Source organism: Stegostoma tigrinum, chromosome 31 (assembly GCF_030684315.1).
Source record: "Stegostoma tigrinum isolate sSteTig4 chromosome 31, sSteTig4.hap1, whole genome shotgun sequence".
NCBI classification, from domain to species: Eukaryota; Metazoa; Chordata; class Chondrichthyes; order Orectolobiformes; family Stegostomatidae; genus Stegostoma; species Stegostoma tigrinum.
Window position 1 is genome coordinate 12,652,847 of NC_081384.1, and position 144,179 is coordinate 12,797,025.

The following is a 144,179-nucleotide window of genomic DNA, read 5'->3' on the forward strand; positions in this document are numbered from 1 at the left end:
CTTGAAAGGGTTTAGAAAAAAAATTTACAAGGATGTTGCCAGAGTTGGAGGGTTTGAGCTGTAGGGAGATGCTGAATAGACTCTGGGGCTATTTTCCCTGGAGTGTTGGAGTCTGAGGGGCAATCTTATAGAAGTTTTTAAAAAATCACAAGGGTCATGGATAGGAGAAATAGTCAAGGTTGTTTCCCCAAGGTGGAGGAATCCAAAACTAGAGGGCATAGGTTTAAGGTAAGAGGGGACAGATTTAAAAGGGACCTAAGCAGCAACTTTTTAACGCAAAAGGTGGTAAATGTATGGAATGAACTGCCAGAGGATGTGGTGGAGGTTTGTACAATCACAACATTTAAACAGCATCAGGATGGGAATATGAATAGGAAGAGTTTAGACGGATATAGGCCAAATGCTTGGCAAATGGGGCTAGATTAATTTAGTACATCTGGCCAGCATGGATGAGTTGGACTGGAGCTTCTGTTTCCATGCTGTACATCTCTATGACTCTAAATCTCCTTTTAACTTTCTCTGTTCCATCCAAAGACGAAAGCTTCTCTTCCTCAGAATGACTCTCATCAATTGTTCCTGCAGCTCCTCTAAAACTTTCCCAACCTTGTTAAAGTAAGGTGTCCAGAATTACACATGACATGCCAGTTGGGTCCCAATGTTCACAGAAGCTCCAAGTTTTCAAGGTTACAAGAACAAATAGTACATTTTGTAAATAAAGGCTGTTGTTAGATAGGATTTCAAAATTGACGCATTGGGAGCTGAGGGAGATCTGTGCAGTCTGGGTAAATGAGCAAGATTCAATGCTGGTAATGATTGGGACAATAGGGGTTTCAGACCAGTTTTGTTGGCAGATAGTTTGAGATTCACTTGGAGAATGTTCGATTCTTTCTAAGGACATAGGCATCATTGGGAAGGCAGTCGTTTGTTACAAATTTCTAGTTGCTTTTCAACTGAGTGGGTCACTGGAATTTGAGTGTTAACCTCATTACAGTGTCCAGCGTTGAGTCAACCAAACTAGGTAAGGATGATAGGTCTTCTTCTCTAAGATGCAGTAATTAACAGGGTGAGTTTTTATACAATGCTCCAGTAGTTTCACAGTCTCCACAGTCATCATGTTGAGACTAGGTTTAATTTATCAATTTACCATCAGCTCTTGTGGGATTTGAACCCATGGCCCAACATCATTCGTCAATGCCTGTTCAGCAAGAAGTGGAGTGACGTTAGAAATACACCACTGTCATCTCCAAAGGTTTTCGCACCAGTGTCAGGCAGAGAGTCTTGAAATATTTGCACAGGGCTGCTTTGGCTGAGTTGTTCAGTATATTCAAGACTGAGGTAGATATTTAATCAGTAATGGAATTGAGGGTTATGAGGAAATGGTAGGAAAGTGGAGTTGAGGATTATCAGATTATCCATGATCTCATTGAGTGGCAGAACAGACTCAATGGGTCGAATGACATACTTCTGATCCTACTACTATTCAGGTCTGGTGATATGAGAAACCATTGCTGAGCATGTGTTAATATGGTTTCATGAATGTGAATTTTGAAACTTAACCTCAGGATCAAACAGGATAACAGCATTATGCACAAATATATCATTATTCCTTTACTGTCGCTAGGTCAAAATGCTGGAATTCCCTCCCAAATGGCAATGTGGATCAATGCACAGCAGGTGGACTGCAGCAGTTCAAGTAGGCAGCTCACCACCACCTTCTGGAGGGCAACTACCGATGGGCAATAAATGCTGGCCCAGCCAGCGATGCCCACATCCCACAAATGAATAATGAAAAAAAAATTCCAAATGACTGAGAAACAGAAAGTGCTGGAAATACCCGGCACATTTGGCAGCAGCTATAAGACAGAGACAAAGTTAACCTCACGGGTCAAGGACCTTATGTTAGGTGTGCCAGCAATCTGTAGCGCCACAAAAACTGCTACACTTCAGATTTCCAGCATGTACAATATTTTGTTCCTTGTATCAGTTTGAATGAATTTGCCACAGAGGAGCCTAAAGGTAAACTATGGAGACAGAAATGGCTGGGGAGGGGTGGGGGGGGGGGGGGGGTGTCAAGTTGGGTTACTCTTGTGCCAGTATTGAAATAATTTCTTGTTTATCTAGTGTGGTTGTGGTTATAGAGAATGTGGGAAGTCTATGTAAGTTGGCAGCTGCTGGTAAATTCCCTGCTCCTGCCCTCAAGGAAAGAGCAGGTTCTATCTCTAGTTTACTCTGGAATGTAATAAGCCGCAAAAGTGTAAACAGTAATAAGTGCTTGAACAGGAAAAATGCAAAACTTGCTGCAGAGTTAGGAATGTCAGTAGCATATTAAAAGATCATACAACAGATCATAAATGGACACCAAATAACAATTAGGGAGGAATTACAGGATGTCACCAAATGAGAAGGGGGAACACTTTGAAGGTGCAAGAGGTGTCAAGAATCTAGGATGAGAATTCCCAGTCATACATACGCTGTTGAGCAATGGGAGAGCAATGTTCTCATCCGGACTTGTAAAAATGCCAATTTGAAAACTGGGGATGGAAGAGAGCACTGATACTGGATGCAAGAGGGCACATATTGGATGTAAGAAGGTGCTGATATGGGATGGAATGCATGGGATGGGGGTGTTGTAAAGGTGAGATATGTAAATGAGGATTGAAAGCCTGTCCAATTTGCCAAGCAAGTGACAAAACTTTGGACAAGGCAACAGCTAGGAGCTAAGATCTCAGTGAGTAAAGTATAGGAAGAGTCGAGCCAAGAGACACCAAAGATTTTAGGAGCAGTTGCTGTGAGGTAGGGACAGAAGTGGAAAGATCCAGATAGGGGGACAGTGTTTAGAGCTCAATGCAAAGCAAGCTCCCTCTCCACTTGTCCCTAAAGGTGATACACCCAAAAGGGTGGGGGTGGGAATGAAGCTGAAACACCTCAGGAAAAGGCAGAGTGAAAGCTGTACATTTGCTGTCATACATACAACTGTGGGACCCTCTTCTCCCCTTGAGAGTTTGCACAGTGAGTCTGGGGCCTCTTGTCGAGCCAGTTGCCCAGCAGACCTCAGAGTGCAGGCAAGGTTTCCCACTGAGCATTGGAGGGGGATGGTCTGTGTCCTTGGATGGGATATTTCTGCATTCTCAGATGCCTACAGATTAACATTGTCCTTATTTTCTCTTGCTTTTGTGGGGGGGGGGGGGTGTGGGGGTGGGGGTGGGAATACACATTGGTATTTTCTCGCCTGGTAAAAACATACCTAAACTTGTACAGTTTGGGTCTGGATTACCATTCCTGCTGTGTTCTCACTGCTGGGAGCACACCAAGGTGCTCTGCCAAATGTAGAGATGAAGAGAATTTTATTTCCCAAAGAACACATTTGGAACTCTCTTCTTCAAAAAGTGGTTGAAACAGGATCTGAATATTTTATGACAGATAGATTTTTGATAAACATGAAGATGAAAAATTATCAGGGGTAGGGGGACTGTGGAGTAATCAGATCAGCCATTTTAAATTGAATGGTGGAGCACGCTTGAATGGCCTACTACTCATCCTAATTGTTATGTTTCCAAGTTTGTATCTCTCGTAATCCCCCATTTATGTTACTGAGTCTTATCAACTAACATATCACAGAAGTTACAGTGAAGTTCTCTTCATATCGTGAATGGACCTTGAAAGTTGAGAGAACATTGCACAGCCTGACCTCAGTTACAAAACCTTGTTTCATGTAATTTCTCTTTCCAAGGCCCCCCAAAAGGGTGGGGCTGGGAATGAAGCTGAAACACCTCAGGAAAAGGCAGAGTGAAAGCTGTACATTTGCTGACATACGTACAACTGTGGGACCCTCTTCACCCCTTGAGGGTTTGCACAGTGAGCCTGGGGCCTCTTGTCGAGCCAGTTGCCCAGCAGACCTCAGAGTGCAGGCAAGGTTTCCCACTGAGCATTGGAGGGGGATGGTCTGTGTCCTTGGATGGGACATCCATTCGTTGACTGTAGGTGGTGCCATGTCTCTTTTGAAGAAATCTTTTGGGACACTAACAGCAAAGCTGGCCAACTCCTGAGGGAGGGTCATCCTGAGGGAGGGTTCAGTCTGACGGAGGGTACACCCTGAGATAGGGTCATCCTGAGGGACAGCACACCCTGTGGGAGGGTACACACTGAGGGAGGGTCCACCCTGAGGGAGAGTCACCCTGAGGGAGGATACACCCTGAGGGAGGGTTCAGTCTGAGGGAGGGTTCAGTCTGAGATAGGGTCATCCTGAGGGACAGCACACCCTGTGGGAGGGTACATACTGAGGGAGGCTCCACCCTGAGGGAGAGTCACCCTGAGGGAGGGTACACACTGAGGGAGGGTCACACTGAGGGAGGATTCAGTCTGAGATAGGGTCATCCTGAGGGACAGCACACCCTGTGGGAGGGTACACCCTGAGGGAGGCTCCGCCCTGAGGGACAGCACACCCTGTGGGAGGGTACACCCTGAGGGAGGGTACACACTGGAGGAGTGTTCTCGCTCTGTTTGTGTCTCTGTGTCCCGGACACGCGCACGTTCCTCTCCTCTAGCCCGCGCGTCGGGGCCGCGCGCGGTTGGTTTCGGTTTCGTTTTGGAGTCTTGCTGTGTCCGGCGGGCGGCTGTTGACGCGGAGCTGGGCTCGCCCCGAGCCGGGGATGCGAACTGGAGTTTTGCGCCTGGTGAGTGCGGAGCGCTATTCTCTCAACGCATCCCACATTGTCTTCAAACCCACCGCCATATCCCACAGGGAATGGGGACCCCACCTTCTTCACTCATTTACTGCTTGTGTCTCTTTTCAAACACACATAGTTGGTGCTGCTTGTCGAGCCGAATAGCTCCCCGTTGAATTAAAAGTTGCAGAAAATTGCATTTGTGGGCAAAACGAGCTCCTGATGAATCTATAGCGGAAACAGCTGGAAGGACTTCGCAGATCCTGCAGCATCTGTGGAGAGAGAAACATGAGTTAACTGCTAACGTTCATGATCTTCCAGCAGCGCTTACTGCATTCGGATAGCGCCTTTCACGACCCCCCCCCCCCCCTTTGATGTGATTTATTATTGTCACATGTACCGAGAGACGATGAAAAGTGAAACGTTGTTTCGGAGATAGCAGGAACTGCAGATGCTGGAGAAACTGAGATAACAAGATGTAGAGCTGGATGAACACAGCAGGCCAAGCAGCATCTCAGGAGCACAAAAGCTGACGTTTCGGGCCTAGATCCTTCATCAGGGAAGGGGATGGGGTGAGGGAACTGGAATAAATAGGGAGAGAGGGGGAGGCGGACCGAAGATGGAGAGAAAAGAAGATAGGTTGAGAGGAGAGTATAGGTGGGGAGGTAGAGAGGGGATAGGTCAGTCCAGGGGAGACAGACAGAACACGGAGGCGGGATGAGGTAGGAAATGGAGGTGCGGCTTGGGATGGGAGGAAGGGATGGATGAGAGGAAGAACAGGTTAGGGAAGCAGAGACAGGCTGGGCTGGTTTTGGGATGCAGTGGAGGGAGGGGAAGAGCTGGTCTGGTTTTGGGATGCAGTGACGCAACTCCCTTGTCCGCTCCACACTCCCGTCCAACCCCACCACACCCGGCACCTTCCTCTGCAACCTCAGGAAGTGCTACACTTGCCCCCACACCTCCTCCCTCACCCCCATCGCAGGCTCCAAGATGATCTTCCATATTAAGCAAATGTTCACCTGCACATCTGCCAATGTGGTATACTGTATCCTCTGTACCCGGTGTGCCTCCTCTACATTGGGGAAACCAAGCGGAAGCTTGGGGACCGCTTTGCAGAACACCTCCACTCGGTTCGCAATAAACAACTGCACCTCCCAGTCGCGAACCATTTTAACTCCCCCTCCCATTCCTTAGACGACATGTCCATCATGGGCCTCCTGCAGTGCCACAATGATGCCACCCAAAGGTTGCAGGAACAGCAACTCATATTCCGCTTGGGAACCCTGCAGCCCAACGGTATCAATGTGGACTTCACAAGCTTCAAAATCTCCCCTTCCCCCACTGCATCCCAAAACCAGCCCAGTTCTTCCCCTCCCCCCAGTGCATCCCAAAACCAGCCCAGCCTGTCTCTGCTTCCCTAACTTGTTCTTCCTCTCACCCATCCCTTCCTCCCACCTCAAGCCGCACCTCCATTTCCAACCTACCACCTCATCCCGCCTCCTTGTCCTGTCCGTCTCCCCTGGACTGACCTATCCCCTCCCTACTTCCTCACCTATACTCTCCTCTCTACCTATCTTCTTTTCTCTCCATCTTCGGTCCGCCTCCCCCCTCTCCCTATTTATTCCAGTTCCCTCTCCTCATCCCCCTCTCTGATGAAGGGTCTAGGCCCGAAACGTCAGCTTTTGTGCTCCTGAGATGCTGCTTGGCCTGCTGTGTTCATCCAGCTCCACACTTTGTTATCTCAGAAAAGGAGGGTTTAGGCCCGAACCGTCGGCTATCCTGCTCCTCTGATGCTGCTTGACCTGCTGTGTTCATCCAGCTCCACACCTTGTTATAAAAATGAAACCTGTCTTTTTGTGTGCTATCCCAAGGCAAATCATACGTTACATGAGGATATCAGGGTCACAGAACAGAATGCAGAATATAGTGTTACAGCTGCAGAGGAAGATCAACTCTAATATACGAGGGGTCTGTTCACAAGTCTGATATACCAATAGAAGTTGTTCTATTGTTACATACTTTTAAACTTTTGTACCTTCTGCCTGCGGGAAGAGGGTGGAAGAGAGTGTAATCGGGGTGGGAGGAGTCTTGGATTATGTTGGTTTCTTTCTGAGACAGCAGGAGTAAACGGATGGAGTCAATGGAAGGGAGGCTGGTTTGTGTGATGGACTGGGCCGTGTTCACAACGCTCTGTCATGTCTTGTGATCTTGAGCGCAGCAGTTTCCATCCCATGTTGTGATGTATTTGGATAGAATGCTGTCCACGGCGCAGCTATAAAAATAGCTAAGAGTCACTGTGGACCTGCTGAATTTCCTTGGCTTTCTGAGGAAGTAGAGGTGTTGCTGTGTTTTCTCGACTGTGCCGTTGACATGGATAGACCAGGACAGACTGTTGGTGATATTTACTTCAGGAACTTAAATTCTCGACCACCCCCACCTCAGCACCATTGATACAGACTGTGGCATGTCCTTCACTCCACTTCCTGAAATCAATGACCGACTCCTTCGTTTGGCTGACATTGAGCGAGAGGTTTACAACACATCACTAAAGTTGTCTATCTCTTTCCTGTACTCTGTCTCCGACCCACTACAGCAATATCATCATCAAATTTGTAAATGGAGTTACAGCTGATTTTGGCCACACAGTTGTGAGTGTGTAAGGAGTATAGGAAGGGGCTGAGTATGCTGTCTTATGGGGCACTGGTATTGAGGATTATCGTGGAGGAGGTATTATTGCCAAACCTTACTGATTGGGGTGTACGGGTCAGGAAGTCGAGGGTCCAGTTGCAGAGAGGGGAGCAGAGTCCAAGATCTTGAGGTTTGGAGATGAGTTTTGTTGGAATTATGGTAATCAAGACAGAACTAAAGTCAATAAAATAGAAGTCCAACATGGGTGTCCTTGTTATCCAGATGTCTCAGTGATGAGTGTAGAGCCAGTGAGATAGCATTCTGCTGTGGAGCTATGTGATGGTAGGTGAATTGTAGTGAACCCGGGAGTCTGGAGTTGATGTGAACCATTATTAGCCTATCGAAGCATTTCATAATGATGGATGTCAGAGCCACTGGGGCTGATCATTCAGGTACACTTCCTGATTTTTCTTTGGCACCAAGATGACAGTGGTCTTTTTGAAGGTGGTGGGAAGCTCAGATTGGAGTAAGGACAGATTAAAGATGTCTGAAAACACTCCCGCCAGCTGGCCCACTCAGGATCTGAGTGCACTGACTCTATCTGGGCTAGTCTCTTCCTCTGGGTTCACCCTCAGGGGGGCTGACCTGACAGCTGTGGTAGTGACTATGGGTACAACAGTACCCAAGGCCTTTGGGGCAGGGTGACATCATTTCACTGACCTTATGTTTAGGGCCTTCACCGAGCCAATCCTATTGTAAAGTAGGAAACTTGGGAGCCAATTTGCACACAGTAAGCTCCCACAAACACCAGTATGTTAGTACCTAGTTACTGGGCCAGCTCTTCTGCTGGGTGGTGTTCCAATGGTCAGCACAGACTCAGTGAGAGCGGGAGACGGTGGCTGATAAGGAGCAGCACGATCCACACTTGCCCTTTTTCTTAAAACCTAGCCTGCTGTATTCAGGCACGTTTTGAAAGGTCTGAATTTTTAGCGAATGAGTGAACAAACGGGTGAGAGAATGGTGCAGTGGGTGTGGCTAGCCAGGTCAGCTCTGATCAAGGAGATGGGGGTCAGGTTGACTCTTGTTGGGAGGAGATTGGTAGATGAGGAGCGCATGGTTTTGTCAAGTTAAAATGGCTGCCTGGTCAGAGAGGTACTCGCACTGGGAGACAGGAGAGGTGTTGAAGGGGGCACAGTTGGTAATTGGGTGATCTTGGTGGGAGGGCTGGAGTCAGATCAGGTCAGCGTCTGGCTGGTTGGATCAAAGGGGTAATTAGCTCGGGAGATACTCGGCTGACAGGGGTTAGTTGGGTTAGCCAGGTAAGGTGGGAGTTGGGGAGCATAACACAGTCAGGGGGTAGTCAGGGTTTGGGGAGTCAGGATGGGGGCGAGTCAGGCCAGGATTGGAGGGGAATAGTTGGGGAAAGTCAGTGTGGGGAGAAGGTTGACAGGAGTCAGGTCAGTATTGGGGGAGCAGTAATTGGGGGGAGTCGGGATGGTGGTGGAGTAGTTGGGGGCAAGAGTTGGGGGTGTTGGGTCAGGATGGGGGGAACAGTAAGGGGGGGGTTAGGAGTTGAGGGCAGTCAAAATGGAAGGGAGTAGTTGAGGGAGAATCAGGTCAGACCTGGGGGTGTAAGCAGATCAGTGGGTACTCGAGTTAGTTGGCATAGTCCACGGGTTAGGAAGGGCATTGGACAGGTAAGGTTGGATTAGATATGTAACTTGGGATGGGTAGGTGAGTGGTGGATTGAATGACACTGTTAACCTCTGTGTTACACCTGAGATCAAACTGATGAGCAATTCTCCATTAAATATCAATAAATAGCACCAAGTCTCTAACACTGAAGAGACATTTGCACAGTGTCTCAGACAGCTGAACCCTCCTGGATGCTCACAGCACATGTGCTGATGTTGGCACCTGAGATACAACAACAGTTTGAGTTCAGTCCATCACTGCTCCCCATCCCAGGGAATCTGGCCCAATCCATCTTCTTCATTGACACATTCTGGCCAGGACGCAGGGATGGTGTGGGGTGAGATCCACCCCCACTCTTATTTGAGTTAATGCCATGGGGTGTTTTATGTGGAAAAGAGGAGGCAGTCAGGCTTTAGTTGACAGCAGTAAGCATTTTAATGCTGCTCCTGTGAACCCCAACAATAAGTTTGTGATCAGCTGGAGTGAGAAACAATTTCGAGTCACAGAGTTGCAGAGTCATACAGCATGGAAATGGACCCTTCGGCCCAACCAGTCTGTGCCAACCATAATCTCAGACTAAACTAGTCCCACCTGCTTGCGCTTGGCCCATATCTCTCCAAACCTGTCGTCTTCATGAAGTTATCCAAATGTCTTTTAAACGATGTATCTGTCCCTGCATCCACCACTTTCTCTCGCAGTTCATTCCATAAAAGCTGCCCCCCATGTCCTTTTTAAATCTTTCTTCTCTCTCCTTAAAAATATGCCCCCTAGTTTTGAACTCCCCCACCCTAGGGAAAAGACACTTAGCTATTCACCTTAACGTTCCCGATTGCCGTTCACGATTTTATAAACCTCAATAAAGTCACCGCTCAACCTCCTATGTTCCGGTGCGAAAAAGTCCCAGTTTCCTGTCTATTTTTATGTCTTAAACCCTTAGTCCTACATTATATATGATGCTATATATCTGAATAACGAAAGAAAAGACCTCAATCTGACCTAGTGTGGCTGAACTCTAAATTGGGGTTCCTCAACTAAGACTCTGCACCCACCCAGGGGCCTGTGAGAAGGCTACAAGCAGATTATCAAAACATATCATCAGACGATAACCAAGATTACCAAAAATACTTTGAAACATGAAACTGAATGAACACATCTTGAGCACGTGCCTCTTTTAGATTTTAGATTTAGGTTTTATTGTCACGTGCACTCAAGTATAGGAGTACAGTGAAAAAGTGTATAATGTCATCACACACGACACCATCTTAGGTACAGAGGTACATAGATACAAAATAAATTAGGTTCAAAGCAGTAAACGAGACAAAGTTGAAAAAGTTAAGCATTACCTTCGGAGAATAAGTAGAAAAATAAAGAAATAAGGTGATAGTTAACATAAACATCTTTTGCTAAACTCCGTTAACCTGGCTGTTCAAGTGGTGGTCAATGGCCATTGCTGACCACTGAGGAGCTCCCTAGAAGGTTATAGCTGCTGTTGCAGAGAGGAGATTTCCAACTGAGGAGATTTTGAAGAAGTGGATTAGCTGGACAGCCTGGTTCATCAGTGACAGTGGATTGCAGGAACATTATTTAGCCAGGAATCTGGGGGAATAGCGAGTCAGATCCTGAGAGAACTGGAGAGTAAGCTTGAAAGGATTGAACAGAATTTAAATTTTATTGGCAAGAAGCTTTCAGAATTGAAGAAAGAGATGGAGTTAAGAAACAGCCTGCAACTTGTGGAGGTGAGAGATCATGTGGAATTCAGGGGTAATTAAGGATGGACAGTAAATGCTACCTTTAACAGCGAAGGTTACATTGGCAAGTGAATTTTAAAAAATGTTGTGGATTAGTGTAATTTTTCACAGTTGCAAATTAACTGGCAAAATGTTTGAAAAAGAATATAGCATTTACTGAACAATTCACAGTTGGTTTAAAGCAGTGGTTTTGCCTGGTTTTGCATGCTTGCTGAATATCATGAATTATCAAACATTGCCGAATCCTGCAAATACAAACAAGCCCAACAATGATATGCTTTCAAATAACGCCTCTGAACGTGGTAAAAAGAAGTCTCAAAGGCACTTTTTAGGAGTGTTATGAAATAAAACTTTTCATACTGTGTCACACAGGGAAATATTTGAAGGAGTAACCAGGTGGTAGAAGTTTGGTACATCCTTAGGCTTGAAGAGATCAAAGGCTATGGGGAGAAGCTTGAAGAGGGGCCACTTTTGGATGATCAATCATGATCATATTGAATGGCTGAACAGCTCAAAGGGCTGAATGGCCTGCTCTCCACCTCTACTTTTCTTGTTTCTATCATTAGTCTGTGGAATTCTCTTGACCAAAGAGCTGTGGAGACAGGGTCAATGAATATTTTTAAGGCGGATTTTGATAGATTCTTGATTAACAAGATAACCAAAGGGTATTGGGGGTAGATGGGTGACTAGAGGTTCTGTACTTACTAAATGAGGGAACAGATTTGAGGGGCAGAATAACATAATTCATCCATATGTCCTTATTAATTCAAGAGATAAGTTTTGAAGGAGTTGAGAGAGGTAGAGAAGTGGGGAGATATTTGGACCTGACAGCTAAAGGCAGCATTACCAGTGGTAGAGTATTAAAACTCAGAACTCATGAGAGGCCAGAATTAGAGGAGGATAGAGATCTTGGAGGGCTGTACGGGCTGGAGGAGGCTCTTGATATAGGAAGGGGGTGTGGTGACAGAATTTGAAAAGATACACCAGTAACAACATTTGCATTAAGTGAGGAATATGTTAAAAAGTATAAATATTTGTCTAATTGTGCAACTAATTTTTATGCCAAAGAAACATTATTTATACAACAGGAGATTCATAGAAGTTTTGTAAATTGGAAGGTGGGGATTCAGAAGCAAAATATTTAAGAAATCCTGCACAAATCACAAATGTCTCACAAAGTTGAAGCTTAGTCCAATAATAATTATGCAATTGTTGTTGCAGCCGTACATTCTCTGGCTGCCTTTTTAGATATACCGTCCCATTAAGTAGAATTGTTCTTTGTAACAGCTGCTAATAGACATAAGATACTCGCTAAGTTATGGTTCACAGCCTCACTCTACCCTTGAGTAATCCTGTAAACTGTTGGACATGGTTTGCCAACAGACCTGCAGACATGGAAGGTTACATCGCGGTTAGGTACTCTCTCTGGCATGCACTTCAGGTAAAGACAAGAAGTATGCAACTTTGACGGAGACCCAGTGCTCTTAAAGACAACTTTGAAGGTATCCATTTCTACATTGCAAGGTTTACTGAGAATAACAGGCACCATAATTTATGCTGCCCTGCGTCCTTTATAAAAACAGCTGGGGAGATATCCCTCAATCAGTATCAAAAAAGCAGGTTGTCTGATCATTTATTACATTGCTGCTATGGGAGCTTGCTGCGTATATACACAGGTTGCTACATTTTTAAAATTATTACCCTTCAATGTTGTGGCTCAGCCGGTGGCTTTCTTCCCTCAGAGTCACAGGGTCCAGCTTCCAGATGTCAAAAGCAGGTCTAAAAACACAAAAGGGTCATGCACAAGATCAAGCATCATGGACCCACTCTCGCATGAGGGAGAGAGAGACAACTGCTGGGTACTTAAACCAAAAGGTGACCACGCCTCAGGTGAGGGGAGAGATTGAGAACGGGGGTTCTTTATGGTAGCCTCAGTCAGCATGGGAACCAAACTCATCTTGTGGCTATCGGTCTGTGTCACAAGCCAGGTGACTGAGCTAACCAATCCCCTGCTGAGCCCATACTGCCTCTGCAGATACTGATGCTTGGGTGAGACGTGAACTGGGTTCCCAGTCACCTGTTTGGGTCAATGTCGAGATCCTGGGGCACTATTTCAGAAAGGAGCAGGGACGTTCTCCCTGGTGTCCTGGCAAATGCTTATCCTTCAGTGAACGGCACAGTAACAGATTTACTTGGACTGAGCTCCCTCTTGTCCTCTGTGGGTCAATGAACAATGAGACTCGCTGATCCATGTTAATCTCTTTTGCTGCTGTCCAGCTAGTGTCCCACTCCTGAAGGTCCCGCATAAATGAACTTTGACAGGTCTGCTTTGGCTGGTGCATTTTCTATTTTGATGATACACATTTACCTGGCACCCTGTCGGATGTACACGGCGATGGGGCGTTATGTGTCATGCCGGTCTCAAGGCTGTCTCCCTGTCACAATGCCCTTTGACCAGCTCTGTGTAGACCTTCTTCATTGGTAATGTTGTCCCTTTAAGTGGTGACCAGGATCTCACATTGGCAGTGCCAGTGGAAGACAATCAAGTAACATGACAAGGACAGATCATGGGGCCATTATTACGTTACTGTTACGGGAGCTTTCTGTCTACAAATAACCTGCCACATTTCCTACGGCACAACAGTGACTACACTCTGAAGATTCTGTGAGCTGCTTTGAAAGTAGATTGAGTTTGTAAAAAGCTCCAAGGAAATGCATGACATTTTTTTATAAACTTGAGTTAAATTTTGGTTATTGACTATGCTTCTTAATTAAAAACAAACTCATGCGTTTTTGTTGTTATTCTGTATGCTGCTGTTTTGAACGGTATGATAATGAGAAATCTGTATGAACGTGTAAGAGGGGAAAGCTGCATACTTGGCAGGTTCCATCAGATACTGACTGGATTTAGAAAGTGGCGTCAAATGGAAAGCCCCTGCTAAATCTTGACCGTCTGTGAGCTGGTCTTAATTTAACAGCAAAGTGCTTTCAGAACAGATTCTTCTTTGCGGTGAAGTAAATCTGGAACCAAAATCCTTGTTAGAACTCACTGGTTATAATTATCAGAAGTGTCAGGCCAGAGAATTGTATCTCCCCTTTGAAATATCTGCGTCCAGAGGTGAGTGCCAATTATAAATAGTTCATAGTCAGTAAAATGCAAGTCTAAATTCAAAAACTGCAGCTTCAGAGTAGATCTTGACAGCCTCTAAAAGAAGACAATGGTCAATGAGTTAGAGTAATTCATTTTCAATTATTGGCTATCTGTCTTTTCTCCTTGTTCTGAGGGTTGGGTTATGGACTTCCATTGGACTGACCCACTCTTATGAGCAAATTACTGCAGTTGTTTTTCCTATCCTTCTGCGGTTTGGCCAATCAGGAGATTCGGCTTTACTGCTGCCTGCCATCAGATTAATTGAAGGCTGTCAATCAACTTGTGCGGCTGCATTATGAGTGCATCTTCCATGTCACCATGTTCTGGCATGGGACTTTTTCATTTGTTCATTCATGGGATGTGGGTGTTGACTTGAACTCAGGGCTTCGGACTCAGAGATAGGGACAGTACCCACTGCACCACAGGACCTTTTCCCTTTTCAACTTTATTCAAACCTGAATATTTTAAAGGCGGAGGTAGATGGATTCTTGGAGAAGCTCAGCAGGCCTGGCAGCATCTGTGGAGAGATAAACGAGAGTTAATGTCTTGAATCTGATATGACTTTACTTCAGTTCAGCTGCTATGATGGATCCACAGATGCTGCAGTTTGTCTGGTATTTACTTTTTCAAATTTCGGATTTCCAGCATCCATGTTATTTTGTTGTAATTTGTCAATAAATTCTTGTTAGACAAGAGAAAAAAAAGCTAACGGGGAATGAGAATGTGAGATGTGAAAGACTCTGATCAGAAATGGTTTTATTGAATGATGGGACAGGCTCAAGTGGGCAATCGCCTGTTTTAATGCCTTATTGGTATGTTTGTATGTAACATTAATATAATGCTCCCTGCTGCGTTTGTAAAATTTCCATTTTCCACTCTCTAACTTTTCTTTTCAATTGTCTGCCTGAATGTTCAGACTTATGGAAGATTTGGCTTGTGGTCACCAATTTTACAGCAGTCAATTTGATCCAAGATTCCATTCAATTCAGACACACCAAGACTGTCTCTTTAACCATTTACATAGTATTTAGATGGTTCTTACGTAGCAATTCACATGTCGTTTGGATCTAACTTTACTTCTTCATTAAACAGGAGGCCTCTCGGTTACAAAGGCGTTCCATTCCTGAGTATGTTTGTAAGTCGATTTATACACAAGTCAGAACATCATACAGTACAGTACAAAATGTCCATTTGTAAATATGAATAAATGTTCACATATTGTATCCTTAAAATTGATAGCAGTATGGGATCTTGTTCAGAGGTGTGAGTGTTTGTAAGGCAGATGGTGGTAAATTGGGGCTACCCCTGTAACCATTCTTACTCTTTTGGTACTAGGAAACACTCTGGTATTTAATACAGAGCATGGCCTCCAACCCTATCCCAAAGTGCCTCCATTATTCTTTCTGTCCCTCCCCCACTTCCACTGGCTTAAATATTCTTCCACCCAATTTTGCTTCAGTTCTGATGAAAGCTCCATTGATCTGAAGCTTTCACTCTCTTCCTCTCTCCACAGACCTGCCAAACCTTCCATCCATTTGCTGTTCTTATTTCAGATGTCCAGTGTCTTTTGTGTTACACTTACAAGGAAGTCACCAAGTGATTTGTTTTGTATTTTTGTTCTTTGAAGAACAACGAAACAGCAGTGACTCCCAGTGATGTTGATTCGGTGTTCTGCATAACCATTGAACTACAATTGCTTCAAACCAGAATCTGGATGCATGGAACCAGAGAAGCTAGGACCAGGAGAAGGGAATTCAGCCATTTGAGCTTGTTCTGTCAATCAGTGGGGGATCGTGGATGATTGTCTTTCCAATGCCACACTCCCACTTTCTCCCTATACCCTCAATACCTTTAAAATCTCCACGATCATCTCTCTTTTTTAAATATATTCAGTGACTTGGCCTCTGCAGACTTCTGTGGTAGAGAATTCTAAAGGTTCACATCCTCTGAATGAAGATGTTTTCCTCATCTCAGTCTGAAATAGTCTACCCTGGAGCCAGAGACTGTGCCACCCGCTCTAGACTTGCCCAGCTGGGACATCATCCTTTGTGCATCGACTATGTTAGAGTTCTATATGGTTCATTCAGATCTTCTCTCTCATTCTTCTAAACTCTAGTGAATAGATTCGAAATAATCAAAGTAATCCCTGCTTGTGAAACGGCCCCGCCATTCATGTTGTCAAGGCTTGAATTGCTATGTAAAAACCAGATCAAAATGTAAATACTGGAGAAATTCAGCATCTGTGGAAAGAAAAAGAGAGTGAAAGTTTCTTGTCAGAAATGTCTCTACCTCAGAGTTTTGCTTTTATTTGAGGGCTGTTGATTATTCAATAGTTTCTACCATTCACCACCCAAATCCACTCCGTTTCATTGGCTGGAGTGACCTCACTGCCAACAGCCTCACCCAATCACACATCTCTCCTCAAACTTGTCGAGTCCCAGATAAAAACCAAAAGAACTGTGGATGCTGTAAATCAGAAGCCGAAGCAGAAGTTGCTGGAAAAGCTCAGTGGATGTGGCAGCATCTGTGGAGAGAAATCAGAATTAATATTTCAGGTCGAGTGACCCTCAGATTCTCTCCACAGATACTGCCAGACCCACTGAGCTTTTCCAGCAACTTCTGTTTTTGTTGTAGAGTCCCAGCAGTGATCAAGTTTATGATGTTCTGAAGAAGAGTCCTATTGGATTACAACATCAACTCTGCCTCTCCCTCTCTCTACAAACATTGTCAGACCTGCTGAGTTTCTCTAGCGTTCTCTGTGTTTGTTTCAGATTTCCAGCATCTGCAGTATTTTGCTTTTCTTTCTCCTGTTTATGATGCTGGCTGTTAATTTGGTTGCTGTTCTCTTGTGAATGTTGTTCTGTAACCGGACGTCCCTCGCTGTATTTGCATATGCCAGAGCTCTGCCTCCTAAGAGAGCTGCAGATGTTAAAACTGGCAGTGTTTTTATCATTGAACAGCTAACCACACACAGGAAATCTGTGTGTTCAGCCTTCACACAAACAACTTGTGACACCTGCTTGTAGGTTGCTGTGCGCACTTAGTTATTCCAGGACAGTTTGAAAACTTCCTACACCTCTCTCTCTCTCTCTCCAGCTCACTGTCCTCCTACGACACACTCCCTAAAACCTTCCTCTTTGTCTGAACATTCGCTGGTCTGACCTTGTGCTTTCTCACATGATTTAATGTTATGCTCTGTTTTGTAATACTCCACTGAAGCATTCTGGGACATTTCATCTCACTCAAGGCTCTGTGTAAGTTTTATTTTACTTTTTTGTCTTCACTCTTGGGACACGGATATCTCTGGCTTGGTCAGTGTTTATTCCGGTCTGCAGTTGCAGAAGGTATTGGTCAGCTGCCTTCTTGAACTGTTACAGTTCATATGCTATAGGTAGACCCACAATGCCATTAGGGAAGGATTCCTAGATTTTGACCCAGCAGCAGTGAAGGAACGGTGACTAATTCCAAGTCAGGAAGGTGAGTGGCTTGAAGGGGACCTTGAAGTGATGGTGTTCCCATGTATCTGATGCTCTTGTCCTTCTAGATGGAAATAGTCATGGGTTTGGAAGGTGCTGTCTGAGGATCTTTGGTGAATTTCTGCAGTGCATCTTGTAGATAGTACACACTGCTGCTACTGAGTGTCGGTGGTGGAGGGAGTGGATATTTGTATATATGGTGCCAATCAAGCGTGCTGCTTTGTCCTGGATGGTGCCAAGCTTCTTAAGTGTTTTTGGAGCTGCACCCATCAAGCTTTGGGTGAGTTACTCACCGCAACATCCCTAACCTGTGGCCTGCTCTTGTAGCCACAGTATTCTATCACTAGTCTCGTTCAGTTTCTGGTCAAAGATACCCCCCCCCCCCTCCACCAGGTTATTGAGAGTGGGGGATTCAGTGGTACTAATGTCACTGATGGGTAGATTGTCTCTTGTTGGAATTGGTCATTGCCTGGCATTTGTGTGGCACAAATCGTACTTGCCACTTTCCAGGCCAAGCATTTGAACATGGACTATTTCAGTATCTGAGGAGTCACAAATGGTGCTGAACATTATGCAATCATCTGCGAACATCCCTACTTCTGACCTGACAATGGAGGGAAAGTCACCGATGAAGCACCTGAAGATGTTGGGCCAAGGACACTACCCTGTGGAACTCCTGCAGAGATGTCCTGGAGCTGAGATGATTGACCTCGAACAACCATTTCCTGTGTGCCCGGTATGACTCCAACCACCGGAGAGGGTTCCCTCGATTCCCACTAATTCCAGTTTTGCTAGGGCTCCTTGATGCCACGCTCGGTCGAGTGCAACCTTGATGTCAACGGCTGTCACTCTAACCTCACCTCTGGAATTCAGCTCTTTTGTCCATGTTTGAACCAAGGCTGTAATGAGGCCAGGAGCTGAGTGGCCCTGGGAGAACCCAAACTGGGCATCACCAAGCATGTTATTGCTGAGCAGGTGCTGCTTGATAGCACTGTTACTGACACCTTCCATCACTTTACTGATTGAGACGAGACTGATGGGGCAGTAATTGGCCAGGTTGGATTTGCCCTGCTTTTTGTTTACAGGACTTGGGCAATTTTCCACATTGTCTGGGAGATGTCAATGTTGTAGCTGTATTGGAAAAGCTTGGTTAGGGGAGCGGCAAGTTCTGGAGGACAAGTCTTCAGTGATGTTGCCGGAATGTTGTCAGGGTCAGTAACCTTTACAGTATCCAGTGTCTCCAACTGTTTCTTGATATCACATGGCATTAATCAAATTGGCTGATGACTGGTACCTGTAATGCTGGGGACCACTGGAGGAGGCTGAGATGGATCATCCACTTGGCACTTCTGGCTGTATATTGCTGCAAATGCTTCAGCCTTATCTTTTGCACTGATGTGCTGGGCTCTTCCATCATTGAGGATGGAGATATTTGTGGAGCCTCCTCCTCCAGAGATTTGTTTAATTGTCCCCCACCATTCATGATGGATGTAGCAGGACTGCAGAGCTTAGATCTGATCCGTTGGTTGTGAGATCACTTAGCTCTGTCTATCACTTGCATGCAATAGTCCTGTTTGGTGGCTTCACCAGGTTGACATCTCATTTTTCCTGGCATGCCCTCCTGCACCCTCCATTGAACCAGGGTTGATCCCCTGACTTGATGGTAATGGTTGAGTGGGGAGTGTGCCGGGCCATGAGGTTACAGATTGTACAATTCTGCTGCTGTTGATAGCCCACAGCACCTCATGGCTGCTCAGCCTTGAGTTGCTAGATCTGTTCAAAGTTTCACCCCTTTAGCACAGTGATAGTGCCACACAACACAATGTAGAATATTCTCAGTGTAAAGGCGGGACTTCACCTCTATAAGGACTGTGCAGTGGTCACTTTTACTGATACAGTCATGGACAGATGCATCTGCAGCCGGCAGATTGATAAAGATGAAGTCAAGTATGTTTTTCCCTCTTGTTGGTTCTCTCACCACCTGTCACAGACCTAGTCTAGCAGCTATGTCCTTTAGGGCTGGACCAGCTCGATCTGTAGTACTGCTGCCGAGCTACTCTTGGTGGTGGACATTGAAAACCCCCACCCAGAGTACATTTTGTGCCTGTGCTACAATCAGTGGTACCTCCAAGTGTTGTTCACCATGGAGGAGTACTGAAAGGATGGTATGTGGTAACCAGCAGGAGATTTCCTTGCTCGTGTTTAACTTGAAGTCATAAGACTTCATGAGGTTCAGAGTTAATGTTGGGGACTCCCAGAGCAGCTCCGTCCTGACTGTATACCACTGTGTCACCCCCCCACTCTGCTGGTTCTGCCCTGCCGGTGGGACAGGACATGTCCAGGAATGGTGGTGGTGGTGTCAGGGGCATTGTCTGTAAGGTATGATTACGTGAGTGTGACTGTGTAAGGTTGTTGCTTGACTAATCTGTGAGTCTGCTCTCCCAGTTTTGGTGCTAGCCCCCAGATGTAAGGAGGACTTTGCAGGGTCGACAAGGCTGTTTTTGCTGTTGTCATTTCTGGTGCTGAGATCGATGCCAGGTGCTCCGTCTATATTCATTCCTGTCTTGAGACTTTCCAGTAAGCAGTACAAGTGAGTGACTGAGCCTTTTCAGAGGACATTTGGGAGTCAACCACATTGCTGTGGGGGTCTGCAGTCATGCATAGATCAGACCATGTAAGGACAGTAGTTGTCATTTCTAAAGGACAATAGTGAACTAGATGGGTTTTTCTAACAATCTACAATGGTCATCATTGGACTCTTAATTCCAGAATACCTTTATTGAATTCAGATTCCACTATCTGCCTTAGCAGGATTTAAATCCATTAAACATTACCAGGGTGTCTGGATTAATAGTCTAATGAAAATACCACCAGGCCGTCACCTCCCCATCATTGCTGTTGCTGCTATTATTGCTTGGAATAAGTCACGTTCCAATTTATGTTTTGTTCTGTTTCGGTAGTTAAGGAGGATGTTGAGACGTGACACTAAACCAAGGCTCTGTCTGCATCTCGGGATGTCAAACATCTCATGGCACTATATTAAGGAAGAACAGTGGAGCTACCACTTCCATCCATCAATCAGCATCACAAAAGTGATCACGTTACTGACTATCGGAGCTCACTTTGTACAAATGGGCTGCTGTGTTTGCTACATTACAACAGTAGCTGTACTTTGACGGCTTTAAAAACACTTTGTGGCATTCGGTGGTCATGTAAGGCACTATATAAATTCAAGTCTTTCTTATATTGAGGATAATGGTATAGAAAATCATGTCATCAGATTTACTGATGACACAAAGTTGGGCGGTATTGTAGAGCGTGTTGACAATAGGATAAGATTACAAAGGGATATTGATAGACTAAGTGAATGGGCAAAACTGTGGCAGATAGATTTCAATATGAGTGTGAAGGGTATATAGATAGTTAAAATGTCATGAACAGGTGCAGGAAACAAACAAAAAGGCTGGCAGTGTTGGTTTTTATTTGTAGAGGGCTGGAGTATAAGGTCGTAGAGGTTATGCTGTAGTTACACAAAACCCTGGTTGGTCCCCACTTGGTGTACTGTGAGCAGGCCTGGTCCTTGGAGAGAGTGCAACATAGGTTTACAAGAAAGATACCTGGGGTTAAGTTATTAGGAAAGACGATGCAAGTAAGACCTGTTTTCTCCAGAATTTAGAATGTTAAGGAGTAATCTGAAAGAAAATATGAACAGGAAAGGACTGGGTAGATAGAGATAACCTATTTCCACTAGTTGGGGTTTCTAGAATTAGGGGCACAGTCTGACAATTAGGATGAAGCTATTCGGGAAAGATGTTAGGAAGCACACAAAGGACAATAGAAGTTTGAAACTCTCTTCCACAAATGGCAGTTGATGCTGGATTAGTTGTTAGTTTTCAATCTGAGATGGCTATTTGTTTTTGTTAAGCTATAGTGTTAAGGGATATGGGCCAAAGACGGGTCTATTGGGTTAGGCCACAAATCAACCATGATCTCACTGAGTGGTGGAACAGGTTTGACGGGCTGAATGGCCTACTCCTGTTCCTAATCCAATTAAAATTTCAAACACCTAGTTGCATTTCCATGAGAGGTCTCTGCTGAAACTCTGAAACAAACACAGAAAGCTGGAGAAAACTCAGCAGGTAAGGCAACATCTGTGTGGAGAGAGAAACAGAGTTCATGCCCAGTATGACTTTACGTCGGAACAGTTCTTATGAAAAGTCAGACTGGATTTGAAACATTAATCCATTTTCTCTTCGCACAGATACTGCCGGGACTGTTGAAGAATTTCTCCAGCTGTCTGTCTGCTTGTTTCAGAATTTCCAGCATCTACTGTGTTTTGCTTTTACCGCTGAAATTCTGTTTCCTTCCAGGAGGTTCTTTCTTTCCATTCTAACTGGGTTTTTGTTTGTTTTATAGATTAGAAACGTAACAACGATGGGCACAAAACACTCTAAGGTCACTAGTAACTTCCCATTCCTTAATGACAATGGCACCATCAAGACAATTAAGGAAGCCCATACTCTCTTCATTCTACGTGGTCTGCCAGGCAGTGGCAAGTCAGCCCTTAGCAGAGCAATCAAAGAAAAGTACCCGCAGTCCTTGGCTTGTGCTTCCAATTCTCCTCCTGTGGTGGACGAGGCCGAGATTGACGGTGATCGGTACGTCCAGGTGGACGAGGGTCTTGAACGGGGCTTCAAGGAGGTCAAAAACGTCATAGTGGTTGATGACAACCATCTCGCTGCAAAACGGCTGTACCACCTCACCAGCCTGGCCAGAGACAACGACTACATTGTCCTCATTGTCAGCCCAAAGACCAAGTGGAGAAACGACTGCGAGAAGCTTGCGATTCAGAGCCAGTGGAACCTAACTGTGGAACAGCTGAACAGCATGAAGCAAAGCTATCAGGAGTACATCATACCTTATTTCTTTGGCTGGTTCTTGCTGAGGAGGAGTGCCCAGGAGATGCGCAAGAATGCAGAGGATTTTCTGAACCAGCTGAGCAATATGGAGGTGTTTTTAAAAGAGTTTGTCAGCTGTACGTGACGTTATCTGTCAGGTTTTAGCAGTGAGCTGGGCCACACAAATAAGGGTTGCCTGCCTAACTTGGCAATTCCAGTTTCCTGCTGCCAACTTTCTCCGCTGAAGATGGCAGGTTAGGTCCTAGAGGTGCTGGCACTTTATGAAATTGCCTGCACTTCTTGGTTTAGCGAGCTATTTGACTGTGGAGGCTGTCACAACAGTTCGTAGTTGAGTCTGCATCAGATCCTCCACAAAGCAGGGCACAGGATTCCACTTCTGCAAGAGGAAGTTGGGATTTAAAAGAAGTAGAAGCCAAAATGATAAGATGGTACCTATTGAATCTGATAATGAATTTGAGAGGTACTATTTTTAACTTAGAGACTGGTTAGAACGTGGAGCTTCTACAAGGGGTAGTTGAGGCTAGTGGCTTAGTGCATTTGAAGGAGGGCTCTTTGTGGCATAGTGGTAGTATCCCTCCCTCTGGACAGAGGTGCTTGGGTTTAAGTCCCACCTGCTGCAGAGGTGTGAAGGAACGTTTTTGAATAGGTTGATTAGAACATACCAAACGCATTAAAGGGATAAGGGAGAGAAAGCTGTACCGTTGGGCATGAAAACATAAGGGCATAATAACTAAGAGCAGGTCATACAGTGCTCCTTGACTCTGAGCCTGCTCCACCATTTAATAACATTGAGTTTGATCACTGTTCTCCATTTCCACTTCCTCGCCCAGATAGCCCTGTCCCTCTGTCCACAACCCAGTCCAGACCATCTCTAATCAAAGGAAAACCTTTTCGCATCAGAAACTAGGAGACAGTAAGAACGGCAGATGCTTGATGCTAGAGTCAATAAATGTGGAGCTGGAAAAGCACAGCAGGTCAGACAGCATCTGAGGAGGAGGATTGACTTCCCTGCTTTCTCACCTCAGGAACTAACCTAGCTAACTTTTCAAGGTAATGATATTCTGTTTTAGGTTTGAAGACCAAAAGAGCATGAAGTACTCCAGAGATGGTCTCACCAATGTCCTTTACAAATATGACCTTTTAAAATATACTCCTCTTCTCTATTGTTAGTACCAAAGTCAATAACTTTACAATGAATATGGGGAGTATATTATCCTCCAACTGCTACCTTATTACCGTCTCACTTGTCCACATCTCCTTGAAGTCTCTTTGCGTTCTCCTCATAGCCCCATCTAGCTTTAGATCATTAGCAAACTCAGATGCATGACTCACAGAACCTTCATTAATAAATTCTTGAGGGCACAAAACTAATATCGGCAGCACACCACCTCACACAGCCTGCCAACTTATCATATTTTTCTATTTTTAATCAGCTTTCCATCAATGTTAATATATTTCCCCCACTCCAAGGAAGACTTATCTTGTGTTAAATCCTGTTAAGTGGCACCTTTGAGAAATTCATCGGTACCAATGCATAGTACATCTACTGGTTCTCCTTTAACTGTCCTGTGAGCTGCCACCTCAAAAGAATTACACATTTGTTTAATGTGATGTGCCTTTCTGAAATCAAAGCGTAATCATTTCATGATTACTCCTGATCGCTGTCCAGTGCCCTGTTGGATAGGACACAACTTGTGTGTACGTGTTCATCATAGATGAGAATAGAATCGAGTTCCCATTCAAATTGCTCTGTGCATGTGGGACATTGGGACAAATGGTAGAGATTTACAGAGTGAATGAACACTGGAGTAAGGCAGCAGCATCACGCAGATGAGACACTGCATAGAGGCCTGGTCGGCGTGCTCGACCGGGTGTGAAAGATCCCAGGGCACTCTCTCAAACAAGGCATGTATCCACAGCTCTCTGGCTGATAATTATCAATGACACAAGGTAAGAGGATCGGGTCACATTGCCAGTTGTGGGCTCTCGGTGAGAAGAAACTGGATCACTGTGTTTCCTACATCTAATCAGGGTCAAAAGTACTGAACTGGTACAAAGTGGGTTGAGCCATCCAGGCAGCGTGAGCTGCTGTGAAAATGCACGCTTTTTCTTATGAATTACAACTGCATTTTTTACTGTGGATTAGGCCAGCAATCGAATCTCAGGGCTTCTTGATCTGCTCAATACCTACACGATACATAGTTTGAGTAATGCCCTGACTTTATCGGAATCACGCTCCTTTAAAGTGTGTTCCCTCCGAGAGGACCAGTGAAAAATATAACCTCACCCTCTACTCCAAATTGTGTAAGAATTGCTGGATTACACTGTTTGTTTAACCTCTTTGCTTCCCATTACAGGATGTGTCATCAAACTAAAAATGAGAAACTGAGCTGTGCAGTAAATGTAACTTTGTTCATGCTAGGTGTGGAATGGCATTCAGAAGAGAAATTCAACCTTCACGAATACTTCCAGAAAAAGCCGAGAATGCTGCACTGTACGACAAAATTCTGTAACTACGGAGCAATTCCTGGTTGCGAAGCCTATGCTGAGAGTAAGGTTGGTGATTGGCTGGCTGACAGTCTTTCTTCCCTCAGTCGAAGTGATGCTTGTGAATTCTTAACGTTGGCAGGAGCCACTTCTCTGTCAGGTCTAATGGTAGAATGAAGCCTCTGTGAAAGGGAGGTGGGGGGCATTTTCATCACCAGGCTGATCCCTGGGATGGCACAGCTGATAAAAACCAAAAGAACTGCGAATGCTGTAGATCAGAAACAAAACAGAAGTTGCTGGAAAAGCTCAGCAGGTCTGGCAGCATCTGTGAAGGTAAAAAACAGAGTTAATGTTTCGGGTCTGGTGCTCCTTTCTCAGAACCCTCATAAATAACTAGACAGCAGTCTCCCATTGTGAACAGGTTATGTTCTTGGATCAATTGGAATTCGATTTATACACAAGTTGGAACATGATGCAGATTAGTATAAATTAGCTCAAAAACAAGTTGTTGGTACAGCTGGTGTATGAAGAGAGACTGGATCATGAGGACAAGATTCACTAGAGTTTAGAAAAATGAGGGAGGACCTGATAGGAAGTTGGGACCAGACAGAGTAAATATAGGAAGCATGTTCCCAGCAAACAAGAGAGCCCAGGCCCACAGGTCACAGTCGAAAGGTATGGGCTGGATCATCTAGGACTGAGCTGAGGAGAAATCTCTTCAGTGGGGAACCTGTGGAATTCTCTGCCTCAGAAAGCAGTTGAGGTCAAAACATTGGGAAGGAGTTAGATATTATTTTTAGGGCTAAAGGACTCAAAGGGTATGGGGAGAAAGCAGGAGTAGGTACTGAGTTGGATGAGCAGCTGTGGTCATCTTGAATGGCAGAGCAGGCTCAAGAGATGAATACAGAGATAGTAGGAACTGCCGATGCTGGAGAATCTGAGATAACGAGGTGGGGAACTGGTTGAACACAGCAGGCCGAGTGGCATCAGAGGAGCAGGAATGCTTACACATCGGGCCTAGACCCTTCTTCAGAAACCCTTTTCTGAAGAAAATATTCTGAAGTGTTCATCCAGCTCTACACCTTGTTGTATCAAGGGATGAATAGCCTATTTTCTATGTTTCTACTACAGAACTGGCCAGGGGAATGCTATACAAACATGTTAATCATTGGCATTAGTAATTTCAAGACCAATACTTCTTCAGGCTTCTCTTTAAACTCCCCAGGTTTTCATCCCCAGTTTGGCTTATCAGCATTACTGCTGCCAATTTGAACCAAACGAAAGGCCATTTCATGGACTCAAGTTCATTGGCAAATACCCACAGGGCTCCAGGGGAGTGAAATAAATGAAATAGCTTTCCTAGAGAGAGCTGGCACATCCATTATGAGCCAAATGCTCACTATCATTTTACGATTTGCAAATTCCTGCAACAGCTTGTCTCCAAGGAAATGAACTAACCAGAAAATACACATTGGGTAACTGCAACTGAGATGAACATCCAGTCAGTCTTTTCTGTTTCAGTGGTGTGTTGTTTGAGGGATGAATGTTGACCGAGTCAACAGGAAAACTTCCAAATAAAAGCCAAAAGAACTGCAGATGCTGTAAATCAGGAACAAAAACAAAGTTGCTGGAAAAACTCAGCAGGCCTGGCAGCATCTGTCAAGGAGAAAACAGAGTTAACGTTTAGGGCCCGGTGACCCTTCCTCAGTATGCAAAGTTGCAAGTTGGAACACTTACAGCTCTTTCTAAACACTTCACCAGTAAGCTTCTAACATGCCAAATGGCAATTAGCACAGCACTGCCACCAATTGGTGAATATTGGGACTGCAAGTACTCAGAGCCTGAGAAAACATCTGCCCTTCTCCCCCCATTGTTTCTGTTGCATTTTAGGGGAAGTGAAAAGAACAGTGAGGGAGGAAAGGAACCAGTGGTTAAGTTCATGGGGTTGGGTGAAGAAGGGTGTGAGGAGATTTTTGTGGAGCGTAAACACCTATAATATATGATCCTTGTAATCACTGTTATGTACTTAGTGTGTTGCAATACCAGACCTGGCCACTGAATTGATGTTATGATTTGACGAGGGAAATTGAACTTGATTCATACACAAGTTGGAACATGATGCAGAACAGTATAAAATAGCTCAAAAACAAATTGTTGGGAAAGCTCAGCAGGTCTGGCAGCATCCACAGAGAGAAATCAGAGTTAATGTTTCAGATCCAGTGACCCTTCTCCAGAACTACAGTCAGCTAGGAAAATGTTGGTGTTTATGCAGAAGATAGTTGGGGAAGGGGATAGGGAGTAAACAATAGGTGAGGATAGAACCAAAAGAGATAGAAGAACATTTGGACAGACGAAGTAAAAACCGAAAGAACAAAAACAAAGTTGCTGGAAAAGCTCAGTGGGTCTGATGGTATCTGTGGAGGAGAAAACAGAGTTAATATTTCGGGTCCGATGACCGTTCCTCAGAACTGATAGTGGCTGGGAAAATGTCAGTTTATATGCAGAAAATAGGGAGTAAACGCTAGGATAGAGCCCAAAGAGAGAGAAAGACAGTTGGACAGACAAAGGAGTTGCTAACGATCATGCTGGGAGGGTGAATAGTTGTTAATGGGGACTGTTACTGACTAACAACAGGGGATGTGTAGTGGCAGGCTATGTGGTAACAAGGTTTGGTGTGGGGGGTAGCAGACTAGGACATGAAAGAGTTTAGGCCCTAAAATTATTGAACTCAGTATTAAGTCCAGAGGGCTGTAGAGCCCCCAAGCGGAAAATGAGATTTTGTTCCTCCAGCTTGCACTGGGCTTCACTGGAACACTGTAGCAAGCCGGAGACAGATGTTGGCCAGGGAGCAGGGTGGTGCATTGAAGTGGCAGGCAACAGGTAGTTCAGGATCTTTTCTGCACCTAGAACGTAGATGTTCCGTGAAGCAGTCGCCAAGTCTACGCTTCGTTCCTCCAATGTAGAGGAGACCACAGTGTGTGCAGTGAATGCAGTAGACTAGATTCTGGGAAGTGCAGGTGAGGTGTTGCTTCACCTGGAAGCTATGTTTGGGTCCTTGAATACTGGGAAGAAGAGGTAAATGGGCAGGTATTGCCCCTTGCCACTTACAGGGGAAGGTGCCGTAGGGCTGTGGGGAGGTATTGTGGGTGAAGTAAGTGTGGACCAGGGTGTCCCAGAGGTCCCGGCGAAAGGCGGACAAGGGAGGGGAGGGGAATATGTGCCCGGTGGTGGCATCTTGCTGGAGGTGGCGGAAATGATGTCAGAGGATTTGCTTTTTAAAAACCCAAAGAACTGTGGATGCTGTAAATCAGGAACAAAAATAGTTGCTGTAAAAGCTCAGCAGGTCTGGCAGCATCTGTGAAAAAAAAATCAGAGTTAATGTTTCAGATCCGGTGACCCTTCCTCAGGACAGACAAAGAAATGGATAAGGATCAGGCTCGGAGAGTGAATCGTTATTGGAGGCTGTTAGTGATCGTTATCATTTCTTTGTCCAAATGTTCTTCTCTCTCTTTCGGTTCTATCTCATCTATTGTTTACTCCCTATCCCCTTCCTCTACCCGCTGTATCTTCTGCATAAAAACCAACATTTTCCTAGCTACCATCAGTTCTGAGGAAGGATCACTGGACCTAAAATGTTAACTCTGATTTCTGTCTGCGGATGCTGCCAGAACTGCTGGGCTTTTCCAGAAATTTCTGTTTATGTTTCTGGTTTCCGGCAGTTACAGTCCTTTCAGTTTTTATTTAATATGAAATAACTGGTCATAAGTACAAGGAAACATTTGAATGTCAGATGTTTAACATTGCATCCCTATCTGAAATCATGTTCACAATTATAAGCATTTGTAAAATGGGGACACCTGCAAACTTTACTCTACAATGTTTAGAAACGAAATACATGACAGTGGTGTTGCTGTTCTTGGAAATAGCACCTGGCGATCTTTGACATCCACTTAAACAAGCAGAAGGTGTCTTCTTATCTCACGTGAAAGACAGCATATGCAACAATACAGCACTCCCTCCATATTGTATTGGATTATCGTGCTTCAGTCCTGGAGTGGCACTTGAAATTGGAATCTTGTGACTCAGAGGCAAGAGGGCAACCACAGAGACACAACCGAAGCCTAAAACAAAAGCCAAACACCGCAGTTGCTTGAGATCTGAAATGAACTCTCAAAGTGATAGAGGAACCCAGCAATTTTGGCATCATCTTTGGACAGGAAAACGGACGTTCATGTTTCACATCCAATTTGACTGTTGTTTGGATTCTGAAGAAGTCATATGGACTTGAAATGACAACCGTGCTTCTCTCTGCACAGATAGAACAAAAAACAAAGAAAATTACAGCACAGGAACAGGCGCTTCGGCCCTCCAAACCTGTGCCGATCCAGATCCTCTATCTAAACCTGTCACCTATTTTCCAAGGATCTGTATCCCTCTGCTCCCTGCCCATTTATGTTTCTGTCTAGAATCATCTTAAATGATGCTATTGTGCCCGCCTCTACCGGCAACGTGTTCCAGGCACCCACCACCCTCTGTGTAAAGAACTTTCCACGCATATCTCCCTTAAACTTTCCTCCTCTAACCTTGAAATCATGACCCCTAGTAATTGAGTCCCCCTCTCTGGGAAAAAGCGTCTTACTATCCACCTTGTCTATACCCCTCATGATGTTGTCGACCTCAATCAGGTCCCCCCCCTCAATCTCCATCTGTCTAATGAAAATAATCCTAATCTACTCAACCTCTTTTCATAGCTAGTGCCCTTCATACCAGGCAACATCCTGGTGAACCTCCTCTGCACCCTCTCCAAAGCATCCACATCCTTTTGGTAGTGTGGCGATCAGAACTGTACACAGTATTCCAAATGTGGTCGAACCAAAGTCCTATACAATTGTAACATGACCTGCCAACTCTTGTACTCAATACCCCATCCAATGAATGAAAACATGCTCTACACCTTCTTGACCACTCCATCGACCTGCGTTGCCACCTTCAGGGTACAATGGACCTGAACACCCAGAATGTTCTGCAGGACTCTTCCATTTACCATGTAGTTTGCTCTTGAATTGGATCTTCCAAAATCCAAGATGTTGCTGAGTTCGATCTAACAGGACAGCCATTTATTCTCCACAAAGTGATGGCCTTGCTAAGTGTTACTAACGCTGCACTCTTTTTATATTTCCCCAATTTAGGTTGTTGAAGATAATTATTCGAAGGCCTTCACTCTGCAGGTGGTGGCCCTGTTTGTCACCCCCAGAACGGTGGGAGCCCGTGTCCTCCTGAACAAAAATCAGAAACTGCTGTGGCCGAAGGGACAAGAAGGAGATGATGGTGGGGATGGCAAGGAGGCGGCTGAGCTGGCCTTTGGTAGCAGGGCCCACATCACCTTGGCTTGTGCTCCTCGAGTGAAGGCAGTCCAGACCGGATTGGACTTGCTCTGCATCTTAAAGCTCGAGGGTAAACAGCCCACACACCAGGTGGAGGTAGAGAAAGGCCGTCTCTGCTGCTACGGTGACGGGCAGTGGATTCTCAACCTGACCAAACCAATTGAAGTGAAAACCCTTTTTTCCGGTTTTTACCACAAAAAAACAGAGCCCGTCACTGAATCAGTGGGCTGCTAGGGAACCAGATGGTCAGACATGAAAAGTTTTAATTTGAATGAGGAGTAAAAGTTAAAATAGATGGTACTCGATTGCGTAGCTATGACCACATACAAACATATGGAGGTTGTAGTTTAATCAAAACAAATTGATACGGCAGTTTCCTGTCTTTCTTTGTAGTGTTTATGATTATTCACGTAGAACTTTGTTTTAATACCTCTGCCTGTAATAATAACCGTTTGCCTAATGTTGAATGCTAACTCGTGTGCGTGAACTGATGAAGTCAATCAGTTTTGGAATCGGGGTTAAGGTTACTGCAGTGGGTAGCTGTCACGAATGTGCTTTGTGCCAGGTTGTTTGTATGATCACACACAGCTAGTGGATAGGCTGTGAGGGTGCTGCTGCCTAAAGTGGGAGGAGGCAATCCACCCAAACAACAGGGGGCTCTGCTTGTAAGAACAAAACTTCAAGATCTGCTCCAATTGAGAAGTGATCTGTTAAGTATCAGAAAGGTTGGCTTCCCCTATGTAGGCAGTATTTTGACGTAATCAAGTGACATGTATCACAACGTTGCTTTTTCTTAAAATTTATAACTGCACAAATGTTTCAATAAAGGAAATGGAATCGTAAATTTTCTTTGGGCATGCTTTAATTTTGTTCCATGATAGCTATTTAATAATTGTACAGCTGTAGTCAAGGGGCTTTTAGCATAGTGGTAGTGTACCCGAGTCAGGGAGACCTAGGTTCAATCCTCTCTGCTCTAGAGGTATGTCATGATACATCTTAACAGGTTGATTAGGAAAAGTCAAATGCTGCAATCTTAACTGCTCTCAAGGTAAAATCATAGAATCTCTACAATGTGGAAACAGGCCATTCGGCCCAGCAAGTCCACACCGCCTCTCTGAAGAGCATCCCACCCAGACCCATTCCCCTATCCCTGCGTCCCCCATGTCAAACCCACCTAACCTAAACATCTAAATCAAGAGTAGGATGGACACTCGGGGCAAATTAGCATGGCCAGTCCACCTAACCTGCACATCTTTGGACTGTGGGAGGAAACTGGAACACGAAGAGGAGGAAACCCACATTATACAGGGAGACTGTGCAAACTCCACACAGAAAGTTGCCCAAGAGTGGAATCAAACCCAGGTCCTTGGCTCTGTGAGGCAGCAGTGCTAACCACTGAGCCACCATGTTGACCTGTGTCATAATCTCTGAAGAAGTTGTTTATAAATCAGCACTGAGTGCAACTATAAGGCTGTGGAAATTTTCAAACTGTCCTGTTAATTGCTTACTTGATATTTAATTCAAAATCTTCTCCTTGGTTTATTGCTAACTTCACAACACCATCCCCTTGAGTTCTTTGCCTGACCTACCTGCATCACAACCTCCCTCATTGGGTCAGGCAAGAATGCAGATCCCTATTTCACCCCAGTCAGATCAGACATCAAACCTCATGCTGTGGGTACCAGTCTGATCCTCTAACTGAGCCATGAGAGTGGGTTGCTGTGGTACACTCCTACCTGCAGTTTGTAGGCTGGAACTGTGGATTCCAGCTTTCTTTCCAATCCCACTGGTGACCAGAAATCTTTCCCCTCGTTGCCTCGGAGCTGGAAAGGTTTACAAGTTGATAGTAATCCAGCTAAGCAGGTTGGCTAACTGCTATCCTTTGGCTATTAAGTCCTGGGATCGGACCTGAATCTAGAGCTTCTAGCTCAGAGGCAGGAATGCTACCCACCATGCCTTTGAACTTCTTTCCATATTTCTTTATAATGCTGGCAATTAGGTTTTTTAGTTTCTCCACTGACAAAAGATACAAGAGAATTCTTCTTGCAAGTCTGTCATTTCTTTATTACCTTTGCCCCATGTCATTTACAGACTTCATGTAAGAGCAGAATAAGCTAATGGTATGGGTGCATACTTTAACATCGCTTGTTACAGAGATTGCCAAACTGGATCAATTATGCCTGAGCTAAAAAAGAATGATCGGATGTACTTAACTGAGCAATGCCATTTCTTTATCTTTATTTAACATTCACTTTGTACATGAATACTGTACAGAGTGTACATTTTGTACAGCAGTAAAACATTGAAAAATCATACAAACAGAACAAAGTATGTGCAGCTTAATGTACATCACAAGGTTTACGAGAGAACTACATTACACAAAATAGGAAACATATTTAAAACCCTTCATGAGTCTACTACCCAAATACCAGAAGCACAAAATAGCTACTTAGAATTAAATTCGGAAAATTCTTGGATATCCAGGAGTGATAATATTGTGCAAAAACATCAGTGGGAGGAGTTGTGGAACCACAGTACTGGAAGCCAAAATTCCCAGGACTATGTAGGTGTCACTATTCTGGTCCTTAACACTTAATGTTATATCTGGTTTAACACTCTCAGCAACATCTCTAGGCCGGTTCCCCAAAGATTTCATACAAACGTGTGGAAAAAAAATCTACAGAATAATGCATTCATGACAACAACCTGATTTTTTTTCTTTGCTTTTTTTTGGGGAAAAAGAAGAAGGGAGCAATTTCCCTTCTGTTAAACAAACAGCAATCTGACAATCTGTATTTGGCAATTTTCAGTGTGAAAGCAGGCACAAAACTAAAAATAGTCAGTGGCAAACAGCAATTAGACTGCAGTTTGTAAATTGAGCATAATGCGCAGTATAAATGTCTCCATTACATTCCCCCCACCCACCCACCCACAATAACAATTGGCCTTTCAGTAAAACAAAGCTGCAAATGATTTTCAATCAGGCAATGCAACTGGTTTGCAAATACACATCTGACAAACCTGGCTAATATTTTGGGTGTTAGATTATTTTAACAATTCTGAGGCACCTCCACCTGACATATGCCAATCTCACGTTTTTCCTTTGAGAATTTCGGCACTTCGTTTCAACTCAGTTTCCCGTACACACGTCCTTCTGTTATTTGGAGTATTAATTAAAAGTACCCCCCCAATTCCCTGAAGGAATGTAGGAAAACAGATCAAACCTCTAGACATTGCTTTATATTTATTTGTAGACTCCTCGGTAGAATCTCAAGTTATATCCTTTAATTTTTAAAAATCTTTTACAGTGTTGCAAGGAACTAAACAGACCAGAGGTCCCTACATGCAGTCTTTACTGAATTCGCTGCTTACAAACTAACACTGCCTTCAGCATCCCAGAAAAATGGAAGATGGCAAAAAAAAGGCCCGGAATGACACTCATCATTCCAACGGTCCCTATTGGGAATGCACATAGGTGAACATTGGGTAGAAGATTAGGATGGAACATGGCATTAACAGTCAGTTGGATGAAGTATTAAAATGGCACTAACATCTGTGGAGCTGTATCCTTAGATGAATCACTCATTGTGGCCTGACTTGTTTAGGATGGGGAGGGATGGCTAACAAAAACTGAGGGGAGTGGGGCAGAATTCTTCATGTTTTAACCTTACATTAAAATGTACTTTGTTTATTGGACAGGTCAACAAATAAAGCTTCAAAACATCGGATCAAGGGGCTTATGAATTCCACTTTGCCCTTGTCTATTTCTTAGACTTGAAACCCTGCCAACTCAGGGATTCTTAAACATGTAAAGAAAAATTACGTTATCTCTGAAGCATTTTCTACTGAACTGTTTCCACAAACATTCTGTGAAGAAAAATTCTTTGGTTTCCAGGTGGGGCTTGAAACACCTTTTAGTGCCTCTCGAGGAAGAAAATGAGTACATCTTTAAGAATATTCAAAAGCAATCCGTATCTTTAACTAAAAAAAATGCTACAAATGTCAATTAAGAAACATCGTTTACTCATGTATTTTCTTTTATTAAGTTATTCATTAGTACCACAACAGGAGCTAATGCTGTCCAGGAATCTTTTCTGCCCTTTCCTCTTCACCTCTCCTCTCCCAATGTTGCTTTAACCAAGTTGCAATGATGTGGTTTGTTAAGTTAAAAAATATATATTTTAAATGGTATTGCCTCTCTTCCCAAAACAAGCAGTGCAGGAAACCTCTGTAAAAAGCTAGATTTACACCCAAAATAAACATAAAAGTGCAATGACAGGCTAAACTGACCTACTTTCTGGAGCTGGCAAGAATATTTTCAATGTCTTAAATGCACATATTCAATATTTGCTTCAATGCCATTGAGAACATTTTAAAATCCATCTCTGAATATTCAGACCTAACCTTTTTTTTTGAAAACATAAATGTGAGTAGCACCCTAAATTTAAAAGTGGAACAGATGACTTACTAGTCTGTTTTTCCCCCCGAAAGCCAAATCAAAAGCTACTAACATTTTGCACAAATATGCTGGCCAATCATAAAAGATCGGTTGCGCGGTCATGCCTGGCATTCATTTGACAGAATGCTGCAAGAAAATCACAGTTCTGCAGAGAACATCATCAGCTTTAAGAGCATTTTTAGTGAATACAGAAAATCCAAATGGCACATATCCACTCGCAAATTTAACCAAATTAAAGTAACCAGCCTAATGCCTGAAACAAATCAAACCATTTGATACTTATGAGAAGGGCATCATTTTTATGTAAAAGGAATTTTGAAGTGGGATGGACATGCAATTTATTGATGCACCATGTCTAAATTTATGAATTTTACAAAAGGCACATCTCCAGAAATGCCTGCATTTTATGGAGTCAAACCACAAGAGTGAATTGCAATGGAATGCCACTAAACTTTGCTAAAATAAAAGTCAACAAGTTTAATTTCTTTCCGAATAAAAGTGATAGAGCCAAATCTGGTGAAGCGAGTCCCGTGCACAGCACTAAAGAAATGTGAGGTTTGTGAACTTGATGCTTCCTGAACACGAGTTACTGGATGGTGGGGAGATTCGATGTACAGCCATCCCTTCCATTTCTCCACTCTGTAGTCCCAATGATCAGGATTTTAACACAAGGAGGTCACGTTTTTGTGTCTTATTCTATAATGGTGAATATTTTTGGTGTTTATTTTAAACGAAAAAAGGCTGAATTAAATATGACTCCCAGACAGGTAAACTCCACTTTCCCTGTGGACATTAGTTTAATTGTTAAAAACTGTCGACTGTGCAATACATGTGGAGGTAAATATTTTACTCTGAAGTAGTTTTCCCTCCTTCCTATTCCCACATCACCAAATTACAAGTACAGACCAGAAGATGCCTCAATGAACGGCATAAAAACAGAAAAGATACAATGGGGCTCTAACTAGAATTGTACAATTTTAAATGTAATGTCCTCTTTTAATCCCATCTCATTAAATCTCTTTACCTCAGATACATGACTAAAGCTTTGGCCAATTTGTAAGCAACAATTAGAAACTGCAGAGCTTGTGGCAACTTGCCTCTCCCCTCAAAGTCCACCTGCCTCCTGTATTGCAGTCTGTTGACAACCAGTTAAGATTCCTCTGGTACTGGGAACTGTTTACTAGATGAAGTGCTCAGCTAGCTGGATACTGGTTTGCAATGCAGAGTGACACCAACAGCACTGGCTTGAGGTTGTCACAAAGAACTCTCATTTGACCACTCCCCTCGTTTGAGGGGAGTGTTGTTCATCTTTCTCTAATGAGAGCATAGCTCTCTGGTTTGCCGAGACTACGACGACTTTTCCTTAATTGTTTACGAAATGGTGTCTTTGGCTCAAAAGGTTTGTGGACATTATCAAACTGCAAATTCCACAATGGAAACGGATTAGCATCAGGTACAAGTCACCCAAACTGGCAATGGTATGAGCATGATGGGAAATTCCCAAGCACGCCTGATGGGAACACATGGAAGATCTTGGCGATGAATCACATCAATGTGATTTATTTTGGGCAAATTAACATGATGTTTGTGGGGTGCGATACCTAACATTCAGCTACACTAAGGGATTTCATGTTTCCTTTCATGGTAGTTTTACTTCTGCACTTGTAGCTCACTATGTGAAGACATCCACTAAGCACATGCAGGTAGAATAGTTACATCATAAATACAAATTACTTCCTCAAAGTGGAAACTGAGCACTGCAAGGCTTTCAGAACTGAAGATATTTTATTCAGAAGACCTTTATGAAATGTAATTATATTAGTTCAGAGAATTCCTAAACTGCTGAGTTTAAATCAGTGGCAAGGTTTTTGCAAGTCCAAAGCTGAGCTGCAACAGAACTTGCCTTTAACCACATCGCTTTTGTCTCTCTTTTCCCTGTCCTTATCAGCAGCGAGTTTATGCTAGCACCTGTAACTGTCAGTAGCAAATGTTCCTTTCTCCAACAAGGTTGATAACTAGAAAGGACATGAAAATTGGACTATGCAGAGAGGCTGATGCAGACAGCCACTCCACCAGTCATTTAAAAACTGGTAATTCTGCTGAACAGTAGCACAGAAAAATCCACAGCTTCAGATGCAAGGTCCGTTTTTGTTTGAATAAAATGTGGATTTTCCTGCATTGCGAGGAAATACTCTCATCTACATAAAAGCTCAAATGCCTTTATTTACACAACTGAAGATCATTAGCGTGAGGGACTGCATACTTCAAAATGAGGTAATCCTTTTTATTTTTAATTAATATGATTATAAAAACAAAGCATTAAGGTCAGCTTCACATTATGTGATGACAGCTTCTTTTTCAACAAAAACAGAATTACATGAATACAAGAAGTATTCAACTGAAACATGAAAGTTTTTCCTCTAAATAGATTAAACACAGGGAAACAGGGGTATTTATTTTATTTTTGCTCGAGTTACACCCAGTGACATTGAACAGAAGGTTGTGCATTAGCCAAATTGGAAGAAAAAATTCCCAGGACCAGAAGCTGAAAAAAGAAAAAAAAATCTATTAACATCTGCATCCAATCTTTAAACAGCTACAAATGTACTCCATTTGAACAGCAATTTCCATTTGGTTAAAGGTAGGTCAACATAGTTGGAACTAATCTTCCCTCGATAAGAGAAGTCTTTCGGACACAAGTTAGGTTGCAAAGAGCTGCAACTGATAGCATGTCAGTTCTATTTTTAAGCAACTTAAAACTGTCATATTTTTATATATTATTGGAAGGTTTCTCAAGTATAATTGGACACTGTACCTTGGTAAGTTATTCCAATATGACTTGGAGGCAGGGGTCAGTAACTCAGGGACTAATACTACAGAAGGTTCAAGTCCTAACACTTGTCCACACTGAACCTAAGACTCGACCATCTCTATTCGAAAGGCAATTGGGTCAGAATACTGGAAGAATGAACGCTTGCTTTCATCTGTTTGAAAATAACATCCGTAGTCTTTCTCTGAAAATGCTGAATTGGTAGTTTATGGTTTTAGGGAACTCATTTACGTTTTGCACATGAGCTGGGACAGTAAATATTGTCAAACTGTTTATTCTTGGTAGACCTGGTTAATCTAATCCCAATTGTTAATACCAGACAAGAGCATTTTCTCATTTCAGTGCAATGGAAGCCTTGCGTCTGCTCACCCAGCAACGGGTTTAAGTGACAGAACTCTTACAATGTAATGTTTTTTAAGTTAAAAACATACCATTACACATTTTGGGTTTATCAAATGCTCTAAAAACTTAAAACCCACCTTCAAAACTGAAGCCACCAGGGCTACCGAAAAATGCCTTGAAAATATTATTAGCATCGAAATCTGAAACAAAAATAAATGACATTAACAAAATAATTAAAAACAATTTGTAGGAAAAGCAAACTAAGCTTATTTTGCAAGCTTTCCTTTTGGCTGACTTTGACCTGAAAGAGAGTCAGTGTCAAACAGCATGGAAACCCTCGCGTCCAACCAATCCATACCGATCACTATCCCAAACTAGACTGCGCCAGGCCCATATCACTCCAGGCATTCCGAGATAGCAAGAAAGCAAGAACTCCAGATGCTGGAGTTCAAGTCAATACAGCGTGGAGCCTAAAGGAGGGTCTGGGCCCAAAATGTCAACCGTCCTGCTCCTGAGATGCTGCTTGACCTGCTGTGTTCCTCAAGCTCCACACCTTATTGACTCTCTCCAAACACTTCTTATTTGTAAATTTAGATAAATGTCTTTTAAACATTGTAACCATACGCACATCCACCACTTCCTCGGCTCATTCCACACAAACCACTCTGTGTAAAAAGAATTGCCTCTCATGTCTTTTTTTTAAAATCCTTCTCCTGATTTCTGATCTAAGTACTTAGGGCACTCAGGTGGTCCACATATAAGCACAAGACCTGGAACCAAATTTGCCTATCATGTCACATGTAAAACTAAAACAAAACACTTTACTGTAATCATGGGCTCTGCACAGCATGAGCCAGTCCGAGTGGCAACTGGGTGAAAGCAAGAAGCTACTTCCTACAGACCTGACAGTCTTGGTACAGTTGCCTCTGAGTACTGCAAACAGCCACTCAAATGAGCCTTTGTGGTAAAGATCCCAAGCAGAGCCTTGATGCAACAAGTCATCAGCTTATAAGTGACCTTGAATGGAAGTATAAATCTGCAGATTGAAAACTTGCGTAGAATACTATGTTAAAACCTGTAGAGAAATGTCACTGTTATTCGTGCTGAACATGAGATAGTATTATCAGCACTTACCACCAGAGTTCATGCCATCATCATCCAAATCTTGACCACTATCATAACGTGCTTTCTTTTTTGGATCTGACAGGATACTAAACGCTTCTCCTACTTCCTTAAATTTCTTTTCTTCTTCTTTCTGTACCTCTGGACTGGCACTACTATGTCGATCTGTGCAAAAGTGTAAAGTGGTTAGTTAGGACTGAAGTGTGTTTCTTGTTGCAATTTTAATATGAAACTTTCAAATGTATAATCTTAAATAGGCACAGAAATCACTGAACAGTTAGGTATATATTCTCAATTATATTTCATGGACGTAGACAGAGAATGCCTGATTTATGAACTTCCAACTTATTAATTATACTTACAAACACGATCCTTTAGAGTGATTTAATTTAAAAAACCAAAATACTTCCGATCCTTATGACAAGCTGCTTAGCATTGTCCTGCATTGTGTTCTGGCTTGCATACAAATCGTCTTGCAAGCAGACTCCAGAATAGAGCCTGTTCACATACTCACAAATATCATTTACAATGCCATGACTGTTTTGATTGCATAGCTCGAGCAGGAAAATTTCATTCATAAATCTAGATTCCTGGATTATGACTCTGCTTGTGATCAATGGGGCGTTAGAATAGGAGGACAAGATCTACTTATTAGTTTATGATTCACCCTGATGTGCTATTCTGCACCATCAATGGAACAGTAGCAATGAAATTTTGATGCAAAGTAAAACCCCATTTTCTGTATGTTCAGCAAGTAGCATTTTGCAGAAACACAGTATCCACAGATACTGCATGACCACTTTTGAAAATTCAATATGATAAAAAAAATTGAACAGATAATTGTCAGCTCTGGGGTGGGGGGGGAGTGATGTTCCAAATCAGCAGCAAACTGCAGGCTTTGGCAGCATACTGTGTGCAGTAAACAGATTTATTACTGCGCTTATTGCTATATTTTTTACCACTAGATGGTGCTTGAACATGGGAAAGTTTCTGAATGATACACATGGTAAAATGGAAGATGACAGCCACAGCAATGAAAGAAGAAAAGCTCACTTTGGACAATGCACTGTGGACTAAAAGAATGAGGATGTACGTACATTTTTAAAAAATCATTAGTCTGTAACTGAAACATAGATTTTTGCTGTTTGTTGACCTATTCTGAACACACAAGGACATTTTTCAAATACATAAAGTGGCAGTTTACTTCAGAGTCAATTTCTGCAATACATGAACTAGTCTCAGGCCATGAAACAATTTGGCCAGAAAATATGTTGGACAATAGTGTTGCCAGTTTTTTCAAAGTATGACAACTGACACTGACGGGTTCTTTGCATTCTATTCATACAAATGGTTTGTATATAGCCACAAAAGAAATTATGCAGATAATACCAAATGAGGTATCAAACAAACTGTTGAATAGAAAGCAGCTGGTTCACACTAGTTAACTGAGTGGGGTATTAAGCGGCAGAAGCATTTCATTGCAGAGAAATGTGACATAATCTATTTTGGGGAGACAGTAGTAAAATAAAATATAACCAAACTGATACAATTCTCCGAATACAGAAAGGAAGGAGTCTAGACATACAGATGCACTGGTCTTTAAACTTGGGAATGCAGATTCATTGCCACTTTGTCAAGGATAATGTCAACTCAGAGTTCAGAGTTTCTGCCTTATACCCTTATGCAACTTCACAGGCAGATTCTCAACCTACAGAAATTTGGAAAAACAGAGTGCCCCATGAAGTAGTGGGATCCAGAATTTGCTTTGGGTTCTATCCTTCTCTGCTGACATTCCACCTCATCATTAAGACACTGTGATTGAAAGTGTGATGCTGATGAGCAGACAGGTCCACCATTTTGAACAACTGGTCACAAGCTCCTCTTAGTCATTAACTGCAAAGTGGTCAGCTTCAAGGGAAGCCCCAGAGTATCTCTGAAGTGTGATACAATGTTTCCTTTATCTTCCTTTCAATTCTTTATGGTACTTTGCTTTTGACCTAAGGTTGCTTGCACACCAATGTTTTACTACATTCACTGGCTTAGAATTTGTCCTTTCGTAGTCCTTGAACTTGCTTTACTCCTCCTTCAATAGGGATTCGAGGAGAAAAGTGAGTGGAAGAGAGCTTGCTCTTACTGGAGATTTTCTGGTACCTTAATATAGTTTTTTAAAAAATCTTTCTTTTTGCAAGTTGAATGATTCTTACACTGGTTCCACGTAAGCCATGTTTACCTGGTCAGAAATCAGTTAAAATGCTGTTAAGCAGTTGTCTATGAGTTTGGAATCAATTAGTTCTGGTGTCTGATTCTGCTCTTACTGTTTCGGGGAAAATGCAACATGGTGTACCACACAAATGTGATCTAACAAACATGACTTTTTTAAACTGTAGTCATGTCTTTGCAGAGTGTTCTTGGCTTAAAACAGATCGTTTATTTTTTAGTCTACAGTCCACAAAATAAAAGCAGATAAAAAGATAGGACCTGTTCATTCCAGCAGCAACCTGAATAGAATGAGGGTCATTAAAAGACACAATGAGACAAAAAATTCTTATAAAATACCCTAAATTTATAGATAAATATAGCAGTGCTATCTTATTTTCGACTTTGAAATGAAATTCTGAAGTAAATTTTTTTCAGATACCATTAATTTCAACCGCACGTGGGGTCACACCCAGGTTTGGCAAGCAGTTTGCAAGGTGCATGCTCTTGTGTCAGGCTAACAAACTGAAACCCATCATACCTGGATGATGCATCAGTGCTCGCTTCCTATAAGCTTTCTTAATTTCATCTTCTGAAGCACTTTTATCAACGCCAAGTATTTTGTAGTAATCTTTTCGTTTGCTTTTCTTCAATTCCAGTTGTGCATTCTTAAGAAGCTGTTTGTGCTCTTGACAACAGGAAGCATAAAAAATAAAGAACCTAAATGTTATGGGCTGATGGAAGGAGTAATAACAAAGCAAGTTTAAGTTATAACAAATTCAAGTACTTTACTTGCCTTTGTGTTTAAGGACTTTGCTCATTTACAGATTCCAATCTTGTATGTAGCTGTTTACAGGTAATTCAAAAGGAATATGAACAGCTTAAACCAGAGAAATGCCTGATGGTCTTAAAGATTCGACGGTGGAACTTGATAAAAACATTCAGCTCCGAGTGGGAGATGGCAATTCAGCCGTCTAAACCCCTGCCTACAAAGCCCACACGTAATGCTAACTGCAAATTTATTCTCCATCACCTGCTGACTTATACTGGAGGAAACACCAAGTTCAATTCTTGACCTCTCAATAAATTAGAAATGAGCAGTGTAAACTAACTAAATTTAGAAAACATACTTTGGTGAAACAGCGTAGGTTCATACCCTCAAATGCATTGACACCATCTTATATGCAATTGGGTAAATATCACTGCACCACTGATACAACGAAAATTCACCGGGCAAATCCAGCAGCATGCTAGAATGCCACTACCACCGGCACCAGAAGCAGCCTCCAGAGGATCACAAAGCGAGTTACAGATTATTAACTGTCACACAATACCATGTGCACTTAATGCTGCATGCTACCAAAAGAATGCGGACTGTCAGATATAATCAATGAACAATTTCAACAAATAAATCAAACAGATTCTGTTCATTTTGCTGAATAAATGTTTTGAGAGATTTTAAATATTTTGATCGCCTCCACAGATGCTGCTAGACCTGCTGAGCTTTTCCAGCAACTTTGTTTTTGCTCCTGATTTACAGCATCTGCAGTTCTTATGGTTTTTAAATATTTTGTTTCATTTAAAAGATTTAGATCGACAAAGCCTGTAAAGAAACACCTCCTCGCAGGCTTACCTTTTGTTTTTTCTGTCTGGTAAATCTTCTCATAATCTCTTACAGCGTCCTCATATTGTTCTGTGTCCATATAACTGGGGGTAAAGGAATACATAAAATGCAAAGGATTGGCTTAAGTAACCTTGCGAGCCATGTAACAACGTACTGAGGTCCTGAAGAATTCAACCTTCACATTCACCTCACCAGCCAATTTCTGCCAGTCTCATGTGAATTTGGACAGTAAGAAGTGGTTTTGTCTTTTAACTCAGGAGGGCAAGGGTTCAAGGCCCACTTCAGGGCCTAGAAGAATCTAACAAGTAATCTCTTTTAATCAGATCAGGTGGATGTCAAAGATCCAGCAAAGCTGGAACGGCAGAGTGTGTATCCTCATCATGAGGCACTGCATTACATTATGGAATCCCTACAGTGTGGAAGAAGGCCATTTAGCCCATCAACTCCACACCGACCCTCTGAAGAGAATCCCACCCAGACTAACCCCCCATCCTATCCCTGTAACACTACATTTCCCACGGCTGCTCCATCTAGCCTGTACATCCCTGGACACTACGGGCAATTTAACATGGCCAATCCACCTAACCTGCACATCTCTGAAGGAAACTGAAGCACCCAGACGAAACCCACGCAGACACAGGGAGACTGTGCAAACTCAACATAGACAGTTGCCAGAGGGTGGAATCAAGCCCAGGTCCCAGGCGCTGTGAGGCAGCAGTGCCAACCACTGAGTCGCTGTGCCATTCCACTGCAATGAATTTTATACCACCCTAAGAGCATGATAAGGTATTGTATAAAACAAGGTTTTTCTTTCAATTTTCAGTATCAGCCAAACTTTGGTAAGGAACTGACGCTGCCTTTCATGGGATATTCGCTACATGCCAAAAAACTACAAAGAGGGCCCAGTAATATATGGTATTTTCAAGTTAAAATATATAATTGTACTCAGTGATAGCAATCTGAATCAATTTTCATAAAGATTTAAAAAAATGCAAACTCAATCTTAGTAGCAGGTTTATGGTGGTACAATAGAGTTCAGATCAAGATTAGAATCCAAAATTTTATTTGGAGACAGAGGGCATTGCGCAGGTCCGAGCACTTGCCTTGGTCAGCTATAAGGAGGACACTGCTAATGTCACTTTCAAGGAAGAGGTGGGAGAGAAGCTGAATAAGATAGAACAGAAACAAAGAGAAGAGCACTAAACAGCTAGCATCGCTCAAAGTAGAGAAGATACCAGGTCCAAAAGGAATAAATCCTAGATGACCAAGGAAGGACGATTCATTGAAGACTTTGGTCACAACTTTAAATTGTCCTTCAATACTGGAGCCGTACCAGATGATCGAAGAGCACTGGGATAAAAGAGGTACTTATTGTTCAGCCAGCCCAACACCTACTGTGTGAAAATGTCTACAGACCATAACCTAGAACAAAATGATTAGTCTTTGGAAGAACGTGGATTGACAAGTGACGACCAAGCAAATATAATTGACTCAGAACAGATGACCATTTGCAATCATGGCTCTTTTCAATATACAGCAGTGACTAAGCCTTGGGTATATGACAGATGTTCAAAAGGTGCAAAAGGCAAGGAACTTTGAGATATAACAAGGAAAATATAGGCAATTTGGTGAAACGGACATTTTTAGAAAGTGAAATTTAATTCAGAGACGAGTTAAGTGCTGCATTTGGAGAATAACTGGAATAAATGGCTTTGCTCAGCTTTTGTTTAGCCATGTGCAGGTAATGAAGGGATTGAACAGGCTATTCCAAACTTTTAGGTATTTTAATAGATTAGCCAAAGAAAAAACGATTCCACAGGTAGGAGGAGGGTTAGTAATCAGAGACCACAGCTTTAAAGTAGATTATTAAAAATCTGAGGCAGCGAACAGATGCAATTATAATAACTGTCCGCAGAATTAACTGTGATCAGAATGTACTACTGACAAGGGCAGCATGGTGGTACAGTGCTTGGTGCTGCTCCCTCACTATGCTAGGAACCCCATTCAACTCTAGTCTTGGGTAACTATGTAGAGTTTCATGTTCTCCGAGCGTCTGCATGGGTTTCCTCCCACAGTCCAGGGATGTACAGGTTAGGTGGCTTAGTCATGGTAAAAACCCTACATTGGGTTATGGGGATGGGATGAAGTGGGTAGGTCTGGGTGGGATGCTCTTTGGAGGGTCAAACTTGGTCAGCCAAATGCTCTCCTTCAGCACTGTAGGGATTCTATGGGAGTGGAAGCAGATTTAATAGCAAATTTCAAAAAGAAAGTGTATACATACCTGAAAGGGGAAATTTGCAAAGCTCTGGGGAAAGATCAGGGAAGTGGAACTAAGTGTTTTCAAACAGCCAGCACAACACGAGGGGCTGAATGGGCTGATTTTTCCTGCTTGATAAGACGGTTGGTAGTTTCCTCCAATAAAACGAACCCCCACTGTGTTGAATCTGACTGTCTTGGTGGTTAAGATTTGTTTTTTAACTTTTCACATCCAAATTATTATAGCTTAATACTAGTATATAGAGTAGTTTGTGACATTTGAAATAGCAAGTCTAAATATCAGTGGATGCAACAGTTCAACTGCTAGAATTCAGTGCAACAAAGCATTACTCACCACTGTGCCCGCCTCATGTAAGCCTTGATATATGTATCATCAAGTTTTACTGCATTCGTGCAGTCTTCTATTGCTTGTTGCATCTTGTTGAGCTGCAGAGTATTTTCCAAACAACTAGTCAACTTAGCATTCATTATTTGTGCTCAATAATGTAAGCTTTAAGGTTACATTTTATCTGCTGTGACATTAAGTTAAAACATAATGCCACTACTGCATTTTCTGATTTTCTTCTTTAAAAAAAAGCACAGTGTTTAAATATTCTCAAATGGAGATGGCAGTTTAGAAAGCATTCAGTACATTTTATAATTGGAATTTCTTTACTGATCATATAGGAAATTGAATATATGCTTCAATCATGCGTGAATATTTCACTTCAGTTATAGATATAATACCTTCATAGTTAACGCACCAATATGAAAGCATGCCAGGAGGCTTGCAAAATGCAGCACATCTAAATTCATAGAGACTATAAAGAAATTTATTTGTACCAATCTGTTATTATTTTGGTTGAACTGTTTTCTTCCTTGATTTTTCTCCTGTACACATTCATTCTTTGGTGATTTGAATTGTTACGATCCCTACTATCCACAGGTGTTGGGGCTCCGCATCATGACTAGGCATGTAATGAGACAACTGGGTACAGTAATTTGGCATTAACTTCTCCTGTCTACCTCAACCAGAGAGCTGAGGACAATTGTAGCACTGGTAGGTGATAACATCACCTAAGACTCAGCAGAAACAAGTGCTCACATTCGAGAATTTCCTGGTGTATATTATGACTTAGCAAATCACTGATAAACCAGATGAGTCAGCAGGAACATCAAGGATTACACCAACATATTGATTCTTATGACTGCTATAATAGCATTTACGCGAATAAACTACAAAAATTACAAGCAACTTACCTTTGAGCCCACTGTCCCTCGATTACAGTACAATTTAGCATTAGTTTTGATGTTATTTGGATCTATTTTCAGAGCTTCTGAATAAAGTTCAAATGCCTCGTCAAAGGACCCTTCTTTGAAAGCTCTGTTCCCCTCTTCCTTCTTTGCTCGTAAAGCTTTAGCATTCTATGTGAAAAAACAGACCACACTGTTGTTTCAGTTCAAACACGTCACAAAGTAACAGCAGAAACTTGCGCATGACAGCTATGACTTTACGTTACATTGAAGAAGAAAATCTTAAAATTTAAAGTAAACCACCATTTTACGATTTTCATGCACAATCACCTCAGCAAAATGATCCATTTTCAATCTATTCTCAAGCTTCTGAAAAACAAACAACCTTAGGCTTTAAAGTACAACTGCTCAAGTGAATGGATATAACAGATTCCAAACATAGGGATGGGATTCCACATGGAGTCACAGACTGAGATGTTGCAGTCCTGAACTTTAACTGAGTTTAAACAACTCCTGCTCTCTCAGCTCCTGCAGCATCCATCCTGGTGTCCCCGCACCCACTGTGTCCCCAACAATTCTCCCACCTTCACGGGTCTCTCTCCCCTGTCTGATTTCCAGGTCTCACTCAGATCTCAGTGAGAGATTAGGACAATTTTCAAAGCTCAAAACAGGGTCACTGTGGGACAAAGTTTGGGAAGCACTATGATCGACAAATGATGAAGGACCCCACATAAAATTTTGCATTCTATCAGATTCTGACTGACCCGCTGAGAATTTCTCATTTTTATTTCAACTGCTCAAATAATTCATATGAAATGTATATTAAAAGCTAGATATCTTGAAGTTATACCCGCTTCGGTGAGGAGAAACCAGGATAGCACCAATGCAACTACAATTTGTGGACTGACCTGCTTGGCCCAATATTGCAGCTTCACAAGTTATTGTTGCTGAACACGACTACGGAAATGAATGGATAATTGCCAGTAAAACTATGATACACATACAAGGGTATTTTACAGTGAGCCAATTATGATTTAAGAAAAGCAGAGTCTGTCGACACCGAGATAAGTGCACATGCTCACTCGGAAATGTGCATGCACATTGTTTCAGATGCTCTATGTCGTTGCGCCTTGCGCAAAGCCTGCACACAAAACAAAGGCAGCCTTCAAGAAAAATAATCATCTTGTTTAGCTGTATGAAGTGTTCCTTTTTGGTATCTTCCCCACCGTCATTAAAAATAGGCCTCAGCTGGTTGTATTTCCGACTTTTATGATGATGTGATGCTACACACTCATGTTGAACTACCTCAACAATTTTGGTGAAATTACTCAAAACTGTTTCCAGAAAATGCAAAAGCAACAATGATTTTCCACTCACTTTGCCTGGAAACAGGGATAATTTGTGCCTTGCTTTTAAACAAAATAATCAGTCACAATGAAGTTCTTGGCTGATGTAAAAATCAATTGCATTTTGAAAAGACATTTTCTGGGAACTGAAACCTTAAACTAGGGAGAGATACTTGGGTTAGGGCTGACTATTTTAATTTATTTACAACTCTGATTTATTAAAAATACACAGAGACCACCATCTATGCATATGTTGTGGCTATGTGCGTTGCGCTTCTCATGTACGGTGTCCCAATGTTTGATCCATTGCAGTCTGCAGCAAGGTTTTTTTTTAAACGAAAACATTATTATCTATAAAGAGACTTGACCAACAGACATAGACTATCAAACTTTCTGATACAAATCTCTGTAAACTAGTTAAATATGGAAATACTACAAACCCTTGACTGTGCTTAAAACTTTGCCACCTTGCTTCAAACATTCATTCAACGTAGTAGCAGCTTACTACAATAAACATATTTCAAAGATGGTTATCATAGGAAAGCAGAGAATACTATGATTTAACACAATTATCTTTCATCTGGTTCACAGAAATACATTCCAATACCTGTTTATACAAACACTGTATTCAATACATCACAGCTGATTATACTATGCTTCAATTTGAAGCAACTCGTAGCTTGGAGATTTTTGGTTACGATTTTGCTTGCACTCTCTGAGTAATAGCTGAACACAGAATCAGGAGGTTGCATTGCTTCTCTAACTGAACTGACTGAATTGCGCTCCCTTTACATAAATGGAAGGATAAGTATGGAATCTTCCCTACCAAATTCCCCACTCAATAATAAAAAGAAACCAATACAGTTGAGGAAATGTGCAAGGAAACAAGTGTGCTGGAAAAACTCAGCTGGTCTGGGAGCATCTCTTGAGAGTGAATGAGAGTTAATGTTCTGAGTCAAAAACATATCAGCTTCAGGGAAATCTGCTTCTTTAACTGATATACCAGAAAATGATTTGTGGGAAGAGGCTTGAGGAAGACTGAAACAAGGAATTCTCCTATAAAAAGGGACACAACAAAGACCTTTGGGGGTATCCCCAGTAATATATTTGTAGCAGTGAAATAAGTTAAAGGAGAAACTGTTCAATGAGAGAACAGCTTTTCCAAAGCAAAGTTCTGACTGACAGCCATTTTCATTCAATACTCAAGGCTCCGTTTTTCCTTTTACAGACACTGCCAGGCCTGATGAGCATTTCAATACTTTGTTTAGGTCCCCACTGGCGAAACTACCTCTCATGCACCTGAATGGAATATTTCAAAACTCGATATTTTAGGCACAATACTTCACTGTTCTAAAAAGAACTGCAAATTGAAAATAAACTTTCATACAGCATTTATTTAGAATTTTTTGAAAAAGATTTTGAGTTGGCTTACTCATTTCAAAATGGTTGGAACCAAGTCAAGCCCACTCATGAGCAAAACAAACCAAAATAAATGCAACTTTGTACTTTCCCATCACACTTCCTGCTTGATTGATTTAAGTTCTAACCTTGGGTGCTGACCTTAGTCTAAATTTCACAACAGTAAAGGAATTTATTGCCCAGGTGCACACAAGTGAAATAGACGGCATACCCAACAAGACAATGACACTTCAAAGATTTTCAAATCAGTGTAAGCAACTCAAAATATAACTAAGTTGGAAAAGAAAACTTATCAAAATCAATTACTATAGGAAGATAACATACTTTCATGATCTGGATTCTTCCCTCTACCACCTCTCCAAAAAGGGTGATCAGTACCTACCCTACAAGCAAGTCGTGCCTTTTCGTGATCAGGTGCCATTCTTAAAGCCTGGACAAAGAACTGGACAGCCTTTTCAATGCAGTCCTCATAGTAAAGGCAAAGCCCCCTCACATATAAGGCATCAGCATTAGTTGAATCCATACGCAGAATGTCACTGGAAGAAAAGCAAGCAAAAATTAAGAATTAATGCAGATAGATAAGAGAAGCTGAGACTGTTCTCTTTGGAGTATAGAAGGTTAGAATATTATTATTACAAACATTCAAAATTTTGAGGGTTTTAATACAGTACACAAGTATTTAGAATGCACTGTTCGAAACAGTATTGGAAACAGGTTCAATGGTAGCTTTCAGAAAGACATTGGATAAACAGCAAAGGGGGAAAAATGACAAGCAATGAAGACCGACTACAGGAGTGAGACTAATTGTACATTCTTCCATACGGCAGAACCAATGGGCCGAATGACTTATTCCTGCTCTGTAAGATTCTATAATTCTGCTTAAAATTAACGTTTAGCTAGCAGAACTGCAAAATTTACACTTATCAACAATGTGTAAAATTATAGATTCCTTACCAATTTTATCCATTCTAACCTTGAAAATACCGATTTATGTTGCAAGATGGTCCCATGGTATCTCTACCCATGAGGTAGAACAGAGAGCCCCTTGGTAGTCAAGTCTAATTCAGTTGTCAAGCAATGTCAACATATGTGCATTTTCTAGCAGCAGTCACGAATCAGGATGACTTTATTTTAACTTTCCTCCTTACTCCAGCTTCTCTCTTTAGCATTGGGACAATGAAATCAACTGTTTACTGGAGGCAACGTTACCAATGAGATTAGTTAACTTTAAACACACAGGAAGTTTGATGCTGGGACATTTTGATCCGTGTAACCATGTTTTACAGAGTGGAATGTTTTACCTATTCAGCCTTAACATACTCAGCTGCATCACTTGGTCATCAGTAAAATACTATATCACTTTACAACATGCTTTCTTACTATTGCACATCAGTTAATACCATCTTGAATTATTAGTTCACAATGTCCGCAGGATGAATTTTACAAAAAACTGCTCTAATGCTTGATGAGGAGAAAGCTCATATTGGTGCAATATATTTTACTTCTTTGACACTGGCTGGAGCGAAGGGAGACAGGATGAAATTTTACCCCCTCACTGGATTATAAATGACTGGGAATACTTGATATTAACTCCGAGTATTCAGTACAATAATTGAATCATTCCTCAGAACTAATAGCTCTCACCACAACGAGAACAATTAAAAATTACAAAATTACATAGAATTCCATAAAGCTACAGTACTCAAAGGAATGAATATTTCTACCTTGCTACTGATTGTGCATCAGGGTAACGGCCAAGAAGGGCTAAGCATTCGGCTTTAAGGATTTTGAAGCGGTGACAGGCAGGAGCAAATTCGAGGGCACGATCCATATAGTATACAACCTTGGAGAAGATTTCAGAGATTAAAAAAAACGATGACAGGACGTTAGACAATTAGTTCCTTAATTCCATTCAATTTTGAGGGAAATTAGAACTGCTCGATTATTTTACTATGAATACTTCCATCAACTTCATTGGCCAACTAGACATAATGAATTGATTAGTATAAATAAGCTTTTTAAAAAAGTATAATTCCCTGTAATTGCACAATTTTTAAAAAAGTGATTCTGATGGATGGATGAAAATTTTCTTTTAGGCAGGATCAAATGAGAATGCAGGTTTAGAAACACAGAAAATAGGAGGAGTAGGCCATTCAGTCCTTCGAGCCTGCTCTGCTACTCAATATGGTCATGGCTGAACATCCAGTTCAGTATCCTGTTCCTGCTTTCTCCCCATGGCTTTTGATCCCTTTAGCCCTAAGAACTCTATCCGACTCATTCTTGAAAACATTCAATGTGCTGGCCTCAACAACCACTTGTGGCAGAGCCGACCACAAGCTCACGTTCTCTGGCTGAAGAAATTTTTCCTCATCTGAGTCTTGTATGGCTGAGCCCATATCCTTAAATTCTGGTCCCTGGTTCTGGACTCCCTGGACATTTGGTACATCTCTCCTCTGTTTATTCTATCTGGTCCTGTTAGAATTTTCTAGGTTTCTATGAGACCACCCCCTCATTCTTCTAAACTCAAGTAAATAAAGTTTTAATTGGTCCAGTCTCTTTTAATTATTCAGTCTGCCACCCTAGGATTCAGACTGGTAGAAATATGTTGCACTCCTTCTATTGCCAGAATATTCTTCCTCAGATAATGAGACCAGAACTACACACAATACCCCAGATGTGGTCTCACCAAGGCCCTATACAACTGCAGCAAGACATCCCTGCTCCTGTACTCAAATCCTCTTACTATGAAAGCCAACTTACCATTTGCATTCATAATGATTCACAAGTTCTCAACTTGTGCAACGTTATTATAGGGAGACCTTCGATGAAGACACAGTGCAGCTTTGTATCAACTTATTGTATAATAACTATATATGAAGCAGTATTATTAAATGGCACAGAAGACCAGTTCTTGCTTTTCGAAGGGAGCCAGGAGGGGAAAGAAAAGACTGTAAAAAGGGGTCAAAGAATTAAAATCAAGAATCATAACTTGTTGATAGTATGCAAACTTCTCATACCAGTTTGCAAAGTCAGACTATTTTACTTTATTCTGCATAAATTTGTAGATTTTCTACCCTGAAACTCAGCCAGTCATGCACTTCCTGAATGTTTACATGAAACAACTTTTAAAAACAAATTTTAACTTTTTCAATTAATTAAATTATAATACATTCCAAATAATATACATATGACGGTCAAATTACCTTTCTGAAATCTCTTTTGACATAGCCAAGTTCAGCTATTCTTTCGTACTCCAACACTGCTTCTGCATTCTTCAGCTACAGAAATAACAGGAATATCTAAATAACAGACTCCAAACAAAGTCAACTTCCTAAAATAACTGAGTTCATACTTGGATAGGATCTACCTTATTGAATTAAGAAAAAGACACAATACTGATTTTGCCAGGTTGACAATGTCATGTTAACTTGCTTTGCATTTTGTGTGATCATAAAAGGTAAAAGATTGGTGCAAGTGATCAAAGTGAGAGAGAGATGTTTCACTGTGGACATTCAGTGATTTGCACAATATAATTTGCCTATGATTAAAATACACATGATAGTACATAATTAATGCAAACTTAAAAATATCTTTCTTCTGGGAATGATCCCAGCTCGTTTAAGAAGTCCATGATCGACTCTGTTTAATTCCTCAGAACTTCTGAAAACTCTTATTATCAGTAGTCCTTTGTTGTTGACATCAATTTCTGCATACTCACCAGTCAGCTCCTCAAATCTGTTCCCCCATTCAATAAGATCTCAAATCCACGTTCCCAAATTGCCTATGGTAACCTCCCACCTGCTGGCTAAAGAAGGATATATCCACTTTTGCTATGAAAATAGTTGAGGGTTCTGCCCCACCACCCTTTCAGGAAGAGTTTCAAACTCTCTCAGCCCTCAGAGAAAATAAATTTGATTCAAGTTTTAAACAAGTGATTCATGATTTTTAAACATGTTTCAGCTGTAGGAGTCCAGGGGAAAGTGTGAGGGCAGGCTGAGAAGGTAAGCTTTTCGATTACAAAAGTCTTACCTCGTGTGATTGCGGCCTTCAGTTGTTTCAGCAGCAGGCGTCTGGGAGAAAGTGCAAGGGCAGCCTGGGAAGGTAAGCTTTCACCCAATAAATTTGGGAATTAACTAATACCTGAGACACTGTACGCGTAGTGTCTCCCACCCTTCCACCTCCTCTAAACTAATAATAATGACTAAGTGTGATGAGCAGGTAAGCTATTTGCATTTTTTCCCGTCACCTAGACACCAAATCCTCTGGGAGCGGGTGGGAAGGCAAAGCCGGAGTCTGTTTGAGTATATAACAGAGTAAACTTACTGGTGCAGAGAAGATTGTGAAGCTTAAAAAAAACCTAATTAATTCTAAATAATTAACTAGTAGAGATGGCAGGCCAGGTGATGTGTTGTAGCTGTATGATGTGGGAGCGAGCTGATCCCATTGAGAACGGCAGTGACCACATCTGCAGCAAGTGTTGGATGCTTGAGGAGCTCCGGCTCAAAGCTGACGAGCTGGAATCCGAACTCCAAACAATGCGGCACATCCGGGAGGGGGAGAAATACCTGGATGCTGTGTTCCAGGAGGCAGTCACATCTGGTAGATTAACTAATGTTAATACGATCGGTGGGCCGGGACAGCAGTGTGTGACTGCAAGTAAGCCAGGTAGAGGGACCCTGCAGACAGGAACACAGGAGCCGCAGCCCTTGACATTGTCCCACAGGTATGAGGCACTTGCTCCCCGCGTAGATGAGGAACAGGGCTGCAGGAAGGATGAGCCAACTGACCATGGCACCACGGTCCAGGAGGCAATTCAAGAGGGGGGAGCAAAAAGACAGATCGTAGTGGTAGGGGATTCCATCATCGAGGGATAGACAATATCCTCTGTGAGCAGGATAGAGAATCCCACAGGGTGTGTTGCCTGTCCGGTGCCAGGGTGCGAGACAACTCTGACCGGCCTGAGAGGACACTAGGGAGGTAGAGTGAGGATCCAGTTGTTGTGGTCCATGTAGAGACCAACGACACAGGCAGGACTAGGAAACAGGACCTGCTTTGGGATTATGAAAAGCTAGGAACAAAATTAAAACACATGTCTTCAAGGGTCATAATCTCTGGATTGCTGCCTGAGCCACGTGCAAATTGGCATAGGGAGGCGAGGATCAGGAAAGTAAACACGTGGCTAAGAGTGGTGCGGGAAAGAGAGTTTCCTTTTTGTGGGGCACTGGCAGCAGATCTGGGACAAGACGGATCTATACCACTGGGATGGACTCCACCTGAACAGGGCCAGGTCCAGTGTTCGGATGACAAGGGTAAATATAGAGTGGTTAATAGGAGTTTAAGCTAGTAAGTTGGGGGGGGGGGGGGAGAAGGTGGTGAGCGTAGAGGGAGAATAACAATTAATGTAAGGAAAAGCAGCAGGTCAGTAGGTGATGAGGAAGCTTCAACTTCATTGAAAACTAGGAAAAAAGTTAAAGGGAAGGAGAACTCAAGAGCTGTTAGTATTAGGACCTAAAAAGGTGCAAAAACTGGATTAGGGCACTTTATCTGAATGCTTGGAGCATTCGAAACAAGGTGGTTCAGTTGACGGTGCAAATCATGGCAAATGGGTATGATGTAGTGGCCATTACACAGACATGGCTACAGGATGGTCATGACTGGGAGTTAAATATCCAGGGGTATCAAATTGTTCGGAAGGACGGACAGGAAGGTAAGGGAGGTGGTGTTGCTCTGATTTTTAAGGATGATATCAGGGCGGTAGTGAGAGATGATACAGGTTCTGCTGAACAAAACGTTGAATCCATTTGGGTGGAAATTAGGAATAGCAGTGAGAAGTCACCGATAGCTGTGATCTATAGGCCACCAAATAATGACATCGTGGTGGGGTGGGCAATAAACATAGAAATAGCTAATGCATGTAAAAATAGTACAGCAATTATCATGGGGGATTTTAATCTACATATAGATTGGTCAAACCAGGTTGGTCATGGCAGCCTTGAGGAGGGGTTCACAGAATGCATCCGTCATAATTTCCTTGAACAATATGTAATGGAACCTACAAGGGAGCAAGCTATTCTAGATCTAGTCCTGTGTAACGAGACAGGAATAATTAATGATCTCACATTTAGGAATCCTCTCGGAAGGAGTGATCATAGCAGGGTTGAATTTAAAATGCAGATGGAGCGTGAGAAGGTTAAATCCAGTACCTATGTCCCGTGCTTAAACAAGGGAGATGATGAAGGAATAAGGGAGGAGTTGGCTAAGGTAGAATGGGAGCAAAAACTTTATGGTGGGTCAACTGAGGAACAGTGGAGGACTTCCAAATGATTTTTCACGGTGCTCAGCGTAAGCATATTCCAATGATAAAGAAAAACCGTAGGAAACGAGAGAGCCAGCCATGGATATCTAAGGAAATAAAGGTAAGTATCAGATTGAAAAAAAACACATACAAAAAAACAAGACTAGTGGGAAACTAGTAGACTGGGAAATCTTTAAAGGCCAACAGAAAGCCATAAAAAAAAAGTTATAAAGAAAAGCAAAATAGATTATGAGAGTAAACTAGCTCAGAATATAAAACAGGCAGCAAAAGTTTCCATAAATATGTAAATCATAAAAGAGTGGTGAAGGTAAACACTGGTCCTTTAGAGGATGAGAAGGCCAATTTAATAATTGGGAATGAGGAAATAGCCGAGACATTAAACAGTTTTTTTGTGTCGGTCTTCACAGTGGAAGACACAAATAACATGCCAAAAACTAATGGCAAGAAGGTTATAGCAGGTGAGGACCTAGAAACTATGATTATCACTAAGGAGGCAGTGCTGGGCAAGCCAATGGGGCTAAAGGTAGACAAGTCTCCTGGCCCTGATGAAATGCATCCCAGGGTACTAAAAGAGGTGATGGGGGAAATAGCAAACGCACTAGTAATTACTTACTAAAATTCACCGGGCTCTGGGGTGGTTCCCACAGATTGGAAAACAGCCAATATGACACCACTGTTTAAAAAAGGAAGTAGACAAAAAGCAGGTAACTATAGGCCAGTTAGATTAACTTCAGTCGTGGGGAAAATGCTTGAATCTATCAGTAAGAAAGAAAAAGCAAGACATCTGGATATAAATTGTCCCACTGGGAACACCCAGCATGGGTTCGTGAAGGATAGGTCATGTTTAACTAATTTGGTGGAATTCATTGAGGACATTACTTGCACGGTGGACAATGGGGAACCTGTGGATGTGGTGTATCTGGACTTCCAGAAGGCATTTGACAAGGTGCCACACCAAAGGCTGCCACATAAGATAAAGATGCACAGTATTACAGGTAATGTATTGGCATGGATGGAGGATTGGTTGACCAGTAGAAAGCAAAGAGAAGGGCTAAATGGGTGTTTTTCTGGTTGGCGGTCAGTGGCTAGTGGTATGCCTCAGGGATCAGTGTTGGGACCGAAACTGTTTACAATTTAGGTCAATGATTTGGAGTTGGGGGCGAAGTGTGGTGTGTCAAAATTTGCAGATGACAGTAAGATGAGAGCAAAGTGTGCAGAAGACACTGAAAGTCTGCAGAGGGATATAGACAGTCTAAGTGAGTGGGCAAAGGTCTGGCAGATGGAGTACAATGTTGATAAGTGTGAGGTCATCTGTTTTGGTAGGAATAACAGCAAAACGGACTATGTTTTAAATGGTAAAAACCTGCAGCATGCTGTTGTGCAGAGGGACTTGGGTGTCCTTGTGCATGAATCGTGAAAAGTAGGATTGCAGGTGCAGCAGGTAATTAAAAAGGCAAATGGAATTTTGTCTGTCGTTATTAGAGGGGTGGAGTTTAAGAACAGGGAGGCTATACTGCTGCTGTATAGGGTCCTGGTGAGGCCATATCTGGAGTACTGTGTGCAGTTTTGGTCTTCTTACTTGAGAAGAGATATACCAGCAATGGAGGGGGTGCAGAGGAGATTCACTCCGTTGTTTCCAGAGTCGAGAGGGTTGGATTATGACGAGAGACTGAGTAGACTGGGACTATACTCATTGGAATTCAGAAGAATGAGGGGAGATCTTATAGAAACATATAAGATTATGAAGGGAATAGATAAGGTGGAGGCAGGGAGGTTGTTTTCGCAAGCAGGTGAAACTAGCACGAGAGGGCATAGTCTCAAAATAAAGGGAAGCAGATGTAGAACTGAGGTCAGGAAGAACTTCTTCACCCAAAGGGTTGTGAACCTGTGGAATTCCCTGCCCAGTGAAGCTACCTCGCTGAACGTTTTTAAGGCAAGGCTAGATAAAGTTTTGAACAGTAGAGGAATTAAGGGTTATGGTGAACGCGTAGGTAAGTGGAGCTGAGTCTCAAAAAGATCAGCCATGATCTTACTAAATGGCAGGGCAGGCTCGAGGGGCCAGATGGCCTACTCCTGCTCCTAGTTCTTATCACCCATTCTGGAATCTCCCATAACAGGAATGATCCTCTCCACATTCACCTTGTCAAGACCTCAGGTATTTTCAATCAACCTGTTCAAACAGGTTTTGACACACCAATCAAGTCACCTCTTATCCTTCAAAACTCTAGCTTATCCTGTCCAATCTTTCATTGTAAACTTAGTTCCCCCATTTTAGATATTAGTCTAGTAAACTTCCCCTGAATTATTTCCAACTCATTTACACTCTTCTTTAAATAATGTGACCAATACTGTGTACAATGTAGTATCTCAGCTTCAGCACAGAGATTGTTCTTTTCAATTATTAACATCTATGACTACGTCACTAACTTTTCTTGTTATTCTTAATATTTCTATCACTTTTTTTTCTTCCACATGGAGCCGTTTCAATGCAGATCAATCATTTATGGAAATGTTATTGCAGTATATTAGCATCTGGAGGGAACCTAGAATGGAGTGATTAACCAGATTGAGCAATATATCTTTCTCCTCAGTCTCTCCTGAAGACATTATTATCCTGGATTTTTCTTTTGATTCTGTGCACTAATAACAGATGCTTTCTCCTCCTAACTTGCACCATCATCTCTTTCTCCACCTTCAACCTATCTTGCTTTTCTTGTATTTTCCACTGCTTTATGATCTTATGAAAGCACTAACTTCAGTTCCCTTCGTCTGTTGATGATAACCAGCCATCGTTTTTGCCCCCTCTGATTTGAAAGTTCTTCCTTTACACGTTCATCACTTGAAGTTGGATATGCAATCTGTTCCTAACCTCCCATCGTCAGTGTGATCCCAATGTAGACTCCCTTTTCCCTTTTCTCGTCCAGGGGATGTGGATGCTTATTGCCCTGCTCTAAGTGCCCTTGAGAAGCTGGTGGTGAGCTGCACTCTTGAATCAATGCAGTTCATTTGATATAGGTATTGTCAGGAAGGTGTTCCACGATTCTGACCCAGCAACACTTAAGGAGCAGCGATATATTTCTAATTCAGATGTGAGTGGCTTGGAAAGGAACTTGCGGGGTGAGGTGTTTCCATATGTCTGCTGCCTTTGTCCTTCTAGATGATAGTGGTCATAGATTTGGAAGGCACTAAGGAGCTTTTGTGAATTGTGGCAGTATATCTTATAGTTAGTACACACTGCTGCTACTGCACATTGACTACTCCGTCACCAATGTCTGTGGAGGTGGTGCCAATCAAGTGGACTGCTTTGTCTTGAATAGCATCAAGCTTGAGTGTGGTTGGAGATGCCCTCAACCAAGCAGGTAGCGAATATTCCATTACACTCCTAACTTGCACCTTGAAGATGGTGGACAAACCTTTGCACAGTCAACAGCTGAGTTACTAGCCACAGGATTCCTAGCCTCTGACCTATGCTTTGAACCACAGTGTTTCCTCCCTCCTCACCCAAAAAACTAGTCAGTGGGCAAGTGGCAGTGCAGTTAAATGAAAATATGATTCTAATAGTTGGTCACAGCAAACAGCACAAGTGTTCTCAACATTTGTAATGAAGTTTAGAAACAATGCTGCTAGACATTAGAATCTAGTACAGCTGGTAAGTTGCTTGGTAAATCAAATTCTGGCAATTTCTATAACAAGCATGCCGCATACCTCGCTAAGTGCCTGGGAGCTATGGGGTTCCAGTTCCAGGACTTTTTGGAAACATCGGCCAGCTGCCATAGCATTCCCTAAAGATAGATGGCATTTTCCCTCTCGCAGGTGACCCTGAAATTAAAAGAGAATGGCATCAATTTGCGGCATTTTTAAATTTGCACCATAGAAGTGCGCAGTTGTAGCATCAAATAAAAATAGGGGCTTGCTTCCACTTCAACTAATGATGCAGTCTTTGATTAGAAAAGGAGCAATACAGTACGGTACAGGCCCTTCGGCCCATGATATTATGCTGAACTTTTACCCTGAACCCAAGGTCAATCTAACGTCCACCCCTACCTTATTGTATCATCCAAATGCCTATCTCTTAGCCGCTTAAATGCCCTAATGAGGCTGACTCCACTACCAACTCCAGCAATAAATTCCACACCGCTACCTCTATCAGAGTAAAGAACCTATCTCTAATCTCTCCCCTCTATCTACCTCCACTCACTTTAAAACTACGCCCCCTTGTAATAGCTACCTCCTTCCTAGGAAAAAGTCTCTGGCTGTCCACTCTATCTATACCTCTGACCACTTTGTACACCTCTATCAAGTCACCTCTCATCCTTCGTCATTCTAAAGAGAAAAGCCCTAACTCTTTCAACTTTTCTTGTAAGGCTTTCCTTCCATTCCAGGCAACATCCTGGTAAATCTTCTCTGCATCTTTTTCAATGTTTCGTCTTTCCTGTGATGAGGCGACCAGAACTGGATGCAATACTCCAGATGTGGCTGAACCAGGCTTTTGTACAGCTGGAGTATAATCTCACAGCTCTTGAACTAATCCCTCTATTAATGAAAGCTAACACACCATACGCCTTCTTAACAACTCTATCCACCTGGGTGGCAGCTTTCAGGGAACTGTGGACATGAACCCCAAGATCCCTCTGCTCCGCCACACTGCCAAGAATCTTTCTCTTAACCCTGTATTCTGCTTTCAAGTTTGTCCTTCCGAAATGAATCACCTCAAACTTCAGGGTTAAACTCCATCTGCCACTTCTCAGCCCAGCTCTGCATCCTATCAACGTCCCTTCGTAACCTACAACAGCACTCGGCACTATCGACAACTCAAACCATTTTTGTATCGTCCGCTAGCTTACTAATCTATACTTCCACTCCTACATCCAAATCATTTACAAAAATCACAAATAGAAGAGGACACAGAACAGATCCTTGTGGTACACGACTGGTAACTGAGCACCATGTTGAATATTTAACATCCACTATCACCCTTTGTCTAAGGGTCAGCCAATTCTGAATCAAATCTACCACATTTACCCCTATTCCATGCCCCCATACTTTCTGCATGAGCTTGCCATGGGGAACCTTATCAAACACCTTACTTAAATCCACGTATACCACATCCACTGCTCTAACTTCATCCACATGTTTGGTCACCTCTTCAAAGAATTCAATAAGGTTTGTGAGGCATGATCTACCCCTCACAATCCAAGCTGACTATCACAAATCAAACTGTGCCTATCCAAGTGATCACAAATGCTATCTCTCAGGGCCTTTTCCAATAATTTGCCCACCAGTGACGTAAAACTAACTTCCAGGGTTGCAAGGGTTATCCCTATTCCCTTTTTTGAACAAGGGAATGGCATTTGCCTCTCTCTAATCTTCTGACATTATACCCGTGGACAGTGAGAACGAAAAGATCATCGCCAAAGGACCCCTTACCTTGCTTCCCATAGAATCTTTGGATAAATGCCATGAGGCCCAGGAGACTTATCTATCTTCAAGTTCCTCAAAATTCCTAGTACAGCTTCCTAACTAACATCGACTTCCTCTAGCCTACCAGCCTGTTTCACACTGTCCTCCTCTACAACTAGGTCCCTCTCAGTTGTGAATACTGAAGAAAAGTATTCATTAAGGACTTCTTCTATCTCTTTAGACTCCATGCACAAATTCCCTTTACAATCCTTGATCGGCCCTACCCTTTGTCTGGTCATTCTCTTATTCCTCACATATGTGTAAAAAGCCTTGGAGTTTTCCTTGATCCTATCTGCCAAGGTTTTCTCATCCCCCCTTATAGCTCTCCTAAGCCCTCTCTTCAGCTCCTTCCTGGCTAACTTGTATCCTTCTAGAGCCTTTTCCGATCCTTGTTTCCTAAACTTCATATAAGAGTCCTTGTTCATCTTAACCATTTATTCGACCTCTCATGAGAACCTAAGCTCCCTCACTCAACCGCATCTTCCCTGCCTGCTAGGGACAAACATATCGAGCACACGCAGTATGCATTCCTTAAATAATCTCCACATTTCAATACTGCTCTTCCCTGACAGCATCTGTTCCCATTTTATGTTACCCAGTTCTTGCCTAACAGAATTATAATCACCCTTCCTCCAATTACAAACCCTACCCTGTTGTATGCACCTATCCTATTCATGACTTTTGTAAAAGTAACAGAGTTATGATCACTACCACCAAAATGCTCTCCTACCAACAGATTATCAATGCCTTTATTCTGCAGTGAACCACAGAAAATCACAGGGAGAAAGAACTACATAAGTTGGCACAAAAAAAATGCAGCCACAGCAACAGCAATTTGTTGGTATGAGTCAGCACTAACAGGAATACAACAGATATGAAATTTCATGTCATATATGTACAAAACACCATCAAAACAATTAAAATTTTTATTCTTCTAAACTTGAGTTGTGAACAACTGTCGGTTAGAAAAGTAGGAATCATTTTATGATCAAATAACAGTATTGCACATTCATTCCACAGAATGTTACGATCAGTTATGTTTACGCAGTAGCCATGTTTCTGCATATGTGTGACAACAGATTTGTTTGTGAATTTAGAGTTAACAGGAAGTTGTAATGTTTAAAGCAATTTGGATACATAGTTTAGAAAATGACATTTTTGAAACTTCTTTCTTTCTGGCTGGGCTGTTTCCATATTTTCAGGGAAGCTACATAAAGGCCGAAAATACAAAAGCACACTGTTGTCTTGTACTGATGAGCTGAGGGGCCAGCTCAACTGTAGCCAGGTCCAAGATGTTTTATGTTATTCGAGTACTGCTGGAGACAGTTGTTTTACATTTGCATCACTGGCATACAGAAATCTGAGGCATGTGGCAAATTTAGTCCCAGGGCATCTTGGGGACTCCAGTGGCACTGTCGTACTTTGCTTACTTTACAAATTGGCAACAAGAAGTGCACCGTTGGAGGCAACCCTGCAAAGTAAATTGGGAATTATTGAGTTATATTCTATGGGCTATTGGCATGTCTGAGCTTAACAGGCCCATTGACAACCCTACTACTTTTCAGTTCATTCCAGAAGCTAATTCACAGCTCAAGCTAACAAGTGTGCAAATTTACTAAAACAATATTTAAATATTTAAAGTCTACTTTTCTTGAATTATCTCAAAGGCACAAGCTACCACTGCATACATTAGAGTTTTATCTACATGATAACTTTTGTTTTAAAGTGAGTCAATACACTTCAGGATGAAAATAAGACATTCACGATGATGTGAAGTGAATGTGAGTACATTCATCAGCTATAGAGGGGAAAAGACAAAAGTGAACAAAATTTCAGAGGTCGAGGTTAGCAACAACTCAACGAGGATAGTGGAGAATGAAATGAGAAACAAAAGAGAATTCTGTCATCTATTATACAATAACAAAAAAGACACAGAGATTCACTAATACCCTATACTACAAATCAATTCATCCATGACATACCCTCACAAAAGTGTCATCCAGCCTCACAGCCTGCTGTGCATCTTCAAGAGCCTCCTGGAACTTACCAATCATCATAAGAGTTGCTGCTCGGTTGCCATAGTAACTGGCATTTTTAGGACAGATATCTGGGAAAACAAATGTACATTTGCCAGGAGTTGTTGAACAGATCATAGAAATGGCAAATGCTGAACTATTACTTTATGTTAACAGGCAGACACACATTCGTAATTATACCTCCTAAGTCTTTAAAAGGAGAAAGTAAACTCTATAGTCAACATTAGCCACCGATGAGTAGTTACCCACAAAGCTCCTTCAGGAGCTTAAACAAGTCATTTATAATGTTCCATTCCCTAATTTGAAGAAATCTGAATGGTCTACTGACCAGGAATAAACTTTATACTGCTTTATTTCCCAATGCTCATTGAAATGACAACCATCCCCTTTTTTATTAGTAAAATGTTTTCTCAAGTTCTACAGGTAAACAGACAATTCTTCTGTGGTAGAAACAGTCCAAAGGTTGATTCCTTTGTTCTATATTAAACAAGTTAACACTTCAGGGTTACTCTGGTTTTGTCGATGACTTTAAGTTCTTACCTGTCATTAAGCTTTTGCTGTCTAGTGAAAAGGAAATTATTTTCTCAAACTCAGAGTGTGGAACTCAGCTACAAAAGTTTGATTCTGAATATTTTCATGTTTCCAAACATAAAGCAACATATAAACTGCCTTTCACAAGTTATGATCAGAAGGACTACCAGTAAAATATCCCTTTATATTAGGAAATTGGTGACAAAACTTGTGGAGCAATTCTGTGAAATCCTACTCTATCCTTATCCTTCTGACTGTGATAATTAAAATAAAAGATTGGACAATTCTTTAAAGTTACAACAGCTCTGGCTCTGAAAAGGACTACAGATTAAAATTAACATTGTGCCAAGATTACTTAGAACTTTTAAGGGCACTTGTATCATATTTTCACCTTTGCTCCAATTTTCTCTAGATTGAAAGGATGGCATTTGAATCCTCAACCGTTAGCAATTCTCTAGTACCTCATATCTGTATCATTCTTTGACGCATGAGCCCCTTGACAGAGACCATTTAAGCACAAATTAAGCTGGATTCCATTTCACTCCAGCTTCCTTGAACAGAGCTGAAATACTGAGAGAACTGCAGATGCTATAAATCAGGAACAAAAACAGAACTGAGAAAGGGTCACTGGACCCAAAATTTAACTCTGATTTTTTTCTACAGACGCTGCCAGACCTGCTGAGCCCTTCCAGCAACTGCTGCTTTTGATCCTGATAAAACTCAAGCCAATCATAGCATCCTAATGAGTGAAGCTACTTTGTAAAATTAAGAATAGAGCACTGTACTAGAAAGATCATCACTTTCAATCTGCACAAACAGAACACTGATGTTTTCTGTTGAATTGCCATCTGGTATTCTTTCCTTGCCAAATAAATTAACGGGACATTTTTTGCAACACTCATCTTATTCACCTTCTGTCTAGTCAGAATCAATAAATGTAGCTGCTATTTGTTAGATTATTTTTTTTTATTTGTGTTTTATGGAGGATTCAACACTTGACATGCTGACATTAGAAGTACAGCATTAAGCATCATTTGACCAGGTATGATGCCAGTTAGAGACAAAACTGATTTCTTGTACTCTGCCCTGAGAAACACAGCAATGCAAACTCTGCCACTTTCCAAATCAAGTCATGGTAAATAAAAGTAAAAGTAAAATAACATGGGTGCTGAAGAGCTGAAATAAAAACAGGAAGTGTTGGAAAAATTCAGAAGGACTGGCAGTATCCATGTTGAGAGGTTCAAATCCAATGACTGTTCCCCTGACAGGTGGGCTTGAAATGTCATTGCTGCTTCTCCACATATTCAGTCCAACCTCAAGTTACATCAGCACTCCTTGTTGTTATATTAGAAATCATCATAATTTTGGGAACAGTTTTGTACAGTGGCCCACAGCCACCAAAACTACCAATTTTTATATTTGTGTTTGCAGAAGCAAAGAAATATCACTTTAGTTATGTCAGTCAAGTGTGCTTGCAATTATGCTTAGAGATGTTGAGTGATCCAACTCTTGTTTGAAAACAGTTTTGGGAAAATTCTCTGGAAAGAAATGGCAGTAAGTCATTTTAACTGAATTCAAGCACTTAAGATAGGGCAGAGCCTTGCATAATTTTCGAAGTTTTATAACAAAATACACAAACTCCCTAAGGGAGCTGCATCAGGAGGTGGCTTAAAACAAATACTTACCTATTGCTTTTGTGTAGTAATTAAATGCTTCGTTGTAGTCCTTCTTTGCGTAAAATGCATTGCCTTGTTCTTTAAATAATTCAGCCTCTCTGTGAAATTAAAACACTTATTTATTAGAGGACTGCAAATTCTTTTCCCAGTTGTAAGCTACTTCATTATTCCCTCAACCGTTCTCAAAAAATGTTAAAACATCTCGAGGTTTCAATCATTTAACAAAACGTTTTGAAGTGCACTACCCAACATTTTTGTACATTTTCTATGTTTCTTAATTTAGGCTATGCAAATAACCTCTCTCATAGGGTTTCCCAATCTGTTGATGAAATTTAGGGGTTGTTATCAACCCGAAATGGTGGCTAAGGAGTGCAGAAGGGTCCAGGAGAGTGGTTGGTAAAAGTGCTAAACATCAGGAGAGGGCTCATCGGCCAAGTACTCTGTCAATCAAGATGGTCAGTACCCAAAGCCGCCAATGTGGTGCAGATCATCCCCATTGTTTTTTACAATATTAGCTTGTTAAAGAACTGAGGATATCTGGGACTGGGAATGCACAGTGAATACAGTACACAGTCAACAGAGAGAGAGAAAAATACAATGAGAAGTATAAATGGTTGAAAGTGGCTGGCTGTGCTAGGAGCAACCTATACAGATCAGAATGTAGAGTATGGGGGGAGGGTAGCGCACGTGCAGGACGGTAGCAAACATGCAGGAGGGTGTTCACATTCTGTAATTGTTAAACTCAATATTGAGTTCTGAAGGCTGAGAGGTACTTGGGTGCTTCAGCTTGCAAGGAGCCTCAGTGAAGCATGTCTGAGGCAGAAATGTTGGCCAGGGAACACTGGGATGTACTGAAGTGGCAGGCAACCAATAGCGCAGGGTCATTTTTGCAGACCACTGTTATACAGCAAAGCTGCCACCCAGCCTGCGTTTTGTTTCCCCAAATTAGGGACCACATTGTGAAGTGAATATAGTAGACCAAGGTGGACACGGTGCAGGTAAATTACTTTCGATTATCCAAACGTGGTCACAGGGCAAAAAGGTGAGTGGGCAGTATTCCATCATTCTTCCAACGTGTCCCTCATAGATGGTGGACTGACTTTGGGGTACAGGGCAGCAGAATTACTGGCCACAGGATTCCCTATCCTTGACATACTCTCGTAGCCACTGAATTCATATAGCTAGTCTAGTTTAAATTTGGGAATGGTATCCCCAAGATTTTGATAGTAGGGGGTTCAGTGATGGTAAATGCCATTGAAGGATGATGGCTCAATTCTCTCTAGTTGGAGATGGTCATTGCCTAGCACTTATTTGATCTTAATGTTATTTAATGAAATAGTTTATTCTGGCAATACACAATTGTTACTAATAATGCTCAATAGAAAGTTATGATTAGTCTGTTAAAGACTGAAATTTTATTACGAGTTGACACCAACAACAGAACCAGGCTCTTCACCAATGTGCACAGCCTAAAAATAAACTCTCCAGGTTGACATTACATCAGCAGACATGGGATATAGGATGCTCTAATTAATTGAAATACTTAAGTGATGTTCTACATGTAATGTCAATGAAAATTAGAAAATCTCATGCTTGTGCATTTTTCACATTTTAATTCAACTTTTTCTCAACAAATATGAAACTTATCATTGAGTAACTAACAAACAGTGCATTAAAATGAGGAACATTTTTGGCAAAAGAAGAAAATACCGAAAATGTTTCAGAAAGGAACTTCTCAGAGGTGAGCTCCTTTAGCAAAATAAAAAAAAGCTTTTAACAAGTTGTAGAACATAGAACATAGAACAGTACAGCACAGAACAGGCCCTTCAGCCCACAATGTTGTGCCGACCACTGCTCATGTACGCACCGTCAAATTTCTGTGACCATATGCATGTCCAGCAGTCTCTTAAATGTCCCCAATGACCTTGCTTCCACAACTGCTGCTGGCAACGCATTCCATGCTCTCACAATTCTCTGTGTAAAGAACCCGCCTCTGACATCCCCTCTATACTTTCCTCCAACCAGCTTAAAACTATGACCCCTCGTGTTAGCCTTTTCTGCCCTGGGAAATAGTCTCTGGCTATCAACTCTATCCATGCCTCTCATTATCTTGTATACCTCAATTAGGTCCCCTCTCCTCCTCCTTTTCTCCAATGAAAAGAGTCCGAGCTCAGTCAACCTCTCTTCATAAGATAAGCCCTCCAGTCCAGGCAGCATCCTGGTAAACCTCCTCTGAACCCTCTCCAAAGCATCCACATCTTTCCTATAATAGGGCGACCAGAACTGGACGCAGTATTCCAAGTGTGGTCTAACCAAAGTTTGATAGAGCTGCAACAAGGTCTCACGACTCTTAAACTCAATGCCCCTGCTAATGAAAGCCAAAACACCATATGCTTTCTTAACAACCCTGTCCACTTGGGTGGCCATTTTAAGGGATCTATGTATCTGCACAACAAGATCCCTCTGTTCCTCCACACTGCCAAGAATCCTATCCCTAATCCTGTACTCAGCTTTCAAATTAGACCTTCCAAAATGTATCACCTCGCATTTATCTAGGTTGAACTCCATCTGCCACCTCTCAGCCCATCTCTGCATCCTGTCAATGTCCCGCTGCAGCCTACAACAGCCCTCTATACGGTCAACGACACCTCCAACCTTTGTGTCGTCTGCAAACTTGCTGACACATCCTTCAATCCCCTCATCCAACCCATTAATAAAAATTACAAACAGTAGAGGCCCAAGGACAGAGCCCTGTGGAACACCACTCACCACTGACTTCCAGGCAGAATATTTTCCTTCTACTACCACTCACTGTCTTCTGTTGGCCAGCCAATTCTGTATCCAGACAGCTAAGTTCTCCTGTATCCCATTCCTCTTGACCTTCTGAATGAGCCTACCACGGGGAACCTTATCAAATGCCTTGCTGAAGTCCATATACACCATATCCACAGCTCGACCCTCATCAACCTTTCTAGTCACATCCTCAAAGAACTCGATAAGGTTTGTGAGGCACGACCTGCCCCTCACAAAGCCGTGTTGACTGCACTGAATCAAGCCATGCTCTTCCAGATGGTCATAAATCCTATCCCTCAGAATCCTTTCTAACACCTTGCAGACGACACGTTGTAACACGTAAGGAATGAAATATTGTTTCCTGCAGATAATTTCTATTTCATAATTTGAGAGCAATTGGGGAAGGTAACTGGTTGGTGGAGACAAGAAATATAATGGAGTGATCAGACCGAATACTAGGCAAACTATAGTTGGAAATGAACATTGTACCACCATGGAATACAGTAAGTCACTCTGTCCTTTGGGCCTTCTCTGCTATTCAATAAGATTGAGGGTGACCTGATTTTAATCACAAATTTACATTTCTGCATATGTCCAATAATTCTTCACTTTTGCATGGTACTCAAGAATATATCTACTCTGCATTAAAAAATATTTAAAGATTTGGCATACACTGCCTTTTGAGGAAAAGCATTTGAAAGACTCAACCCTTCATCTCTATATCTTAAATGGGTGATCCCTTATTTTTAAACTAAAACCCTAGTGTCTCACTTCTCAAGGGGATACATCCTTTTAACAGTCAGCTGATCAAGTCCCCTCGGGATCAAATGGCTAGGAAGTAATAATCATACTCAAGTCTAACAGATTACTGAACAACTACAGAATGTAGCATGGCTTGGGCAGAATTAAGGAACAGGCAAATTAAGAGAAGAATTATTTTTAAAATGTAGAGATAACTTGATGCACAAAACAAATATTTTTTCGATTTCAACAAATTATAATTCCATTCCTTCACTATTTCTGTACTTCTCTCATTGCATCAAATTCCAAACTCCTCTACATAAGTTGCTAGTTCAACAAAAAGTGCAATAGCTTGAACAGGTAAACAAGTTGCAAAAAACAGATATCAGGAGAACTTCTAAATGGGGTAATGGGGCAGCACAGTGGCTCAGTGGTTAGCACTGCAGCCTCACAGCACCAGGAACCCAGGTTCAATTCCAACCTCGGGCAACTGTCTGTGTGGGGTTTGCACGTTCTCCCCATGTCTGCATGGGTTTCCTCTGGGCACTCCAGTTTCCTCCCACAGTCCAAAGATGTGCAGGCTAGGTGGATTGGCCATGCTAAATTGCCCGTAGTGTTCAGGGGTGTGTGGGTTATAGGGGGATGGGTCTGGGTGGGATGCTTCAAGGGGAGGTGTAGACTTGTTGGGCCGAAGGGCCTGTTTCCACACTGTAGGGAATCTAAACTAATAGATGGAGGCATGGGTAATGCTGAGGTAGCAGGGAGGCTGCAGAAGGACCCGGACAGGTTAGCAGTGGGCAAAGAAGTGGCTTATGAATACAATGTGGAACATGTGAAGTTATGTACTTAGGCAGGAAGAATTAGAAATGTCGAATATTTTCTAAACAGGGAAAGGCTTTCGAAATCTGAAGCACAAAAGGACTTAGGAGTCTTAGTTCAGGAATCTCTGAAGATTACCATGCAGAATCAGGTGGAAATTCAGAAGTCAAATGCAATGTTAGCATTTCTTTCAAGAAGGCTAAAATATAAAGAGCAAGGAAGAATTGCTAAGGCTGTGCAACGCTCTGGTGAGACTGCATTTACAATACTGTGAGCAGTTTTGGGCTTTGTTTTGCATCTGATTGAAACTTACATAAGAAATAAGAGGCACCAAAACTTTGTATTTAATTAAAATGGTGTGGTTTAAAATTAATAATTTAAACACTGCTATAATAAAGCAGCTCCTAATATTGGAGTAGAAAAGATCACACAAAATTGCCTCCTTTCTGAAGTTGTTTTATTTTGCATTTCATCCTTTACTAGCTAGGACTGAAAAGTGCAATAATTTACTTGCTTCGCCTTAGAGTTGCTTAATTCAAATTAACTGCTAATTTAAAATGAAATCAAGCAAAAATTGCCTCCTGTGCTGTTTCATTAAACTTGCTTAATCTTCAATTACTGGATAATTTGATTTCTTAAGGAAAGGTGACTTTGAATTAACAGAAGACGGCAAAAGTATTCTAAATGGCAGCACCACAAATGAAAGCAGGAATTTCTGGATGACGCCAGCAATCTGAAACAAGTGCCTCCTAATTTAAAAATTAATTGGTGACCTAAGGAAGGGTGGAGAAAATGAAACTACTATGGCAAACATTTCCTTGACAAAACAAAACAATTGAAGGATGTGATTAATATTTACGGAAGCAACTCATTAATACTAAACTTCAAGAAAAACCAATAGCTTGCTCTTCGCACATAACGCAATTATTTTAAATTGATATTGGTGTTAGAAACTGGCTAACATTTGAATTCCGAAAACTCAACTGAAAATAGATGAAAAAGAAATGTTATTCTGCAGCAGAGATAATGGGAACTGCAGATGCTGGAGAATTCCAAGATAATAAAATGTGAGGCTGGATGAACACAGCAGGCCAAGCAGCATCTCAGGAGCACAAAAGCTGACGTTTCGGGCCTAGACCCTTCATCAGAGAGGGGGATGGGGAGAGGGAACTGGAATAAATAGGGAGAGAGGGGGAGGCGGACCGAAGATGGAGAGTAAAGAAGATTGGTGGAGAGAGTATAGGTGGGGAGGTAGGGAGGGGATAGGTCAGTCCAGGGAAGACGGACAGGTCAAGGAGGTGGGATAAGGTTAGTAGGTAGCTGGGGGTGCGGCTTTGGGGTGGGAGGAAGGGATGGGTGAGAGGAAGAACCGGTTAGGGAGGCAGAGACAGGTTGGACTGGTTTTGGGATGCAGTGGGTGGGGGGGGGGGAAGAGCTGGGCTGGTTGTGTGGTGCAGTCGGGGGAGGGGACGAACTAGGCTGGTTTAGGGATGCAGTAGGGGAAGGGGAGAAAATCTGGATAGGACTGACCTATCCCCTCCCTACCTCGCCACCTATACTCTCTCCACCTATCTTCTTTACTCTCCATCTTCAGTCCGCCTCCCCCTCTCTCCCTATTTATTCCAGTTCCCTCTCCCCATCCCCCTCTCTGATGAAGGGTCTAGGCCCGAAACGTCAGCTTTTGTGCTCCTGAGATGCTGCTTGGCCTGCTGTGTTCATCCAGCCTCACATTTTATTATCTTGTTATTCTGCAGCAATTGCTCCAAGTTCAAAGACCACATCTATTGTTACTTTCTGAATAAAATAGGTTTTAATTAAATTTATCCTTTTACGGTTTCAAAATCTACCTTTTTAAAAATGTGCAGATGCTAAATACAGAATTAGACTGATGCTCAAAATTCAGTGCTTGTTTCCTTTACATAGGTTAGGGCTCCATGTTTGAACATTGCATATATTTACAATTTACTAAAGCTTTGATTGAATACGGAACCTTCCTAACTCTACACAGGTAAATTAAGGAGTAAGTTGTTTATTTCAGAGCAGACTACCCATAGCTACTTTGCTGTTACCCATTTTTAAAAAATATACTTTTACAAGAGTAAACCATTAACTGAAAGGTGTAGTGAGATGCAACGTAAAATGAAGATTGAAATCTGAAAACAAAACAGAAAAAAATCTAGGAAGGTCGCAGTGCGTCAGGAATGGAAAGTGAAAGTTTGGCTTACATTTCAAGAGAACAACAATCAGCAAGGCCGGCACAACATCAACATGTCTTTGTTTCAGACACTGAGTCACATTTCCAGAAGACTCTCTTATCAAGAGAAAAATACTTGGAGGAACTTGAATACAATTATATTGGGCACTTTACAGTGATGTGTCAACTAAAAATGTCTGAATATTCATGAGAATGCAAAAAGGGAAGTTCCTAATAAGGTTTTTGGAAGTAAATCTTAGCTACCAGTTTACAAGGAATGAACTATGTTCTGATCACTATTTAAAATAAATAACACAGTACATGAACGTCCTTGACGAGTGTACAAATGCTGAAGTGTTCATCTAAACATAGAAACAGTAATATTAGAGCACAGCATTGCTGAAGCTATCATAAAAAGGATTGGTAAACAGCTCATGATAAAAATCACTCATTCTGTATCCCCAAAATTTATTCTTATAACAGCACTGATCTTGAATCCAAAACTACATAATCAGATCCACAATTTCAGTCAGTTCTTAAAAAGGGTAAGCCCAGCAAGAATTGATTTTAAACCCGTTTGTTTTCCAATGATGCAGGCTGGACAAGGGATGGAGGAGATTTAAAGAAATAACTATGATCAGTATACGCCTTTACTGATAAAATCCAGAAGACAAGTTTCAGGCAGGATAGCTTTGATCAACATGAGCAGCTTTTAGCATCAGACTTGATGTAACTTTGTGGCAATAAAAAGTTGTGCTACTCGATGAATTGACTAGTACCTACATCTTTTATTTCGCTCCTTTACAAATTCATATGCTTGATCTTACTATTTAGTCAGTGGTGGGAACAAAATTACTTTTAGATGTCAACAGCATGGGACCAGATTAGACATACCTTCGTCTGGACATGGATTCAAGGATATGTCTATGGCCATCCCATCAACTACTAACTCATTTGATTGGCTGCAGTCAGGAGCACCAAAATAAAAACGTTAATCTCGCAGGATATTAAACCATTGGTATTCAAGGCTTTTATCTACTGCCTTAAGTTCAGTTATCTTCCACCCATTCTCAATCTGTGTGGTTACTATGCTCAATGCAATGCATCGGGGAGTTTGAATCATGAGGCAACACTGACTTACAACTGAGCAATTCAGCATACTTCAAGAACTGGGCAAGTACAGCTTCAGGATTTGAAATTGCAAATTGTCCTTCCGGAGATTAAAATCAGAAAGTGATGATACATGCCACTAGAATAGAGGTTATTTTAGGAGTGTTTTCTCATGGCTGTCTTCAAGTTTTCGAATATTTTGCTCATCAACATAAAAGTAAATAAAGTCATCATAGTCCCAAACAACCACAGGGCTGCTCTCTCATTAGACAGAGCTGATTGGTGGTAGTTTAACCCAAGGGTTAATGCTATTGAATGCTATTGGCTTTACTCTGCATTGTAAATTAGCCACTCAGTCAACAAAGCTCACCAACCCATTGCTTCTCAGTTTCCATTTCCAACTTGTGAACTGCTATGAGAGACTTCTCTACATTAAAAGTCCATACAAATTTGGAACATTACACTGTATTCCATTTTCTCTCTAAGCAGCAACTTATTGAGATTGCAAATTTTGTACCTACTACAACTGAAATTTCACGCTGTGGTAGGCTGCAGATCTTTATACGGTAGAGGTTGAGAAAAGCTAGAGTGTAAGCCTTGGCTCAGTGCTTAGAAAGAGGGTGCAAGGCATCCACAAGGACATGAGCATGTAATGTATACTAATATTCCAGTGCAGTACTCAGAAAATGTGTAAATGATCTCATGGCATTTTTCGAAGAGCAACAGAGCCACTATCCTTTAAACCTCAATCAGCAACTATCAAATCCTCTTGTCACTTGGTTTATTGCTATGTGTGAGAGCTTGCCCTGTGCAAATGGGCAGCTGGATTACATTACAACTGCTGTGACAAAAATATTTTCCTTTTCTCTGGACCATCCTGAGGTTGTGTATGTAACTATACGTTGCAAGTTCATTCCTTATATCTGAGAGACTTGCATTCCATCAAAGGAACTCAGCAGGAATAGCAGCTTCTGCTTTCTCTGCAAAGTTAACATTGAGTCAGTTCTGAAGGAGGATCTTGGACTCAAAATGTTAACTCTGCTTTCTCCCCACAGATGGTGCCAGACTTGAGGTACTCTGGCAATTTCTGTTCTTGTTTCAGATCACCCAGATTTGCAGTTCTTTGTCTTATTATCAGAAACTGGTATTGTAATAAATGACACATACAATCAACTGTACAGCAAATTTATTGTGCATACTGCATATTCCTTATTTGGGCACATGGTCAAAGCCTGAATTATTATTACACAGGAAGCCTTTTGGCCCAATTACATACCAGCTCTTGGTGGAACAATCCAGTCAGTCCCACTCATGCACTCAATTCTTGTAGCCTTCAAATGCCCATTCAATTCGTTTGCAAATCATTGATTGTTTCGGTCTCTATGGCTCTCATGGTCAGCAAGTTCCGGGTCATTAACATTAACTGCGAAAATAGTCCACCTTCATTTTCCCCTGCACCACTTACCAAAAATATAAAACTGTGTCCCCTCATTCTCGCATCATGCACTAATGAGAACAGATTTCCTTGTCTACCATATCCAAACATATCCAAACCTTGCATGCTTCAATCAAAAATCCTCTCTTTTTTTGCTTCAAGGAGGACACTTATCCAAAATTAGCCTTGTAGCCAAAATTACCCATCCTGAAACCATTTGGTAAATGGTTCCAAACCCTCTCCAGGACCCTCAACATTTTCCCAAAGTAAGGTGATTCACATAACTACAGTTTTGTAATTCTACCACAAACTGTGTTTTACAGAAAATGCAGACCCTCATAGCTATGCCTAGAATATCACTCACATGCTCAAAGGGAATTTCATCATGCTCTGGCTCTTCTGGGAGATCTACTGGTCAGGTAATGAATTTTGTACATCCTATTTAATCAAGCCTGAATTTCGAAGTTTTCCAATAAAACCCTACCATCTGTAAAGCAGAGATAACAATTATTTGTACGGTGAACATGCCACTACAGTGTTGAAGGTTTTTAACGATTAAATCCTAATGTTTGTTTTGAAAATGGGGAATCTGAGTGGCTAGTTCCTGGTAATACTCCACATAATGAAAGCTGCCTGATACAATCAACAGCAGGTGTATTCTTGCCACTGTATCCCTGAGGAATTTAATTTTTGTTGTCACTTTGTGGCAATAAAAAGCCACACAAGCCATTTGCTATCAATTGTGCACTTCAGTTAGAAATCAGCAAGCAAAACTTGACTATGAATAAGTGAAATGAATAACAACCCTAAACGAGTGCATTCCTACAACAATGTACTAAGAACTCACTCAGGATTGCAGTCTCCTACATCAGAACACTTATTAATGTTAAAAGCAAACCTTCAGTTTCAGCTCCTGTTGAACATTACAGTGTGATTATAGCCAGAAGCTCTTATTCATACTACCTATAACAGAGTATTTATGACAGAAACAGGCCACTGGACTTAAATGGTCTGTGCCAAGGCTTACGTTCCTCCCAGACCCCACTGCATCCGAGCAAAACAGCATAACGTTTCCCTCCATTCTCCCTTTCATACTTCTCAAGCCTCCCTTTAAATGCTTTGATACTAATCCATTCAACTAATCAACCACCCTTTGGGCAAGATGTTTTGCTGAATACTCTATTAGATTGATTGTGATCCTGCCTTTTCATGTATTTCAGTTTTGGACTTGCTCAGAAGCTAAAACATCTTCTCTATGCCAACCTAAACCACTTCACAACCGGACACATCTCTATTAGATCAATGCTAAGCCTTTGCTTTCCTATTGCATGACTCACACAAAGTTAGAATGCAGGCACAGCAAGTAATTAGCTAGGCTAATAAAATAACTGAATTTATCACAAGAGGAACTGAACATAAAAGTACAGAGGAAGCAAAAACAGAAATTCAGCTGGGAGGGGAGGGGCTGATGAGTGAGCAGGTAGGCGGAGAGCAAGCCCAGTGGATGGAAAAATGAATAGAGAGAGAGAAGGGGCAGAGAATGAGAGAGAAAGCAAGCGTGAGAGACAGACGGTGCGAGAAAGTGAGCGTGAGAATGAGCAAGAGCGAGAACGAGAGGAGAAAGAGAATGGGAGAGAGAACGAGAGGGGGAAAGGAGGGTATTGAGACAGAGATGGAGCGCGTGCGCAAGAGAGACAGACAGCACACGTGCGTGAGAGAGAGCACATGCGCGTGCGAGAATGTGAGAACACAAGGGCACGTGAGCACAAAAAACAGACAGCATGCGAGCATGGGGGGGGGGGGGAGAGGGAGAGGGAGGGGGGGGAGAGGGAGGGGGGGGAGAGGGAGGGGGGGGAGAGGGAGGGGGGGGAGAGGGAGGGGGGGGAGAGGGAGGGGGGGGAGAGGGAGGGGGCGGGAGAGGGAGGGGGCGGGAGAGGGAGGGGGGGGAGAGGGAGGGGGGGGGAGAGGGAGGGGGGGGGAGAGGGAGGGGGGGGGAGAGGGAGGGGGGGGGAGAGGGAGGGGGGGGAGAGGGAGGGGGGGGAGAGGGAGGGGGGGGAGAGGGAGGGGGGGGAGAGGGAGGGGGGGGAGAGGGAGGGGGGGGAGAGGGAGGGGGGGAGAGGGGGGGGGGAGAGGGGAGGGGGGGGAGAGGGGACAGAGAGAGAGAGAGAGAGAGAGAGAGAGAGAGAGAGAGAGAGAGAGAGAGAGAGAGAGAGAGAGAGAGAGAGCGCGCGAGAACATGAGAGTGAGCGAGGGAGTGAACATGAGAAACATCACTGTGACTCAGTGGTCAGCACTGCTGCCTCACAGCACCAGGGACATGGGTTCAATTCTACCCTTGGACAACTGTTTATCTGAAGTTTTCACATTCTCCCTGTCTCTGTATGGCTTTCCTCTGGGTGCTCCGGTTTCCTCCCACAGTTCAAAAACGTGCACCGTGCAGTTCAAGCGGCTTGGCCATGCTACCATTGCCCGTAGTGTCGAGGGATGTGCAAGTCAGGCGGATTAAGCATGGGAAATGCAGGTTACAGGCAAAGGGTAGGAGGATGGGTTTGGGTATGATGGTCTTCAGAAGGGCGGTATGGGGTTGTTGAGCCGAACGGCCTGTTTCCACACTGTAGAGATTCTATGTGAGCACAAGAGAGTGAGAGAGTGTGCGAGAGAACGATGGAAATAAAAAGGGAAAGAAAGATTGAAAGAAAGAAGCCCTGGGAAAAAGAGAATCTAATGATGGTTGGTGACAGTGGGACCACGAGTAGTTGAAAATAGGTTGGCTGCATAGAAAACAACACCCTTTGACTCAATGTCAAGTTTTAAACCTAAGAGTGTGACCACCCACTTCTTTATCTATTGCCTACCCCACCACTCCATGACTCTTACGAAATGCTTTCAGTACTGCCACTTCAATTTCAATTACTCTCAGTCTCCATTATCATCTATCCAGCATTTTCCCTGGCCTACTATCAACAATATTTTTATCTGCCTTTCTTCCCCCACCTCCACTCTCTCTCTCTGGACTCCCTCTCCTCTCTCTCTTTATTCTCCTTCCCCAACCATTGCCTCCTTTCATTAGTTCAAATTTTTCTAGCTGCTTCTAGTTCCTAAGGGTCACAGGACTCAAAACACTTAATGGATTTTTCCTCCACAGATGCTGTCAGATTTACTGAGTTCCTCCAGCAAATTCTGCTTCTGTTTGTTTCAGGTCTCCAGCATCTGCAGTTCTTTTGGTTTCCAAAAGTAAGGAGGTTATGCTTCCGTTATACAGGTGACTAATGTGATCACATCACAGTACTATATACCGCATGAGCTTATTTAAGGAAGTTTTTGTGTATGTTGGACATTGTCTAGACAAGCGTTCCTAGACTAATACCTGATGTGGGCAGGTTGCCTTATGAGGTTGGACAGGCGAGGATTGTATCTGGAATTCAAAAGAATAAGAGGTGACTTGACTGAAATTCAAGATCCTGAGGGGTCTTGACAGGGCAGCTGTGAGAAGATGTTTTCTCTAATGGGAGAATCTAGAACTAGGGTGTCACTGGTTGGAAGTCAGGGGTTTCCCATTTAAAACAGAGACAAAGTGAAACTGTTTTCCCTAAGAAGGCTTCTCAAGGGCAACTAAGGACAGGAAATAAATGTTAGTCCAGCCAATGATGCCCACCTCTTCCAAGTGAATAAAATAAACCTCAAGAAATTTTTAAAGGAGAGATACATAGATCCTCATTAAACCAGAGGTAAAATGTTATCAGGGTAGGTGGGAATGCAGATTTGAGGTTATAATCAGGTCAGCTGTGATCTTATTGAATGACAGAACAGGTCCGAGAAACTGCCAGTCCTGCTCAATGATCGTATGTTGTAGAGAAAAGCAACACGGCCATTCACTCCTTACTGACAGGCAACATTGCTCAGATAATGAAATGTGAGGCTGGATGAACACAGCAGGCCCAGCAGCATCCCAGGAGCACAAAAGCTGACGTTTCGGGTCTAGGCCTGAAACGTCAGCTTTTGTGCTCCTGGGCCTGCTGTGTTCATCCAGCCTCACATTTCATTATCTTGGATTCTCCAGCATCTGCAGTTCCCATTATTACATCATTGCTCAGTTCAGGTTTTATCTCTCCTTAAGAGCTGGTTGGCTGCTATTAACTGTTTACAATTACAATTCAAGTCTTATGCAATTAGTCTGCAAACCGATTTAAATCTGAGACCCTAAGACTGATTCAGGGCACAAGCTTAATATTGTCATATACCTGGGAAATTTAAGCCAGAACTCTGGAAACTAACTGCTGTATTTTCCCCTCATCATCTTGACAAGCCACACAAGAGTGTTCTGTTCATGGGCACACTGAATATAGAATAAATATGTTGAAAAGATCGATTTGCTGACAAGCCAATAAATGATGAAACATACAGCATTCTATAGAAACCCTTGAATGCATTACAGATTTGATAAAATTAATTGGTGCATTGTAAGAAATATTATCAATTTACTCTACCTTTTCATATAAGACTTGCTAATATTCCAGGAAAGCAGTTTGTAATGATAATGTAATTAGATGAATAATCCTGAGGCCCAAATCCGACCTTGGCAGCTGATGGAATTTAACTTGAATTAATTAATCTGAGATATAAAGGTAGTCATTCAGCAAATTAATTTGGGAGGTCAAACTTAAAAGATTCAGTTCATTTGAATCCACTGGCTTGCTCGCCAAGGTCTTGTGGCAATGTCCCCACTCCAGGTCTGGATTCAAGATCCATCTACTAAGAAGGTGTTTCCTAATTTGATTTAAAATAATTTTTTTTACACTTGATCATTGGACAGCAGCAAATACTACCACTTGATATTTTTTCATTTTGTTTTCAGGAATTACATCACTTTTAATCACTGGAAATACTATTGTACCCTTTTAGATAAAGGTTCAACAGATCTGCCAAAGATGACAATTTCTATCACCCAACAGGTAAACTTTTCCAACACTAACAGCAGAATATTTTACAGATGTGGAGAAACTGCCTCTGTGGGCAAGTTACAGAAAATAAAACATGAGCAACAGCCATTTTGTACGAGCTCCCAGCTCTCAAATAAATTCAAACTTACCCATGTAACAGATCTGACTGGCATGATCTGCAACATGATAAGCGGTAAAAAATGCTAACACCAGTCCAACATTCAGTTCTAAACAACACTACTGCAAGTGGATCAAACCAGAGTTTTTCTGGTACTCCCAAGTTCAGGATTCTCTTCAGGTTAACAGGCAGGTTCAGTCAGGAAGGCAAATGCAATGTTAGCATTCACTTCAAGAGGGTTAGAATACAAGAGCAGAGATGTCCTGCTGAGGCTGTATAAGGCTCTGGTTAGACCATATTTGAAATATTGTGAGCAATTTCAAGCCCTGAATCTAAGGTAGAATGTTTCAGAGGAGCCCAGAGAGGATTGACATGTAAGATCCCAGGGATGAGGAATCTGTCACATGAGGAGAGTTGAGGACTCTGGTTCTGTACTCCATAGAGTTTAGAAGGATCAGGGGGAATCTGATTGAAACTTGCAAAATATTGAGACGCCTTCTTATTTTGCAATTTATAATATTTCTCCTACTGCATTGTTTACCCCTTAGGGAGGCAGTGAAGTACTTTTCTTTACTCAGTGTGTGGTAGGGGCGTGGAATGCATGGCTGGAGAGGGTAGTGGGGCCAGTCTCATTAGGGGCATTTAAGCTGCTATTAGATAGGCATATGGATGATAGTATAAGGTAGGGGTGGAAGTTAGATAGACCTTAGGTTTCAGGTAAAAGTTCGGCACAACATCGTGGGCCAAAGGGCCTGTACTGTGCTGTATTGTTCTATGTTCTAATAGTGTTCCAGCTCTACACTAACCTACCCCAACACCAAATTAGCTCAGAAATTTTCAGCATGAAGTACACCTGTAATATTTTATCATAAGAGTTGGAGCGCACTTTCAGAAAGAAAATTTTGTCACCCAAGACTTCTGATGACAAATATAACATTTTTATGTCATCTGTAACCGTTCTATAATTAACAGTTTCCACACAGTTGTCTGGAAGAACAAGTGTTATATAAATGAAAACTGCAACGATGAAGCATTCAACGGACAAACTCAATCAAAATCTTCTGAAATTCAGACATAACCCCTTTATGTAATGAGTTTAATGTTTAATTGTGAACTGCTGAGTAATAGCACCCCACTGTCAGGCTTTTGGAAGACTGATGTGATCTATTTGTCTCTGCTCAAATACTCCTCCACAAGACGTCCATTTTGAATTCCAATTCAGTCACACATAACGTTTCCCAGACATATGCAAGTCGGGGTCCGAGAAAGAATTACTTAACAAGTCTGCAGGTGAGCTTCCGAATAGGGTTGTTTCTAAGCACAGTTATAAACATTCACATGCTATTCTCTACCTCGATACATAGCCCTTACCACAACTCTCCTGACCTAAAAGCCATCAGACAATCCCATACACATAACGTTTAAAAGACATTTAGATAATTTATGAACAGGAAACATTTGGAGGGATATGAGCCAGAAGGGCAGTTTCTGTGCTGTATGACTGTGATTCTATGACATGAAGCAAATTTGGAGAAAGTTAATTTCCTCGGTTTCTGAATTGGAAACTAGCAGCTGTGTAAATTTAAGCTAATCAGAAGAACAAAAGGATAAGATTTGTTTCTTCCTTTGAATAGCACAAAGGATACTCAAAAGAAAACAGGGCTGTAAAGAATCTATTACCATCTTTAAAGAAGGATTAAAAATATTGAAGAAAAAAACTTAAGTAAAGGTACTAGGAAAGAGTAGAAGTGTTAAGCTTTCAGAGGGCCAATACAAGTGTGCCAAGTCTAATGGGCTCTCTTTTCAGGATCTTTATTCTGCAGACTGATGAATAAAAGTCAAACGATTTCAAGGTGATGGACTTCCATGGATGTATGCCTGGGAAGAATCAAAGCTAATTCAATACAGGTTTCATGTAACGGAATAGATCAAAATGTTAATTGTACGTTGAAATTAGTACAATCATGGGTGAAATAGCAAAGGAATCATCGTATAATTTTCCAATACAGTGGCAACCATTCAGTCCACAACTTCTCGGGCTAGATCTCTAAAAGAACTTTCTACCTCATGTAAATATACACAAATACTCATTTCACAAACAGGCATTACTCGGGAGTTTGCAAATATTTCAGAAATGAGAGTTGTAAAAAGGCAGATGTGCTCGATCTTTCAACATCACTATTATTTCTGGCTTAATTAATGCCCACTTACATTCAGGGCATGTAATTTCTTTTTGGAGTGTGGGATAAAAAGTACAAGAAACAAGGGCGCATCAATAATCAGTTCAAAGAAATGCTGGCATAGGAGTAGGCCATTCTGTCCCTCAAACCCGTCCTTACTACAGGTGGTAGATTTCTCAATCAATCACATCTATTTTATCATCTGAAACAAATCAATAAAGTCATCCCTGACCTTCTACAGCCAAGAATACTTTACAACCCCAATATATTTCCAACAACATTTCTGGGCACAAAATCCTGGTACTGTATTCAGACTTGACTTCAAACAAATACTGGTGAATTAATACACTGCTCATTGCATATCTATTCTCTGATGAAGTTTTAGATTTAAGGGGAAGGGTGGGGAAAGATGTCTCGGAACAAAAATGAACGAAGTTATCCCTAAACTGAGAAATCTCTGGCTCCTGCAGAGCCTGGGTCTTCTAACCCACATTATTACACTTGGCTGAGCAAACCAATGTTTGATAAATCAGACCATTTGGGAATTAAATAAAATGGAGTGAGAACAAATTGATATCTGGTAAAACGCAGACTACATCTTCGTAAGTGTTCTAAGAGGAAGGTTCTAGTATTTATGGTGGTGGGGGGGGGGTGGGGGAAGGAAGGTTGCCATTTCATTATTGGCACAAAGCCCCACGTGGATTCTGGGGAGAGCTGCTTCCTGGACACAAAATAATCTTGTCTAAAATTCCAAAGCCTGTAAATTAGAAATAATAACTATCTTGAAGAAATATGAATGTGCCGAGTATAAACGAAGGCACCAACAGGAGGAAAGGATAGTTGTAGCATCAAAGGTTGAGAAATGATCAATTATTTTTCAGCCGTTTATATAAAACTGACAAACGCCTGAGACATGTTTAACGCAGATAACGCGATGGGACTTGTGACCGCAGCCTGGGCCTGTCCTTCTCCAGGATCCTGTGTTCCTCGGGCACAGGGTTAACCGCCTTCTCCCCCGGGGCCTATATCTCACCCTCAGGGACTTCAATCACCCAGCCCCGCTTCCAGGCAAGGCCCAGCCCTTGTTTGTTATTTCATCCGCCTGGGGATCCAGCAGTATCCTTCCCCTCCCGGTTACCTCTCCAGATCGGCCTCTCCCGCTCCGTTCGGCTCCGGGGCCATCGTCACATCGCAGTCTCCGGCCGCCATTTCCCAACACCCGGACCCCGGTACCGACCGGCTTCCGGAACAACGAGGCTTCCACCCGCCGGGCGGGAGGCAAGAGCATCCCTGCGGCATAAACTACTGCAGACCTCCCAAACAGATGGAGGACCTCCACTGGCTGGCCCTGGTACCATCAGCCTGGCTCTGTGACCCTGATGCTGATTATTTACCTGGTACCATCCCTAACAGAGATAATGGGAACTGTAGATGCTGGATAATCCGAGATAAAGTGTGGAGCTGGATGAACACAGCGGGCCAAGCAGCATCTTAGGAGCACAAAGGGTGACATTTCAGCCGTCAGCTTTTGTGCTCCTCTGATGCTGCTTGGCCTGCTGTGTTCATCCAGTTCCACACTTTGTTATCTCAATCACTACCAGATTGACTGTGCCTGTCACCTTGGGATTGTATAGAATCCCTACAATGTGGAAACAGCCAATTCGACCCAACAAGTCCACACCGACTCTCTGGAGAACATCTCACCCGGTTTCGCCTCACCTACATTATCCCTGTAACCCTGCATTTACCATGGTTAACGCGCCTAATTTATGCATCCTGGGCACTAGAATTCAGCATGGCCAATCCACCTAATCGACAATTCTTTGGATGTGGGAGAAAACAGTGCGCCTGGAGGAAACCCACACAGACATGGGGAGATTGTACAAACCCCACACAGACAGTTACCCGAGGCTGGAATTGAACATGGGTGCCTGGCACTGTGAGACAGTAGTGCTTGCCCACTAACCCGATGATAATTGCACTGTTTGGCACCAACACAACCAACATAGATAGTTCTGAAAAAGGGTCACTGGACCTGAAACATTACCTCTGCTTTCTTTCTATAGCTGCTGCCAGGCTTGCTGAGTTTTTCCACCAATTTTTGTTTTTGTAATGGAGACTATGCCTGGTACTGTGGCACTGATGATAACTGCACTTCCTGGCACTAACACAAGCGACGTAATGCGATGTTTGGCAGCAACACTAGCAGTATGTCCCATGTACTCAGCTACAGTGGAAATTATTGATGAGTGATAATGGGAACTGCAGACGCTGGAGAATCCAAGATAATAAAGTGTGAAGCTGGATGAACACAGCAGGCTGAGCAGCATCTCAGGAGCACAAAAGCTGACGTTTCGGTTTTGCTTGCCAACTAGACAAATCATACGTTACATAACTGCTTCAGGGTAATAGTACAGAATTCAGAATGTAGTGTTAAAACTAAAAGAAGGTGCTGAGAAAGATCAATTCTGATATATGAGATGTCCCTTCATAAGTCAGATAATAGCAGGGAAGAAGCTATTCTTAAATCCGTTGGTATGTGATTTCAAACTTATGTATCTTCTGCCTGATGGAAGAGGTTTGAAGAGTATAACCGGAGTAGGTGGGGTGTTTGATTATTATTGGCTGCTTTTCTGAGACTGCAGGAAGTGTAGACAGAGGCAATGGACGGAAGGCTGGTTTGTGTGATGGACAAGGCTGTGTTTACAACTCTCTGCAATTTCTTGCAGTCTTGGGCAATTGCCATACCAAGCTGTGATGCATTGCATGGGATGTTTTCCATGTGAATCTATAAAAATTGTTAACTGTCATTATAGACCTGCCAAATTTCCTTAGCCTTCTGAAGAAGTAGAGGCATTGGTGTGCTTTCTTGACTGTAACTCTGGTATAGACCTCAGCTTGATTTAATTATGTTAACTACATAAAAAAGGCCAAAATTGGGTATTTTTGACTTTTTTTGTGATATATCAATTTTATCTTGCTCCCTTTGTTTGTTTCTCTGAAGGTATTCTGTGGTATTTTTCCAGCCTGGTGTCAATCTTACAATACAATATTCCAGTGCCTTGTCAGTCAAAGTTAAGCGCCTATTTGATTTGAGTGTATCATGGTTAACTACAATTCTATTTGAAATTCATGTTATTGTCTAAATCAGCGAATAATCATCAAGAGTGGGAACCTTGCAGATTTTGTCCTCACAAGTTCGGGGGTGCTGTGGCCTCGTGCAAACCTGGCACTTCTCTAATGTCTGTGACCAAGTTACAAATTCCAATCAAGAGGTCATTAATCTACTTCTCAAATTTGACCCTCACCTGGCAATCCAAAAATGACTGCCACATGTTGTGATTGTGGAGCTAATCAATTACTTAACCTGTATGCAAACACCTGAATTTATGCACAATTTGGTGTAAATCCCTAACAATAACCAGAGGAAAAAAAACAGTAAAACTGATGAATGACACATATGAACCAAATTGTCCAAGATACTTTAAAATGGAGGACCGTACGATCAGTGTAAAACATTTGAGTATTACTTTTTGGTTTACTTTTTTTTATCTGTGGAATGTAGTTTAATTTATTCAATCTCAAAAATGTGACAGTATGCCATTTCATTTTCTCCCATTTAAATTTACGATCATTCTGTGCCAACTTGGGGGTAAACGGGTCTTTTCTGTTATTTGTGAAAGGACTCAGAGAAGGACAGAGGGAACCAAAACCTGTACGAGATCTAAAAATTACAACGCAATTCAGTTCTGAATGTTTGCCTTTTTAAAGCTAGTTCTGGGTTTGCAGACAACCTTTCACTTCTCCAATCTAACTTCAACCTTATTTCTGATCCACGTCTAATTCAAGCTTTCAGTTGTGCACCATTTCATGGATGGGCTGAGATCTGCTCTTATTTACAATTACCTTGTCAACATATTTTGGTGCTTTGAGAACCACCTTTCCTTGCCCTGACCCTGAAGCTATGATGTCCACGCTGACATCCGCTGATATACTTACCAAGTAGCTTTTCTCCACACGTGAACAATTGTTTGTACAATTATGTGATTTTATGTAACTTTAATATATATTGACAACCATGATCCTTTGTATAAACAATTAATTACTTGGGAACCCTACCACCTACAAGATCCCTCCAAACTACAACCATCCTGACTTGTTCCTCCAGTGCGACTGAGTTAGAATCCTGGAACGCCCTTCCTAAATGTACTGTGGTTGGCCCTACATTCCACAGACTGCAGCAGTGCAAGACCGCAATTCAGCACCAGTTTTCAAGGGTAATTGGGGATGGGCAATAATTGGTGGCCTGGGAATGCCCACATCCCATTAACAAATAATAAGCAAAGGGATAAAGGGGTAGTGACAATCCTGTGCAGGTGGCAGCTGTGGTTCTGAAGGTAGCACTCTCACCTCTGAATTAGGTTATAGGCCCAAGTCCAACTCCGGAGATGTAAATGAAAAAAAAATCCAAGCTGGTGTGGTATTGTCTTTCAGATAGTAAACTAAGGTTGCATCTGCGCCATCTGGCAGACATGGTACTATTGCAAAGAGTAGTAAGAGAGTTATGCCCTCCTGTCTGACACTTGGCAATCAATCAAAACTGCAAAAAAAAGACGATCACAGTGCTGTAATTGCAGGTTTGTTGCTGTATCTCCTACTTAGCAACAGGGACAACACTCCAAAATAACTTCATCTGCCATCAAGGCCTTTGAGACGTCCTGTGTGAAAGGCACCTTCGGGGGCAGGAATACATAGCAGCCAGTAGCCAGTGACACCCACATCCCATGAACAAGTAGACAAACATACAAAGATGAAAGTATTCCTTTCCAGCGAAATAAATGCATTTGGCGAAATAGAACCAATATTTACAAAGATAAAATCTGTTGGGTTGTGAGTAATTTTCAAATCCTACCCAATCAAACAAAGTGAGGAAACAAAGGGCAAACTCTCCTCCAGGCCTCTTGAGGGCGCTGTTTGTGGAGCCGAGCCTGAGGGGCTGAGGTAACGCATTCTCCGCGTCGTCTCCTTGTTTGTTGCATGGAAGCAGTGGATGGGCTTGTTCTGAGGAGGAAAGCCTTTGTTTACTTTAATCTGTTCATCTGCCGGGAACAAGTCGATATCAATATTCTTATCTGCTCCCTCACGGACGTCCCAACCGAGTCCCAAGTGAAGTTGCGTCCTCTCAAACCTCTCACTAATTATTTGCAGGTAAAAATATTATCAGCAATCAGGAAAGGGGCTGGGATCTCACTGGGCAGGAAATATTAATCTGTTTATTTTATGTTCATCCTGTTTATGTGTTACACAGTGTTCATCAGCCTTTTAGGTTTGCATTATTTTCAGCTATGGCTCAGTGGTTTGGCCAGTTGGGACAGGAGACTTTTTTTGTATTCAACTTCCAACCCCAGATACTTGAGTAGCAGAATCCAGGCTGATCTGCCCAAGGGCAGTGCTGCTCTGCCAGAGTTGACATGTTTCAGTTGGGTTGTTCAACACCCCTTTTTCCAGGCGGATGTGGAAGATCTCTTGGCAGGGAACTGCTCCCCTTTTGAACATTGAATCCCTACAGCGGGGAAGCAGGCCATTTGGATCCGCACTATCCCTCTGAAGAGCATCTCGCCCAGACCCCTAGGCTGTCCCGGTAACCCTGCATTTTCCTGTGGCTAAGCCCCCTAGGCTGCACGTCCATGGACACGATTGAGAATTTAGCATGGCCAATCCAACTAACCTGCACATCTTTGGACTGTGGGAGGAAACCATAGCACCCGGAGGAAACTCTCACAGACACGGGGAGAATATACAAACTCCACACGGTCACCTGAATCAAACCTGGGTCCCTGGCACTGTGAGACAGCAGGGATAACCACTTTATCCCACAGCCAATATTACTAATTTTTAAAAAAGTGTCTTTTTCTAAAGGCTGGTTTTCGCTATCTCAGTCTCTCGTGTTGAATGCTTGCCTGTCATGGAGACAGTAAGGACTGCAGATGCTGGATGCTAGAGTCAATAAATATGGAGCTCAAAAAGCATAGCTGGTCTTGCAGTATCTGAGGAACAGGAAAATCAATGTTTTGGGCCAAAAACCTTTGTCAGAACTGGGGAGGGGAGCCCAGAAATAAGTAGAGGGACAGGGGGTGGGGGGAGTATATGGCCATAGGTGGATGCAATTAGGGGGTAATTTTGGTTGTTCAGTGGGCAGGGTGGAGTGGATAGTTGAGTAGGAAGAAGGACAGGTTGGGGGTCAGGAGATTTTGAAGCTGGTGATGCAGATGGGTGGTTATTGAGGTTGGTCATTGGGAAGGGTGGAGTGGATAGGTGAGTCAGAAGATGGACAGGTTAGGGAGGAAAAGATTCTGAAGCTGGTGAAGTCAATATTCATGCCCCAAAACAGAATAAAAACCAAAAGAACTGTGGATGCTGTATATCAGGAACAAAAACAGAAGTTGCTGGAACCTCGGCAGGTCTGGCAGCATCTGTGAAGAAAATATCAGAGTTAGTGTTTCAGCTCTGGTGACCTTTTCTCCTCTGAGAAACGTTAATTCTGGTTTTTTTTTCTTCACCAATGTTGCCAGACCTGCTGAGCTTCCAGCAACTTCTGTTTTTGTTCCAGATTTACAGCATCCGCAGTTCGTTCAGTTTTTATCAATGTTCAGGCCTTTGGGCTGTAAGCTCCCAAGACAAAATGTGAGGCGTTATTCCTCCGGTTTATATTTGGCCTCACTTTGATAGTGGAGGAGGCCAAGGATGGACATGTTGCCTGGGGAATGGGAGGGGGAGTGAAAGTGCATGGCAACAGGAAGGTCGGGTTGCAGATGCTCTGCAAACTGGTCCATGAGTCTGTGTTTGTCATGTTTCCTGTCATGTTCTGTCACAGTCTGCCCATTATTTATTTTGGCTACACTTGTACATTTGTTTGTCCTATGGTGTTTAAAATTGCTTGGTGTTCATTTTACTCTGTCTGGCTTGGGAGATATGCATTGTATTAGGTCTGATGAGGAGAGCATAGTCATAAAGTCCTAGAGAGATACAGCGCAGAAATAGACCCTTCAGTCCAACTTGTACACGCTGACCAGATACTCTAAAGAAATCTACACTTATTTGCCAGTATTTGGCCCATATCTCCCTAAACAAAGGGAAGGCAATGGCCGAGTGGTATTGTCACTGGACAGTTAATCCAGAGACTAACATAAAGTCCTGGGAACAAAGTTCGAATCCCGTCCCAGCGGATTGTGGAATTTGAATTCAGTAAAATATCTGGAATTAAAAATCTAATAAAGACCATGAACCCATTGTTGATTGTCAGGAAAAACCCATCTAGTTCACTAATGCCATTTAGAGGAGGAAACTGCCATCTTTACCCGGTCTGGCCTACGTGTGACTCCAGATTCCTGGTAATGTGGTTGACTCCAACCTGCCTTCTGGGCAATTAGGGATGGGCAAGAAATGTTGCTTGGTCATCAATGCCTTCATGCCATAAATAAATTTAAAAATAAAAGCCCTTCCTATTCATATACTCATTCAGATGCCTTTTAAATGTTGTAATTGTAGCAGCCTCCTCTGCTTCAGCAGTGAATTTCGCTGTTTGTCTATTTTTCCTAGAATGAACTCTTTTGCCCAGAGATACTTGAAACCAAACTGCAAAGACACCATCTGTGCAGGTTATCGCTAGATCAGACAGTAGTGTAGGTTTCTTTCTCTGTTTGAATCACTGCCCATATGGTCACTACCTCTGTCTCCCTTCTTCCTTTTTAAAGTGCCGTTGTTTTGATTTCTTTTCCCCCAAAGTTCCTAAACAATGCAACAGCTTATTACAGTATAATTACTGCTCCTAGAATTCGAGGAAGTAGCTTCAACACTGAATAAACCTTTTTAAAAAAAAGTAGCTCTTACAGCCACATTTTTTTTCTGTCGTCCATCTTGGATTACCCAGAATCCATTAGTTATATATGCCACAATTCAAATTTGGCCTATGGTGTCACTAAGTAGAAAAGGAGGATTTAGATTATGGAAAACAAAATTTAGATGAGAATATAGGAAGCTTGGTTAGTAAGTTTGTGGATGACACCAACATTGGTGATTTGGCAGCCAGTGAAGAAAGTTATCTAAGATTACAAAGGAATCTTGATCAATTGGACCAATGGGTGGAGGAGTGGCAGATGGAGTTTAATTTAGGTAAATGCAAGGTGTTGCATTTTGGGAAGACGAACAAGGGCAGGATTTACACAGTTAATGGTAGGGCCCTGGTGAGCGTTGTCAAACAGAGAGACTTAGGGCTTCAGGTACATAGTTCCTTGAAGGTGGTGTCACAGGTAGACAGGATGGTTAAGAAGGTGTTTCGTAAGCCTGCCTTCATTGCTCAGAACATTGTTTATAGGAGTTGGGACGTCGTATTGCAGTTGTACAGGACATTGGTGAGGCCACTTTTGGAGTACTGCTTGCAGTTCTGGTCACCCTGCAATAGGGAAAGAATATTATTGAACTGGAGAGGGGGCCGAAAAGATTTACAAGGATGTCACCAGGCCTGTAGGGTTTGAGTTAAAAAGAGAGGCTAGATAGACTGGGATATTTTTTACTGCAGTGCAGGAGGGTGGGGGCTGATCATGAGGGACATAGATAAGGTGAGTAGCAAAGGCTATTTCCCTAGGATGGGGCAATTCAAAACTAAAGGGCATAATTTTATGGTGACTGGGGTAAGATTTAAAAGGGACTTGAGGAACAACATTTTCGTATGGACGGTAGTTCGTGTGTGGAATGACCTGCCAGAGGAAGTGGTGGATGCAGGTACAGTTTCAACATTTAAAAAACATATGGGTAGGTACAAGGATAGGAAAGGTTTAGATGGTTATAGGCCTAAGGCAGGAAAATGGGACTGGTTTTGTTTGGGAAACTTGGTCTGCATGGATGAGTTAGACCAAAGGGTATGTTTCCATGCTGGGTGGTTCTATAACTCTGAGAGATCAGGACAGGATGCCAAAGGTGAAATGGACTTCTGTGGGGTGGGGCAGGGGCTGGTGGGGAACAAGATTTAAGATAGGAAGCTGGAATTTACATAGAAAGTAGGGTCATACACTAGATGTAGGAATTTAAAGTGACTAGTGCTATTTTTGTATAACTAACTGGGATACTATGTTCCATAGTAATCATGATTAAGGAACTATTTTTAGTGTAATAGGTAGCATCCATGCCTCTGAGCCAGAAGCTGTTGTTTCAACTCATGCAACCAAAGAAGGAGCATTTGTACTGTTGGAGATAAATTTGCAAATCTTTCCAATGGCAGATGGTGTAAGAGATGAGGGACTCCTGGTCAGCCATATGATGGAGGAAATCAAAGTCTCTGCCTTTCCTATGCATAGCTGCAAACTACAACATGCGTGTTAAAAGTGAATGTTGTCTCAGCGACTTGAACTTCCTGAGTGAGCTGGACATACCAATTATGTAGACAGGACCAATTGCCCATGCAATTAAACATCTGCACTTTTTATTCTTCAATCATCAACAATAATAGAGGGAGTTTTTCCTTCCAACAAGTAGGGGAAATTCATAGATGGTTAGTTTGTAATCAGGCACTAGACGCCCTTGTTCCATTGTGGAAGGGTCACTGGACCTGAAATGTTAACTCTGATTTATCTCCACAGATGCTGAGCTTTTCCAGCAATTTCTGTTTTTGTTTCTGATTTCTAGCATCTACAGTTCTTTTGGTTTTTAGTTTTAAAATTCTGATTGATCTGTTGAGTTTAGAAAATTCAAGTATCCAGTATGTGCAAAGAAGATCCTTTTCTATTGATAGCAAGTCATTAAATTGCTGGCACTTCAAATCCTCGTGCACTCCAAATCTACATGCATGATGAATCTTAGAAATCATTGAACGACATGCTTAATCATGAGCCCAGAGTCTCTGAAAAATTAATTAGCACATCCTGGTTAGTGTTATAAAAACAAAATACTATGGCTTCTAGAAATCTGATATAAAAATAGAAAATGCTTGAGGAACTCTGCATGCGTGGCAGTAGCTGTGGATAGAGAAACAGAGCTAATGTTTTGAGTCTGATTTGTCCTTTCTTCAATATTGGACTCTCAGCAGATGCTGCTAGAGCTGTTGGATTTGCCAGTTTATGCAGTCAACTCAACCTGTACTGCAGACAACGAAGAGTGCAGCTGATAAAGATTTCCTAAAGCTTTTCAATATTTGGGATTTATTTTTTATTCATTCTTGAATGTTAAGGAATCATGCAACATGGAAGAAAGCTATTTGGCCCATTGTCTCTCTGCTGGCTATCCAACTAGTTCCACTCTGTTTCTTTCCCCACAGCTCCGCAACACTTTTTTTCCTTTTTAAGTTTAGTTCAACCCCATAACAGCTTGAAAGTTACTGTTGAATCTACTTGAACTATCCTTTTGGGCAGCATGTTCCAGTTCACTGTAACAAGATCATTGAAGTTGCTGATTTTGGTGTTAATTCTTGCACTTTCTGGACTGTCTCAGCAAATTCTTAATATTGATGCTCTTCACATACTCTGTACTGACAGTTATAAATTGTTTTTACTTTACTCTACAGTGCCCACTTTTCCTGGTCGACATTAGCAGTTCCAGAGAGTGAGATGGGGAAGAGCTGTAAAGTAGTGGTTTGTGGCTTGGCATCAGTTGGAAAAACAGCAATTTTGGAACAGCTTCTCTATGGAAACCATGTTATTGGTGAGTGCAGAGACAGCAGATTCCAGAAAAAAAAACCTTTATTTACAACATCCCCTGTGCTTTCAGTGAGAATGATGAGTATGTGGATAGGAAAAAACCTTTAGGCATTGGCTGAATGGAGAGACCCAGCATGACAGGCCTTGATGGTGAAATTGTAGTGTGATCACAAAACAGATGATGTGTAAAATTATGTAAGGAAACACTTGTTATAATAATATTGAGCACTAGGGAAGGCCGACACTTGGAATGTATTAGGAGACAGCTGATGCATTCGTCTACTTAGTGTAAACTTAGCAATTGTGCAAGAAGGATTGGTAAAACAAAACCATTTGACTCTTATTGCATTAAACTTTTCTTAATGTTCTGCTATTTCTTCTTTAATAATGAACTCTAGTATTTTCCCTACAGCAGATGTTGGACTGTTTCCTGTTTTCTGTCTCCCTGTTTTCTAATCTGACACCTCTGTTTAAGTAGATTTCCCAATCCTCTGAAACCCTCCCGGAAGCCATTGAATTCTGGAATATTTCAACCGATGCCCCCACTATCTCTGCAGCCACTTACTTTAAAACTCTTATATGTAGGTCATCAGATCCCAGTGACTTGTCTGCATACTTTAAAGAAGCTTTTTGTATTTCTCGCCAACTTAATTTCATAATCACATTTCTGTCTTGCTTATTAGTTTTTTTAGTCACTTACTGCTGCTTCCTAAAAGTTCCCAATTCTCTTGCCTCTCACAAGTTTTTGCTGCTTGTATGCCTTAGTTTGTAATTGGATATTCTATGACAGCCTTTGTTAGCCATGGGTGGCTATCCTTCTTAGTGAATCTCTCTTCTTGACCATAGCACATTTTCCTGAGTGCTATGAAATATCTGTTTAAATGTCTGCCATTTCTCATCTACTGACCTTGCCCTCAATGTATTTTCCCAGCCTACGTTAGTTGAGAATACTGGTTTGATACTGGGATGCTCTTCCCTCAAACTGAATTTGAAATTCTACCATGTTACAATGACTATACCCTGGAGGACCCTTAACTAGGAGATATCTTTTTAATACTACCTCATTAAACAATTCTAGTTCTAGACAATCCAGAGGTAACAAGCTATCAGCATCAACCCTGTCAGATCCTCTTGAAAAATGTGTTCATTATGCCTTGAATCATCACCTTTTCTCTATCTCTGTCTCTCTAAGGTTCTGTGACAAATGAAACCCTGGAAGATATTTATGTTGGCTCAGTAGAGACAGACCGTGGTGTCCGGGAGCAGGTGCGCTTTTATGACACAAGAGGCCTGAGGGAAGGTGTTGAGCTTCCCAAACATTACTATTCCTTTGCTGATGGTTTTGTATTGGTGTACAGCATAGACAGCTGGGAATCTTTCAAGCGAGTTGAAGCCCTCAAGAAGGAAATTGACAGGTCACGTGATAAGAAGGAGGTACAGTGACGAATATTGTTCAGTAGTACAGCTACCAAAATACTACTTGTGTTCTTTTGCATGTAACTAACTTTGTTTAGTGCTTTCAAATTACATTCACTAATTCCAGATCTGTTGACTAAAGAGCTATACTTTAAGTTTAAGATGTAAGAAAATGCTTCGTTGGTAAAATTTGTTCCATGATGTGTTGATGCTGGAGAATGAAGAGTTATACCACTTCTGCTGACAAACCCATATCAACTCCCAGCAAAACAAACAGGCACTTTACATTAAATATTCTTACATAAACGTAAGGTACAAGATCACAAAAAGGTGACTTAGTCCATCAAACAAACCTCTTCAATGTGCAGTCTGAGAGATTGTAGATTTTGCTTAACTCATTTTAAATTTCCCCCAGGAGGTTCTGCATAAATATTCCCTGATCCCCAACGTGATTAAATAAACAGGCTGAATAATACTGCGGTTTTCAGGTAGTTTTGAGTGCTATGTTTTCAGCCCAGGTCCAAGTGCCTGATGCTTACTTCACATAGAAGTCTTGCAGCCTGCAATGGAAAAGACTGGTGCTGCTTCAATCTGTGCTAGACAATCCTCAAATCTGGCATAGGCGTTGTGTATAGTTTTTCAAAAAGCCATTCATGGACTTGAAAAGCAGTTCAGTTCATCCGCCTTCAGAAAAAGTCCACTATATTCAATGAGTTCAAATGAGGAGATCACCCTGCCTATGCCTATGGTCATCATGCCTTTGTTTGTTCTCAGCTCATCAAATTAGTCCCAGTGTGGAAGTGGAGATGATGAATAATTTCAAAAGGAAATGGGATGGGCACATGATAGAAACAAATCTGCAGGGCTACAGGATAGGGAGCTGGAGAATGAGGCTGAGATAGCTAACTGGGTGCAGATCGGGGATTGCATCTGTGGTCACCCTGGCTTGGTTCCATCAGGATAATATGTCCATCTGCAGAATCATTGTGGAAACTCCTCAGTTTAAACTAATTTTGTGCTACTACCTTCAACTTGAATTAACATTACCCTGTATTCTTAAGGTTTTCAATTTTTTTTAGTAACTTTTATACAGACCTAAATGAGTCAAAAGCTTTAAATACACATTGTTGCTAAAAGCTCGTTCCCTGGCTTTTTCTGCAGGTGACAATTGTAGTTCTGGGGAACAAGTGCGACCTGCAGGAAACACGACGCGTGGACCATGATGCTGTTCAACACTGGGCAAAGTCCGAGAAGGTTAAATTGTGGGAGGTGTCTGTGGCAGACCGCAAGACTCTGATCGAGCCATTTGTCCATCTGGCCAGTAAGATGACCCAACCTCAGAGCAAGTCCACATTCCCACTCAGCCGGAAAAAAGGGAGTGGCTCAATTGACAACTAGTGCAGTATTTGGAATGCAACAATTCCACTTGAGTGCAAAAGTTTGTTCCATTCTTTTCAAGCATTAGTCCCTTGAAGAGCATCTGTACTTATTTATGTTGCTAAAGCTATTTTCTCATTTATATAATGAAACTTTTATATTAAACATATTAAGTGTGATATTAAAATAATCAATATGTTCCTTTTTTAAGTGCATTAATTTATTAATGTGAACAAAAGTATTCAAGAATTGGAGACTCATTTGGAAGGTAAGGCTTTACTAAAACTTTGACGATCATCTATTCAAAACTGACACAGTAGAGCCTTAGCTTCTTTACTAACACATTTCCAGATGTTGCTATGGGAACAGAAAGCGTATACAACAGAAGAAAGCCCTTTGGCGCATTGTACCTTTTGCCAGTTGAGAATGAGCTAGCCAGGCTTTTCATATTTTCTAACTCTTGTTCCATGACAATATGGGTTGCACCGCTTCAAGTGCACATCTCAGTAGTTTTGAAAAGAAATGAGGATTTCTGTCTTCCAACAGTGAGGCAATAAATTCCAGGCCTCCAAGATCATTTGGTGTAAAAAAGCTCTCTACTAGTCTAGTCTTTGCCCCAGTTAATTTAAATCAATACCTCTCGTTTTCCCTTTAAGGCAAATATATATGTACCATATCCAAACCCCCTCGGTTGTATATGGCTCATTTAAATCCCCTCTTCATATTCTCTATTCCAAAGAAAACAATCCTAATCTATCTTCATATCTAAAATTCTTCACACTGGGCAACATCCTTGTAAGTAGCTTGTGTCATGTGATTATTTGGTTATGTGACTGGATGGGGTAGATTTGTGAAGTGAGAGGGCATGACATTTGAATATTCTACTGAAGTAATACTAGGGATGCACGACAGGTTTTTAAATTCATCTACAGGATGTAGATGTTGCTTGATAGGCCAACATTTATTGCCCAGGGCATCCATAATTGCCCAAAGGGCAGTTTAAAAAGAAATCAACCACATGGATGTGGGTCTGGAGTCGCATGTGGGACAGACCAGTTAAGCATTGCAGTTTCCTTCCTTAAACAACATTAGTGAATCAGATGGGGTTTTCTGACAATCAATGACAGTTTTAGATTTAGATACATTGTCATGTGTACATAAAAGATACTGTGCGAAATGTTTTTCTGTGTGTTATACATGTTTCATGATGACCACTGGACTGTTAATTTCACTTTTGAAAAATTGAATTCAACTTTAACCATCTGCCATGGTCGTCTCCAAACCCAGGTCTCTGAATTCACAGTTTATCAATAATACCACTAAGGCTGTCCCCTTCTCCCATCTGAAAGAGAAAGCAAGATATTCTTGTTAATCATTTCCCTACAATTTCATCTGTCACTATCTTCTGTCTTGGTTCCTATCATGCGCAGATTTTGCTTGATATGTGGAACCACTGTAGAAATGTCTGTTAGCCCCTGCATGACTTGACCATCTTTTAAATGCTTAATTATTAAGTACTGATAAAAATAACATTTAGACAATGCATCAAAGACGCAACACGTGTTCACTTGTTCCTAGCATGGTAGGACTGTTCTATGTAAAGAGATGGGGCTAACTGGGCCTATACTCTCTAGCGTCTCATAGAGTCAGAAGTGATCTCATTGAAAGCTACAAAATACTTAGGAGTGTGGATGTTTCCTTTGGTTGGCTAGACTAGTACCAGAAGGCACAATTTAAACATAGACAGATAGAAGATAGGAGTAGGAGAAGGCCATTCAACTCCTTGACCCTGCTCTGCCATTCAATATGATCATGGCTAATCATTGAGCTTAATATCCTAATCCTACCTTCTCCCCGTACTCCTTGACCCCTGTAGCCACAAAAGCTATATCTATCTCCTTGAAAACAATGTTTTGGTCTCAAATCACTTCCTGTGGTAGTGATCGTAAGTAATAAAAATAGGAGGGTACTGTTTAGGACTGAGTGAGGAGAAATGTTTTTACTCAAGATGGTAGAGAACTAGTGGAATGGAAGGCAGGATGTTAGAATTTGTTCGTTAAATGGTAGGGGAAAAGAGTGCATGGGTCCCTTTAAAAGACAATGTGCTTTTTCTAGGCTTTGAGATTATAAAAGATTTGTGACCATCAGCAGCAGGCATAGAGTTCCTGAAATTGAAACATTTGTATCCAAAGGCTGAATGATTAGCAACCCAGGCAGAAGTCTTGTTTTGCATTTTTACTGCGGAGATTCTAATTTTTAAAAATATTTTTCTTTATTAAGGTAACCAGTTTGAATATCAGCCAATTTTTAAAGCAGGCACCCAGAGACTATAAACCAATTAAATTTAATTCTGATGGTTTTGACAGCCTAAGACCAATCCTACTGTAAGATATTGATAGGTATAAAAGAAGACAGTATTTGAAAATTGGTGTGAGAGCAACTGCCATCTATTAGACTCTCTCAGAATTCTGTAATTTCTGAGTAACTGTCATCTAAATAAAGGTACAGCGGCACTCTTAGCTAACATTCCTGACACACAAACTGAATGGAGAAAGGTGTTCCTGATTGAAGAACAGCGGAGAAGGCACCAGACATTCTGGAAGATGTATCCTGGCTGTAATTTTGAGACTAAGGTTTAGGTTTTTTTTAAAATTAGTTTTATATAAGTGAGACATATCTATTGGAAAAGCATACCATTAGTCTGTTTTATTTGGGAATAGTAATTGAAGAATTGTTTGGTTTGTTAGTAGTTCTGTTAATTTGTCCACTGTCAATTCCCAGAGTGGCGGGACTAGCATATGTTGAAAGATTGGAGCGACTGGGCTTGAATACACTTGAGTTTAGAAGGATGAGAGGGGATCTGATTGAGACATATAAGATTATTAAGGGATTAGACACTGTGGAGGCAGGAAGCATGTTTCTGCTGATGGGTGAGTCCAGAACCAGAGGACACAGTTTAAAAATAAGGGGTGGGCCATTTAGAACAGAGTTGAGGAAACACTTCTTCACCCAGAGAGTGGTGGATATATGGAATGCTCTGCCCCAGAAGTCAGTGGAGGCCAAGTCTCTGGATACTTTCAAGAAAGAGATGGATAGAGCTCTTAAAGACTGGAATCAAGGGTTATGGGGATAAGGCAGGAACAGGATACTGATGTTGGATGATCAGCCATGATCATAATGAATGGTGGTGCTGGCTTGAAGGGCCGAATGGCCTACTCCAGCACCTATTGTCTATTGTCAGAGTTAGATAAATACATCGTTACTTGTGATTATAGAATGACTATCAGGAGTTCATTTTATTTAACCTCCCCTTTATAACAGATCTGGGGGTGAGAGGCAGGTTATACCACTTTTCACACTTCCTTTAACAGATCATGAGGTGAGGCAAGCTTCACTGGGTGTTTTGGTTTTAGACATTGGAGCAGTTGAACCCCGCTTCATAACAGTGGTTTGCAATTCTCTATCCCAGAGAGCTGTGGAAGCTCAGTCTGTGCGTATGTTTAAAAATAGAAATTTTTGGTTATCAAAGTTGTAAAGGGTTATGGAGATAGGCTGGGTCAAAGACATTGAAGTATTCAGTGAAGCATAATTGAACTAAATAACAGAAGGTTCAACAGGCTGAATGGTTTGTTTCTGTTCCTGTATATCCTGATATCACCAGTACAAATGGGGCTACAGCCTGTATGCCTGGATCTAAAGAAGTGTCTCAGAAATGAATGATGAACTGAGTGATGCTGAACTATTTGCGGACCACATTAAAAAAGAAACATGGAGCTGCCTGAGAAGAACCGGGTTTCCATATATTAACAGTGAAACTAGCAAACATCTTTTGCAAGAAGAGAACTCGACAAGCAGGAAGACCATTGAATTCTGACAAAGGGTACATTTGTGAAATGTCATAAGATATTTTGTTTTCACAGACGCTGACCAACTTGTGCATTCACAGTATTTTTGGTTTTAATTTCTGGTTTCTTGCTTTATATATATGCTTTCCTGTTTATGGCAGCTTATTAGGATGGTAATGATGAGATGTTCGACTAAAAGCAGAAACGGCATAGAGTTAATGACACAAAGTTAATATTTGTACATGTTCTAAACCTAAAGTTACCATAATTCAAAATCCCTAGAACAAGAACATGATGAAAACATGTATTTGTAAAAATCCACAGTGTTGATGGACTAGAGAGAAGGTGGAATGATGTCAACAGCTCAAATATACAGTAAAGCAGGTATCTCATGCTGCAATACCTAGATGTTTAGGAGAATTGTTCCAGAAATATTAAGTCTGAACTGTTTTAGCTCTTTTCAGAACCTTTTAAACTGAGTTTCTGATGGAACATTACAGAAAATTAAGTTGAAAGGTCAAGATGCAAAAGTAAGGTTACCATAGTCCCAATCTCTCATTAGATAGATAGATAGATAGGGCGCAACAACTGGCATTTTTTAACCTGAGGGTTACCATGCCTCAGGTGAGGGGAGAAGTTGAGAAGGAGAGCCCCTCATGGTCAGTTCAGCTAGTGCAGGAATTAAACCTGAGCTGCTGGCATTACAAACTTGCCATCCAACCAATTGAGCTAACCATCAGGTGGAGACCAAAAGAGTATAGATAAGATGTCACTTATGGGAGTAGTCCATAGATGCTACATCAAAGGATGCTGCATGAGGTAAGAGGATATTGTGTAGCATGGATAAAGGATTGGTTAGCTTATAGGAAGCAGCAACTGGGTCATTTTCAGATTTGCAAGCTGTAACTGGTGGAGTGCTGTGTCCTTAACTACTTATAATCCATATCAATTATTTGAATCAGTGAACCAATGTACAGTAGCTAAATTTGGCAAATATACCAAGACAGGTAGGAAAGTAGCTTAACAAGAGGAGGCAGTGGTTCTGTGAAAGATACAGATACGCTAAGTGAGCAGGTAAATGTTTATCAGAATATAACAGGGGTAACTGTGATTGATTTTGTTAAGAAACATTAAAAAATTACTATTTAAAAGGGCATCTTCTTGTTAAGATTACAAGTGGTCTATCCTCTACCACTGGTAATTGAAGTGACCCTCAGAATCTATATAGCAATCTATCCCAACCACAAACTGCCCAGCTTTGCAGTTGGTAAAAGGCTTTGCAAACGTATGACACGGTGATCGGTGGTGGGATTGTTGCTTAATTGCCTAAAGGTATCAATGGTGAAAAACATCCATTTGACCTAGCAGAAAAAAAATTCTGATGACAAATGAGTTTACCACTTTAAGAACATTATATCTTTTAGACTATACAGACAGTCAGTAGCTGTGAGTGGTTGAGCAGAGGAGCAGTCTACAGAACTTGTGGTGGGACAAAAACAAAAGTGCAGCCTAAAATCTTCACCTAACAGCTAGTAAGAGATATGGTAAAGATAATGTGGACTAGGAACAGAGTGAAAAGGTTAGTCACATTTAGCAGATTTGAATCCCTTGGAGAAGAAGGATCTGTAGGGCAGTCCTGATATGAGGATTGGTTGGGAAGCAACCAGTTTGGAGATCTGGGAATAATGTTTATTTTGACAAGAAGGAAAAGCATTAAAATGAATGGCACAAAGGGCCAGATTGGAAACGATAGATGTGAAAAACAAGCACTTTGCATTCAGGGTAGTGAAGTCAATGCTATTACTTTATACTGAAGCTGTAGCCCCAGGGACATAGTAGAGTAGATTGAAGTTGACAAAAGGGCACTTTAAAAGATTTTCAGAAAGCCATCTTGACAGAGAGAAGAAAGAATTAAACCCTGCATTAACATTGGAAGACGCATAAATTGTGGATTTGGTGGGAGGATTTATTAAAGTCACAGCAACAGAAGTTAATTTGAAACATGGAGGACAGAGTTGTGAATTGTGTTTTTGGCCATGAAAGGTGTGAAAGTGTTCATTTTGCTCAGGAAGAAACAGGAAAGTTCCATTTGGGCTGCAGAAGGTGGGGAAAGCTAAATTGCCTGCTGGAGGCAGGAAGGCACCACTTTGATTGTGTATAAAGGCAGGGAAAACCCCAGCAAATAGTACAGAGATACACTATTTACTAAAATTGAAACATTATTAGAAGAAAATTGCCGTAATAGACTTCAAAAGACTGAAAAGAATTTAAAGCAAAATAATTAAAACAGCATTGACAGACTGCACAAATAAAAGCTTAAAGGATAGCACATTGAAAATTTAATTCATGCACATTATCATGTTGCAAATTTAATATAGCTTTGTGGAATTAAGAATAAATAACTAGCAAAGCAGGAGATGTATACTATCTGAAAGATTTAATGTTAGACATGTACTGAACTGGACACAAAATTGGATACCTGAAGGTATGACATTGTTTTAAAGTTGACATTAAATTTCAATTTAACCAATACAGCATTATATTCAATAGGATCTATATGCTATCACCACAGGAATAGTCATCAGGTTCTTGCATGCAATGTTTGCTACACAGAGGATACTTCATGTGGTCAAATCTGAGAATGGACCAATTTGTTAATGAGCATTTCAGACAGTATGTAGCTATTCCTGGATTTGAACCTAACCAGCTCATCAAAATTCTCACAGTCAAATATCAAATCAGAATTGCTGATGGAAAGAAAATTGAAGATTCAATGGTCTGTCCTGCCAATGATCAAAGTTTGACTCCATGGAGCTATAAGAATGTTTGCAAAAAGGACCAGCCTTAATGTGAAACCAGGCTACTCACTATAATAAATGCCACTAGCATTATGCTTGCCACAATTAAATAAAGGGCAACAGGTACGGGTATCCTCAGCAAGAATGGTATAGTCGTCAAGAGTCAGAGGGTGAGTAGGAATTGTACGTAGATTGTATGGCTGAGGGAACTGAATCACAGGAACCTTGACTCATTTTGGAAGTCTTGTCCAAAAGTGTTTCACATGATGAATGTCATGATGATAAAGATTCACAGAAAAACAAAGGTCAAAATTAGAACCAAGTTCAAAGATAACATGTTCTGGAAGATATACAACAACTCCAGACTGCCTGAAGCCAGACTTGGGAGAAATGTAAATGTAAAAATAGTTATAAACTTGAATGTATAAGTTATGACAATGGGGGAAATAAAGGAGGTGATGTTGTATAGGTAATGGCCCTGAATAAGTTAATTTTGGAGTTTACATTTGGTTGATGATGTTATACAGCCCTGGGTAGAAAATGATTGGGAATCCGTCTCTACATCCCAATGGGACCAAATATGTCAACTCTGGCCGGTGGTAGTCTTAAGTGGTAGAGTCTCACTGGCCAGCGTAAATTGTTTCTGTTGTCATCCAAGCAATTAACTACATCTTCTTGTTAAAATGATTTCCTCTTCTTGTTAAGACTCACAGGTGTTCAAACCCTAATGATGTCAATCACGGCCGCCCTTAAATTCAGTATAGAAAGGACGATTAGTGGCAACAGTCTGCTCCAGCCACAAACTGCCTGTGGTTGGTTCCAAAGATACGCAATAAATTGCACACAGTTAGTTTGGAGGGTACAACAAATAACTCGGAAGGCAAATAGAATGTTGTTATTCACTGCAAGGGGACTGAAATATAAAAGTAAATAAATTTTACTGCAGCTGCAGCTACACCTACATCTTGTATGATGCCATCCTCTGGATTTTAAGACTGAGCGATCATTTTATTCAAACGCATAAGATTTTGAGAGAATTGGATAAGGTAGAAACTGGGGAGGACAGCAAAGCTGCAGGGCATAGTTTAACAATAAGAGGCTCCCCTCACCCCCACTTTTAAGGCAAAGATGAGAAAAACTTTTCTCTCCAGGGCTCGTTAGTGTGTGGAATTCTCTTCCCCAGATGATCCTAGAGGCTGGCCTCTTAAATTTATTCAAGGGTAGATAAGATAAATTTTTTGGTAGAGCAGGGGTTAATTAAACTAGTGCCAGCTAGTGAAATTGGGGTGTAAACAATTAAGTGTTGTGTTCATAACTAGATTAGCCATGATCTTATTGAATCCTGGAGCAGGGTCAAAGCATCAAATTCCCTTCTCCTGCTCCTATATTCCATAGAATTCTTTGCTCCTTAATGTGGGGATACTTAACCACAATAGGGAGTCAAAAGCTTGCACCTCCAATGACTTCTGAAGATCTAAAAGGAGATTTCCACACCCAAGATCAAAGAAGTTCTCAGAAAGCAATCAGGATATTGAGCATTTAGACCACTTGAGTCTCAAGCCTCAAAATCTCTAGGCAGTCTAATTGAATCATTTGTTCAAGAAGCCTAGTTTAACAATTAATAATGGTCTGCTACAATCTGCAAGTTCGTGTGTATTAACATTTCAAAAGCACACGGGACTGGTCAATCAAACCTGAACCTAATTAGCTTTTGAGTAGGCAGTTACACCAGAAGAATAATCAACTTCCTCCTTGCAAACAAACTAAAAAAAAAATCACCATATCTAAACAGGTTTATGACAGTACAAGAGCTCTACATCTTTGCCACAGCTAAGTGCAGTCAATATTGAGATATATTATTCAGTGTAATCGAAAATCATGCTCATGTTTCAGGTGTTAATGCAACACGTACTTGTCATGTATAGTCTGTCTGAGCCATATTTGTAATCCTTTGCACCATTTGCTTCAGAAAGTAAACAAAATAAATTTCCGCACAAACACACACACGCACATACACACAAATGTACACACACACACATCTCTCCAAACCCTCCCTCACATATCATAAGGAAAGAAAATGGGTCTGAAAGCATCTATCAAGCTGTTGATATAAATTTGATCTTAGTGAGTCCAATCATGCCTCCTTCAGAGAAAAAATGTCGTAATAAGACAGTGAATAGCCAGTTACTAATTGTAAAGTCTCCATCAGATGTTATAAAGTTATAGCTTTACTATTCCTTTTATGTTTCTGTCTAATTCTATAGAACATTTCTTGTTTAAGTTTTAAGTATTGCTTATATCATAGGAGCTCAGAGGAGTAATTATGCCTGATACTGCAAAGCAGCTGATAAATTAGTTGGAATTGGGATTAATGACAATGCCTATTAATGTTCTCACGCTGATAGATCCAGCGCCCCCAGTGTATGGTGTTTCTACATTTAGAGGGGTGTAGCTGAAAGCAAGTTTCTGCACTCTTACAAGTATACAAGCCCACTTGTATTTAAACTCATGAAAATGTGTCTGTGAAGCTGCCATAATAGCACCCTATTACCAAAAGCTAATTGTGCGACCTCCTATAAACTTAATATCGTACAGTAAAACCCAGCAGGCTGATAAAGTGGCGACAACAGACACTTGAAACAAAAGAACAAAATTGGATTCCAAAAAAAAACCAGAAAGACAGGTTTTGAAGTAAGGTCACTGAAAAATCTACCTTTTTACCTGTGGCACCTAATTTTAATGCTTTTGTTCCTGTTTCTGTAAATAACATATCCAAAACATAAAACATAGAACATAGAACAATACAGTGCAGAACAGGCCTTTTGGCCCTCGATGTTGCGCCGACCTGTGAACTAATCTAAGCCCCTCCCCCTACACCATCCTGTCATCATCCATATGCTTATCCAAGGACTGTTTAAATGCCCCTAATGTGGCTGAGTTAACTACATTGGCAGGCAGGGTGTTCCACAGCCTTACCACTCTCTGAGTAAAGAACCTGCCTCTGACATCTGTCTTAAACCTATCACCCCTCAGTTTGTAGCTATGCCCCCTTGTACAAGCTGAAATCATCATCCTTGGAAAAAGACTCTCATTGTCCATCCTATCTAATCCTCTGATCATCTTGTATGTCTCTATTAAATCCCCTCTTAGCCTCCTTCTCTCCAATGAGAACAGACCCAAGCCCCTCAGCCTTTCTTCATAGGCCCTGCGCTCCAGACCAGACAACATCCTGGTAAATCTCCTCTGCACCTTTTCCAATGCTTCCGCATCCTTCCTGTAATGGGGCGACCAGAACTGCACGCAATACTCCAAATGAGGCCGCACTAGCGTTTTGTACAGTTGCAGCATGACATCACGGCTCCGGAACTCAATCCCTCTACCAATAAAACCTAACACACCATAAGCCTTCTTAACAGCACTATCAACCTGGATGGCAACTTTCAGGGATTTATGTACATGGACACCAAGATCCCTCTGCACATCTACACTACCAAGAATCTTTCCATTGACCCGGTATTCTACCTTCCTATTATTCCTCCCAAAGTGAATCACCTCATATTTACCCGTATTAAACGCCATTTGCCACCTTTCAGCCTAATTCTGCAGTTTATCCAAGTCTCCCTGCAACCTGCAACATTCTTCCACACTGTCCACCACTCCCCAGACTTTAGTGTCATCTGCAAACTAACTAACCCATCCACCTATGCTTGCGTCCAAGTCATTTATAAAAATGACAAACAGATATAAAACTAATGGATGACTTTCAAATAAAGTTGTAGACTGATAAAGGGTGGCCCAAAATAGGAGTGATTTATTAGCAAGATCTGGATTTGGATCCTGGGATATTATTAAAGGATCCTTTGACATTGGGAAATAGGGTGATTTGATTTTTCTTAGGACTTTTTGGCTTTTGTTGTTTAGAATGTTGATGATTAGTTTAGAATGTTTCTGATTGTGTCAGCTGCAGTAGTGGAAGTTGTCACAGTTATCAAAGCATGATCAGCGTTTTCAGAGCACGTTGTTGTTTGGGTAGCCTGATGTTTCCTTAGTAATTCCTAAGCTCTTAATAAATCTATTTTTCCAGCTTTGTGCTTATAGAGCATCAGCCAGGCTGGAAAAAGCATCAAGAAACAGCTAGGTAATTGTAATAGCATTGAGTTAACACGGTGTGGCGGAGGTATGCATTCTACTGAGTGCATTTTTCATTTTTTTATTATGTGCACAGAGCTGGAATGCATTTCTTGTTTTAAGATGTAAAGTGTAAACTCTGAATGCATGATTTTATCTCTGTTGAGGTGGTCAGAATAATGGTGAGCATGGTGAGTTAATTAGGTGAAAGATCAAAAATCAGATATTTGCCATTGAGGTAAACTTGCAATTAAGTCATCCCTCCATAGATGGTGCAACAACTTTCTTGCCATTAGATCGTGAGAAACCTGTCCACATGCGTTCACATCTCAGTAATTAACTTCTGCCCAGTTAAGATACTCAATGCTTCAGGATGTCAAACCAAGTGCGTATCTGTTCAGTTTGCTCTCTGGTGAATACATAGCTTCGGCTACCTCAACCAAAACCTTCTCAGTGATCCTTGTCTTAGAGGGAGCACAATGTAGATTTGTAAGGATGATACCTGAGATTCAGGGCTTAAGTATAAGGAGAGATTGTACAAATTAGACCTGTTTTCTCATGAATTTAGAAGGTTAAGGGATGATCTGATTGATGTGATCACGATATTAACAGGAAAAGAGAGAGTAGATAAATCTAAACCATTTACGTTGGTTGGAGTTTCCAGAACTGGAGGAGAGTTAAAGCCAGACCATTCAGGAGAAACGTTAGGAAGGTCTGCCACTCATACAGGGTGGTAGATGCTTGGAACTCTCCTCTACAGTGGATGCTCGTTCTGTTCTTAATTTTAAATCCAAATTGGAATTTTTGTTATTAAGCAAAGATATTAAAGGATATGGGCCAAAGATAGGGATATGGAGCTAGGCCACAGTTGAGACATAATCTACTTGAATGGTGGGACAGCTTGAGGGGCTGAGTGGTCTACTCCTGTGTTCCTATGTTCTACACTTTCACTGTCACCTTTACACTGCAATAGGTGCATCCATGGGGACTGTGGTAAAATATGTCCATTGCCCATTCTTCCATCCAACTGGAGAACCACAATGCATGTCCTTTAGCTTTATTGGTGACATTTGAACAGGCAGTTTCAGGAACTAACCATTGTTTTTGAATGGCAATTTAGAGCAGAAAATAAACAGGCAGTTATAACAGGGTTAGTTACTGTAGTAGAGAAAACAAGGCAGATTTATGTGGCTGTAGTAAACAGTGAAGCATCAATGAGAAAGGGGCCCTCTATATTGCTGTACAGCATGGTGCTATGTCACTGTGAGAGTTGATTCATGCACCTGCGATGTATGTGGCTAACAACACTCCATGTGCATGAAGAACTTTGTGGTGCATGAAAGGGAAGGGGGAGCCAGGGTGAGGGTGGATTCCACTCAGTCAGGGGGTAGCACAGCCAATCAGTCCAGGGACTGGACCATTCTCATTCTGAGCGGTTAGCCATGGTCAGGCAGATGGTTGGTCTGATGCAAACTAGGGATCAGTGCCTTTTTAATCAGGAGATTGGGCCACAGCCAGTCCTGGAAGTTAAATAAAATCAGTCCAGGCCTTGCTGGGCAGTCAGTTGGAATCATCATGCTAACTGGGCAAGATTGCCACTCGGTCCTTGCTGATCCAACAGCTGACACTCAGGAGTGACACAATGGCTTGGGGCATCCTGAAACATCCTCTGCGTAAGCTCTGACCCCTGTTTATAGGTTGCTGCATCTAAACCTAGACATCCTGTTTCACACAAGAGCTCTCCTTGCCCATGGTGCCTCTTACCCTGTTGTTTCTCCCACCTGGAAGTTGTGCCATAGTCAGTGGCAGCTGCTGTTGTCCTCTACAGCAGCCCCTTCTCGGTCTCTGAAGGTGAGAAGAGCCACCGTATTGCTTTCACTTCCAGCAGGTCTGTGAGAACAGTGAGTGAGGAATGACATCATCCTCACAAAGCTCAAGGTTGTACACTCACTGAGATAATTCCCATCCCTGTCCAAGGTCCTGAACAGCACAAGCTCCATGTGAATCTGCATTACAGTGGTCTTTTGATTTGACTTCATTTGATTTATTGTTGTATGTACTGAGAGATAGTCAAAGCTATTATATTGCATATTATGAAGACAAATCATACCTTCCATAAGTATGTCGGGCTAGCAGAACAGAATGTAGAATATAGTGTTACAGTTACAGAGAAGGTGCAGAAAAAGATCAACTCTAATAGATGAGAGGCCCGTTCATAAATCCGATTACAGCAGGGAAGAAGCTGTTCTTGAATCTGTTCATACATGTTTACAAACTAATGTATTTTCTGCCTGAGGTAAGAGGGTGGAAGAGAATATAACTGGCGTGAGAGGGTCTTTGATCTGCTTTCCCGATGCAGTGGGAAGCCTAAACAGAGTTGAAGAAAGACTGGTTTTCATGATGGATTGGGCTGCAATTCTCCATAATCTCTTGTGGTCTTGAGCACAGTAGTTTCCATAAGCAGCTGTGGTGCATCTGGATAGGATGCTTTCTATGGAGCCTCTGTAAAAATTGCTAAGAGTCACTATGGACCTGCCAAATTTCCTTCTCTTTCTAAGGAAGTAGAGGTATTGCTGTGCTTTCTTGATTGTAGTGTTGACGTGGATGGACCAGGACAGATTGCTGGTGATATTTACTTTAGGAACTTGAAACTCTTGACCACTCCCACCTCAGCACCATTGGTACAGATAAAGGCATGTCCTTCACTCTGCTTCCTGAAAGCATGACCAGGCTCTTTCATTTTGCTGACACTGAGCGAGAGATTGTTGTCTTGAGAGCTTCTTACCAACAACATCACAGGAGTTTAGGGTCATATACCCCTGTTGGACTCTATCGCTTCCCATGTACAATATGAATATGTTTAATTGGGAGCAGAAGAAGGCCAATTCTTCACCATTCAAAAAGATCATGGCTAATCTGTATTCAAAACTCCACATTCCAATTTATCCCTGCCTAACAAGAATCAATCTACCTCTGCCTTACATATGTTCAATGATTCAGCCTCTACTGCCATCAGAAGCAGCGTTTCAAGGTTTCAATAGTCATCCTGACCTCATGTAAGGTGGTTGAAAGAAAGTGTTAAGAGTTTGACAGGAAGCAGCTGCAGGGAGCCCCACAAACTATGACAGAAGTCCCCTCCTAGCACCCTCAGGCCTGTGTTTGAGGGTATGGTGGCTGGAATGTGATGGCTTGCAGTACTTAGGCCAATGAAGAAGATAAAGTTTTTCATGAATGTGCCTTTCTTACTGAGTTGAGAGACCATAAGATGCCAATCAGGCCACACCACACTCTTACTCTGTACTTCATAAAATGAAGATGAGATATGGTGACGGGCTGCTTAAATGTGAAGTGAAAGCAGATAGATAGCATTTCACATTCAGTGACCCGTAGCTTGAGAAGTGGGGAGAGCAGTGATTGCTCCCCACACAAGAAATGTATCTATTTCCATACCAGAGGCTAAAAGAGATGGGATGGAAGAGACAAAACACAAGTCCTTTTATGGGTGTGGAAGAGAAAACCTGCTCCAAGGGACTGTTCCAGTTAATTCCTGGTGGCTCCCTTGGATTGTCCTATTGATGCTCGCCAGAAGGACAGGGGCAGTGGACCATGGTGCAATGCTGCCATCATCATCACCATTGCCATCTTCACCCTCAACACCACATGATCACTCTCACACCCAGTCACCACCAACCCCTTCACCGCTATCACCTGCAACCACACACTGTCTTGACTTGGAACGGCATCACTATTCCTTCAGTGTCACTGGGTGAAATACCTGGGACTCCCTCCCTAACAGCATTGTGGGTGTCCCTACACCAGATTGCCTGCAGTGGTTCAAGAAGGTAGCTCACCACCCTCATGGGCAATTAGCGATGGGGAGAATGCTGGTCCAGCCAGTGATGCCCATGTCCTGTGAACTAGATGAAGATGTTGGCTTTGGATGCATAAATGCGATCTGGGAGCCAAAATCTCACAAGGCCTTCAGAATATGGTTTCGCTGTTCTTCCCACCCCCATCACATGCATATGATGCATCGTACTTTTGAAGTTCAATGCCACGGGACATGCCTTAGACATTTCCCATGAATTTTGAAAATCAGTTGTAATGATTTGTAAAAGTTCAATACAGAAGGAAAATGACATTGGGTCGGGAAAGTGTGCTCTGCAGAAGTTCAGATCAGGACATTTTTAATGTCTAAACCTGCAGTTTGTTCGTTGAGTTTGCTTCTGCTGTCTGCCACATTGGAAAGTAGTGACAAACTTGTCCTGACAGCATTGCGTGGCTTTCCTGCGGGAATCTGAGAATGTAATTGTGTAGCCAGTGCACCAGGGCTGACAATATTTCACTCTTGATTCACATCAATAGGAAGAAGATTCTGCTGAGTAATCACAGCTGCCCAGACAATCGAATGCTTAAAATGTTGAATTTTTCCATGGATTGCTGAAAAGCTGATAAAAGAATTTCAAGTATCTGTACTTAAGACCAGTATTTCTATTTCGATTTTAAGTACAAGAAAAGTCGAACAGGTTGGATTGAGAGCAATTGGAGTTCAATGGGATGAGAGGTGATTATATTGAAATTTGTAATATTGACGGGATAGATACTGAGATGATGCCTCCCCTTCCTTGGGCCCAAGGGGAGAACAGCTTCACAGTAATAGGGCTCCCATTTAACACTGAGATGAATCATAGAATTTCCAGAGTGCAGATAGAGGCCATTCAGCCCATCCAGTCTGCACTAACTCTCTGAAAAGCAGCCCACTCTATCACTCCACATTTACCATACTTGGCCCACAGAGCTTGCATATGACAAGGTAATGTAGCATGACCAATCCATCAAACCTGCACACCTTTGGACTGTGAGAGGAAATCCCATACAGATGTGTGGAGAATGCATTATCTCCACGCAGACAGTTGCCTGAGGCTGGAATTGAACCTGAGTCTCTGGTGCTGTGAAACAGAAGTGCTAACCACTGAGCCACCGTACCACCCTAGTCTGAGGGGGAATGTCTCCTCTGAGGGGCTGTTTGAAATTCCCTTCCACAGGGAGCAGTAGAGACTCAATTAATGTGTTCAAGACTGCCTTAGACAAACTTTTTGACCCAGAAGAGCTTCTGCGGACAAGTGAAGGTGAGTTATGGTCACAATCAAATCAGCCATATCTCTTTCAGTAGCTCAAAGTGCTCAATGACTTACTCATGCTCCTATTTCTTATAAAATGACAATGATATATGTCATAACAAACAGTTCATTAAACCCAACTCTGTTTTTTTAATTGGTTTGCTGACCTGCAATGCTATTCTTAATGATTTCTTCACTCCAATTGCTGGATTCCTTTAGTCTTTAGCTCCATTCAGTTCTTTAATTTTGAAAATGTAGCGAAGGTGAAGATGTTGCCATTTTTCCCAACAAAGTGCAATCTCCAGAAGATTAGCATTAATTTGTTATTTAGCCACTCAGTTTACAAGTAGACTGTGCTGATTAGCTTAAAGTAAATGTGAAAGCATCTTTCATAACAGGCCTGAGTTCTCATGGCAATATATTATTGAGAGTTATTGAACTCTCTGACCACTTCTTAACTGTTCCATTCACAAATTTTCCTTAATTTCTGTCCAAAAGGGATTGGAGTGACAAGGGGCTATAAGTCAGTCACTTCTCACAACACCACAATATGATTAATTTCTGCATTTAGCCCAAGTAATGTAAGTAGCTGCTAAAATACTCCAAATGTTTCAGATACAAATCATTACAAATATTTGCAATGCAGCAGGTCCATTCGGCTCACAGATCTGTGCCAATATTTATTGGACTAAACTTCACCGTATTTTAAAACAAAATTAAAAAAACTATTGATGCTGGAAATCAGAAACAAAAACAGAAATTCCTAGAAAATCTCAGCAGGCCTGGCAGCTTCAGTGGAGAGAAAGAAGAAGGTTCTGAGGCAGGGTCACTCTACCCAACATGTTAACTTGATTTCTCTCCATAGCCACTGCCAGACCTGCTGAGCTTTTCCTGTAAGTTGTGTTTTTGTTCACTTTTTTTTTGTCTCCCCTTATTTAAATAAAGGTGTTGCATTTGCAATTTTCCAATCGTCTGCAACTTTTCCAGAATTTAGGAATTCCTGGATGATTACTACCAGTGCCACCATTATTTCTGTAGCTACTTCTTTTAATACCCTAGGATGCAACCCATCAAGTCCAAGGGACTTATTGACCTTTCACCCATTAGTTTCCCTCATATTTTCCTCTCATCATAGCTTTTGTATTTATTTCATCTCATTTTCTTGCCCCTTGAGTTTATATTTTTGAAGGGCATTTGTGTCTTTCTATCATGAAGACTTTTACAAAGTATTTATTCAATTGCTCTGCCATTATCTGGATCCCTATTGTTATTTCCACAGCCTTGTTCTCTAATGGACTTGTGTTCACTTTGGCCTCTTTCTTCCATTTTATATATTCCAATAAGTTTTTGCTGCCTATTTTCATATTACTTATACTAAATTACTAATATTACTCGGTAGAGCAAGCTCAAAGGGCCAAATAACCGACTTTTTAAATTCAGTCATGGGACGTGGGCATCGCTGTCTAGCCAGCATTTATTGCCCCTCCCTCGATACCCTTGAGAAGGAGGTGGTGAGCTATCTTCTTGAACTGCTGCAGACCATGTGCTATTGGTAGACCCACAATGCCGTCATTTTAGGGGGGGAGTTCCAGCATTTTGAACCAGTGACACTGAAGGAACAGCGATATATTTCCAAACTTTGAAGGGGAGTGGTTTGGAAGGAACTTAGAGTTGGTGGTGTTCCCATGTATCTGCTTCCCCTATCCTCTCCTGCTATCATCTATGTACTTGCCAGTTTATCTTTAAAATTTATTTTATCCTTTTTTTTGTCAATTTGGTTGGTTTTTAAAATTTTTCCAAATCTTCCGGTTTGTCACTAATCTTTACCACGTTGTATGTTTTTGCTCTCTTTTAATTTAATGGTGGATTTATCATCTTCCTAGAATCCTTCTTTCTCACTGGGATATATCTTTAAAACCTGTTATTGTTTGATTAACTTTGTGTAGATCTTATCGGATATATAATCAACATACCTTTATTTTTTGCTCTCCCTTGCATGCTTACTTGGCTTCACCTTAAATATACCAATGCTGTTCACCTCCCTGTGCAGGAAGTTTTATATTCTGGCCAATTGTTAGATAAAATATATCTCTCCTTTTGTAACTTCCAGTTGGATTTTCTTCAGGTTACCCAGCAGGTTCATAGTAGGGAGGCAAATGCAATGTTAGCTTTCATTTCAAGATGGCTAGAATACAACAGCAGAGATGTACTGCTGAGGCTGTCTAAGGCTCTGGTCTGATCACATTTGAAATATTGTGAGCAGTTTTGGGTCCTGTATTCAAGGAAGGCATTGGAGGGAACCTAGAGGGGATTTACAAGAATGATCCCAGAGATAATGGGCTTATCATCCAAGGAACAGTTGAGGACTCGGAACCTGCACTTGATGGAGTTAAAAGGAAAAGGGGGATTTGATTGAAACCTACAGAATATTGAGAGTCCTGGATAGGATGGATGTGAAGAAGATGTTTCCAGTTGTAGAAGACCAAAAACTCAGCCTCAGAGAGAAGGGATGACTCTTCAGAAAGGGGTATGGTGACTATCTTATGTTTAGAGTTTCTATTTCTAGTCTTACCCACAGAACCATCTTCTGCATGTGCATCTTAAAGGCTCGGCTACCTCTCAATCATTTCTACAGAAAAGAGACGCAATGCATTCCATCTTTCCTGATTGTTCCAACATCTCAATTTTGGCATAACCGTTTTACACCTTTTCCAGTTCTTCTATATCGCTGTCTTAACATGGACAGCAGAACTGTTCACAATGCTCCCAAGTGCAGAACCTCCTCACTTTTTAATTCTAGCACTTTGGAATTGACCTCAATGCTTTCCTTGCATTGCTAAAACCTCGCCTTATTATTCTGCATGCCTACTTTTAGTGATTTAGACAGTTATTTTCCAAGGGATATGAGGATTTCTTATTTTCCTAATGAAATGCATCTCACACCAATCTATATTGCAAGCAAAACATCAGTAACAAAAAGAGAAACTGGTTTCTGAGCAAAGTGTATCACTTGCTGAAATCTGTCAAACTATTTCTACAAAAACATGAGAGCTCAGTGCCTACTATTTGACGGTAGTAGCTTTCACAATTCAGCTACCTTATCTTCGTCACTTATTCTAAATGTATTTTTCCATTTCAAAGCAATACTGTAAGTACAAACGACAACTTCACCATAAACCCTTGCAAACAACGGCATCATATACTATGAACTACAATTGCCCTTCAATCTAGTAAATTTATTTCCTTAATGATATTTACACCTTAAAACACAAGTCCCTTTAAAGATTTTCACTAACTTCTAATTACAGGTGTTTCTTCACAACTAATGGCCATGAAATGTAAGGCATGTGTTTTAAGTCAGTTACAAGGAAGATTTTAGAAATGGTTGCTTAAACCCAGAATGAGTTATGGCCAAACCAAAATCGAGTCAAAAATGCATTAATCAATAGGAGTATGGCAGCCACAGCATCTGTAATAAATGCAAGCATTTTGCCTCTTGTTGTGTAAACTCGAACCTCTAGGTTCACATGTCAGCAGTCTCTTAATATTGGGTTAAAGTTTCAATACAGGGTTAAGAGCACCGAAATTACAGTGCAATACAGAAGGAGCACTGTTGGTGGCACTGTCTTTCAGCTACATTAAAGCAACAAACTGTCTGCTCTACTAGGTCAACATTTAAGTTCTTGAGGTATGAAATTGAAGAAATACTTGCCTGGAATAAGGAAGTGATTGTCACTATAGGTCTTTCACTCATTAAAGAGGGACAGGAAACTGTCAGTGAATTTAAGCTGATGGTCAGCACAACTCAGCTGAGGTTGAGACCTTTACAGTGAACACAGATAGGTACAGGAATTGAACCTATACCATTGGTATTGCTTGATATGGTCAAACCAGCCATCCAGTCGACTGAGCTAACACAGCCCTAACTGAGTGTACCTTCAAACAAAACACCATCTAGTACAAAGTGGTCATCTTTACTCAACTGCCACATTCAACACTGACGCAGAGCGATCACAGAGTTTACCATCTACAAGATGCACTGCAGGAACTCACCAAGGCTCCTTTGACGACATCTTCCAAATCTGCAACAACGACTGTCTAGAAGGACAAGGGCAGCAGGTACTTGGGAACACCACCTCCTTCAAGAGCCCCGTCATAACACACACCATCCTGACTTGAAAATATATTGCTGTTACTTCGTTGTTACTGAGTCAAAATCCTGGAAATCCCTCCTTAAGAGCATTGTGTTTGTCTCTAAATTCCAGACACTCCAGTGGTTCAAGAATGCAGTTCACTACCACCTTCTCAAGGGCAATTATTCAACATACTCAGTAAGATACTGCACATAAGATAAGAGCCCACAGTGTTGGGGTTAGCATATAGATATTTATAGAAGATTGGTTAATTAATATAAGAAAGCGAGTTTGGAATAAAGGAGGCATTTTCGTAATGGTCCCTGTAGCTCATGCCAAAGGGATCTGTGCTGGATGTGGGAAGACAATATACTATAGCAAAGTTTGCATATGACTCAAAAATAGACACTTTGCAAAGTATTTTATTCTGTTTTATTTTGATCTTAAACACCAATTTTTTCATCCTTTGCTTCCTTTGTATGTTCTTTGGATTCTGTGCCACCAGAGGGCAACATTACCCTGTATTGGATTGATAAGAACTTGCTTGTGCCAATCAGCTGTCCTCTTCTATCACAGCAGCACTGCTCTTTATACATATTTCATTGGCTGTAAAATACTTTGGCACATCCTGTAATTCTGAAATACACTATAGGAATGTATGAACTCTTTTTCATTGTGTATCGCCTCACAAGAACTGCAGCCCTCAGGAAGACTTTCTCCTTTACCATTAGGTTATCTGTTATATATTCAAAACAAGAGATAGTAAGAGCTGTTGATGCTGGAGACTGAGATAAACAGCTGGAGGAACACAGCGGACCAGGCGGCATCAGAAGAACAGGAATGCTGACGTTTTGGGTCGGGACCCTTCATCAGGAAAAAAATGAAGGGTCCCGACCCCAAACGTCAGCTTTCCCATTCCTCTGATGCTGCCTGGCCTACTGTGTTCCTCCAGCTCCACACTGCGCTATCTAAGTCAAAACAAGAATGTGACAAACAAAGAGACTCATTCATTTTATTTGAAGGCATTTTAAAATATCAGCAATTATCATTATTAGGCAAGAATGGGGAATCATTTCTCCACTGCAAATAAATCACTGTGTGTTACATGGAAAATAACAGTTGTGTTTTGTACAGGTGGGGCAATGAATATCAGCTTGTCTCATAACCAGTGATAGTGGGAGTGATTTTGAACTGAACTCTCCATTTAAATGGCCAGAATAGCTAACTAGGAAAAATTGTCTGCTCATGGGTGGCACAGTGGTTAGTGCTACTGCTTGACAGTGGTACTTACTAGAATGTTCAACAAGCACAACCTATCTTCTTAGGCTCCAACGGTATTACACTCACTTCGGAATTCAGAGGTTGTGATGTTAAGTTCCATTCCAGGCCCTCAGGCTCAGCATTAAGGTTGGCACTCTGAACTGATGGAGTCTGACATGGCTCTTCCTTTTTGGATTATACATTAAACTCTGACTGAAATGTCCTGGGTGTGAGATAATTGTCCTCCAAAAAGAAATTACAATAATCCTGGACATGACTCCAATCAGTGTAGCAAGTTCCCTCTGATCTGATTCCGCTCTATTTCCCACTGACTTCAATCTTAATAGTACTCCCCAGCGACACACCTTGCAGTGATAGAATAGTTCTCTGTATTGTGTAGAGCCCCACAGCAACCTTATGGTGGTGCTGTGAAGCTGCTTCCCACGTGGCCTAAATAGCACAGTACGGGTGGAGTTAATTAGACAGTGGGGGCTGATTCACCTTGGATGGTTGGTGAGTGGTGCCAGTACTGTGAGTTTGATTCTTGCAGCAGGTGAGTTTGCAATAAAAGATTCTCCTTCTCAACCTCTCCTCTTACCTACGGTGAGGTAGGAAGTGTCCAGGCTCCTGGAGCCCACTTGGTCCCCCTCACATGAAAGATTGTGTCATTTTTGAAATTTTCATTTCCTTCATTTAACTTTTGAACCAAATTCATCTTTTCTTTCTTCTGTGGCTGAGGTTGAGTGGTGGATCTGGTCATTTCCTCGTGGCCGTGGAGGTCACGCAGCTATTCCAGCATTGATTGGATTGGGGTCTGTTCTTTTTCTCTGATGTTTTAGCAGTGTCTGCAATGATGGCAGAGTGAACGATCTCTCGAGCGAGTGATATCCTCCAAGTTAATTTGGATAGTCAGCAGGTTCTCGCAAGTCGAGATGGGCCCCAGTCCTCGAGAGATGGGACAGTCTCCAGGCTACGGTGGCAACGAGAGTATCAATGACAACGAGGAGGCTTTGGTGGAGGAGACATTCTGGGTCCAGTCAGTGGCAGTGGGGGCTGTTTCGGGGTGCTTCCTGTTTGGTGTTGCAGCCTCAGGGAATGGATTGGTGGTTGCACATTGTGGTGATGTCCTGTAGCCATTTAGGAACAAAAACAAAATGAAATTTGTCCTAATTTTGTATGATTTATTTGTATTCATAATTTATGCAATTAATAATGGTGCCAGATTATGGTGACTTATACACATTTTACTGTATTTTCATAAATACATGTAACTATATGTGAATATACTACATATACTGTACCCTCAGATTAAAACTACACCAGTTGTCTCCCTATAGAGAGAGCAGCCCCATGGTCTGGTAAGTTTGTGGCAACTTTACTTTAGCTAGAAAGTAGGTGGGTCAAAGAGGAAGCTTGTTCTGGGAAAAGTCTCTTCACAATATAACAACATTGTGAAGGGACTGGAGGATCTTAGAACATCACCCACAGTTGTATATGCTATTAAGATGCAATGAAGAGAGGCCTACAGAAATCTAAACTGAAGACTTTTCTCGACTTTGCCTTCTCCTCAACCAGTCAGTCTTAAAGGCAAACGCTTAGGCATTTTTCTAAAGGAACACGATAAAAGAGTTTACTCCCTGTTTACATAAAAAGGGCTAAATGTGAAATTAAAGTGAGTGTCCTATTGGAATTTTTAACCTTTGGTTTTGCCCAGAATAATGGACAATGGGCTCCAGTTTAAAATAATTGTGTTCAGTTATGTTACATTTTTGTCTCTTTTAGCTATATTTTTGCATATGATAATCTCTTGACAATCGGGGAATCCATACACTGAAACCAGATTGAAAAGTACATCAATCTTTGTTCCAAATGTTTTCATTATTATTTCCTTCAGATTTATACTTTGTAAGGGAATTCTGTTATTTCAATAATTTATCAACCAACTGTCTTGACTGATAGAAAGTATAAATACATTTCATGCGATTGATGGATAGATCTTGGGAAATAGAACTCTGAAGATAAATAGATTTTTGACGTCTTCCAATTCATAATCTTCAATTATGGATGTTTTATTCATGAAGATATCATGATAAGCGGCAATGAAATTGGCAAACATTGCGTGGACACATCAATGTAGAATATTGTTTGATCATAAACATTTATGCAAATTTAAAACTGTTGTTTCAAGCAGGGGGTGAAGTGGAGGGTTCCGTGGTTAAAAATACCAGGTGAGTGCTGGGATGGTGAATAGGTGCATCTGGTAAGGTCTGGGAGACCCAGAACATTTCAATTTTAATCCTTGACAGCTTTGCCAAAGCCTCGAGGGAGAAATAGCAATGTTTCCTAGAAGATGGTTCAGTTAGTCGATGTCAGTAACACTGGCTGTTTTAGGTGGTAGCTGAGCATGTTGAAACTTGAGTAACACACAGGCTGATGCTGAGCTCCAGTGGGCGTGGAAAGACTTGTTGCTCGAGTGGTTATCGATGAAGTGAAGGAGAAGGTTGATAAAGGTTGCGCATACAAACGTTGCGTGGACACAACAGTGTAGAATATTGTTTGATCATAAAGGTTTGTGTAAATTTAAAAACGCTGTTTCAAGCAGGGGCTGATGTGGAGGCTCCATGGTTAAAAATACCAGGTGGTTAGGGATGCAGGTAAGGCCTTGGGTAATGTTGTCGAATAGAGGGATCTAGGGGTTCCGGTACATAATTCTTTGAAGTTTGCATCACATATAGAGAGGGTGGTTAAGAAGGTGCTTAGCATTCTTTCCTTCATTGCTCAGTCCTTTGAGTATAGGAGTTGGGATAGCACATTGAGGTTATACAGGGCACTGGTGGGGTTTCTTCTGGAGTGCTGTGCCCAGTTCTGGTTGCCTTTTAGGAAGGATATTAATAAGCTAGAGAAGATTCAGAAAATATTTCCCAGGATGTTGCCGGGTATGGAAAGTTTAAGGTATAAACAAAGACTGGATAGGCTGGGACTATTTCCACTGGAGTGTAGGAGATTGAGAAATGACCTTACAGAGGTTTATAAAGTCATGGGTGGGGGGTATAGATCAGGCTAATGGTAAGTGTCTTTTCCCTAGGGTGGGGGATTTCAATACTAGGGAGCATATTTTTAAAGTGAGAGGAGGGAGATTTTAAAAACACATGACGGGAAACTTTTTTACACAGAGGGTCATTTGCAAGTGGAATGAAGTTTCTGAGGAAGCGGTGGATGCAGGCTCAATTAAAATGTTTAAAATATATTTAAATAAGTACCTGAATAGGAAATGTTTGGAGGGACAAAGGCCAGGAGCTGGCAGATGGGCCTGGATAATTTTGGGATTATGGTTGGCATGGACTGGTTGGACCGAAGGGTATGCTTCCATGATTGACTCTATACATGAACTTGCAAAATGAGCTGGTAAAATACCCGTCTCCCATCTTTATTCAGAATGTAGAACCCATAATATTAAACGGGTGATGGTAACTTAGATTCAATGTTGAATAAGGGACAGGAAGCAAATGGTTATGTTGAATGGATGTATTTCTGACTGGAGAGAAGCAAGTAGTGTAACTCTTGAAGGTGGGTATTGGACCATTGCCTGCTGCCTTTTATTTAGGTGACTGGAGATAAATCAGGAGATAGAATAGGTATGTCAGAAAGGCACTGTTACAATAGTCATGGGGGACTTCAAAATGCAGGTGGACTGGGAAAATCAGGTTGGCAGCTGAGCACAAGAAAAGGAATTTGTGAAATGCCCATGAGATTCTTTTTAGTTTGGAGCAGCTTCTGGTAGAGCCCACTAGGGAATGGGCAATTCAGGATTTGGTAATGTGTAATGAGGCAGACTTGATTAGGGAACTGAAGGTGAAGGAATGCCAAAGGGAACATTGACCATAAAATGATAGAATTCACCCTGCAATTTGGGAGGGAGAAGCTGCAAGTGTATTACAATTGAGTGAAAATAACTACAAAGACATGAGAGGGAGGAATGCGTCAGAGTTGATTGGAAGGGGAGCCCAACAAGGAAAATGGTGGAGCAGCAGTGGCAGGAGTTAAGGCACATCAAAAAAATTATCCCAAAGAAGAAGAAACATACTAAGGGGAGGATAAGGCAATCACTGCTGACAAGGGAAATCAGGGATAACATAAAAGAAAACAAGAAAGCAATGTGGCGAAGTTTAGTGGGAAGGCAGAGGATTGGGAAGCCTTTAAAAAGAGGATAACTGAAAAAGCAATAAGAGGGGAGAACATTAAATACGATGAGAAGTTGACTAGTAATATAAAAGAAGATTGCAAAAGTTTATTTTAGCTATATAAAGGGTAAGAGAGAGGCAAGAATAGACATTTGACCACTGAAAAATGTGACTGGAGAAGTATCAATGACGAACAAAGAAATGGCAGAAGAATGGAGTAGGTATGTTTCATCAGTTTCAAGATGCCAGTAGCATACTAGAACTTCAAGAGACTCAAGGGGCAGAAGTGAGTGCAGTGACATCACTTAGGACAAAGTACTGGGGAAGCTGAAAGGCCTGAAGTAGATAGATCACCCAGACCAGGTGGACTATACCCCAGCGTTCTGAAGGAGAGAGCTGAGGACATTGTAGAAGCATTGATCATGTTTTTTCAGGAGTCAGGGAAGATGCCAGAGGACTGGAAAATGGCTAGTGTAACACTCTGTTTAAGAAGGGAGGGAGACAGAAAATGGGAAATTATAGACCGCTTAGTCTGAACTTGGTTATTGGTAAGATGTAAGAGCCTCTTATTAAAGATGAGATTGCAGAGTACTTAGATGTGCAAGGTAAATTCAGGCTCAGTCGGCATGGCTTTGTCAAAGGGAGGTCATGCCTGACAAATCTGCTGGAATTCTTTGAGGAGGTAATGAGCAAGTTAGAGAAAAGAGAGCCAGCGGATGTGATCTATTTGGAGTTTTTTTGACAAAATGTCTTACAAGAGGCTGCCAAATAAGATAAGAGCCTATGATGTTAAGGGAAAGGTACTAGCATGATAGAGGATTGGCAGACTGAGAGAAAACAGAGTGTGGGGATAAAGGGGTCTTTTTCAGGACGGCAGCCAGCAACTAGTGAATTTCTGCAGAAGTCCATATTGGGACTAAAACTATTGATGTTAAACATCGACAAGGAACTGAAGGCATTGTTGCTACGTTTGTAGGTGACACAAAGACAGGCAGAGGGACAGGTAGTGTTGAGGAGTTGGGAAGGCTGCAGAAAGACTTAGGCAGACTAGGAGAGTGGTCAAATAAGTGTCAGCTGGATAACTGTGTGGGAAAGTATGAGATTATGCACTTTGGTAGGAAGAATAGAGGTGTAGACTATTTTCTGAATGGGGAAAGGCTTTGGAAATCTGAAGCACAAAGGGACTTCGAGGTGCTAGCCCGTTAGCAGTTAGGAAGGCAAATGCAATGTTAACATTCATTTCAAAACGGCTAGAGTACAGTAGCAGAGATATACTGCTGAGACTGTTCAAGGCTGCGGTCTGACCATGTTTGGAATGTGAGCAGTTCTGGGTCCTATATCTAAGGAAGGATGTGTAGGCATTGGAGGGTGTCCATATGTGATTTACAAAACTGATCCTGGGGATGAAATTCCTGTCATTCAACGATTGATTGAGGACTCTGGATCTGTACACGATGGAGTTTAGAAGGCTAAAGGGGAATTTGATTGAAAATTATAGAATACTGAGAGACCTGGATAGAGTGGATGTAGAGAACATGTTCCCACTACTGGGATAGACTGGGACCAAGGGTCCAGCCTCAGAATGAACAGGTGACCCTTTAGAACTGAGATGAGGAGGAATCTTTTCAGCCACAAGGTGGTTAATCTGTGGAATTTATTGCTGTAGAAGGCTTTAGAGGCCAAGTCATTTAGTGCATTTAAGGCAGAAATAGTAGATACTTGATTAATTAAGGAAATCAAGGGTTACGGGTAGAAGGTAGGGGAATGGGTTTGGGAAACAAATCAGTCATGACTCATGGTGAAGCAGACTCAATAGGTTGAATGGCCTAATTCTGCTCCTATATTTTATGGTGTTATGACATAGGGAATACAGGTTAGGAATCTGCATACAGTGCAATTCTTGACAACCTAGTAAATAGTGAGCACAGTAGCAGCAGACCTTTGAAGGACATAGACAGCCGGGGTAATGGGAAGGCTAGTGACAGATACAGTTTAATCTGAACAGATGTGAAGTAGAGCACTTTGGGAGCAATAAGGCAGAAAGGCGGTAGAATCTACTGTTCTCAAGGTGTTATGAGAAAGGAAGTAACTGTGGGCATACCATCAGAAATTGTGAATGTGGGAGATCAAGATGATGAAGTTTGTAAGAAACCAAATTGGATTTTTGGCTTTTTAAACATGGTTGAACACAAAAGCGTAGAAGTCATCCTGCCTTTTACATGTCTTTGTTTAGGTCTTAACATTAAATGAAAAGGAACTTCTTCACATTGTGTAAGGTAAGATCTGAAACACATAGCCCGAAATGGAGATGAAATCAATTTCCCTTGGAGCTTCAAAAGGTAATTGGACATGTACCCGAGAGAACTAATTTTCAGAGATATAGAGAAATAGCAAGAGTATTTAACTAAACCAAACTGGTCTCTCAAAGAATATAGTACAGGCTTGATGGGCCAAAAGGCTGTATCATTCTATGATTCTGCGACTAATTCTGGATCCAGAGCAACAACAAAATCTCTAGATTGAAAAATACATCACAGTAACTGTGAACAGTGCAAAATCACAATGAGTTACTATGACTACAAACAGCAGCAAAACCCTGTTACACCACAATCAATAACTTTATGTTTCATCATATTCCTCATTCCATCACCAACATCTAGCTGGATGAATAACTTTAGCTTATCAAGGAGCTTGGAAAAACTCATCAAGAACAGTACTAAGCAAACATGGTGAAGCTACAACATGGATCCACATCCATGCTAAACTGCAGAAACAGCATGCGATAGACAGAGAAAAGTGATCCCACAAGCAACGGATTAGACCAAAGCCCTGCAGTGATAGCACATCAGTCATGAGTGATGGTGAGCAATTAATCAACTGATGGGGGAAGAAGGAGAAGGCTTCATGATTGTCCTCATTGATGGCAGAGTCTCACATTACAGTGTAAAGTACAAGGCAGAAAAATTCACCAGCATGCTCCACCAGAAGTGCCAAGTGGATGACATGCCTCCAGCTTCTCCTGAGGACCCCTATCATCAGACACCAACCTTCAGGGAATTTGGTTAATTCCACGTGATTTCAAGAAATGTGTGAGTGGCTATGGCAAAGGATACGGGTCCTGAAAACATCTTGAGGACCCCCTGTCCCAGAACCAGCCATTTTTGTTCCAGTGCAGTTGTGATACTGGCATCTATGCAATAATGTATAGAATTGTTCAGAATGTCCTGTGCATCACGAGCCTGGCAAATACAACGCTGTCAACTGTTGTCCAATCAACCTAGTCTCATTCATCAGTAAAATGAGGGATGGCGTTGTTGACGGTTGTAACAAGTGGCACTCATTCAGCAATAACCTGCAGTCTGGGTTCTCTGCTCTAAGTCTCATTGCAGGCTTGCTCAAGGTCTGGACAATAGAACTGAATTGTATGAGTGAGGTGACAGTGACTGTGCATGGCATCAAGGCAGTATTAGACTGAATAGGACATCAAGGAGCCTCATAAAACTGAAATTGTGAGAAGTCAAGGACAATGCATGGGTGACTGGACTCACACCAGACATAAAGGAAAACGGCTGTGCCAGCTGGGAATTCCAATTCTTCAACCTCAAGCAACAGCTGCAGGAATTCCTCAGGGCACCATCATGTCGGACAGGGAGCAGCACAGGCTGGGGGTACATTACAGATTGTGTGGGATTATTGGACAAGATTCAGCTCAGGTTGGGTTACATTACTGAGTTTAAAGTCTGCTGGACAGAGTTTAGCAAAAGTTAGGACACAGTATGGATTGTGGAGTGATGTGCAGGCTCAGCTCAAATTCGGATACATTGCAGACAGTACAGATTTAGCATGGGGCTGGGCCACATTCCAGATGTTTCTGTCAGAATCAGAGTCTGAGTCACACAGAAAGGAAGCAAATCTGTTCTGGATAGGCATTTGCTTGGTATGAAACACTGAGGTTTTAGCCTTTCTCACCTTGCAGAAGTAACAAGGGAGAAATGCATTCATACAGGCACTTTTAGAAATCAATCTTAGCAGCGACCAATTTCTGGTGCTGTATCCCCAGGACAATGAGCAGTGAATTTTGCTTTCAACCGATTAAACAGTCAGAGGCAAGACAACAGCTGCCAATTTATAGTCTGTTGAATACTATTGAAGAGAGTCTCCCAGGCTATCGGCTACCAACAGCTGGTGCTGGCTGATTACTGTCCCTTTTCTTGCCTCATAAATCAGTGCAGGTACAAAGTTCAAAAGGAAATGCATTACATTCTTCAGAAAAAAAAGGCTTCCCGTTCTCCGTCACAATAGACCACATTTTACCGACTTATCTCATTCCTCTTGTCAGCTACAAATTTAAAAATTAGAATAGATGCCAATAAAACTGCAAGGCTGATTGTCATCTATTCACACAGTGAAGAACTAAAATAATTAAACCCATGGCTTGCAAATGTTATCAGAGCCCTGTACTGAACTGTCTGTGAAAACACTGCCAGAATAATTGTAACTTCTTAATGAAAACTCTTTGGCTCTCAGTGATGAATTAAACACTTTCTTTGTCCGAAAAATGCTGGATTTGATGGGCAAACGAGTCACCAAAACATTTGCCATCCATGAGAATATTCTTGGAGGTGATGAAGACTAACCTCTTGTCATAGAGATAGTAGGAACTGCTGATGCTGGAGTCTGAGATAACAAGGTGTGGAGCTGGAAGAACACAGCAGGCCAGGCAGCATCAGAACAGCAGGAAAGCTGACGTTTAGGGCCAGCTTTCCTGCTCCTCTGATACTGCCTGGCCTGCTGTGTTCATCCAGCTCCACACCCTGTTACCTCTTGTAATAGATATCAGCAGCACCTCACCTTTTCACTCTGAGGGGATGTGTCTGGGCATGGGTGGGTGCAGGATCGATGGGAGCCAGGACAGATAGCAAAACCACATGAAGGTCACTAGATCAACATGCGCATAATTCAGTATTCCAATGCCCTCACTGCTTTATACCCCATGTCACAATTCACAGCAGCATTGTCAAGGTGAGATAGCGGTAATAAAAATCGAAAGAACTACGGATGCTGTAAATCAGGAACAAAAACAGAAGTTGCTGGAAAAGCTCAGCAGGTTCAGGCAGCAGCTGTGAAGAACAATTCAGAGTTAACATTTCGCATCCAGAGACCCTTCCTCAATAGGAAGTTCTGAGGAAGGGTCACTGGACCCGAAAGGTTAACTCTGATTTTTTTCTTCACAGCTGCTGGCAGACCTGCTGAGCTTTTCCAGCAATGTCTGTTTTTGCTCCTGACAGAATAGTAATGTTGGGAGACTGTTAAAGCAGACGCTCAAACTATCGATCGAGAAAAATGGGTTCAATCCTACCATACCCTCTTCACATGCATGGAATTGGAATTCAAATAATAATCTCCAGAATTGGATGCTGGTGACAGTGAAGGCATCATTTTTTGACTTGAGATCCCATCTGGCTCACTCATACCTTATTGGTCTATACTTGACTCCAGCCCTACAGCATTAGTGGTTGACTCTTACCTGTTGTTTTCGCTTGGTTGAAAGAGCAATGAGAGATTGGCAATGGCCACCCTGCCAGTGATGCCCACATGAAAGAATAAAGAAGGAAAAAAAGACCCAAGTAGCTGGCATCAACCACTGCTGTACCATGAATGCCTACTGCTCTACACTGAAAGGGAAATAAAGCCTGAAACACAGATAGTGACTGAGTTAGAAACTGAAGGATTCTGGGAAAGTCTCATGGCAGGTTTCTCCATCTCGCACTTGTGCTGAAATAGCTATAGTAATGGAAGTGAGAAGTGAGACCTTTTCTAGTGGGGCTCCTGATCATCCTAGTTTTGGTGAAGGATATTCTCAACTTACCTCAGGATGTCCCAAAGCACTTGAGAGCCAATGAAGTACTTCTGAAGTCCAGTCACTGTTGTAATGTAGGATAAAGGGTATTGAGCTTGAGAGCTTTGGGAATGAGATTTCTTCATGTGGTTATTGGGAACTGGTTGGGGGGTTTGGGGGCATTGGGTTGGGCTTGGAAGATTTAGTCTGGAAGCGTGGCTGTTGGATTTGATTAGATGTTGGGAGTGAGCATGATTGTAACAGAACATAAACTTTCAGCTTCATACTTTCTCCTAATCCCCAGAAGTTATGTTTTCAAGTATTGAAAACTGATTATTCAGCATTAACTTGGAACCAAGTCCTTATTGTTTAGAAGTGCTCCAGTCTTTATTTGGACGCTGGTCCAGCATATCTAAGCTCAGTACAGAGAATCTGGGCATGGCCATCCGTCTGCTTCACAGAAAGACCAGGTTTTGGGCCTCCAACTACTGTCAGACAACCAATAGAAAGCAACATAAGTGCTTCGAAGAGTTTGAAGCCAGTCCTTGGGACTTAGTCAAGGCTGTGATTGTAATGGTTTCTTGGGACAGAGCAAAAGTCATGAATGCCCAGCATGAGGCCAAAACCAATACAAATAATGAGATAACAAGGTATAGAACTGGATGAACACAACAGGCCAAGCAGCATCAGTGGAGTAGGAAGGCTGATGTTTCGGGCCTAGACCTTCAAAAACGTCAGCTTTCCTGCTCCTCTGATGCTGTGTTCATTCAGCTCTACACCTTATTATTTCAGATTCTCCAGCATCTGCAGTTCCTACTATCTCTCTCCAATATAAATAATACTCGTGAGGACTGATGGAATCAATTTCCAGGGCATGGAGTTTGTGGCAGAGGCTGAAGACAATGGCTACAATCATTCAGATGGTTAACTCTGTAGCTTGTATAGCAATGGCTATCTGAGACGGAGGTAATGGATGATGGCAGCTTGTAGATGAGGAAGAGGAAGAAGCCAATGTGTGACACACAATTCCACTAACAGCAGTGTGATAGTAAGCAAAGTATCCCTTTCAACGATATTCTCCTCCACTTCTTCTGAGACAGCTGCTCACTCTGGAGATGTAGCTCCTGAAGTAACTCAATATGCAAAGCTGGATCCAGCCTGCTACAGGTGGGATTTTGCAGAGGTGATTGGGTGGGATGCTTAAGTTTTTACATACTCCTTCTGCTGTTCATACTTGGCCTCCACTTAGGATGAAGGCTAAGTACTGTCCAGAGGAGAATTAATTCCATGCTCCTGTATGAATTAACATAGAACATAGAACATTACAGCACAGTACAGGCCCTTCAGCCCTTGATGTTGTGCCGACCTGTCATACTGATCACAAGCCCATCTAACCTACACTATTCCATATACGTCCATATGCTTATCCAATGACGCCTTAAATTTACCTAAAGTTGGTGAATCTACTACCGTTGCAGGCAAAGCATTCCATTCCCTTACTACTCTCTGAGTAAAGAAACTACCTCTGACATCTGTCCTATATCTTTCACCCCTCAATTTAAAGCTATGCCCCCTCACGCTCGCCGTCACCATCCTAGGAAAAAGACTCTCCCTATCCACCCTATCTAACCCTCTGATTATTTTATATGTTTCAATTAAGTCACCTCTCAACCCTCTTCTCTCTAATGAAAACAGCCTCAAATCCCTCAGCCTTTCCTCGTAAGACCTTCCCTCCACATCAGGCAACATCCTAGTAAATCTCCTCTGCACCCTTTCCAAAGCCTCCACATCCTTCTTATAATGCGGTGACTAGAACTGTACACAATACTCCAAGTGCGGCTGCACCAGAGTTTTGTACATCTTCACCATAACCTCTTGGTTCCGGAACTCGATCCCTCTATTAATAAAAGCTAAAACACTGTATGCCTTCTTAACAGCCCTGTCAACCTGGGTGGCAACTTTCAAGGATCTGTGTACATGGACACCGAGATCTCTCTGCTCACCTACACTACTAAGAACCTTACCATTAGCCCTATACTTTGCCTTCCAGTTACTTCTACCAAAGTGCACCACCTCACACTTGTCTGCATTAAACTCCATTTGCCACCTCTCAGCCCAGCTCTGCAGCTTATCTATGTCTCTCTGCAACCTATAGCATCCTTCGTCACTATCCACAACTCCACCGACCTTAGTATCATCTGCAAATTTACTAACCCATCCTTCTACGCCCTCATCCAGGTCATTTATAAAAATGACAAACAGCAATGGACCCAACACCGACCCTTGGCGGTACACCACTAGTAACTGCTCTCCAGGATGAACATTTCCCATCAACGACCACCCTCTGTCTTCTTTCAGCAAGCCAATTTCCAATCCAAACTGCTATATCTCCCACAATCCCATTCCTCCGCATTTTGTACAATAGCCTATTGTGGGGAACCTTATTGAACGCCTTGCTGAAATCCATATACACCACATCAACCGGTTTACTCTCATCTACCTGTTTGGTCACCTTCTCAACGAACTCAATGAGGTTTGTGAGGCACGACCTTCCCTTCACAAAACCGTGCTGACTATCCCTAATCAAATTATTCTTTTCTAGATGATTATAAATCCTATCCCTTATAACCTTTTCCAACACTTTACCAACAACTGAGGTAAGGCTCACTGGTCTATAATTACCAGGGTTGTCTCTACTGCCCTTCTTGAACAGGGGAACCACATTTGCTATCTTCCAGTCATCTGGCACTATTCCTGTAGACAATGACGAGTTAAAGATCAATGCCAAAGGCTCGGCAATCTCCTCCCTGGCTTCCCAGAGGATCTGAGGATAAATCCCATCCAGCCCAGGGGACTTATCTATCTTCACCCTCTGAAGGATTTCTAATACCTCTTCCTTGTGAACCTCAATCCCACCTAGTCTAGTAGCTTCTATCTCAGTATTCACCTCGACAACATTGTCGTTTTCTAGAGTGAATACTGTTGAAAAATATTCATTTAGTGCTTTCCCTATCTCATCTGACTCCACACACAACTTACCACTACTACCCTTGATTGGGCCTAATCTTACTTTCGTCATTCTTTTATTCCTTGAATACCGAGAGGAAGCCTTAGGGTTTACTCTGATCCTATCCACCAACAACTTCTCATGTCTCCTCCTGGCTCTTCTGAGCTCTCTCTTTAGGTCTTTCCGGGCTACCTCGTAGCCCTCAAGTACCCTAACTGAGCCTTCACATCTTATCCTAACATAAGCCTTCTTCTTCCTCTAGACCAGAGATTCCAGTTCCTTCATAAACTATGGCTCCTGTGCTCTACAGCTTCCTCCCTGCCTGACAGGTACATACTTATCTCGGACACACAGGAGCTTTTCCTTGAATAAGCTCCACATTTCTAATGTGCCCATCCCCTGCAGTTTCCTTCCCCATCCTATGCTCCCTAAATCTTGCCTAATCTCATCGTAATCGCCTTTCCCCCAGCTATAACTCTTGCCCAGTGGCATTGTTTTAACTTTGATCTTGTCTTTAAGAGAGTTCAATGTTAAATACTCCATCTGCTGTGTGTTTACCATGTTGCATTCTGCTCGATAGTTATCTGTTATTAATTTGCAAGACATGTACACAGAAATCTGTCGATTTGCTGTAATGTCAGCTTCATAACTTATAATGTGTTTTACTGTTTTAGGTGGGCCAATCCACAGGGTTAATTGATCCTTGAAGACGGACTAATTATTAGACCAATATCGTTATCTTGACATCCTGAACATTGGTGGAAACGATCGCACCAATGAGGCCTATCCTGCTTGAAGTCAGTAAGCACATTGAGTTACATGTGAAATGTATGGTAGAAAGCCTGAAATCATGTCAACGTGCATGAGGCAACCCAAGAAATTTTTGTTCATTATTGCATTGGAGAGTGTTGCAAACAGCTTTTTGGTAAAAAGACAAATCCCTAACAACAGGCCAGTTCAAAAAGACAAGTGGTCAGACTGTATGCTGGAGGGATAACGAGCAAAGCAATTCAAAGGTGTATTGTCAGAAAATCCCAAAATTCCTAATTTAAATTGAGACACAGCAGACCTCCTAACAGAATTTAAAACGCTGGTGGTTCTAGAATCACGAGTGTCTGATATAGAAGTACAAGCCATTAAATTTGCATGTCAATGGGAATAAATATCTATATAGATTTAGCAGGTCAGGATTAGCAACTAAAGAGTTAAGAGACATCAAAAAATATGTGCCACATTAGGAAATCAATTCAGAGCCAGATTATTGGTCAATTCAAATTTGTGTCAACTGAACAGAAACCTCTAGAATACATATTCCACTTTATGAGAGAGGGTATTGAATATAAGTTCGTTATTAATTTGTTATTATTACTTGAAGTAAGCTTTCTACTTTAGTACTGAGTGGGTGTTCAGATAAGTGGGGTATGGATGCTAGGGCAGTTGCTTGCTCCTCCTGCAGAATGTGGCAGTTGGGAGACGTGGCACATGTCTCCGCTGGCTACATCTGCGGGAAGTGCACCCAACTCCAGCTCCTTGAAAACCGTGTTAGGGAAATGGAGCTGGAACTGGATGAACTACGGATCATTCGGGAGGCAGAGGGGGTAATTGAGAGGAGTTATCGGGAGTTGGTCACTCCTAAGGCTCAGGACAAGGATAGATGGGTTACAGTTAGGGGGAGGAAAGGGGACAGACAGACAGACAGTGCAGAGATCTCCTGTGGGCATTCCCCTCAGCAATAAGTATACTGTTTTGGATACTGCTGGGGGGGATGACCTACCAGAGGAAAGCCATAGTAGTCAGTTCTCTGGCACTGAGCCTAACACTGTGGCAAAGAAGGTAAGGGGGCAGAATAGAAAAGTTCTCGTGGTAGGGGACTCGATAGTTAGGGGAATTGACAGGAGATTTTGTGGTCAGGATCGGGATTCCCGGAATGTTGCCTCCCTGGTGCCAGGGTCCGGGACATCTCCGATCGGGTGTATAAGGTTCTAAAAGGGGAGGGCGAGCAGCCAGAAATCGTGTTACATATTGGCACTAATGATGTAGCTAGAAATAGGATTGAGGATATAAAAAGTGATTTCAGGGAGTTAGGATGGAAGCTGCAGAGCAGGACGAACAGAGTAGTGTTCTCTGGTTTACTACCAGTGCCACGAGATAGCGAGGCAAGGAACAGGGTGCAGGCGCAGCTTAACACGTGGCTACGCAGCTGGTGTAGGAGGGAGGGCTTCAGATATGTAGATAATTGGGATGCCTTCTGGGGAAGGTGGGACCTGTACAAGAAGGACGGGTTGCATCTGAACTGGAAGGGGACCAATGTCCTGGGTGGAAGGTTTGCTCGAGTAGTTCGAGAGGGTTTAAACTAGTATGGCAGGGGGGTGGGAGCCTGAGCTGTATACCGGAGGCGAGAGTTGATGCAGGTGAGGCAGTAGCAAGAGGTAGACCAGCTAGTGGGAAGGATTTTCCTGGGAAGGAACCAAGGGATCAGTTAAAGTGTGTTTGCTTTAACGCAAGGAGTATCAGGAATAAAAGTGATGAACTTAGAGCATGGATCAGTACCTGGTGCTATGATGTTGTGGCCATAACAGAGACATGGGTTTCTCATGGGCAGGAATGGTTGCTGGATGTTCCAGGGTTTAGAACATTTAAAAAGAACAGGGAGGGGGGGAGAAGGAGGAGGGGGTGTAGCACTACTAATCAGAGAGGGTATCACAGCTACAGAAGCTTCCATTGTCGAGGAAGATCTGCCGACCGAGTCAGTGTGGGTGGAAATTAGGAACAGCAAGGGAGTAGTGACCTCTTTAGGGGTTTACTACAGGCCCCCCAATAGCAGCAGGGAGATTGAAGAATGCATAGGTCGGCCGATTTTGGAAAAGTGTGGACGCAGTAGGGTTGTTGTAATGGGTGACTTTAACTTTCCTAATATTGATTGGAACCTCCTTCGAGCAGAAGATTTGAATGGAGCTGTTTTTGTAAGGTGTGTTCAGGAGGGTTTCCTAACGCAGTACGTTGACAGGCTGACGAGGGGAGAGGCCATTCTAGACTTGGTGCTCGAAATCGAGCTGGGGCAGGTATCAGATCTTGTGGTGGGAGAGCATTTTGGTGATAGTGACCATAACTGCCTCACATTCTACATAGCTATGGAGAAGGAGAGGATTAGGCAAAATGGGAGGATATTTAATTGGGGAAGTGGAAACTATGATGCGATTAGACATGAGTTAGGAAGGATGGACTGGGAGCAATTGTTCCATGGTAAGGGAACTATAGACATATGGAGACTGTTTAAGGAACAGTTGTTGCAAGTGATGAGTAAATATGTCCCTCTAAGACAGGCAAGAAGGGGTAAGATAAGGGAACCTTGGATGACGAGAGCGGTGGAGCTTCTTGTGAAAAGGAAGAAGGTAGCTTACATAAGGTGGAGGAAACTAGGGTCAAGTTCAGCTAGAGAGAATTACACGCAGGCAAGGAAGGAGCTCAAAAATGGTCTGAGGAGAGCCAGGAGGGGGCACGAGAATGGCTTGGCAGAATGGATTAGGGAGAACACAAAGGCATTTTACACTTATGTGAGGAATAAGAGAATGGTCAAAGAAAGAGTAGGGCTGATCAGGGATAGCATAGGGAACTTGTGTGTGGAGCCTGAGGAGGTAGGGGAAGCCCTAAATGAGTTTTTTGCTTCTGTCTTTACGAAAGAAACGAAGTTTGTAGTGAATGAAACCTTTGAAGAGCAGGTGTGCATGCTGGAATGGATAGAGATAGAGGAAGCTGATGTGCTGAAAATTTTGTCAAACATTAAGATTGACAAGTCACCAGGCCCGGACCAGATTTGTCCTTGGCTGCTTTGGGAAGCGAGAAATGCAATTGCTTCGCCACTTGCGAAGATCTTTGCATCCTCGCTCTCCACTGGAGTCGTACCTGAGGACTGGAGAGAGGCAAATGTAATTCCTCTCTTCAAGAAAGGAAATAGGGAAATCCCCGGCAATTACAGACCAGTAAGTCTCACGTCTGTCGTCTGCAAGGTGTTAGAAAGGATTCTGAGGGATAGGATTTATGACCGTCTGGAAGAGCATGGCTTGATCAAACACAGTCAACACGGCTTTGTGAGGGGTAGGTCATGCCTCACAAACCTTATCGAGTTTTTTGAGGATGTGACTAGAAACGTTGATGAGGGCTGAGCTGTGGATGTGGTGTATATGGACTTCAGTAAGGCATTTGATAAGGTTCCCCATGGTAGGCTCATTCAGAAGGTCAGGAGGAATGGGATACAGGGGAACTTAGCTGCCTGGATACAGAATTGGCTGGCCAACAGAAGACAGCGAGTGGTAGTAGAAGGAAAATATTCTGCCTGGAAGTCAGTGGTGAGTGGGGTTCCACAGGGCTCTGTCCTTGGGCCTCTACTGTTTGTAATTTTTATTAATGACTTGGATGAGGGGATTGAAGGATGGGTCAGCAGGTTTGCAGATGACACAAAGGTCGGAGGGGTCGTTGACAGTACAGAGGGCTGTTGTAGGCTGCAGCGGGACATTGACAGGATGCAGAGATGGGCTGAGAGGTGGCAGATGGAGTTCAACCTGGATAAATGCAAGGTGATGCATTTTGGAAGGTCGAATTTGAAAGCTGAGTACAGGATTAAGGATAGGATTCTTGGCAGTGTGGAGGAACAGAGGGATCTTGGTGTGCAGATACATAGATCCCTTAAAATGGCCACCCAAGTGGACACGGTTGTGAAGAAAGCATATGGTGTTTTGGCTTACATTAACAGGGGGATTGAGTTTAAGAGTCGTGAGATCTTGTTGCAGCTCTATAAAACTTTGGTTAGACCGCACTTGGAATACTGCGTCCAGTTCTGGTTGCGCTATTATAGGAAAGATGTGGATGCTTTGGAGAGGGTTCAGAGGAGGTTTACCAGGATGCTGCCTGGACTGGAGGGCTTATCTTATGAAGAGAGGTTGACTGAGCTCGGTCTCTTTTCATTGGAGAAAAGGAGGAGGAGAGGGGACCTAATTGAGGTATACAAGATAATGAGAGGCATAGATAGAGTTGATAGCCAGAGACTATTTCCCAGGGCAGAAATGGCTAACACGAGGGGTCATAGTTTTAAGCTGGTTGGAGGAAAGTATAGAGGGGATGTCAGAGGCGGGTTCTTTACACAGAGAGTTGTGAGAGCATGGAATGCGTTGCCAGCAGCAGTTGTGGAAGCAAGGTCATTGGGGCCATTTAAGAGACTGCTGGACATGCATATGGTCACAGAAATTTGACGGTGCGTACATGAGGAGCAGTGGTCGGCACAACATCGTGGGCTGAAGGGCCTGTTCTGTGCTGTACTGTTCCATGTTCTATGTTCTGTGGTACAGAAAGAAAGGCTCATTCTGTGATTTTCAAATGGAGAGCTAACAACGGTCCATTTACCTGAACTTCACAGGTGTACTACATTGATGCTCTTGGGCCGGCAATTGAAGGTATACCAAAATGCTATGACCTTGTATTAGTCACAATTCTTGAATTTCGTCAAATGTGATGTGACCATACTATGGCTTTAAGAGGTGCATTTTGTTCTTTTTTTTTAACGAAGAAAGGTTGTGACAGAGGTGACAAGTGAGCTGTTGCCATGTAATAAAGTAAAGAACTTTTTTTTTGTGAGGCCTTGATTTTTTCTTAACTTAGAACAAGAGACGCAGCCTGAAGACTGGGGCCAAAACTCCCACAGAACCAGGATTTTACTTTAACTTTCAATAATTGCTGGGGGCCTGAGGCTGGATATGGAAGCTTTTGTTCCTGTCTCTTTACATATAAAAGCGTGGGTTCTCTTGCTATTGCTAGAATTGCATGTGAGACAAACGATTTATGGAATTTCATATTGCCAAGGGTGTGTTTAAGGGACGTTACTTAATTGGAACAGCTGCTGTTTAGTAGTTAAATAATTTATTACTTGGTCAAGTTTTCTGTTAGAATTAAGCTATTCTAATTGTTCTTTCCTTTGTTTGTATTTTAACTACAACCTAACAATAAAATATGTTTTGCTTCAAGCCAGATAGTTTGAATAATTGGATTGCATCTGGAACACAATGCCTTACACTTGCCTTTTAAAATAAGAAAACTTTGGGGTATTGGTTATCTTCATAATATATTTTGAGGTAGTTTGGTCTGATCCATAACAATAAGAGACACAACAGATAATGCAACAGACTTTTGGAAAAAGTGAATGTGAAAGAAGAATGGAACACCACTTTCTTTTGAATTGATGAGCTAAGATCTCAGCTTGTGGAAAACAATAAAATGAAATACCACCAACTGACTCAGGAGAAAGCCAATCTTACCTTCACAAAGATGATGAAGTCTTTAGCCAATACCCCCATTTAGTTCATAAATGTGAATGAAGAGCTAGAAGAGAAAGGAAAGAAGCAGGATGATACAAGTTCCCTCCCATCAATCCAATAAAAAAGATTTATACAAACATAAGCAAACAGATCAGGCTCAGCAGGAGCAGCTGGAGAAATACTGGCTTTACCTCAAAGCAATGTTGGTGAAAATGACTGATCCCACAGAAGCACGTGGTGATGCACAGCATACACAGTGAGGAGTTGTAATTCAGTCATGAGATAATCCCTTCAAAAATAAATGCCATTATGCTGCAGTGTAAGAAATTAAGTACGGTGTAGAGGGACCAAACAATGGCTAAAGCAATAAATCTAAAGTCCAGGCTTCCATGGAAAAAAAAAGTTGCTGTTGAGTCTGGACAATTAATAGGGGAAGTTATGAAGGAGACTACATACTGAATTAACGCAAGGTTATGACTTTGATAGACTTAGAAGCATCCAGGAAGTAAAACCAAATGCTTCAAAATAATTTTGAAACTCTTTACTAACAAAGCAACAAATGCCAAGATTATTTGAACCACACAAAATCACTTGAGAAACAAAACAAAAACAGAAAGATCTGGAGAAATTCAGCAGGTCTGGTAGCACCCTTGGTGAAAAAAAATTGTTAAGATTTTGAGCCCAATGACCTCTTTTCGGAACTAGAATGAGCCCAGGCAGCAATTAAGCAAGAATAAAACTTGACTGTAGTGTCTGGAGAAATTAATTCTGAGACAGCAACTGTAATCCATGAAAGATCAAAAGCTTAACAACTCAAACAGGAATGATGGATTGATATCGCACTTTGCAGAAATTGGAGGTGCTCAACATTTTAAAGAGAATGTTGAATTTTGGCAAGCCCATTTTACGGGAAGGATTACAATCAGGCTGGCATTGAGCATGCGTCTGACCTCGGCAAAATTCTTTCTTGGAAAAGAGCATCTTACCAGCTTTTTCTAAAATAATCACCAGCAGCCTTTAGCCCCTGGAGGACTGACACCAATTCTAGTCGTGCCCAGGCCATTGTGGGAGAGTTCGCTACCCTAGGCTGGAGTGGAACTTAACTCAAAGTCCTCACCAGTGTTCCTCTGACATGTCTGAGGGTTGCTGACCTTCTGTTCTTCTTGACGTTCCCTTGTGGATCTGCTGATATTGATAATATGGGAAATGGAAGCACAAACTCAAAGCCTACCAATTTATAGGAGCCCAAACAAAGGCACCAATATGCCATGTTTAAACTCTTGAGGAATGGTTTGACCAGAAGAGCTGTGCTATGTTTTAATGACCATTTCAGCTGTATTGTGTGGTAAAATGGAATAATTAAGGACTGTTATGATGTCATGGTGGTCTAAAAATGGAAGCAGTAACTTGAGTATGTAGGGTGTCAGACAGGATTTCCCCTTCTCTCTCTCTCATGTACCATGTTCTGTTTCGTAAAACTGGTTAAAATTAACTTATCTGAGGGCACACCCGATCTTACTACATAACAAGGTGAGGAGCTGGATGAACACAGCAGGCCAGGCAGCATCAGAGGAGCAGGAGAGCTAACGTTTCAGGTCTGGAACCTTTCTCCAGAAGTCTGGGGGTGTGGGCTTCAATCCCAACATGGCAGATGCTGGAGCTTGAATTCAATATGAAAAATCTGGAATTAAGTGTTTAATACTTACTGTGAAACCATTGCCTTGCATGACTGTCTGTGTGGAATTTGCATATTCTCCCCATGTCTGTGTGGGTTTCCTCCCACAGTCCAAAGATATGCAGGTCAGATGGATTGGCCATGCTAAATTACCCGTAGTGTTCAGGGGTTTCATAGACTTCCTACAGTGTGGAAACAGGCCCTTCAGCCCAACAAGTCCACACCGACCCTCAGAGCATCCCACCCAGCCCCAGCCCCCCATAACCCACACATCCCTGGATACACAAGGTAAATACGGGAGAATGTGCAAACTCCACACAGAGGGTCACCCAAGGCTGGAATCGAAACTGGGTTCCTGGTGCTGTGAGGCAGCAGTGTTAACCACTCAGCCACCCCCATACGTAGATTAGGTGGGATATGGGGGATGGTTCTGGGTCAGATGGTCTCCGGAGTGTTGGTGTGGACTTGTTGGGCGGACGGGCCTGTTTCTACACTGTAGGGATTCTATGACGAAGAAAATCAGAAATAGCCACACAAGAAATGACAATAATTCCATGAAGATTAGGGCGCAACACTTTCTGTCCATTTTTAAGACCACGAGAATGTGGCAAGTCATGCCTATTGCCCATTTTTATCCTTACTGACATCCTACTTTTCTGCATCAACTTTTCACATTACATTTATTACAATACATCCTGATTACACAGCAGGGGATAGAAAAATTATAGCCCTTTCTCAGTTGGATCATTAATTCCAAAATTACAGCCCACATAAAACCAACAAAGGGCCATTCCTTGAAATCACAAAAAAAAGCCCTTGTATTACCCCCTGCACATCCTTACTGTTACATACCAACCTTCAATTAAAAGCAATTACCAACTAGAGATGAAAACAATGCCTTGCACCTCGGCTTCAGGGCTGACCTGGGAGCCCAGATAACTTAGCTGCCTTGTCATTATCTGGAATAATAATCAAGCATCAAAGAACAATCTATGAACTACAATGAAAATCTCTAGCTGGGAACACTCAAGTGGATAAGGTAACATGCCTTGTGGCTGTGACTTTCAATCTGCCGTGTAATAAATTGTCTTGAGCCACGTGTCAATTCAGAGTGTGTCGGAAACTACTGTAGACTGCAATATAGAAGATAATCAATGCTCAGAGTATAAGCTAATACCCCCTCTTCATTTTCCTGTTAGTAAATGCATGTTAATGGCCACAGGGGCTGATCTCAATATTTCAGCTCACAAATACACACAAAGATTGTGTCAACGTGTGCGATCAGTGAATGACGTATGCTGTTTTGCCAAGAAATTACACGGGGATTTAAATCACACCTATGCAGAGCAGACCACTCTGATACTCAGTGACACAATTTGCTGTCCTCTAATCAACAACTGCATTCCAATATCCTTAGTCATGCTTTCTAACATGGCAGCATTCGAATGGGAACGTCCCTTTTCAATGGTCCCTTTTATTGAATCTGAGCGAAGTTTTAGAGAATTGATCACTGCCAAGTTTCAGGCATCCGTTGAGTGATCAACTTTAAGTTTTGAATGAATATTTTATTCCCCCCTCAAACTGATCATCAAATTTGAAAAGTGCTGTACAAAGCATTTCAACTTGGATATGATGAGAAGTGAAATAATATTCAGCTTCTATCCAGAGCACTTTTTGGTGCCAACGTACAAATATTCAAATACAGTCAATGACAAATACATAGCCTGAGGCATTCTCCAAGTTACTAGTCCTTTGTGCAGTACAACTGAGAGGTATTTGTGGCCTGTCCCCATTGTGTCCATGTGGCAGCTACCCTAAGCTTTACTGCATCCCTCAACACAGAGCCTTGTGTCTCGGAATGTGCTAGTCACAAACCTTGAAGAAATATTCCCACTGATGATATATGTCTGAAAGACAAGCTCCTATTAACGGATATCTCCTAATCAAGAGGTCCCCGTTGACAATCATCCTTTATGTGAATATCTCCATTAAAAAAGCATTTCATTAACCGGTGCCTCTGTTGCCCCATAATGGCTGCTGTCAGCACAGAAATTGCAAGCTGTCAATTGCTTATCACTTGGTATTTCATCCTGTTCATTTTAAATGATGGTTCTTGATGGATTTCAAGTAACAACATAAGAATGTATCACGAGTGTCTCACTATACTTCCTGGGACCTGAAGCTTGTTATGATGTAAAGAATGACTCGCTCCATTCAGCTCTTAATTTGCTCACTTATTTAAAGTTATTAACACTGGCAAACGTTTGAAGCCAAATAGCAATATTGGTAATAGACTTTTGCTCAAAGCAGTATTTCAATTAAACAGTAGCCTACTGATTAGTTGACAATCCATAACACTAAATGTGGACAGTTCTGTCTCCCAGTTTATAAACTAGCCGAAGCCAGGGGGTATTGTATTTCTTTTTGTTACATTGCTTACTTTTCTCTCCATTTAATTACTGTGGATGTTTTTCAGTGTCTTTTGAACCCTTTGGGAATGACACTGACTACTCACTTATTGAGGCTACCTGAATTGTTACCATGACACTATGGCCATAAGGCATTGTGGCTAACTGACTTCACCCACATCTACATTAAAAGAAAGACTTGTATTTACAAAGCATTTTTCATGGCCACCAGATGCCTCAGCATATTTTAGGAGGGTATTCACTATTTTAATGTGAACAGCGCAACAGAATCTTTGCACATAGCAAGCTCCCACACAGTGTGATAGTGATCAGATTATCTGTTTTTACCTTTTGCACTTTTTGACATTGACTGAGGGGTTGATATTGGCCAGGACAGTAGACATATTCCTGTGCTTATCTCAAAATCACACTGACAGCTGTCATTGCAGACTGTGCTTGTCTTTCTTGCGCTGCTCTGGGTGAACAGGAGCTCAATCAAATTCAATAACCTTTTGGAGGATTATTCAAAATACTTCTGTGGTGAGGGCTGCTCAAAGCTGAACCGCTTTCCCTGCATTCTTGCACCAACAGAAGACGAAATGTGCAAAATACATATTGCGTGACTGAATGTTCGAGACAGATACCTTCTTCCAATCACAAACAGCATACAGTAGGTAAGCAGTAAGGACATCTTGCTCCAACAGTACAGGCTGTGTGAGACCACTACACCCAGAATGCTGTATATTCGTCTGGTCTCCATATGTAAGAAGTACATACAGGTGTTGGTAGTGGTTAGCTACATTGGTTCATGGAATGACAAGGTTATTCTGGGATGAGGGTTGAGTAAAAATGGGTCTGTTCTTTCTGCACTTTAGAAGAATGAAAGGCAATCTCATTGAATCATACAAGATTCTGAAGCAGCTTGTTGGGGTAGACAGGAAGACGTTACTTCCATTGCTTTGAATCCAGAGGTCATGGTGACAGTTGCAGGATAAGGGACTGAGTACTGAGAAGAGGTGCAATTTCTTCTCTCAAAGCATGATGAATTTCTCCATCCCACAGGGCTGTGGAAGCCCCATCGTCATATCTGAGGCAGCGGTGGTCAGATGTTTGATCTCTCAGAGAATTGGAGATATGAGGAGTGGGAGGGAAAGTGAAGTTGAAGCAGATGAGCAGCCATGATTATGTTGAACAATGGAGTGAGCATGAGAGGCTTTGTAGTTCCTGAGAGGACTCCTACTCCTTTTTCTTATGTTCTTACATCCACAGGTTTGCTGTGTGGATATGCAAAAGAGAGGTTCAGCTGGCTGAAGGTAATCAATGCTGCCAATGCAGAAGGCCAACAAATGTGGAGAGATTCAGAAATCTGATAAGAAGAATGACGATCTCAATGATCTCCAGTTTGAAAACCTACAAGACAGGTGAGAAAGCTGCAGCACAGCTTTTGAACTGTAAACCCATCAAACATCCAGGCAGCACGGTGGCTCAGTGGTTAGCACTGCCGCCTCACAGCGCCAAGGGCCCGGGTTCGATTCCAACCCCCCCCGAGCGACCGTCTGTGTGGAGTTTGCACATTCTCCCCGTGTCTGTGTGGGTTTCCTCCGGGTGCTCCGGTTTCCTCCCATAGTCCAAAGATGTGATGACTGGATGGATTGGCCATGCTAAATTGCCCATAGTGTTCAGGGATGTGCACCGTAGGTGGGTTATAGGGGGATGGGTCAGTGTGGACTTGTTGGGCCAAATGGCCTGTTTTCACACTGTAGGGATTTTATGAACTTGAATTAAAAATAAAATATTGTGGTGGCTGGAAATCTGAAACAAACACGGAGGAAACTCAGCAGGTCTGGCAGCCTCGGAGCAGGGAGACAAAGAGAGTTAATGTTGTGAGACTGGTCTGACGAGGAGCCATATTGGACTTGAAATGTTAACTCTGTTTCTCTCTCCACAGATGCTAACAGACCTGCTGAGTTTCTCCAGCATTCTCTGCCTTCAAAGGTGCAAAAATCCCCTGTTCGAGATTTGGTCTGTGACAGGTATTTAAAGAGAAGCAAACTAAATTGGCTAATACTTTTAAAATGTGATTCCTGTGCCATCATGTCTCCTTTTCAATTGTGGGATATTTACATTTAATAGCGCTCATAACTGTCACCCCTTGAACTGTGGGCAAGAGTTGATCAATGTCTTTCACATGTTTAATTTATGGAACAAGCCGAAAACCAGATGGCTAGCCAAGGGAAGCTGGAGCTTTCATTTTAGAGAATTATTTTGTGCTGCCAAAATTTGTCCCCTGTTTATGAGACAAGAATAAGATTGATTTTACTGTGCACTGTCTAACGCTGTGCTAAAATACGTAGTTAGGTGGAACATGGTCCACAGAAATTATACTTTGTTGGTGTAAGAATATGAACCGGCCTTTTAACTAATTTGTATCCATTTCCTCGGTCTATAATATTCTGAGTTGAAGTGAAGGAGTAAGTACTGGTATTTGACACACAGCGAAGGTTTACGATAGCAAACTCATCCTTCACTAGCTGTTTCTGTGGTCTTGCAAGGACGTAGGCTAATCTCTCAAGAAAGGCGCTTTGAAATCAATCTTTTCATGAGCTATTATGCTGTCAGATTTTTGTCAGGTCAAGATAATTATTGAAAAAAAAACCAGCATAAGGAACCTTGAAGGTCATTTTTAAGCATGGTCAAACTCAGATGTGACATCAACAGTGCGTCTGCTTCTCCTGATCAAAGACACTGTCCTGAGACCACAAGAAACTTCAGAGCTCTGTCCCACTTAAATGACACAGAGGGCACTAAAGCTTACACTTTGCTGCAATGCAGTTGTTACTGAAGTGGTATATAGTCACACTGAATCTGTAAATGATGATGGTGTACACAACGATATTACCCTGACATCAACAGGCACATACTGTTGAAGCTTTGAGAAGAATGGAGGAACTGAATCAGAGAACCATCGTCAGAATTCCCTACACTGGTCTGTAAATGAAAGAGATGGTTGGAGCTCGTCACTGGTAGCTAAGGCAGAGCCCGAGATGCAGCTGGCTCAGGGACAGTCTAAGTTGACGAATGTGGTGCACACGGCCAGCACCCAGACCTCTCAGTAGACTGAACCCATGAGGCCAGAACAGCATAGGGTTGAACGTAGCACAAACCAGAAAGGCTGTGATAATGGGAACTGCAGATGCTGGAGAATCCAAGGTAACAAAGTGTGGAGCTGGATGAACACAGCAGGCCAAGCAGCATCTCAGGAGCACAAAAGCTGACGTTTCGGGCCTAGACCCTTCATCAGAGAGCTCTGATGAAGGGTCTAGTCCCGAAACGTCAGCTTTTGTGCTCCTGAGATGCTGCTTGGCCTGCTGTGTTCATCCAGCTCCACACTTTGTTATCTCAGAAAGGCTGTGGGCAGTCTAACTAACAGGCTGGAGTTGTAGGGCTTTGTCTGAGACTGAATGTCCTGACAGAGTTTGAACTCACACTGTGTACAACCAGGCCTCAAACGTTTCTGTGTGGGATATTTCTTACACACTGGAACTGACTGTTGTCTGGGGTGAGGTTTGGGCTGAAACTTGCAATGGGGGCAGGGCAGACTGCTCACACCACATCCCCCCCACCCACCAACACCAAAGGATAGTCAATGGTTGACCAGATAAGAACCTGCTCCGCACAGCACAACACACTGCAGTGTGACTATTGTATAGTTACTGGGCTTTCACCCCTCTCCTTCCCTCGGGAATGGGCTCGGCTGGTTCCGCACAGAGGCCAATAAAGAAGATGCCATGGATCCTGGTGTGGGATAAATTGGGTCAGGGAGCATTTGGAAAGCTTTGAGAGAGGGGGCAGGCGGGTGGGAAGAAAGGAGGGCAATGCTATCTCTGAGCCAGGAAGTAGGCTTCATGGACAAGCTGAATGTGGAGTAAGCATGAGGATAAATAGGAAGGAAATGAGAGGAAGATGAGAGGTTAGATATCTGGAAATCTTCAGAAGAGGTTGGCCTGGTGGGCTATGGTAAGGGGCAAGTGACTGAAAATGTTTGGCCTTAATCTTTGTGACAAGCCCTTTGTGCTTATTATTAGAGGTGAATATGGAAGCGGCGCAGGGAGTTAGGGAAGCCTGGGGTAATATTTGCATTCCAGACTCACCCATGCTTTGGCAAAAAAGTCTGTGCTTTATTAAGAATGTATTCATCACATTACAAATAAGTTCTGATTCTGTGCTTCCCTGGTGTTATCATTGACTCACCTTTACTTATTCCAGCTGAGATGCTTTGACTGTTTGTTCTCTGTGCATGCCACAACGTGACAGCTACTGTCACAGCTGACCAAGCCAGGCACTGCCTTTATACTGAGCACGGAGATTAGCTGGAAGGTCATGTTTGCTACAATGTCAAAGCTGAGACCTGATGTTTAATACTTTTTACCCAAGAAAGGTAGATGGAGTTAGAACTGTAGTATGGAAAGAGGCCGTTTGGTACATTGTGTACTGACCCATTCTACTTAAGTATCCATCCAGCCTGATCCCGCTTGCCTGCATTTGATCCATAACTTCTTTGGTTTTGGCAGCTCCAAATTTTTTTTATAAAGTTTCACGAGGACTTCTGTCTCTACAGCCCTTGCAAGAAACTTCAGGCCCCTACCATCA

General features: G+C 42.0%; 3 protein-coding genes across 6 annotated transcripts; 2 read left to right on the top strand and 1 right to left on the bottom strand.

The window, feature by feature from the left end:
* Positions 1-4,537: 4,537 nt before the first annotated feature.
* On the top strand, positions 4,538-30,996 carry cnp (2',3'-cyclic nucleotide 3' phosphodiesterase). Of its 4 annotated transcripts, none has more exons than XM_048560831.2 (4): positions 4,538-4,673; positions 21,779-22,397; positions 24,704-24,837; positions 29,958-30,996. In XM_048560831.2, the coding sequence occupies exons 1-4, from the start codon at positions 4,650-4,652 to the stop codon at positions 30,384-30,386; spliced, it is 1,206 nt and encodes a 401-aa protein (XP_048416788.1). In that variant the 5' UTR covers positions 4,538-4,649; the 3' UTR covers positions 30,387-30,996. The 4 variants fall into 4 exon arrangements, with proteins under 4 accessions (XP_048416788.1, XP_048416790.1, XP_048416787.1 ...); XM_048560833.1 differs by lacking the exon at positions 4,538-4,673 and adding an exon at positions 13,740-13,853; XM_048560830.2 differs by lacking the exon at positions 4,538-4,673 and adding an exon at positions 14,351-14,500.
* Positions 30,997-32,373: 1,377 nt separating this feature from the next.
* dnajc7 (DnaJ (Hsp40) homolog, subfamily C, member 7) lies at positions 32,374-82,621 on the bottom strand. The gene is made up of 14 exons (XM_048560451.2): positions 82,488-82,621; positions 65,029-65,117; positions 62,759-62,883; positions 59,022-59,135; positions 52,204-52,278; positions 50,725-50,843; positions 49,383-49,536; positions 46,242-46,406; positions 45,337-45,428; positions 42,735-42,808; positions 41,643-41,789; positions 38,918-39,070; positions 37,921-37,983; positions 32,374-37,156 (listed from the first exon to the last, which is right to left on the bottom strand). Exons 1-14 carry the CDS (start codon positions 82,556-82,558, stop codon positions 37,119-37,121), a joined length of 1,479 nt encoding a protein of 492 aa, XP_048416408.1. The 5' UTR covers positions 82,559-82,621; the 3' UTR covers positions 32,374-37,118.
* Positions 82,622-86,356: 3,735 nt separating this feature from the next.
* nkiras2 (NFKB inhibitor interacting Ras-like 2) lies at positions 86,357-95,020 on the top strand. The gene is made up of 4 exons (XM_048560741.2): positions 86,357-86,557; positions 91,905-92,041; positions 93,230-93,471; positions 94,615-95,020. Exons 2-4 carry the CDS (start codon positions 91,948-91,950, stop codon positions 94,849-94,851), a joined length of 573 nt encoding a protein of 190 aa, XP_048416698.1. The 5' UTR covers positions 86,357-86,557; positions 91,905-91,947; the 3' UTR covers positions 94,852-95,020.
* The last annotated feature ends 49,159 nt before the right edge of the window (positions 95,021-144,179 follow it).

What these genes read in the sequence shown, in the direction of transcription:
- cnp (XM_048560830.2), top strand. Translation starts at nt 14,444, where the DNA reads ATGACTTTACTTCAGTTCAGCTGCTATGATGGATCCACAGATGCTGCA. An exon ending in CAGATGCTGCAGTTTGTCTG is followed by an intron (nt 14,501 to 21,778) that starts GTATTTACTTTT and finishes TTTGTTTTATAG; the next exon opens with ATTAGAAACGTAACAACGAT. An exon ending in TTTAAAAGAGTTTGTCAGCT is followed by an intron (nt 22,398 to 24,703) that starts GTACGTGACGTT and finishes TGTTCATGCTAG; the next exon opens with GTGTGGAATGGCATTCAGAA.
- dnajc7 (XM_048560451.2), bottom strand. Translation starts at nt 82,558, where the DNA reads ATGGCGGCCGGAGACTGCGATGTGACGATGGCCCCGGAGCCGAACGGA. An exon ending in GATGCACAATCAGTAGCAAG is followed by an intron (nt 49,537 to 50,724) that starts GTAGAAATATTC and finishes CTTTTCTTCCAG; the next exon opens with TGACATTCTGCGTATGGATT. An exon ending in CCAGACAGAAAAAACAAAAG is followed by an intron (nt 41,790 to 42,734) that starts GTAAGCCTGCGA and finishes CCTGTTGTCAAG; the next exon opens with AGCACAAACAGCTTCTTAAG.
- nkiras2 (XM_048560741.2), top strand. Translation starts at nt 91,948, where the DNA reads ATGGGGAAGAGCTGTAAAGTAGTGGTTTGTGGCTTGGCATCAGTTGGA. An exon ending in CTATGGAAACCATGTTATTG is followed by an intron (nt 92,042 to 93,229) that starts GTGAGTGCAGAG and finishes TGTCTCTCTAAG; the next exon opens with GTTCTGTGACAAATGAAACC. An exon ending in GGTCACGTGATAAGAAGGAG is followed by an intron (nt 93,472 to 94,614) that starts GTACAGTGACGA and finishes CTTTTTCTGCAG; the next exon opens with GTGACAATTGTAGTTCTGGG.